At 39.9% G+C, this 144,179-nt stretch overlaps 3 protein-coding genes across 5 annotated transcripts; 2 read left to right on the plus strand and 1 right to left on the minus strand.

The window, feature by feature from the left end:
- Positions 1-7,823: 7,823 nt before the first annotated feature.
- On the minus strand, positions 7,824-76,515 carry IDE (insulin degrading enzyme). Of its 3 annotated transcripts, none has more exons than XM_062580602.1 (25): positions 76,411-76,515; positions 65,986-66,170; positions 64,476-64,683; positions 63,376-63,545; positions 60,024-60,146; positions 56,191-56,303; positions 55,547-55,709; positions 54,801-54,893; positions 54,378-54,469; positions 52,553-52,633; positions 50,504-50,607; positions 40,634-40,736; positions 40,316-40,438; positions 38,045-38,127; positions 33,093-33,237; positions 32,095-32,205; positions 29,949-30,069; positions 27,498-27,589; positions 21,085-21,196; positions 19,783-19,950; positions 16,504-16,776; positions 15,043-15,104; positions 13,308-13,380; positions 11,531-11,598; positions 7,824-10,490 (listed from the first exon to the last, which is right to left on the minus strand). In XM_062580602.1, the coding sequence occupies exons 2-25, from the start codon at positions 66,143-66,145 to the stop codon at positions 10,395-10,397; spliced, it is 2,937 nt and encodes a 978-aa protein (XP_062436586.1). In that variant the 5' UTR covers positions 66,146-66,170; positions 76,411-76,515; the 3' UTR covers positions 7,824-10,394. The 3 variants fall into 3 exon arrangements, with proteins under 3 accessions (XP_062436586.1, XP_062436583.1, XP_062436584.1); XM_062580599.1 differs by lacking the exon at positions 33,093-33,237 and adding an exon at positions 33,784-33,928 and having other exon boundaries at positions 76,411-76,514; XM_062580600.1 differs by lacking the exons at positions 33,093-33,237; positions 76,411-76,515 and adding exons at positions 33,784-33,928; positions 76,138-76,231.
- An 8,608-nt stretch (positions 76,516-85,123) lies between these two features.
- Positions 85,124-102,489, plus strand: KIF11 (kinesin family member 11). The gene is made up of 22 exons (XM_062580421.1): positions 85,124-85,212; positions 88,287-88,419; positions 88,552-88,649; positions 88,732-88,810; positions 89,139-89,324; positions 89,408-89,532; positions 90,614-90,704; positions 90,991-91,233; positions 91,349-91,444; positions 92,193-92,281; positions 92,761-92,848; positions 93,789-93,977; positions 95,163-95,370; positions 95,720-95,892; positions 96,207-96,329; positions 97,343-97,501; positions 97,898-98,037; positions 98,760-99,039; positions 99,871-100,093; positions 100,346-100,500; positions 100,826-100,942; positions 101,634-102,489. The coding sequence occupies exons 1-22, from the start codon at positions 85,124-85,126 to the stop codon at positions 101,757-101,759; spliced, it is 3,210 nt and encodes a 1,069-aa protein (XP_062436405.1). The 3' UTR covers positions 101,760-102,489.
- Positions 102,490-121,203: 18,714 nt separating this feature from the next.
- HHEX (hematopoietically expressed homeobox) lies at positions 121,204-125,589 on the plus strand. The gene is made up of 4 exons (XM_062579949.1): positions 121,204-121,624; positions 123,162-123,340; positions 123,484-123,534; positions 124,908-125,589. The coding sequence occupies exons 1-4, from the start codon at positions 121,228-121,230 to the stop codon at positions 125,139-125,141; spliced, it is 861 nt and encodes a 286-aa protein (XP_062435933.1). The 5' UTR covers positions 121,204-121,227; the 3' UTR covers positions 125,142-125,589.
- Positions 125,590-144,179: the final 18,590 nt, after the last annotated feature.

Here is a 144,179-nt window from a genome sequence, read left to right on the forward strand (position 1 = left end):
GGACCTAGCCTTTCCATAGCACACTTCCTCTACATCTCTTCAGGCTAAGGGCCCGGCTTTAACGGAGCCAGTGTAATGGCACGTACTGCCCTTTTTGGCAGCAGAAGTTTCATTTCCGCTTGCCCAGTTCCTGACACTGCCACTGTGCGCTGATGCATGGAGCTCATTTAGCAGAAACCCTGTTTGGGATGGCTTGGTTTACCGAAGTACATTTGGCTCCCTGTGCCAGCTCTCCCTCCTGCTGCCCAAGAGCGTGGGGTAGGGGCTGCCTGCGGGCTCCGGAGAGCCACGAGATCCATACGGCCCTCTCAAAACCCTCCCCCTTAGACTCACCCTCATTTGCCTACCTTTTGCTACCTTTTGTTTTTTGGGGTTTTTTTTCTGCTACCTTTTGCTGTGTTGCTAGCTTTAGGTCATCTATTGCAGCCACGGGCAGGGGCCTCTAACGCTCCCCGAAAGGCCAGAGCAGACAAGGTCAGAAGGAGAGAGCTCAGCAAGGAGGCTGCAGCTTTCGCAGGCTGCAGCTCTTTAACATGCAAGTAGCATCGCCCCAGCTTGCCGCCGGCCGGAGCAGGCACGAGGAGCTCTAAGGCTGTTCAGGCTGACAAATCTGTGACTCATCTCTCCTCCGTACTGGGGCGATGGGCTTTCTGCTGCAGCCGAGGCCGCCTTTGAAATGAAGAACTGCCATAAGCAAAGACAAAAGGGAATTTAACAACATGTCATAATTAATTCAACAACATTTTTAAAATCACCAGCTGCAATGTTATTCAATTACAGTGAACGGGAATTTAAATAATTCAAAATATTTCAGATCTCACAGAGCAATTATTCAATTGCAAGCTCCCAAGTTCGGCTCAGCGTTGAGAGGGACGCGTTCCTGATGCGCAGGCTTTCTCTCCAGGCAGCGCACGTGTTATCTCCGCGACGTTCGCGTCAAGCGTACGGCTCCGAAGAGCAGAATTTATTTATCATCTGCCTCATTTCATGCCCTTCTTGCCCGAGCATCATTTATATCTTCCTTCTCCAAACCAGGAAATGAATATTTGTACTTTTAGAAAGGCAGAGCCAGCAGAGTAAGGTCCTTAAACGCAAACCGGCTGACTCAGAGCCCCTCCTCTGGTTTCTCTCTTTCAAGCACGTTGCCTCGCGCTTCCCCTCAGGCTGAACTGGAGCGTTTGCTCCCGGTGCCAGAATTAGAGAAAACAGGCTAAGCAGTTTATCCTTTCAACGCGCAAACCCGGCCTCTCTCCCGAGCCCCCCAGGAAAGGGGGCTCGGCGGACGGAGCCCCCGAGGAAGGAAGGGGCCGAGCAGCCCCGGCGGGCCCCCAGGTAAGCCAGGACCCCCTCCAAAAACCAGATCAGGCGAGGCTCGCGCCCAGCGGCCGGAGCGGGGGGACGCGGGCTCCCGCGCGCCGGCCCCCAGCCCGAAAGCCACCTTGGGTGCCAAACCAGACATCAACTGAATTGAACATGAAAATTCATGAAAAGCTTCCGTAACTGCACGTGGCACAAAGCGCTTTAGCAAGACACCTAGGCAAACACCAGCATTTTTTTATAAAAACATTTACACCGTAACGTAACACCGACAGCTGACGTGCTTGAGCAGTAGCACAGCGCAGATCGCAATCGGGTCAGGACACGGGGCGCGTAACAAGAGGGGAAAGTCGGGAAGCTCCAGATTTCACGTGGTCTCGCTGCTTGTTAAATAGACATCTGGACAATTTTTGCGATTTGAAAGTGATTTATTATCTCAGATTAAGCATTTAAAGTTCTTTTTTCCGTTCTATCCTTAGAATCATACAAGCACAATTTTCCTCATCAGAATGAAGAAAATCATCTTCATGCACAAAGATGAGATGCACAACTTTTCACATTATTATAGGGAATAACAGCAAATGTTGTATCATATAGCACCAAGAAGAATTTTAATTACAATGTGAAGGAAACATACCATGAAAGGGTCTTGTTTCACGGAGAATCTTTTAAGCTGACATTTTTATTCTGATGCATACGCTGTTTTCCAAGCAATGAAAATTCAGCTTTGTATTTAAAAGAAATTAAAATATAGCTGTTAAAAAAACTTGACGCTTTCTATAAACTAAGCTATGAAATTTGATTTCTTGCATAGCAAATTTTCTTTAAATTTTGAAATAGCAAATAAAACCTAAAAATTAATTCTTCCTTTCCTGGTCTTCTGTTACCCAACCTGGTCAAACAGTAAGAAGTAATTACTTAATATTCATGACTACATCATGAATCTCTGCAAATCAAACATACAATCCTACTCTTTAAAATTACTGCAAAATTGGCACAATAAAGCTCAATATTTACTGTCAAATAAATCACTTCTACTTGTCTTTCTAGGTCAAAAATCATTCGGAAAGTGCCAGCTCTAAAGACTCAGCATGGGGCCAAAAATCAAACTTCCAGTCATCAGTTCGCTTGCATCACCATAAATATAATGCCCAGTTCTGGTATTTGATTCAATGAAAAGATCAGGGACTAGGTGCGGCACCTCATTTTCAGATACACATGCACATCCATATCTGCAGGCACAGGTAACTGGTTAGAAACAGCACTATAAATACTGCGGAAGGTAAGATATAAGTAAATTTTCTTTCTACCAGGGAAAAAGTAAGCAACATTTAACACTAAATTGAACAAAAGGGAAGAATAGGAGACCGATTTGCAGTTGCTGCTTACAACAGAAATTTACTATTTCGCCAATGCATCTGAGGTTACGAGGGGCCAGCGAAAACGGGATAACCCCTCTCCCCCGCACCCTGCAGCCATTCCTTTACTTTGAGAACCGGGAAGAAATATTACGGACTCGGCTCCTTTTATACGGAAGAGCTACCCCCAGTGCGCAGACACTACGGCGCTGGCCGCTCTCATGCTGCCTGCCAGCCGCGCGCTCGCTCTACACAGCTTTAATTTTGTGTTGCAGTTAGTTTTCTAAGCAATTCCTGAGTTGCTGGGCAAACACACACATTAAATCTTTCCACACTGCTTTGAGAAGGTGTATTACTTACTTTAGTTTAAGAAAAAAAGTGTTACTTATATTGTAAATTTATACTTGACAAATTTAGATACAGGTTATTGTGGGCTTTAAGTATATCTTTTTGCCCTCGTGGTGTACAGCAACTCCTGTGCAATAGCAAGGCAGCTTCTTCAGGAACTCTGTGACCAAGATCTCGGTGATACCAATGCTAAATTAAATCTCAATCCAGCAAAGTCTGAAAACAGTAGGATTTTGCCTGGATTTAATGCTCTTTCTGTGCAGGACAGACGCTAATCTGGATCTCAATTTGAAAAAAAAATAGTAAAAAATAATAATAATAAAACACAACTGAATAAATTACAAGAGTATCAGGATTATTAAGCTGTTCCAAAAGCATTTCAAAGTATTTTAAATGATTAGTCACAGCTTATGCCAAAACCATTGTAAAATAGAAATACTCTATAATCTAGGGCTACCAAAACACTACAGGGCAACACACTTACTCCAAGTGGCCAGGCCAGTTTAAATAGTTAGGATTTAATCTCCAAATGATCTTAACTGCATTTTTTTCCCCTGGGTAGTAGACAACGTAGTGCTATTAAAAATAATGAGAGCTTCTGCTACCTATTATTCTTTTGCTTTCAAAGCTCAAACAAATTTAGGCTCTTCAGATACAGAAGATGTCCTGAAAGCAGGTCTTGTAGTACACTATTACTTAATACAACTTTTAAACAGCCTAACATTTATTAGCTATACAGTGCCACAGTTTTGCACCGATAGCTTACAAACATAATACATTACCCCTTTTCAAAGAAATTTATACATAATGACGTGACAGACACACGATACCAGACAAGAAGTGCAAAATGGCATGCAACTAGTTGCTTTCAACTTATCTTCCATTTCAAAATTGTATTTTCATTAAGCGGCTCACAGTGCAGGCAAGCACCCCAGCTCCCTCTGCATTTTGTATACATCGAGCTTAATACAATCTTCTGTATTTTAACATTCATAACACTTTAATGAGTATTGACATTCAAGTTCAAGTGGGAAATCCAGACTACAAGCATTCTTTGTATATGCACCCTTCAAGCTACACAGAGCCATCAAGCTATTCCACTCTTAAATATGCCTAGTTCCAGGAAAAGGCTGCATAATGTACATATTTATTAGGTTATTCACAGCAATGTAAGTCATATTGCACATACAACAGCAGACCAGGTCAGTCTCCTGTTGTGGATGAGTAGCACCTTTTTTCAGATTCTTTCCAAAATAGTTCTACTTGCTTAAATCACCCACTTTGCTGAGCGCCAGTGGCAGTCCAGTGTGGCTCTCCAAGATTAGACACATTCTAGGTTCATCTTTGTATAATTTTATGGATAAAACTTAGCAGGTTCCATCCAGATAAATTCTAATCATGGAAAAAAACATCCTAGAACATGCATGCAGCCCACACTTGGTCCATGTGCTAGAGGGACACCGTCACTGGCACTTTCAGCGGATGTGACAACGGGAGACATCCCTCCTCGGTCACAGAGACCTGCACGCAGTGTGAGATGAACAGCAGTTGTCTCTGCCTTTGAAGATCACACAAGGAGTATTAAAATTAAATGACTGGCTTGCAGAGATGCCTGATCCAGTTATAAGTACATATTCTTGTGTTCCTAAAATACACTCAATGCTGCAAAATTGTCACAATTACTTTTTTCCCTAAAATTTTATCTAGAAATTAATATTAATCAAATCTGAAAACTGGGGAATTATTATTGACACAGATTTTCTTGGATTCCTTACGTTTCAGCCTTATCACCAGTGAGTAATACTGCTAATCTCACTGTTGAAACACAGAATTTCATTTGGAGAAATACTTTTTTTTCCAGGTCTGCAAAAGCCTTGAAATGCGTAAGTATTACCAGACTAAAAGTTATTGTAATGACAAAGAGATAAAGTAGGGAAACGCTGAACTGCTTGACAGCTCGCTGACTCCAAGTTGCAGGTATTAATCTATTGTGACCCTTCCTGGCTTTTACGTTCATGAGCAAATATTCATTTGGGTGGAAACTTCTATCAAGCTAAATTTATTTCACTCTAAAGCAAGTTGGAAAGTTTTAAAAATACCAAGTGAACTATTTCTGAGCAACACTGCTATGAAATGTTTATAAGCTCCTGATATTTTAAAGCAGCTCCAGCACTTTCTTGTCAAGTACATCACTTTAATAGCTATAATGCACATTTAGAGCTCTGTCCACTAAAAGGCATTGCATTGAAAATTTCTCTCCTCAAAGCCCACACTCAGCTGTCACTAACATTTGTATGCACCCACATTTGCTATATTAGGGTTCCCTAAATACCATTTTTGCACATGCCCTGAAACGACTCAGCTTTAACAACGTCGAGTATGTTAGTATTTGTCTCCCATCTACATCTCCTCGGGATTCACTTGCAGGTATTATCCTACCTCTCCCACCACAGGAGCTCATCCGTTACATCAGATTTCACATAAAAAGCACATTCTTCTCTACCACAGCTCAATGATTAGTGCAAGTTACAGGGAAAAAAAATGGATTCAGTTCCTTCCTCTGTTAGAATTTTCTTTTCTAGGCCATTTCCCCACCTCCCAGGAGAGCAGTAACAGAGGTGGGGGACCCCCTTGTTCTCGCCTGTTCTAATTTTGCAGAGTAAGGGTTCAGTATGAGAATACATGCATATATGAGCCAGCATGTACCACAGAACATCCAGCTGTGTGCGCATGTGTGTGTGTGTGCTGGGAGAGGGTCCTCAGTTCCAGCTGCTGCTTCAGTGAAAAGTTCATGTATTTTTGGCAGTCACTAGAAGAGTATGACAACTAGCTCCCTTCTTGACAGGGAAGCCCAGCAGGCAGGAAAAAGCTGTAATGGAAATCTGAAGCAGAAGGCTTCAGCATGTCTTTCTAATGCACACGAAGGTCCTCGGAAAGAAGCAGAATTGAAACTTGCACCCCCATCAGCGGAGCCTCCCGCTGGCTAGCCTAGTCAGCTCCTTGCTCAACACACCCGCTTGGAGGGTGCATCTGGGCCCATGCACTGCATAGACCGACGAGGGCGCGAGGTCAACATTTTGCACTGCATCACTGGAGAGGGATTCTTCAAAGATAAGAGCAGTAAATGCTCAGCACTGCGGTGTCTACATCCTTTAATGTGTTTTGCTTTTAGTTAGCAGCCTTGGAAAGGCTTAAAAGTATTAATTTAAAAAGCTGTAAATATTTTAAACATTTATTTCTATTTAGATGCTTGAGCTCAAGTAAGCTGGTTTCGTTGTGATGTTTTCCAGTTCTGCTGGGTCTTTGGCCTTATACATACTTTCTTCTTTTGATCTGCAATTCAGATTTCACATACTATTGATATTACATTCTACTATCAGCACACGCTCTAACTTGTGAGCATCTTCTTCAAACAGTATGTGCACTCTGAAATGTTTCAGAAAAAAGCCTTCTAGCAGAATCTACATAGCCAAGGTTTCTTATAAAATTACATGAAAGTTCAGAAAGGTGCCTGAGTCCCTCATCTCTTCCTTCCTTCAAAATAGTACAGCAGGTGCCTTGTGTTTTGTAGCACGCAGTAACAATAATAAACGGACTTGAAAATAAGTATTTTGGGGTTGGATTTTGAAATTGTTGGATAGCAAATGACCATCAGTGACAAAAAGGACTCAGACATCATTGCTGACAATAGTATCAGTTCAATGGTCAGCTATTGAAAAAACAGGCAAAAACATATGAATAAAGATGTATAAGATTAGGATTTTGCACTTTACAATGGCACTATAAAAAACGCATATTAAGCAGTTGAGTGGTAGAGAGAAGGTAAATTAATATTCTGCTGATCTTGTATTATAACAAGAGCTAGAAAATAATAAATGAATTTAGAAAGATCTGTAATGCTTTTTTCCACACAACGTTGTGGAACACATTATCTGCAAGACTGTTAAAGTCTAAGCACTTACTTAAGCAACATCCTGAAAGAGTTCAGCTATCACTATGGCTAGCAATGACAATCTGACTAAGTAAATCTGGGTAGCCTGATTTTTTGCAAAAGATAATAAAGCCAATGTTTCAAGATTTACACTATCCCTAACAATCAGAGGGGAGAAAGAGAGCCCTAATCTTAGGGATAAATCATTTCCTCATTGTGCATGCCGGGCATTTTATTCCTCTGCTGAGATTTCCAACCACTCCTCCCAATGCCAGGGACAAAACCTTTCTCTTTTTACCTTGCCAAAAGTAAGATGCTGCTTCAAGAAGCCCCATTACAACAGCAAAAATGCAGGTTGATTTATAATTTTAGGCTGCCAGAGTTCACACTACTGACTGTCCTAACAACCATATTTATTTCTAAGCTTTCTGAAAGTAATCTTGTGGTATGCATAAAACAAAGAAAACTACCAGAAAAAATAATTTCTCAAAAGCAAACACTGTAAAGCTGCACTGAGTAAGTTTAAGTTAGGCTGCAGGGATGCTCTGAATTTACAATTTCAGATTTGATAATTAAAAAAAGTCCTGTCTCACTTTATTTTATAAAATTCTCATACACTCAGCAACAAAGCTGATCTGTCTACAAGATGCGGGATGTCACATGGGGAAGCACCTGTCCCCCGAAACTTCCCGAGAAGTGAACAGAAACACTTTTCAGCAGTCCTATCCAGCCTAACAAGTCCAAGCAACTGTATCTTAGCAATTCACGATTACTATATAAGAATAATAACAAAAAAGATGCACAGGCTGATAGATGTAACATTACCAGTATGCAAAAAGTTAAAATGAAACAAATTAAGAACTCCAAAGTTAAATTCAGATTGTTTATTGTAAACAGAATAACTCTAGCACTCTGTCATACTGGCTGTGTCACATGCACCCAATTCCACATAAACTGCTCAAAATAGCACTTGCAAAAATTACAGTTATGTAATAATAATTTATGGTTTCTTACATAAACTAATTAACAAGCACTAAAATTGACTTACAGTGTATTCTAGGTATTTTTTTTATTGCTTGGAGACACTGCAGCTTTGGATCCATTAAAATGAACCCATTAGTATGCCTGAGTTTATCAAAATTTACTGCTATATCAAACTCAGAAACAGTAAAATGCTGGAGAACACTTAAAAGCAAGTAAAACATGGGTTTCCACATCCACTCACAGAATTTTAAAATTCTACATTTTTCCTCTGGAAAACACGATTTGTGAGTTTGTGTTAAATACACCGTTCTTCCAATTTATTCTTATAATTTGTTAAAATTAGAGTTTATCGTACTTTCATGAATATATATATATTTATTTTTACACATGACTGAGCATTTTATTCACCATAAGAGTGGTATGTTTAAATACTAAGCCCCAAAATATATATTTTTATAATATGTTGTCAAAACCTTTAATATATATATAATACAAACATTTTTACTAAAAGAAAATTATAAACAAAAGCAAATGCTAGAGAGTAAAAAGCCCATTACATGTAAAGGATCCATGAAAAATGTGGTGAGCAGAGACCCCAATACTGTTTTTGTTTATACTATATTTTTTTCCTTAGGCTACAAAAGATGTTAGTGGCCTTCACTGACAACAGGTTACATCACAAACTAGCATCAAATTTATTAGAGAGCTGTTCAATTGTTTCAAGCCTTTGAAACAATTTTTAAATGCACTGTATTTACTCAGTTAAAACAGACTCTTGTTAAAAAACAAAGTAAAGCCCTAATCCTGTCAAGTGCCCATTTAAATTGGCTTCAGGATCAGTTTAATTGAGAATACTGATTTGAATGACAAGAACAGCCCTACGGAAGATATCAGGATCTGGAGGTAACACAACATGCACGTAGGATCTGGGCGCTTAGTTTCAGGTTCTTTTAATAGAAGGCAAACTCTCAGCAACACTGCTGGTAGCAAGGGCTCACATGAGCACGTTTTATATCTTCAGTACTTTGCATATCCTGCCCTGTCTGAATAATGACACTTAATTATATGCATTAATATGTAAAAGAGGTTATTAATTACTTAGATGCCCCCTTACCTGTTTCTATTTGAAGACTTTATCCTGATTTGCTGTCTCAAGCAGAACAATAATCTGCAGAAGTGAGCAGCTCAGTGAAGACGAGACATAATGTATTGTTTTACCATTTTTACTAAATTATGAAATATATAGGTATATAATATTTCAGCATAATTCTTGATCCTCCTCCGTTTCGCACAGCCTTCTTAAAAGAACTGGGAACCAACATCTTGTGATGTAACCTGAAGCAAGTACCGTGCTGCAGCAGTACCGCCAGCCAGGGGGGACTGCAGCGTCTCCAGCGCCTGCTGCAGGGGCAAACGGGGCCCGTACAGACGCACCCCAAGAACCCCACTGATTCACTAAAGGGCCCTGTATTTGACTTCATCTGTTCTTAAGAACTAAAGCACGCGTAAAGTTATTTGCACTAGTAAGTGCTTTGCTGGCTGAGACCTAATAGAAAAGGCAAAATGTACTGATGGAGAACTTTCATAATGTATGAGCAACGGAAAATAAGAATGACATCAAATAAAGTATTTTATATACCAAATGGCAGCAGCTCAGAGTAACCCTGACAAACTGAACAGGATGTTTACAACATCAAGAGACTAGGACAACACTTCTGGTAACAGAAATCAGATGGACTAACAAAGCGTTTCCAGCATTTTACCAGTTTGAATATAAAATATCTCAAAGTTTGTATAGAAAGATTAAAATCATGCCAGTATCTCAGTTACCCTTGTTAAGACAATTCCCTCACTTATTACTGTGTTGTCAAATTTCCTTTTCTCTCCCATTGGTCTTCATAAAACTTAAATAGAAAATATGTTGATTACACTAAGGATCAATTAAAAAAGTATCATTCAACATGTCACTTTTCAAAAATGTGAAAGTGTCTCTTTTTATGAAAAACTGTTGACCCCAAACTCCAAAGGACCTACTTTTCTCCTCCTTTTGCCCCCCAATAAGATTATTATTGGGCTACTAAATAGTGTTTTTCAGGAATGATAGGGATATTATAAGCAGAATTTTTTATTCTGGAGGCTTCTTTTATCAAAATGAAAACTTAAAGGGATATACTATTTTAAAAATATACTGCATCTACAAGTTTTTTATAGTTTCAGTTGATTTTGGTTTTCAACAGGTTTTCTTTAATATAAATGACACGTGACCACAACCGATTTTTCTATACTCTCTAACCCTAACACACAGTTAATGTTGAATGAACCAAGAACATATTTGGGATTTGCATAATGCACAGAACCATTTATCCTAATAATCTTTAATAATTTTGTTCATCATGAAATCCCTTAAAACCATGTCAGTACTAATCATTTGCATTTCTTCATCCATTGGGGGTTCTTCACAGTTTTGCAGCCATGAAATTGATATGTGGTTTCACCAGTGGAAAGAGTGGCAGACTGCGCTTGAATTCTGTCATATTTTCAATCACGCTTGGCTGCAAAGAAGCGTATGCAAGAAAAAGTCTGCTCAGTATCTTGAACCAAAAAAGTGGAAAAATCCTCACTAAGTTTTAACTTTTGCTACAGCCACACACAAACATATCTTTCTTGTTCTTGTTTCTGCAATATAAGTGGTTCACATTCATTATCACAGAATCTTCTAAAATATAGTTTTATTGCTTATGAAGTACATGGTTTTGTAGTTACGCTGGATAATTTGAAACAGCATCTATAATGCAGTGATTGCATTATTAATAATGGCAAGTATTCAGTGAATGCAGAGCTCAACTACTTTGTCTTTTCATTTATGAATTCTATTTCAGAACATATCAGCTATCCTTTGAATGCCAGAGTTGAGATCATAAAAACAATAGCAATTTGATGAGCTATTATACTTCCGCTGTGATTATTTCAAAATAACATTTTTTAAAAAAGGAAGAAGTAGGTAATTACTTACTGGGACAAATGTTACCATCCTTCTTTAAGCAAGTTCATTTAAGGTTCCGTAAGGACCCTTATTGCTACTTGCACAAAAGGCGTCACAGTGAAATTTGTAATACTTGTATGAATAGAAGTTGGTAAATTGCTTCCTCCACAGGTAACACAACGACAAGAATTTGCATTAGTATTTCAGGCCTTAGGATAAAGGCCTGCCTTTTTTTTTTCCTCCCTCAAAGATGATAAATTTGTTGATGCATACACAGCCTTCTCGTCGCATGTAATACATATACACTCAGTATTTTCATACAATAATTATCTTCACTTTATTCCATACTGTAGGTACTCACTCAGTAGAGTTGCCTACTTTCATTAGCTTTTATTTCAGTGGAATAATAGGAACAAAAGAGAGACTATTCAAGCTAAAAAGAAAAAAAAAGATCAGGAATGAAGCTGCCATTATTGAGGATAACAACACACATGTAAAGAAGCTGAAACATCAACCTGCACCAGTATGAATTTCAAGAAGTTTGTACTTTCTCCCTATAATCTTTTCTTTAATGCTACTACAGCTCCTTTAATGCTACTACAGTTTTACCTGTGGTAGTGGTGGTGCTGGCGCCAGGTTCACATCATTTTGGCATGGAAATTCTCCAACAACAGGGCCTATTTAACATTATCAAAATTAATTTAGGACCATAATTTAATTAGTATCTTATACATATGAACTCTTTCTCTTATAAGACAGATACGTACAGTAAGAACAGATTATTAATTTTATATCTATAAATAACATTTTCTGAAGATTTGACTTTGACCTCTACAGTTGTCTTTAGAAATTCAAACAGACTAATCCAAGATTTGACTTGAGACCACATGTTGAGGAGTAGTGGCTTTTATTCAGTTTATTTGCACATAAAGAAAACGTAGGAATAAGAAACTGTTAATTCACTGAGCAATGAATACTTCCACTGTTTTTCAGTACAAATTATGTGAACAGTAGTAAATGCCCATAGTATATGCAACAAAGGCAATGCAAGAATAGCACATCTGTATTCTCAACAGTTTCTAGAATTGTACCAGAATTTTCTGGTAGGATTCACCTATGAAGGCAAGGTGGGATACTCCATGAACCAAACCGTCTTTAGAAACCTTAAACCTTCCCCGTCTGTTCCCATTAATTCCCTAACTCCAGACCACCCCAAACTTTTCCTTGCATTCTGCCCACCTGTCCCACAGAAGTCCTGGTCTTGGGAGTTAAGCCTTCCTTTTACTTCCATTCTCAAGTTTCTCTATTATTATTCTTTAGAGGCTGAGCACCTGCACTTGTTTCCAAGAATGCTTATTACGATTCATTGGAAATGCATGAAAGTACCCAATTCCTTGTGATGGCAGGAAAGAGGCCACACACCAGATCAAATGCTTTGGAACTGGGGAATATGTGGAGACAGCAGGACAGAATACCTGGCTATAACATTTGTAGAGTTAGCAGTTGCTAGGCTGTCTCCCATACTCACTCTTGTCTCAGGAAGTCATCATTCCAAGCACAAGCTGTTCTGGGAATTTAGTTTTTACATTTTAAAATGTTTTCTCTAGTTAGGCAAAGTATTAGAGCTATTTCTGCTCAGCTACGATCAGTCATGAAAACTGGTCAGATATTATAAAATAAGTCTTCCTTACACAACTGCAGAATTATGACTTCCATGGTACCATAAAATCAGTCATGCTGACACTGAAGAGAGTCTCTTGACAGGTGCACAAGTATCTGCTTCTTTCTATGCTACAGACAAACCTTTACCATCATTGATTTTACAATAAGTTACGCACTGGAATTTAAGTTCATTATAAACTAGTGAAAAAGCTGCACAAAACATCATAGAAGTTTTTCCTCTTAGTTTATTTACATTAAAACATAAACATTTTTAACGTTTTCCTTCTTGAATTCTAGAATGGAGTAACATGGTATAATCTAGATTGCTTGGAAATAAAGCCTAAATAAACTCTGACTTTCTAAGTTTAAATATATTTGATACTCTTAGAAGTTTTTTTTTCTTTTTTGAAGGTGCTTGAATAATAACTTGCAGACATTCACTGTTTCTCAGGAAAAAAAACATTATATTGATAAAATTCTGATAAAAGAAGCACTGCCTTTTAAGTTATATCATTTTAATATTTCAGGAACGCTAAAAAACTTCACTACAAATATCAATCAAAATTTTGAAGCATCCATGTGAAGAAAACCTATAAAGAAGTATTTCTTTCCTCTAAAATGTATATATGCAGTGCATTGTATTTATACTATATAACATGGCTGTCTTTAACTATGACTGCTTGAACAGGAATTGATTAAATACTATATTCAGTACAACACTTACAGGAATCCATTTCCCTTGCAAGGACATGTACTGATACTTTGTGTCTTCTGGGAGCATCTATTGCTAACAGCACCTACAGCAGACAACATTATGAATTCTTTCAGGTGTGAGGTAACATTCATAGATTATGTTTATAAAACAGTAAACGGATGACAGCAATTAGATTTTAATATATGTTTTAAAATGAGGGTGAATTTTGGAATGTCCCTTAAAATATTAAAGGTCACTCATACAGTTATTTGAATCATTTTAGAACCAAGTTGCCTAACAGATTCATGTAGCATTTGGTACGCGTGCACACGCACACACAGAAATAATAGAAATTAATCGTTGCAATATCAGGTATGTAACCAAAATCTCTGCAGTTTCCAAACCCTACTAGCCTTTTGGAAGCACATCACCCTGAACATAAATATTAAACACAGCTGGACCAGTTCATCCATCCAGCCAATTATTTCTGCTCCGCAACACTGGATATCATGTTATTTACATTAGCATATACATATATATATGTATATACATACACACACATATATATAACAAAACAGTATGTGCATACTTGTTCAAATTATCAGTTATTAAACAGCTACTGAAATTCTATTTACTAAGTTTATATCTGCTGCACATCTTACCCTATGCTATCACACTCTGAAAAACATTTGTATTCACTGTGCCATTTAAGTAGTAATCAGTTTTAACAGGAAAATTAAATCTCAGATTAAAACAGAAAGTATATGAGAATGACCCTGGCTAGTGAAAAAGGACAAAGTAACAGAACGGAAGAGAAACCATTTTGAAGACATTCACACACACACGACTACACACGCACACACATATATATACATATATACACACACACACACGTATATATACATAGAACTCTATGTGTATATATGCACCGTTACTATATGTGTGCATATTAATACACACACACATATGTGGGAGTGCATATAATATATGCACACCCACACACACCATGCTTCTTCATAGGTAGAATTTTTTCTATAATAAGCTCAAAAGGCAGCCACAGTATTTTTCCTCAGTGTTCCCTTGAATATTCCCCTGAACTGCTCCAGAGGTAGTCAAACAACATACACACTTTGCAACAACTCTGAATTATCACTGTATTTGAAATTTGGTGCAAAATAGAAAGAATGAGGGCCAATTATTATTATTTTTTTTAAGTGAGCTATCTCCCCTGCCCGCCCCAGTATTTCAACTGCTCATATTAGACATCCATTTAACAATTTCATGCTGAGCTGCAATATATGATTATTGCATCATTATGTTGTTCCTTTGTTCTGCATAACAGGAACGAGAAATGTATTGATTTACAGTGCAGAAAGATTTAAAAATATCTTTTTAATTCACAGTTCCTGCAGACAAAATACGCTGAATCATTTACTGGTTCAGAGAAAAGAAAAAAGAATAAATCTGCAATCTTGGCTAAACTGGGTCAGAAAGTCATACAGAAACATAATTTCTATTCACAAACAGAAGATAAATGAGACAAGAAGAGAACAGCTGATAAGAAGAAAAAAAAATCCTTGCAGTATGCTAGTTCCCATTAAACTAAGGAAGATCCAATAAACAAAATGATTATTAAGGTATGTGCTTCAATTCTATTACCTACCTACAACAAGCCTAAATATATGATCTCACAGTTCACATAAGTAATACCTAGTAAAATATACATCTCTTTCTGAATAATACTTCAACTACATGACTAACTTACCTTGTAGAATTGTATGATATCATCCTTGGTCAGGGTCTTTAGATAAGCCACTTCAATGTTATCTGTACAACAACAGTAAAAAAAAAAATTTTTTTTAAGTCTGCAAATCATAGCTGGTTATTAGCACACTACTTATTTGAAAGTATTTTTCTTCCAAATCCAGATGCTGCAATTGATTGCAAATGATATGCTTTTCATTCTGAACTTACAAGCTACTACTGCATCACTGAAAGTGTCATTGGAAGCTTAGGAAAATAACACACAAAGTATGTTCATCTGATTGGACTTACTAAAAAATATATATTTGAAGAATACTAATTGCACTGCACACTACTGCATAAAGACTTTTAAGGAAGTTCTTTTGTAAGGAACAGCAACTAGTTATATAGCGTACATGATAAGGGAGAATCACCTTTAAGGCATCTGGGGATAATGTGTCTCTGTGGCTACATCACATCATATAAATTACATTGTAATAAAACTAATCAAATAATATGACTTGCGTAAGTGGGAACATTTTTATTCTGGCCATGCAAGAAAGAAACATGTTGGAGCAAGTACGCAGTTAATAGGTCACTGAGACAAGCTGAAATAAATTCATATCAAGTTCTACAGAAAGAAAATTCAAAAAACTGGCAAAATGACTGGAACTGAAGATTGTATTCGGAAGAATGTTTTAAGATTTGTGAAGTGAAACAGCAGTAATAATAATACTAATTAAAAAAAAAAAAAGTAAAAACATGGAAACAAATTCTCTACTTCCTATGGCCAGGACATGAATTTCTGATTTTGACAATTCTAGACATATTAGAATCATTTAATGGAATAAAATTACTAGTAGGTAAATGGGAAATAAAGTTACAGAAGTCAAGAGAAATAGTAAGATGGGTGGGATTTACATAAGAAGATCTGGCCTCAGCTAGCAGTAAGAAATTCTGGAAAGATATAGGTCCAAGTAAGGGAGAACAAAACAAAACAAAACAAAATCCTCAAAATTTTGAGGGGGGTAAGAGTTTTTACACCACCTCTCATACTCAGGCATGAAATCATCTTGTCAGTAGCTCTCATTCTCTTGAGACCAAACTAGATGACAACTCAAAATTCTTCATTATTAAAGCTGTTCACAGTTAGTCACTGCCTACAAAAAAGACTGTATTCGCTATTGTGAAAAGCCAATACTGTGTATGGAAAGCAAAGGAGAAGTTATAGGATACAAAATGACTTTTACGTAGGAAGCTTATTATGCATGGAAGATCGAAAATTACAGCTGTGAATAAGAGCTGAGACATGAAAATGTGATGCAAAGCTGATCTATACCTAAAACAGAAATGGGAATTTTTTTTGTGCTACTAAAATTCAAGTATCAAATTGGTTTTTTCTTGTAGAAAACCTTTTTTAAATAAAGCAAATAGTGAACAAAATAAAAATCTTTATCTTTAAAATAATTATAATTTTTCTTACCTCTGTCAAAGTTATACTGCTGGGAAATTATTTCTCCCCAGTATTTAGCACATTCTGCAGACAACTTCTTTGGTTTGTCTAGACGACGAATTGCTAAAGCTTGGATGTGTTTTTGGAAGGCCTCTTCCGACATATCTTCTATGCACTTTTCCATAGTTTTTAAGAATGCTTCAACTCTGCTTTCTAAATAGTGTGGTGGCTTTTCAGATTGGATAATAAATCGTAGTCCTTGTACGCCATTTGCCCGACGTGGACCACTGAACACAATATAACCTTGGCAAAACAAAAATAGTCACAGATCATCTAACATGCTCTAGGTGACCCTGCTGAGCAGTGAGGTTGGACTTGACGATCTCCAGAGGTCCCTTCCAACCTTACTGATTCTGCGATTCTATGGTTTAAAACAACAACAACACCCTTGTTTCAATATTGAGTTTGCCAAGCATGGCATGTTTGTTAGGAATACAATTTTATACTAGATATAATTTTGCATTATGAATGAAATAATGCAGTGTTTCAAAACATGCTACTTTATTTTTTAAAAACTTCTTTCCTCTATTTCTTTGATGTAAATTATCAGTTGATGGGAGGAGTGAGAAGCAGATGAAGTAGAATAAGAAAGAACAAAAGGAAATTTGTCATCAGCATTGAACAACCAGAAAATAGGCTATATTCTAGTGCTCCACTACCCTAGACATTAGAAACTTTACTATTATTTTCTAATAATGTTTAATTATTATGATTAATGTTTAATCTGAATTCTTTGCTGCAATATAAGAGCAGCAAATAAATTTCTCATTTTATTGACTAAAATATTCTTCCTTTTTGTTGTAACTTTTGCAAATATGAGTACTTGAACCTTTCTTCAATCCTATTCCCCCTTTAAAAACAAAACCACTACATTTCAGTCTTCTAAATGATGTTTTAAAGTGCTCTGATCATTCCTTCATGTTCTTGTGTTCAAAAGCCTTACCTGAACAGTACAGAAAGATTATTTTGTGCATCTTTGGAAGCTCCCTTTTATATATCCCATCCCAGCATGCCTTTTCCACAGCAGCCTGACACTGTTGATTCCCAATCTGCATCTGATGCACTGTTCCCTATAGACTGTTTTCAGTATAAGTGCTACCTAGCTACTTGCTCCTCATCTTGTGTCTGTGCAGTTGATTATTCCTGCAAAATCGTTCCTACTGAACAGCACCTTTTCTTCATTCAAGTCATGTCTCCAAAATGTCAAACTAATTTCAAATTCTAGTTCTGCCCTCCCACACACTTGCAGTCTTTCCTAGCTTAGTATTATCTCACGATTTAGTAAGTATATTCACACCTATCATCCAATTTTTTTTTTTATAAAAATACTAAGTAGTATTAGATCACAAGATAGCTCTGTAGGACACTATTTTTCTAATGAATTGTTCTTAACAAATCTCCAGTCAGAACTTTCCAAACAGCCTTCAACAAGACATGTAGCAGTTCCATCTGGACTATCTTGCTCTGAGCTTGCCTGAGAACGTTTTGCGACTCTCACACTATTAAAAGCTAGACATATGACATCAAACTCTGTATAAAAAAAATGAAGTTAGTTTGACCTGTTTTTGTCCAGGAACCATTTTTCAGTTCTCCCCTATATATTTAGAATTTGTTCTACATTTTTCCATGAATTAGAATTAAGCTGACTGATCTGGAAATTTCATGTTCTTTTCTCTCTTTCCTTTTTCAAGGATAAGTATAACGTTCAACTTCCTTTAATTTTTTAGTACCTCACCAATCCTCTGCAAATTCTCAGTTTTAACAGTCCCGGTTCCAGGATTCCATCATCTAGAGTTCATCATGCCTAAACTATTTAAAATCTTTTAACTTACCCGAATAATTTTTAATCTGTTCTTTTCCTATTAAAGGTGAGCCTCTGGACTTTGATCACTGGTATTTATTTTGAAACTACCTCGTCACTCTTGATATTTTAAGTGAAAAAAAAAAAAACAAAAAAAACCCCACTTTCCTGAAACATTGACCTTTTCACACTATTGACAAATTTTCTTTTCCTTGGTCCTTTCCTTACTGCTAAAATATTTATCGAATGAGTCTGTGTTACTTCCTCTGGTGTTTAATAGACTGCTAATTCTTGAACTCCTTTTTTCCTTAGCCTTCTCACAGATCTTAATAACAGTTCTACTGAGTTTTTTGAAGGCTGCTTGTATTACTGCTGCCTTCTCTCCTGAGAGTTGTGAACTCCATAATTCTGCAGTCACACCATGTTAGCTCAAATACACTCAAATAGTTCTTCCTTGTTGGTCTTTCCCTTTCTCTCATGCTTTAGCTGCTATGTCCAGCTTCTGCATGAAACCTGCCAGCAACACATTCCAAAAATGTTAGAACAAATCTGCTAAATAACCTGGGTCCTGCTCTATTTCCACAAGCATCTAGAGAGTTAAAATCCCTATGCTATATATGGTGGCTCACTGCTTGTTGCTCACAAAAGACTAATCTGTCTGATTTTTCTGGTAGTAACCATAATGGTATTCATACTCTTTTTCCTTTTAGTCATCATATTGAGAATTTAAATAGGACTCCTGGATATTAGGGTATATATTTACAAGGTAACCTCCCTTCTTATTCTCTTGCTTTCCTGTTCTCCTGCTCATTCTTTTTTAAAAATTGTATTCCTTAATATCTCAGTCACGCAAATTGTCATGCAAAGTCTCTATCTCTGCTGTTATCATATTTGAAATAACTTTATTAGTTTTCAGTCTTACTAGTTCAGGCGATGATTATTTGCACTTTTTGGTGAACAGCTGAATTCTTAATAAGCTCAAAGTTTAGGACTTGGTCAACATTGCAGCTTACCATTATCCATAAAGGAGTATTCCTAGGTTAGGGCTTGTGAACCCTCTAGTGCAACTGAAAGTAGGACTGCAAGTAGGAAAGAGTTAACTGTTACTAATTCTTTCAAAACATTTCTTAAAATTTAAGAAACTGACCTAATCTCCCCATTTTTACAACTGCAGATATGAAATTTTCTGCATTGATTCTCCTCCCCTGTTTTTTTAATAGACTTGATTTTAGGTACTTCTCATATGATCTTAAAATTATGCTTGCTTCTTCTCAATTTAGCATATGCGAACAGTAATATTCTTCTGAGTCATCAGTAGTTAAAATTTGTGTTTACCAAGTGTACTTTAAATGGCATTCACTAAGCAGGGAAAGAATATCTCATCATGTCTACTCATAAGTGCACTTGTGTATGTACACACAGTCACCACCAACTCTGTGAAAACTTACCTAATTGTTCCTTGGTGCGCAAAGTATTGAAGCATGGTTCTGAGATAATTTGACAAAAGAGCTCCAAAAACATATTCTCAGAGGTGCTCTGCATATCTGTCTGGTAATATATTTCAATTCCACAATTGTTATGAACTTCATTTCTCTGTTGATAGACAAACCAACCTCCTAAAAAAACAAAGTTAAACCAACTTAAGTTAAAAAAAAAAAAATACATACTCATTATCCAATGTTAGAAAGATAGATAATGGTCTATCACAGATGGAATGGAATTACAATAAATAGCTTAGGATTTTTAAAGGAAAATCAACAGATCAAGCAGGCTTTTCATAAAACAAACAAACAAAAAAAGATTATTTTAGCATGTCAAAATGTCAGCGCTTGCACGTATGACCAAGTAAATTACAAACGAAAGATTTCTCACAAAAAGTCATGCCAGATTCCCCTTCCAGGTACAATGAACTCAAGCATCTGTGCTCACTGGATATGAAATCTAAATCGGCTGATTCTCTTCAAGTAAATAGTTTTGGAACTGGAGTGGAAGTCTGCATTGTCTCTATTGTACAAATAGTTTTAAAGATAATTTATCAGAAATGCTTGTGATAAATAAAAACAATTCAGCATACAATATTAACGGCTTCTTTGGTATATGGTAATTTCCACAGGCCAATGATCATCAAAGGGTAATTGATTTTGGCTGTATAGCTACTTATGTCATAATTCCTATGCAACTCCCAGAGATTCCCCATGCCTCATTCCTTAAATATAACACTTTTTGCACAATAGAAGTTAAATAATATAAAAACACTGTAAGACCAAAGAACTGATACTACAAACATTAAAGTTATTTGGATAATAGGTTTGTGTTTTACACAATAAGCAAGAGTTGTTTTGGACAACTCTTCACTGAATGCTTGATTAATACTGAAATCTGGTCTTAAAGAATAATGCTTATTCAAATGTGTATAGTAGCATTGCACAGAACGGGACAGCACTCTTATTTCCATACATCATACAGAGTGAATTAGGTCTGAGATCCAACTTACAAAAACAGACTAAAAATAAACAGAATTCATTTTCAAGTATACCAGAGAGAATCTATACTCATGCATTATTTTAGCAACCTAGCAAAAATATATCCTAATTATATTGTGAAATTTACAATTTAAAGTAATCTGAAGTAAATCTGATTTCGAAAAGAAACCCAGAAACAGAAAAACATTAATTTTAAAATGCCCCTAGCAGACAGAGAATCTCAATTTAATGTGCTTTAAAAATATCTTTATAAATGATTTAACTTACTATCAGGAAGTTGCACTTCTCTGTATCTCACTAGCTGACTGGGAAGAAGAGGCTTTGTATGAGCGTGCTCAATGAGAGTATCCTCAACCATCTGCATAATTCCCAAAGCAGCCTGAAAGAGAAAATAACAGGATTTTTAGCAATCATCAGTTATTCTGTACCACCAGCAAGCTGAAACTTTCTAATTACTGATAGTGATGTGAAAGGGAAAGAAAACAAAACCCCCAAACCAAGAAAACAGGAATAGAAAGAAGGGATATTGTAATTTAATGAAAATACAATATAAATTAAACAGATGGGAAGAAGTTTTTTTTTAAATTTATTTTCATTACATCTTAAACTACTTTCCCTCTTCCACAACACTTTTGAAATTGATGTTGAGTGGGCTTCTTCCCCCCCCCAAACACTTGACGTATTCATGTACCAAAATTTGAAAACTAGACATCTACAATGTATGCTTGCAAAAAAGAATATATATGTATCAGGTGGAATTTTAAGAAAATAAAGTTACAGGTAAGTTCAAATATGCATTCTATTGAAGTGTTGATATTATTAGGACTTGTTGGCCAGCCATTTTCTTTTATTTGATGCATTAAAATTTTTTTTTCTTATCTGCACCTGCTGGTTAACAAACTAGAAAAAACAGTTCTGCCTAGTTCCCAGGGACCTTAAAGGAGCCAAATCAAAAAAGTAACTTTTCTTTTTTTAATAGGCTGCTGCCTAATACTTATTGCAGAGCGCTTTCAAAACAGTGTAATGGTGTCAATGTCCTAAGATACAACGAGAACAAATGCAAAAAGAGTATTTCATAGCCTTAAGTATCATACTAAAATTCTAAAAATTTTGGTTTCTTCTCCAAAGACAGGGCATGCATAAATTTTAAAAGTAAATAGGAAAACTTTTGGTAAACAACAGAAACACAATAGAAAAACAATACATTGCTAGGAACCAAAGCCAGGGGCTCAGTCTGCCCAAATTCTTTTTCTTATTCCCAATGTGTTTGGTACGAACTGACACTTCAATGAAGATTCCAGACCCCAAGTTTGCAAAGGACTTACATAGGTGTTTAAATAAACAAATAATCTGCCTGTATTTTTAAAGCATTTGAGCAAAATTTTAATTCATATGGTAACTGCCAGAATTTAGTCATACAAATTACTAAAGAAGAGACTGAAACACGTAAATGCTTCAAGTATTTTCAGGATTTGTTCTTTTCCACCTGTAATTTCTGCATCGACAATTAAAAACCCCAACGAAAACGTGCTCATTTACACATTAGTAAGCTTGACGTGTAGACAAGCCATACCTGCAACATTTTATTATCTGCAAACCATAAACCACACTGTGGGAAAAAAAGGCAGAGCCCCACCAAGCACGCCTGTCACTGCGCCACTGGCTTGTCTGGCCAGCTCTGCCTGCTCCCCACAGCCCCCGCACAAGCACCTGCCCGTGCCTGCCACCCTCCGCACCCCAGGGTAGCACGGGGTCTCCTGGGATTAGCACACCCAAACCTGGCAACTGCACAGGCATTAAAGCTCTGAGCTCTTATTACAAACAATTTCATGCAGTAAAATGGATCTGGATGCGTTCTTTCCACCAAACTTGGGATCATCCACCGTAACTCAGCCAAGAGCGTCACGGACCATACAACTGAACCAGATTTTGAAGGAGCATTCCCTCACTGTTCAGCACCTCCACAGGCTCCACATGCGCTGTTATTATCAAGGCACACTGGACCCCAGCTCACCTTTGCCTGGGCAAAGTGTCATCTTTGCTGACAGCGAGGGACACAGATCAGTGACATAGCTATAAGTGTCAAGGAGAACTGCCTGCAGTTCTTCTCCCCTCTCAACCTCTCTTTCCAAGAAGAGAACCTGGTTTTGCCCCCTAAGACAGAGACAAATCCTCCCTAACTAGAGCTTACTTACTATAGGGATCACACAGGCAACCTGCAGTCATCAGCTAGGCCTGCCCTGTTCAGACACATTTTAACTCCGTATTTCCCAGAAACATGAATCAGTACAGGCTCAATCCCTTCCTACAGCAGAGAACTCCCGTTCCCCGAGTAGAAAGCCAGAACCTGCCCTCACCAATGCGATTCTACAGAGGGGACAGAGATGAACCCTTAAAATAAAAGGGAAGAAAGGTGCTTTATTTGCGCAGAGAGAGTAAAAAATGAAACATGATCATTTTCCTACTGAAAGGACACCGAGTACTTGTGGGAGAAGCCAGACCGCATAGCCACATATTACACCTCAGAGAACAGTAAACATGCCGGAGCAGGAAGAGGGAGGGTGCTGCAATGAAGGACAGCTCAGCAAACATACAAGTCTTCATACACACGGAGCAAGCCAAGCCAAGACTGGAGCAGAGTGAGGCATTACTGGATCCTTTGTTGCAAGTGAGATGCCTACTTCTTGTAAAAGGAAATGAGTGAGTGCCAGAAGCTATGGCAGGTGCTGAGGAAGTTAGCAGAAGTTATTATCTATATAAGCCACAACTTCCTCATCTCCTCCACATCCCCTCAAGCCCATGCGCAGGCCTTTCCAGCCCGTTTTCCACACTTGGGCTCCCTTGCTTATCAAAGAAAACTGCTTACATGCTCCAGAGTGGCTCAAGAATGCTTTCTTGCGGGCTAGCAACAGACTGCAGGAAGCAGGTGGTCATGACAAAGCTCCTGTTTGAACCCTAGTCCTCACAGGACCTGGCTCTGGATACCCAGCCCATACTTTCACGTACCTGCCGAGTTAAAAAAAGCTGCAGAAAGAGTCCAGAATCAAGAAACACAAGTAATGATCACCTATTGTTTTCAAAAGCTTCCTGCTATGAACTCTTGCACTTTCTCTCTCATATGTCATAGTCCACAGCTTGCAAAGAGATCCCTGATAAGGAAGCAGGTGTCCTCCTCACACCTGACTCAGGGGCCTTCATATTCCTTATCCAGTCAAACACACACTTCATTGCCATTCAACTGCTGCTGCAGCAAAAACTACAAAAGTCTTCATGATGGTGGAAACCGCTGGCGAATGATTTCATAAGCTACAGGATGAGAACACAGGCGAAGTCATGAAGGAGCAAGAGAATCATGACAACTCCTCAGAGCTCAGCAGGCTCAACAAGGTAACGTATTGGCCTGCTTGTGTGACTTGCCATACACAAATTGCTCAGAAGAAACAAAACAACAACAAAAACAGTTGTCAAACATTTAGCTAGGTAAGTAAAACACTGTGGTGGTCAACAGCAGACAGCAGCATAATGAAGCTCCTTCTACTGATGAAAGATAAAAAGAGACAAAAAGATGCCTTCCATTAGTGGCCCAACAGCACTGGAGAAACCCACGCAAGTGAAGCCTGCTTTGACCTCTGCATCTCTTACCCTTGAGAACCACAGGAAAACAACCTTCTGAGTGGCAGATGGCACTTGCCTGTTGTCACCTTTCCAAACCTAAAATCCGTGATAGTCAGAGGTTGCCAATCTCACAGTGACCACAGCAACCCTTTTTCTCAATGCTGAATGTCACCCTCCCATTAGTGTTCTTCCTCATGAGTGAAGCACAGATTTGCATGAACGCTACCTTCTTCATTTCAAAGTTGTCTCTTTATAGCTGATCCTCTTGCACATGCAGAGCAATCTCCTGCTGACAGTCATTACTCTTCTCAGAGACAGACCCTGTATGGAAAAGAAGCCAGCACTTCTTTCTCCTTTCCATCAGAGGAGATGTCTAACAGTGCAGCCAATTGCACATACGGTACTGCCAGTTGCACCTACAAGGTCCACTTAATGCTCAATTTTTGCTGCTATGCTGAACAAAAGACAGGGCTTCTGGGTCACAACCATGCATTCACCTGCACCCCCATTTGCAGGGCTGCAACTCCAGCCCCTGCTGCTGTGGCTTGTGGACACAGGCTAGAGAGGCAAATGGGCATGAGGATCTTGTAGCGCTCAGACACAACTGACAGTCTCAGAGCCCTAAAGATTGGATGATCTCAGCAACAGAGAGCTGGTTCACTGCAAGAAGCGTCAATAATTATTATCAGAAGGGAAAAAGATCAGCAGATGACCAGGAGGCAAAACATAATGCAGGGAAGAATATTAGACAGCTTGCCCATAACACATACTTACATAAAGGCCATATAGAGCATTCTAATTAATCCTAAAGAATACTTATTTCTACTTATTTCTACTGTAGATAGTCTAATGTAGGTAACTCAGAACTGCTGATTAACTCATACATTAATGAGCAGGGAACAACAGCATTAGTCCCTTACATGTCTTATCCATTTTTGAAATTCGATCATAAATCCGGTGTGATGGAATTCACAAATGCAGCCTGGAATTTTATCAAAGTTAAGCTGTGACTATATCCACAAACAGAGTTCATAATTCTTATTCTGTTTAATATTCTACACTATTTTAACAAATCCTTACTCATTATTTGAAGATTTTTTTAAATGCCTTAAATATACTTAGAGGGTTTTTTTTTGTTTTGTTTTTTGAACAAATGTACAATTCAGTATTGATTTTAAGCAGTTCTACAGTTACTACTGCTTTCAGGAAATTTCTTGCTCCAGTTGAAGTAGTTCACATGCAACAGCCCATACTTTGTTAAAAAAAAAAAAAAAAAGAAAGAAAGAAAAAAAAGCAAATTGTAAAATACAGAACTTTTGAAAAAAATGCTGATCTTTCCGTAAATTTCATTAAAACTTCCATTTCAATCTACAAAAACATCCGGTCAACCCCACCTTACACTAAATACGCAATGAACACTTCAAAAACATTGGAAAACATACTGAACAGCAAAATTTCTTAGTCTGTGCTGCCACAAGTTCTCAACATAAAAGTGATCACATAAAAACACACTGGGAAATTTAAAAAATAAGCAAAACAAAAAATACCCAAACTAAAGACTAAGAACAAGGTCTAATGAAACAGTCCGGAAAGCGAAAGGAAAATACTACACGTTCTGCAAATCAGTGCACCAAATTAAAAACAGAATATTTAGAGCAAGACCAAGAGAGTTTGAATATGATTAATTTACTATTCACCCTATTGTGGTAAATGAATGTGATGAATAGTCAAAGAACATATATCATAATTAAATTAATTCAAGAGGAAACAAGACAATTTTAAGCTTTTAATCTTTTTCAGTCACCAAAACCAGTCACAAGAGTATTCTATTAAATTTTAGACAGAAACATTTCCCAGATCTAGGTTACAATTTGTTTTGAAAAAAAAAAAGAGGTGGTCAGTGCAGCATAGCCATGAACTTGACTATCACAATATAGGCCATGGACGATAGGTAAGTTTTCCTACTCACATCTATGCAGGGGAGGATCACAGATCACTTCTACCTATTACATAGTTATAGGTATAAATCGATCCTTCCCAATTCTCTAGCTGTAGGGCTTTGACCCATTGAGTATGCACCCGTGATGCCAGCTACAGAATACATTTGTTTGTTATGACTGAATCATCATGAAAATTTAAGCTCACCCTGGTCATTCAGTGATGTTGCAGAAAAAACTGAATTTCATATCATATAAAAAAAGTATAAGATATTAGGGAGAAGGGAGATGACATTAAATTTCTTTACTTGAAAATATTCCACAAAATTAAAAACCAAATATTCTGGAGATGCTCCAGAAAGAACAAACTTTTTGCACCCTATGCTGCTACTACTACTAGCACCTTCATCTTCCTTCCCTCGTCCTTATCAGGTGCTTCTCCGTACATTCAGCAGTCATTGTGAATACTTTAGAACATCTCCTGCTAGAAATGTATCATAGAGCTGGTATAACATTGGATAGAAAAGAAAGAAAGAATGCAGAAATGTTCTCATTTTTGTTATAAGAAAGATACTACACTTTGTACATATATTCAGATGTTTGGTTAAATTTCCTATGCCAGTGCAAAACATTACTATTTTAATGCAAGATAGAACAAACGTTTGCTTGTTTTTACTCCCCAAAAGACAGATCTGAGAGCTGAACTTTGTTTTTTATGGATCACCACTCCTGTCTAGCTTTGTATAAAGCACTTGGCAGGATTATGGCTTCCTAAGTCTTTGTTAGTTGGCCTGAAACTTGTAAACAGAAAAGCAAGATCTGCAGCACATTGTTCTTTATGCAGCTTGATCACATTGCAGTAATGACAAGCAAGATAGACTTTAAAATATTAAGATCATAAGCTGTTTTCTATTAAATCTCCAAGAGCAATACAGGGGTAGCACTTAGCCTAAGAAATTTAAAGTAGAAAAGATGACACTATGATACTCCCATAAAGAACTACAAAGTCCAATTACACAATCACACATGGTGAAATTGGTTTTAAAATCTGAGAAGATCACATTAGCCTTTCATTTCTAATGCAGCTTTTAAATAAAAATTGTTTTATTAAAGACATTTCATACCAACCTGTTTTGTTATATTGCCATGGAGAAGAGCTTCAATGTGTAACCGTGACAACAGTTGAGATATAAAGGCCTTGAGGCGGGGAAGAGTGACATCTAGAACAGGTATTTCAACAGTTAAATCAATTACATGTATTTTTACATTAAGAAGTATCTAACTTGTCATTATATATAGTGTATTTCTTATAGAAACAGAAACTCATCTTCATAAAAACGTGGATCTCTTTTTAAGAATGCAGCATTGGAAAGTGCCCAGGTCTAAACAGCAGCACTCACCATATAGCTTGCTTTGCTTAGAATTCATGTACCGTCTGACCCAGATTCCAAAAAGGAAAAAAAAAAAAAAAAAAAAAAAAAAAAGCCTTCTCTCCAGTCATGCTGAACACACATTCTCTCTCCAGAGAAAACAGTTACAATCATCCAGGTGCTCAGGTGCTGTTCCAAGATAAAGCTTTAGCCATTAGGTAAACAGGTAGTTTATAATGCTTGCGAAACACAGTACATTTACCAGCTAGACTAAAAAAAAAAAAAAAATCTCAACTCAAATATAGTGTTTTGATAACACTTTGCAACAAACATATACTAGGCAACACACATACACACACACACTCTCTGCTAGCACCTTTGTAAAGCAGTTTTCGTATGTAAAGCAAATATAGATTAACAAACAGAACCAGTGGAACAAGAGTGGGAGGTATGCTGAATAGATGGGGTGCTCATACTACAGTGAACAGATCCTCTCTTAATTCCCTGACTCTGCAAGAATCCCTGCACTACTTTACCAAATCCATGAGTTTCTCTGTTCATCATTTTCTTGACTACTATAAAAGCTATAGCACTTTTGTATTTCACAGAACTTTTCAAAAGGCAAATGCATTCAAGGTAACGAGGTCACACAGTTATTCAATGGGGGATGCATAAATATCTAACACAGATTAGTGATTTCTCTTAGGAAAAGCTAGTCAATGCTTATCTCGCTTTCCCTCTCAAAATTGACCACCAATAAAATAACCTATTTCTATATCCTTCTTTTTTCCTGATTCCAAATCAACTACTTTTGCTTTCTTTTTTTTATCTTAAATTTGCATTTCCAATACAATAGGCAACAGTCCTTTTATTGCTGTGTAATCATAATCTTAACAGTGCCTTTAGAACTGCTTGTTAATGGTGCAAAAGATTAGGGCTGTTTCGAGTATGAGAGAACACAAAAAAAGGAAAAAAAAACACATGCAAAACTTCTCCGTATTTCAAGTAGACTTCCAACAATACCAAGGAATGTTCCATTTTTAACCATTCTTATGTTGAATACAATAGCATAAATCTTAAAAAGATAACATAAATGGAACAGAAAATCTGTTATTTTTTCCAAATGCTGTAGTCATTAAAAAAAGGAATGATCTAAATACAGCTGAGCCATTGCCATGAAAATCAGCATTACTTTCATCACTAACTTCATGGGCAGCGCTGGCACGACTACTAGTCTCAGGGATAGCTGCAATCTTTCAAGATACTACCTAATTAAACATGTATATTTCTATCCTGGAGCAATTCTACGGAAAAAAAAGATCAAAAATTTCTGTGCAGCCCTCTCAGGGATGTCTGTCTGAATGCAGCAGTTTTATTCCAGCATCACAACCTCAAACAACAGGGCACAGGGCTCGCCTTTGACGACTAGTGATATGCATTCTGAATCCACCTCCATCCCACCCCCCAAAAAACAAAAGCAAGACATTGTTCTTGAAAAGAATGTCTCAGTATATTCCAAAGAGATATTACAAGGTATTTTGCAAACTATTCCAATATTGGGATATGTCCTGATAATAGTTTTTTGTCATAATACAGTAAGATACACATAAGGAAGAGTTCTTCAGCTATTATGAAAGTTGATTAAATCTCTCAGAAATTTCTTTTTCCACCCAAATATAGCAGGGGGCCTGCTCTTTGTTTGTCTACAAACAATTTTTTTTTATTATCTACAGAAATGGGAGTTAGGATCCCTGGATAACGAAAGAAAAAAAACAAAAACAAAATCCTACAGATATTGGAAAGTACACTCCAGGATATCTGTAAGATGTCAGCTAGAGTCCAAAGAAGCTTAACAGTGTCTGGCAAGCATTGGTTTCACCATACCCAGGCTCATGCCCACAAAGCAATTCAAGTTTTCAGCAACATGCTTCCCCAGTGCAGGCAAGAAGCTGCATCAGGTTGACGGCAAGGCCATCAAGGTGAGCCCATACCTTTGTACAGCCCTTTGTCTCAACTAATAAACTTCCTAGAAACTGGAGGACACCTGCAGATGCATCAGCTCCCAAAAGCATCAGCTCAGGTCTGTCACTGCAGGAGCTCACTTTAAATAATGGGTAGAATTCAAAACAGGTACCTTCATTAGTTTGGTAATAAGACATACTCCATTACAAAAAATAAAGAGTCAAGTTTTAAACTGGCAGAACATTACCGTCCAGAGCTTCTTTTAACTCATCTTTGGTCCAAGCAACTTCTGTCATCAGGAGTCGGAGATAATACATTGCATGTTGATGAGGCTGTTCTGCCCTGAAGTTGTTAAGTGATCTCATGTACTAAAACAGAAGTAAAATCAATTAAGTTTAAATTACAGATCTCAATTTCTAAACATAAAATGGTAACCCTGTACCCTGTGTACCATCAAAACCACACATTTCAAATGTCAATAACATTCTCCTGCCTGTTAGATCTGTTCAACAATTGTGTTAAATCATCTTAGTAATAACAAGGGCCTGTGAGGCAATGGATTAAGCAGTAACCTTTAAGATATTTTAAATGAGAATTAAACCATACTTAAACCCAAACATAAAATTAATGAATGACATTTGAATTATGGCAGATAGATCCTAAATAAGCATTTAGATCAAGCTGCTTTCTTCCAGAAATAGGCATTCTACAGTGACTCATGGGGAAAAACGGGCTAATAAGAAATGTATTTTCCTCCCAGTTCCCAAGCCTGAAACGATTAGAAAAGTACAGGAACAACTGGGAAATTCTTTGCATTCTTGGCCTAGATAAAGAAGATGTGAGAGAAAAATCAGTAAGCTTCTCTACAGAAACTCTTCTATAGTCTGTTTCACACCTCTGCAAGATAGGCAAAAAACTAACAAATGCAAACTAATCATTTTAACAAGCTGGGATCCCCTGGGTCTACAGACACACAAATAAGCACATCTTTTACGCTCTAGGAGAAAAGTAACTTATTTCAGAAGATATGGGCTAGAAAGAACATGAACTTGCGGAGGATGCATTCTCCTTCTATCTGTTCCAAATAGCAGAAAAAAAGCTGGTATGTCCCTAATATGTAGATTTAAACATGAATGGGAAAATTGCAATCTCCCTATCTCATTTGATTTTTGGATACGCAAAATAAGGACAAAAAGGTCTACGTACTAAAATTCTATAAAATAAAAAATATGCATAATACAGAGAAAAAACTCAAGCAAGCTGTAAAGATGAATAGGGAAGCATCACTTAAAGAAAATCACACAAAAAAGATTATTTACAGACCCACTGGGTTTTTGTCACAACCAAACCTTCCAGACACCTAATGTATTTAAGATGCACAGTACCCTGAACAAAGTGTTGTTGTAATAAACTTTGCCTCATGTTTGATGCACATCTACCTAAACTTTCTTATGACATCACTAAAGATGGCCCTAGTGTTTGTCCAGTTTAGTGATTAAAAAAAAAAAAAAAAAAAAAAAAAAAACAACCACATCAATAGCAAAGGATTATGGGCAAGACTATAGCAAGAACAGGGTGATTTTCCCCCAAATCACAGCTCTCTCATCTACTGCAAACTACATACAAATTTTAGGGGCCAAAAATAAGCCTGCCCCCCAACACCTGTCTAATCAGTTTTTTGAAATCATTTATATCTCCAGAACAACTCAGAGCAATGAGTTCCAACATCTAATTGCTACATTCTGTAAAAAAAAACCCTTCCTTTATTTTAACTCTGTCTTTCTCTCAGAAAGACAGCTGAAGACCAAGTATTTACATTTCTTGTCTGGTGTAGGAAACATAACAAAAGTTATAAATTTAACTTCATAAGCTTAACAGTCTTTTAAATTTTTATTTCATAAATATGCATAGGTCATTACATTTAGGAAGTCAAACTGCCAGAAGTCAGTATGTATTTGCGAACTAGTCATTTTTGCAGAAAAGAAGCTTAGACGAAGAGCAGAGCTCTTTCACATCTGGGGAGAAGAAGAAAATACTATTAACTCTTCTCAACACCTCCTTACCCCTTCTCTTATTTTCCCTTTCTTTTATGACTAGATCCCTTTAGGCCTTTCCAATTTGTAAATTGGGATAGTTTAGACTCTTTTTCCCCCTTCTTACATTTCTACTCTTGTCAAAGCAAGCTGCAATTCCTTAGTCAATTATAAGAAAAACTGCCTAACAGAAAACTCCCAGGCCAGTTATTTTGGACCAAAAAATGTAACAGAGAGACTCTGGGGAACCTGTGGCCAGAAAAAAGACAAAATAAAAAAGCTTCCACAGACCCTCTGCAGAAAATTAACCCTCAGATTTCACTTTAAGTCAATGCATTCAAAACTCCTTGGGTAGCTTACCGCTTCCTTGATAATTTCAAATCTTTTCTCATCAATCTCAAAAGTAGCCATTTTCTCAATAATCTTCTTGAGCAAGATATGTTGCTTGTCATTATAACCTTTTACAGAAAGCTACGAAAAAAGTGCATAATTTGTTTTAAATGTGGAAGATGAAAAAAAAAGAATAAAACAACTGCCTAGTCTCATATAATTCAAAGAATAATACACTTTTCAATGTTTACTCTAAATTCAAGACTATTCAAAACTAACTCGTTCTAAAGTAAAATCACTTTATCCATCAAAAGGTAATAACTAAATGAAATTTTAGGGCTGAAAACATGATTTTTTTCCTCTATAGTTACCAAAACGTAATTATATCTAAACTATGAACTTGAAGAAAGGGTATCATAAATGCATTTATGACAAAGGCCAATATCCTAAAATCAGTGCCATAAAATGATAGTTAAAAACTTTTAGCAGAATGTCAAGAGAGGTTATTAAAATCATCTATGATAAATCTCATAGAAATAACCATTTATCACAATATCAATATTTATCAAGTAAATATTGTCAACACTTCGAAACACATAATAAAAACAACTAAGGAAAGCATAAATTTCCAGCATTGCATTCTAGCAAACACATGCACAAGACATTTCCACAGCTCACTACTGCAGAATTAGAGCATTGTAACAAAATCTGTAAAGTTAAGTTTCATTCAACAGAAAAGTTATCGTTTTTTACAGAAAACAACAATATTACTTTCAAGATTTCCATGCAAGCAGATAAAAACGTGAATTACCATGCAATAATTGCACAGCACACACGTTCACAAGACCCTGCAATTTTAAACAAGTCATTCATTATTCATTAAAATACATCGTTTTGCTTTGCCTTTAATTCATGAGATATATGCAAGGAAAAAAAAAAAGATTTTTAGAAATGCAGAAGTCAAATGTTCTCTCCAAGCTCAACAACTCCCAAGCTCTCTCATTTCCTCCTGTTTGTTTCTTACTTACAAGTATTGCATTCATTCCTGATGCAATGCCATAGATCAAACCTGAGAGGCGTGCTGCATATGTATACTCTTTTAAATCATCCTTCAATAACCTGATAAACAGGTATGTCATGTTGCAATGGAGAGGATCAGCATAAATGTAGCGACTAACAAAAAGAAAAACAAAAGAAATGCTTTGATACCTCAAGCAGTGACAAAGTAATGGATGAAGAAACATGACTGAAGAGTATGTATATGCAGCCTCATGATCAGTAGTTCTTGGAAAGGAAAGTTGGAGCATACCATTTATTTAACAGCAATGAAAGGGGTTTTTCTTCCCTCCTCAGTCAAAGATTTTAGTAGGTATCTGACAAACTGAAATAAAATCTAAGCTTGGATTAGGGCTTTTTTTTAAAAAAAAATGGAGGAACAAATCTTGCAGCAAATTAATTTCATGAATGGTATAAAAAAGAAAGAAGAAATTTGCTTAATATGAATGGAAAGATTGTTGAAGACTTCGAACAAAATTCAACTTAAAATTCAAATTAAAGAAAGTATGGTTAATAATCAAGATCAAAAAGAATAACAGTCTTAGACCCACAATGGAAAAAGCCATTTTTTAAATAAAAATGCTTCCATCAAATCAATATAAAAATGTTGATGAGTGGAAGTAGTTTCAAGGCTCGAAGCTTTTCCTTGATTTGGGTACTTACATACATCCCATAGATGGTATTTTGGAGATCATAGTTCAAGCCAGCTAGTTCTGCTGCATATGCATACTCGTTGAGGGAGTCTTTGAGTAGTTCAAGGTACAAATAGGCCATGTTACAATGCAAGGGATCCACGTAAGCAAATGGGCTGGAAGAAAATGTTGAAAGTAAAATATGCAGTTTAAAATTATTTCTCAGTGTCTTTTGGCCTTTTAAGTTTGAAAGAAACAATATTTACTGCAAGTATGCTGATGGATCCCATTATGAAGGATTCCTATTTCAAAACCAAATATGAAGATAACCTGAAAATATTTGTTTAGCTTGCTTATGGCTGGGTGTTGCCTAAGCAGATTGAAGACTCCAGAGATATTCTTTTATTTATGCTGGGGAAAAAAAAAAATCAAACCGTGTTATATTTGCTTTGCTGCAAAAGTCAGAACACATGAAGTGTAAAATGAGCTAAATACACAATCATAAACATTATTTAATTGACTAAAATGAGCCTAGATACTAAACATTAGTAATCAGAAAACAAAGTAGTTGCTATTAAAAATTAAGAAATTAGCAATTTGTGGAATGAAAAATATGCAGTACACCCTAAGCTCAGCTCAGGAAAGAAGCTTGGCATGCCTATTTTCATATCCTGGTAATTTTGTGTGGTATCTTTTTAATGGCAACAACTATACTTACTCTACTATTTTGTTAGTATTATCAAATCACATCCAGTATCGCTGCAATCTCTCAAAAAGAGAAATGCAACTCAAAGACTCAAGCCATGTTTCAACATTATTGTTGTTAAACATGTGTGTATCTTAAGGATTTGTAGAGTCAAGACAACTTATTTCTATGACCAGATATTTATTTCTAAAGCTTCTGAAGCATATGTACATTTAAAATCAATTTCACAGAAACAATCAGCAGTTTCTAAAACAATTTGCTGTCAAGATACTGCTTACCATTCAAAAACATGCCATTTTCATTTTTTTCCCCCTTAAGCAACCACTAATGGTCACATTCAGAAACAAGCTACCATGTTAGATGTATTTAGGTTGATCTACCACAGTATTTTGTAGTGTATACTAACATTAACATAGTAAAATTAAGACAGAGCACATCAATACACTTACACTGCTAGCTTAAAAATCCATTGCAAAGATATTTTCAAGAAAGTTCCTAGCAGTTTTCTATATGACTGTGACTTCCTCTTCCATTTAGATTAAGCAAAGGAAGCAATAAAACATTTTCTGTTAAAGAAGCAAAGCCTGCTAGTCTGAATCTTTGCCCAGGAAACGCTGTCTTACTACTACGGTGACGTTACTCTGGGCTTGGGCTTGTATACAAATATGTATTGACTTAAGCAAACAGAGCAGTAGAAATGTAAGATTCTGTTATTTACAGCTCTCTACGATGAACATTTCCCAAAACTGAACAATTTTAGTATGCCCAATGATGCAAGTTCAATTAATACTTAATTTGTTAATTAACACTGAATTCAAAGCAAGATGTAGGTCAATCCTACGTTATTTTAAATCTCCCTCCAAACTCACTAAATTCTTTTTGATTTTGACACCAGAATAGAGCCTTAATCTTTCTGAGTGATTACAACATCTGTATCCATTATAAACTCTGTGCACTCATTTAGCTGGGACAGGTCACCAGAGAATTTTGCAAATACAGACAACTACTAAATCATTTTGCAGTTGCTGAGTGAAAATAACAGAAAATTATTACAACACTGTTCTGGGAGTCATCGCCTATTCCTGACAACTTTGTAAATAAATGCTTACTTCTTATCTACTTTTTTTTTTTTTTAAACTAAATTTGAGGAAGCAGAACAAGTCAATCACTGATAGTATCTTTGAAAAATCTTAGTCTAATCTTCCCCCCCCCCTCCTTCAGAGTCATAAATTACATTGCTGACTCAACAGTTAAGCGTAGATATTTGGACTACCTTATCAGCTGCTATTTTAATCAAAGGCACTCAGTTGCTTAAAAAGTTTCTTAAACACACATCCAGATAAAAATTGTGTTTAAACATTCATCTCTCTAAACCCCTGAGGAATTTGAAGTGCAGAATTACCTTCAGAAAGTTTTTAAAATACACATTGAATTATTTTACTTCCTTTTAAAAAAAGGATACTTGCTAAGTTCTTAAGTCATAATTCATACAGAAGCAAATGCTTTTTATCATCCTATAAGCCAGATGGTAAATCTCACATCAGAGGTGTTTAATGCTTATTAATACAAGTCTCACACCATGGCAACGTCGTAGGGTTTCCATGTTTGAGGGAGAGTATTTCATATCCCTCAACTTCACCTCAATTCATCTACATAGCAGGTGCTGCTAGAATCTCTGGATCTTCTTCCAAAGATTCACGATGGTTAGGGCTGCAGGCAGCAGAAATCCTCCTGCTTTTTTCTAGCTTATTGAAGCAGCTCGTAGTGTGAACAAATTCTTGAGAAGCTCATTCTAGATCAGAAGATGATGACTAAAACTTCTCAAGGGAAGTATGTTATTAAGACGGGATTATTCACAAGTATCCTGAATAGAAAAGACATCTGGAATTCTACTCAAAAAAAAAAAAAAAAAAAAAGAAAAAAAGGCCCAAGGAAGCCATTTCGCATTAGGAAACACTATACACATTTTACCTTTTCCTCTGATGACAATCAGTATGACTGTTTTCAGGAGAGAGAGAGATTAACTAAGAATCCACTTAAAATATCAAAAACTGACAAACCTGCTTACCACTTCCTTTGGAGATGATGTAGCCAATACCCCTTAAAAAGGAAAAAACCCTCCCAAATCCCAAAACCAAAACCAGTTTTCCACCTACAATCATTCCAAGGAGTAAAGAGGCAAATCATTGCATTACATCAGCCAGCAAATCTCAAGCAGTCATAGCTCCTCAGATGGACTCCTTGAGAAGAGGGTACAAACCTAACTAGGAAAGGCCATCACCATATTGTGCATATATGCATATATTTATACCTTTGTGTGCTCTACATAAAATGTACTATTATTTTTTATTCTTTCATAAACAAGTTCAGAGATTATATCTCTCACAGTTCACTCTGATATTTAAAATATTTGTACATCATAAAAGTAGTCTCAATCAATAAAATTCTATGTAGGATTTTGGCAAACACAATAAAGTGGAAATCCATTGCACCCGATAAAAACAAAGAATTGCAATTCTATCTCTCTACATAAATGACAGGTAGCTATCACTTTGCTCTTCCATCTCCTGACACATGAAAGCTGAAATAGTTGTAGTGTTTGTCCTGTGGTTTCAAAATGGAAAGAAGAAATGTCTAGGCAATCTGTTTTTCCCAGCGGCCAACACTAATACCAAGTTCTGATTTTGAGTCAAGAGGATAACCTAAACAGCAGCCATAAAATAAGATCTCTCAGATCTCTCAGTGTTTAGCACGTTATATTTAAAATATTTTCAGATAGGCAAGTACTCTTCTTTTTCTGCTGACTCTACACTCTGTGCCCAAGCTTTAAGTCAGTTATTACAGGGGACTTAACACACTATTTTCTTCTGAGCTTACTGTTCTCTCCATTACTGTCTTGAGCATTTTGCATTGCACTATTTCTGAAAGTGTTACAACCTTATTTTTTATTACAAGAATGGCAAACATATTACTAGCAAACATATGTTAAAATGCTGAGCTTCTCCCTCCATTTTCCATAAAGCCCTAAAAGTCTACCAAGATCACCCAGAAAAATTTTTTATGTGATAACACAAAAGGGACTCAACAGCATTATCTATAGGATACACATCTGTCAGAGTCCAAAAAATAGCCTTTCCAGCAAAACCACTAATACATTTAATTAGTTCAAAGGAGGGGAGCTTCTGAAACTATTTTCACCTTCCGTAGTTCATCATATAAATTACTTCACACTAAGGGCAGCAGCAGCCTTAAAAAAAAAAAAAAAAAAAAGGCAAAAAAAAAAAGCTACAAATTACAAATTACAAATACTCCAGAGGAAGGACAGCAAATAAAGCATAAAAGAAAAAAAATTAATAAACTTTTTATGTTAATATAGATGACCGCTACCAACTGCTTTCTGTTCAACAACTGCATAATTCGTATCAGCCTTCCTGCTATCTGTATTTTATTGCACATTTCCAAGCAACGATAATCATTTTAAAGCCTCAATACATGCAATGACGTTTTTGCCACATAAATGCAGATTCCCATCAAACAAGAAACTTTTGGAGCACAATTTGTGTGATATACTTAACATATTGCATACCTGAAAAACTCAAAGTTGAGACAAGCTTTTGGCAAAAAAAATTTGTCATCTTGCTTGAACCATAGTTTGCTCATAGCAGTGTCCTGTGTCAAGAAAAGAGGGTTTTTTTATTAAATAACCTAACTTCTAATTGTAATACGTTTGATTACACTGTTTTTAAAAAACTTCACTTATTTACTTCTAATGTCAGTTTAATTATGTTCCCTCAAATTCACATTTTTGCTTATACATTTGTGTACACATCCAAACCTTAATGAGACTGTCTTCTCATTATTCATATTCTGCTAATGTATTACTCATATTAGTTATATGTCATCTTAACAAGCAGTTAAATGGCTGCAGCTGTGTGAATGAGCACATGATCAACATGGGAATAACTTCTCTAGAGCAGGAATGGACAAAGATAACTATAAAGCTAGCTTCAAGGAAATTCTTGTTAGTGCTGGCATTAAGGGATGTAATCACCTCACAAGGAGGTGATTACAATACCAACACAGCTATATATTTTAGACTAAGAATATCATTTCTTATAATTGTTATTAAAAATGATGAATAGATATTATGCTGTTTTAAAATAACATTGATAATAAAAACCCACATATATCTAGAAAAAAGTAATGAAACTAGTTGAAAAATCAGTTAAAAGATCCATCATCAAAGTTTTTTCAAATAATCTCTCAGTTCAGGAAAGACTCTAAACAACCTCCCCTGTTCCTTTTTCTCCCACAAAAACTGAAATAGATACTCTTCCCCTGTTCCAACACTAGTAATTCATCTCTATTGCCATTTTTAAAAAAATGGCAATAAAGAGATAACTTTTATGCAAAAACGTTTCTCACATTTTTGAGCAGATGTTCTTTGATTCTCAAGGATCTAGAATCATGTTTTCCTCCTCCTTTTTACATAAAAGGACCAAGTCCTGCCCCTTATGGCACACCTTTCCCTATACGATACTCTATTTATACTAAAAAGCCAAATTACAGCTTCTCTTTGTGACACCAGATTTTGTTTTTATTATTATTATTATTACTAAATTGCTACTATATAGTTTAGAACACCTCTTCTTGCACTAGGGACAGAATGATAAACAGTAGAGCCTGCCCCTAGTGCTGGGAACCTAATCCGGAGATCTCCAGTGCGCAGCAGCAATTTGGCGCTCAGGCCGAAGCTCACCCCCTAACTGCCCTCTGTTCTGATGGCTTTCCAGGGCACGACTGTGCCATTACACCTAGTGACAAGATGCCTGTGCAAAGGGCCATCCTGCTCCTGCATCCATGTTCCTGTCCCTTCCCTAACAGTGGTGTCTCCCACAACACTGGTCCAGTCCATAGAGAGCTCACTTAGGCACAGGACCCAGCAGAAAAATCGTATTTTTTTTAAAGTTTAGTTTCTGCTCGTTGCTACGGGGTCAGACAAATGCCAGGGCCATCAAAAGGAAAAGGGTACAGACGTAGAGCTGGGAAGAAGATAGATGGTGGCAGAAGAGATAATGTCTATTTCATAGAGTGAGAAGATTAAAACATCTCCCTCAAAAAATATATTTAAAAAGAAAAACTATAGCCAAATACACTTCCAAAGCAACTATATCTTCAGCCAAGCTTTAATGTGGATCAGTTGTGTAGTTGCTACAGAGACACTAAAGGACCTCCAAGTTTCTGTAGCAAACAGTGCTACTTACTAGAGCTGTAATATTTATCCCTGCTGAGGCTTAGGGCCTCAGTTCAGGACAAACATGTACTCTAAGTTCTCCTCTGTTAATAATATTGCTCCAAGCAGATGCTTAAAGTGCCCCATGCAGAACAGATGTGATCTTCTGAAGGATGTGTTTGCACACTAAAATAGACATAGATTAATCCGGTGTACAAAAAGTATTTTGGAATTAATTTATTATTCAAGCAGAAGTAAAACACAGAATGGCAGGAAACTTTCCCCATTCATCCCCCAGCTAAGCCCAGAACAGAAATGAGCATTATCAGACAACTACATTTTATCAATTATTTACACACTTTTAGAGGGTCAGGAAGAGCAGGAGTGATTTGTAGAATCATTTTCATAGGAATCCAAATAATCATAGCCCAAAGGTCAGCAAAAATGGACTTTCTGCTGTCTTCCTAATGATACCCAAGTGTTTTGCTCTTCTGGTTTAAGAAAGAAGTTTCACAATTTACACTTGGGAATAAGAAATTACCTCCATATTAAAAACATACAAAGGAGTAACTGCTAAATTCCCAGAAGGTTAGCTAGCAAACAGAACAAATATGGATAACTTACTTTGACAAGGGCTGGGTATTGTGTTGCATCTTTTTCCAATGGCAAAATCTCAAAGTTAGTAGGAATGAACTCATTTTTCATCGGAAGCTTGAATTTCCCATTCAGGTCAGCATTTTGCCATTTCTAGATAAATAGGGGAAATAACAAGGGTAAATGGAATTTTTGCTTAATTAACCTAATTATTCTTTTAGGTTGTAACAGGTAATACAAAATGTGTTGCAACAGCTTACATGCAAGTGATAGATAATAGAATTAAGTAAGAGTTTACGACTGACTTTCACTTGAGAATATTGAAAATATATAAGTGCTTTAACATGCCTTAATGACTTCATCAGAAATTGTTTCTTGCTTGTATTGTGTTCCATACCAATCTTCTGTTCGATCAGTTTTTCCTTCAAAAGACTTAGAAACTATTGCAACTCTGAAAACAAAGAGACAAAGCACGTTGGTATCAATGTGCTTCACAAAAGACTGTGCAAAAACATCGAGAGCGTTGTTTCTGTTCCATCACCAGAAGGCATTTATTTCCGAAAACCTAAATGGCCTCTGAGGTGCTGACAACTATAGAGTACATTTAGATAGCAAAAGCATGTATATTGAACTACCAACTGAAGTTAAGCTTGAAATCAGACTATTATCATAATTTAATTCTACTATTTTAGTAAAATGTTAAGAATTTGGGGTTATGTACAACTGGTAATGCAATTTCCTACTTCTTAGACTTTATCCTTGTCTTAGAAAACACAGAAAGCATCCTGAAGACCTTCTACAAAATTACTGAAGGGACTAACATTTTTCATACCACCTATATCAAAACTCAGGTAAGTGAAAATACTGACTATATAATCTTCTTCTATTGCAAGGAATTTTATTCCAGACCTAGGGATTTAGATTATATTACTGCAATTTCACTTTTCTATTCATAATCTGGTTATTAGTAAGCAATCTTTTTCATTTTGGGTCATTCTCATTTTGGATTGACATCTGGGGCAGGGTTGGAGGAGGGGAAGTTAGTACATTTTAGTCAATACAACAGAATTACATTCAATTAGAAACCTACAGAACACAGCTGAAGAGGAGGGAAATCTGTCATACAAAAAATCACAAATTCATAGATTTTTTTTTCAGTAGTTTTCACAACAGGTATTAGGAAAACTCCTTTAATTCTGCTTTACAGCCTACCACACGTAGGAATATTAAACAGAAATAATGAACTAGCTTTAGAAGTACATAAATGCTTACAAGAATTCTAAAGTGGTCAAATAAGGTCAGGCAGTTACCTCCTACACACATTTAACAATCCATAGATATTTAATAGCACAATATTGAACTGTATCAAATCTTGTGCAGATGGCTAAAATGCATATTGAAACATCTAAATATACGCAATATAAGTGTTCTTTTACACCACAGTATCGTCAGGCTAGTAACACTCCAGCATTTCTAATGCTAACAGCAAAGTGGTGTTGAAATTAAAATGTGCATATGGATACTACAGTACTTTACAACTATATTATTGCAGCATACCCTCTGGACGAATTTTGCAGAATAGAAAATTTTAAATACATAGACTATTAATAATCTAAATGATTACATCCTCATCCCTCCTTTTTCTTATTTACACATCACATAAACGAATAATTTATTCAAGAAAGTTGAAAAAATAGAGGATTCTACTGTATCTAGAACTAGAATCTCCTATTATCAAGATTTTCAAATCACCGTAATTTAATCTGTGCTTTGCAGCTCAAGCAGCAGGACAGTGGGGTAAAAGATCCCTCGACATCAGCTACCATTGGATACAGTAACATAAACAAGAAATTTACCCAAAGATTACATAGGATTGTAAAGTCACCTTCTCCAGCATTAGATTAAAAATATTGAAGCAGGATTTGTAGCACAGACTATCTGATTTTGAGACAGTGTTTTAAATCACACACACTAGAGCAGTAATCAAATCTCATGTTTAAGAGATACAGATGATTGCCTCCAGGTTCACGAAAGGAGCTATTTTTACTCTCCACCTTTGAAAGTGGTACATGATTAGCATGAATGCATGTGCACGCGCCCCCACCCCTTCCTCTTCTTCAACAGCTATGCAGTATCTAAACCAAAATGAGAACATTCATCTTTAAGAGACATATATTTGATCTCTCATTGCAAATGACAAGAGATGATCTAACATTTTTATTGTGACCACATCAAGTGTTTTTATATGTCTGCAGGTTATAACCATTTTTTTTTTTTTTTTTTTTTAAACACAAAAAGGACTGATACTACATAAACATTCAAAGACCTAAGTATTTTAATCTTGGAAAACATTTGTTCTTGCAACACAGCAGACAGCAGCTCAGTCAACACAGTGAACTCTATTAGATTGTTGTTTACATAAAAATGAGCCATAGGAATATTCTACTATGTTTTGCATTTTAACTTGGACAGCTGGTGAGCAGAAGCTCTACTATTTACAAATGAAGTTGCTAAGAGACTATAAAAACCACAAAGTCTATTAGAATTTTAGAGAAATCTACTAGGCCTTCTTCCTCCCCTTTATTTTTTCGTAAATGTTAGTTAGCCTAAGATTAGCCTCGTAAAATCCCAATAATCATGGAGTCTGAGCAACAAGACAAAGATGTTTTACTCCATAACACACAGAGGTCTGTCATTATCCCTTCCATCTTTCTCCCACTGCAGGCATTGATGCCCAAAGCAGCAGTGGCAATCCAAGCATCCATACATTTGCTATAGGAACACGCCAGCCTGGAAGAGCTAAAAATAATTCTGCCTGCTCAATGTACAGAAAATGAAGTTGTAGAAATCTGCATTGCAATTCTGTTTGTAATTCTACTTTAAGGGATCCCCCTGCCTGCCCTAACACCAAGTCACCACTGGAATAATTTATTGTATTTTGTACTCTCAGAACAACACTCATTACCAGGTGCAACAAACCAAAAAGCATTTCATCTGCCTGAGACTTGCAAACAAAGACAACAGACAACCACCAAGAGCAACAAATAGCAGAACAGGAAAAGAAGTGGGGAAAAATGAGCACCACAAGTAGAAATACAATGTTTTGCAGTTATTTAAATGTCTCATGTTGCATCTTTAAAGTTATCAATTGTGTAACATTACTTTTGCTTTTCACTGCTATGTTGTGCTATATAAAACTATGAATATCCACACAGCTACATTCAGAGTTAAAATGCACTGGAAAAGTAAGATAGGAGCTGCTTATAGGACATTTAAATGCAAGCAGTGCAATTAGGCTTCTCAACCATTTATAAAAAGAGAGCACAGCTGGAATTATAAATGCAATTTACTTCTACATATACATTCTCGTATATGAAGACTATGCTAGTCCGTAGTTACACAGTCATATTAAATTTTCAAAAACAAGCACAAATTATATAATGTGATAAATAGTTACTAGATACCATCTCACTTTTCACTCTCCTGAAATGTAAAATGGAGTCAAGCAGTAGATCCACAGAATAATGTTACTTGGAAAGAGAATAAATTTGCTTTAAAATAAATGTATTTCCAGGTAAGACTATCAACCATTACATTCCAGATCTACATAATAAATAAAACTAGGTTTAAAAATGGTAAAAAATAATATACTTGAGACCGTAATATTTGTGATGTTAGTAACAGACAGGTCAAAGAACGCTCGCTGTTTTAGGAGCTAACAAACTTTGCCTTCCATATTATGATATTCTCAAATAAGCAATGGAAGAAATTATAGGTGTCTTGTTCAAAATGCATAAAAACGTCATGACAGTGACAAAACGAACTCAAAAACCTAGGTTTGTTCATAACTTCAACAACAACAACAACACCCCAGTAAAGCTGATGAGAGGCAATACAGCCTGTCAAAAGCCACTTCTACAAAATCTCATTGCAAAATGCACCGAAAGAAAGAAAGAAAAACCACACACGGAGAAATGTAGCCGGAGCGCACCATGCCAGTGATCCTGCACTAGCACTTAGTAAAATCACTGAGTCTCTACAAATACAAGAGACTGGGACAAGAAACAAATGAACAAATTGTGATTTTCAAAACATTTATTAAATACAATGTAATAAAAGAGATAAGCTCATATACTGTATTTGGAAAGTTTCTTGCCAGGGATGGACACCAGCAACTGCACAGCAATCACCATTTGCTCAGTATCTCTGAAATTCAGGTCTCTAGAAGTTTCTGTATGAACATTTTTGTCCTTCATTGTATTTTCCTTCCAACCAGGATACTACTACGGCTGCACTTCAGGTATCAAGAAAGAGGGGGAAAAAGAATCCATTAACTATCCAGAAAAAATCTTCTTAGTTGCTCAATCTGATGAGTCACTAACTTCTCAAATTTTAATAGCATTTATTCTGCAGATGATAAGAAAAAAGTGTGTTGGAAATAATGGCAAAATTACTTTTTTTCAGCTGAAATTGCAGCACATGCCAAGTCTTTTCCCCTATCTCTGCAGATGGTTGGCAAAACCCAATGCAGTTTAAACAAGTAAAAAAGATGCTCGCATCTTAAGGAGGTTTCTCTCTTAGGGAAATTAAGCTACTAAATACAACAAGTAGTATGCGGGGGCAGAAAGGAAGGGGAGGCAATATAAAAACTTCCTGTTACAGTTCAGTCAAACAGAAGAGCATATGGATACTTGCTACCATCTGTGAGTATGGATGTTTTTCCACACTCTTTTTAAAGAAAATTTGCTATGAAAATAACATAGTTGAACTAAACTTTTTTAAAAGACACTGAACAATAGTCTTTTAACAGTGAATATAGCTATGCCAATATAGATAAGCCAAGAAAAGTCCTTAATTAAGGCGAATTTCAATAGTGTTAGAAAAAGGAAATGATACAAAATAAAACCACTGCAGAAAATAGTATTTCATACTGAGTGAAACTACATCACTGAATGCCACAATTTATGGAAGGCACAGAAGAAAGAAAGAAAGAAAATAAATGCAGGTAAAAGTTAGGGCATTAACTCTGGACCTATATTCAATTTTCTTGCCTGTTACATGCTCTTGGACTTATACTGCGAATATTATTTAGGCCTCGATTTATGTCTTGGCAAGTAGCTTCCATTGAAATCAGCACTGCAGGAATGTCAATGGGAGCAAGGCCCCTAAATATGGCTGTCAATACATATCATTTTCTATCCATAAAATAGAACTTCCCTACTTGACAGTAGGCAAAATAAATATAGTAAAGATTGGTCATCTAATTTAAAAAAAATGCACAACAAAAATTTTCTTCTGCCCATCATAATACAACATCTTCCAGTGTAACTTATACAATATCGGTGATCATGGATAATGTATAATTCTTCCATTAAAAAAGGAGAACAGAAAGGTAAACATCAGCATAGATATCAGTGAAATGGCTGATAACCAAATGTATATAGATTGATTAAAAGCACACATCCATAGTTTTTTTTTTATTTGTACGCACAATTTGCTCAAATGAAGTAGTAGTAGTAAATAGGCTACTGAATTGATAGCTTACTATCGCGTAGATAGAGATAATCAAAAACTGAAAAACATAAGGAGATCCTTTTATTAGCATCTATAATCTCACCTCACATTCTTTTACGAGAGCAGTATCAGCTTCCTAAAAATGTAAATTCACAGTGGCTTCCTTGAAACTTTGTAATGTATTATGAAATCATTTTCAGTAATATTTAACTGAGCTTTTTTTCTTCCAAGAGGCTTTATCTTGTCAGTAATTTAAAATAAAAGGATTACTACAAAGTGATGCTTTTGCTGTATTTTACTACATTTTAAAAGTATCTTAAAATGCGAGCAGATTTTTCACCTTGTATTTACCTAAGACGCTTACCTGCTAGTTATTTTCATTATACTCTTTATTTCTAAAGATAATAGTTTGAAACATGCCTAAGAGGAGTATATCAGTATATACAAGTTGATATTTTGCTTCAGTTACATGAACAGGAAAATCTAATTAGTTCAAAACTCCAGGCAGTTGATTGCCTGAGAACAAGCATTTAATTTCAATTAAAAGGACTTATACTTTTACCTCCAAGAAAAATCACCTTGTAATATTACTAAGCTACATATAATAATAATTATTATTAAAACATAACACACATAAATAACAACCAAGCTACATAAAAGCTGAGTATTTTATGCTGAAAATTATATCACTTAGATATGCAGGAAAAAGCAACAGGACACTTAGGAATCTTAAAATTTATTTAATGTTTTGGGCTAAGAAGCATTCTACACCTTTTCGAGGTTCTGGTGTCAACTCATGCCAAATTAGCTTGAAGCTGTGGTTTCAGAAAAGACAAATAGTCCAACACAAATGTTAGTCTGAACACAAAAAAAGCTAAGATAGGAATGTACAGTTGTCATGGTAACACTGTTTTAGTTCACATATAACAAACAATATATTTATCCTTACTGAAACCATCTACCAGTCAAATTCAAGTATAAAGTTTGCCTGCTGCTGTATTATTGCTGCCTTCCTGCTGACATTGTTAGGTCCATGTTAGAATATCACTGCTTTGTTGAATTCTGCTGTTCAAATTGGGTTTGTCCAGTTTTTGGTCTCTCTCTAGTTTGTACATGTTTATATTTTAGCCTTGACAGAATAACTGCAAGTATTTAAGCTTCTATTTACTACCTTTAAACTCTACTAAAATTTCTGCAACCAAAAGAATATATACATCACCTATTTAACCGTACAGAAACCAAAGAGGCCATAAATATAGATTAGGTTCCAATTTTTAAAGTTCCTTACCTCCCAACATTTAGTTTAATTCAAATGTCTAAAATTGTATCACTATTATCATCTATTTCTTAAAGCAGGTAAAATGAAGAGACAACGTGGTTGTAAAACCAAGAAACAATGCGGATAGTCCTCAGGGAAGGCTAATAAAACATCCTCCTTTCAGCATCCAAAGAGAAAACAGCAGCAAACATGAAGCAAGCAGAACGAGACCCAAGCTGTGGGAAGCCGGGGACTGCATAGCGACCCCGAGAGACACGAGTCACTGGATGACCACCTCTTTCTCAGCACAGGCTTTCTTGACCCGGTCAGTATGTCGTCTCTCATCCATTAGGAAAATGTACCGATGTTCAATTTCAAAAAGAACCACAGATTTCTAAGGTGGGAGGACCAGGAACATCCAGATTACTTTTCTTACAGTTTCCTTATTTCTGATACATCTCTCTAGTCTGCTGTGGCTAGTATCCATTTTAAAGATGAAATTCCAAACCTTTTATAGATATATTTTTAAATCTCTCTAATAGCAAATAGTCCTCTTTTTCATCTTGCTCTTTTCTTGCTTTTCTTTTTTTGAAATATAGAGGACATAAAACGATGCAGTATTGGAACTGCAAGTGCAAGCAAGGGCTTATATTAACTAAAAGAAGACTGCTGTAAAAGTTATGTTCACCCCACTCATGACAAAAGTCAAAACTTGCAAAGCACACCACTTAACACTCCAAATTCTTATAAAAAACTGTTACCACTATTATTCTTCAGACCACATGCTACAAATTTAAATCTTCTGCCTCCACCTAGGCTCTCTAGGCTAGGTTATCTCACTGATAACCCTTGAACAATGTTGGTTTTGGCTTTTTGATGCTGGAGCACTGTCAGCTGGACGAAGCGACAAAGGCTGGCTTAACCCGTGACAGCAGTAACAAAGAAAACTGATGAGTGCTCTGTGGTGTCCAGCAGCATCTGCATTTCATGCGCGACAAACTCAAAGTGCCTAACAATTTATTTAATTCCCCATGCCGATTTTTTGAAGTGTCAGCAAGTAGATACCTATACCTTGGTAGTTCTCTGGCAGATAGCATAGAGACCCAATTACATTAGAGAAGGTATTCCTTAAGGAAATATTTCTGTTTTCTAAAAATCCTAACAGTCACATTTTAAAGCTATTATTAACATCAGATGCAATTCAGCACCTGTAGCTTGTTTACTAAATCAGTATTAAAAAAACGGTTTATCTACTGCTTCCAAACTACTCTAAAATCAGTTCAAGGTTCAAATCCATTTGGAACTTCTGATTAAGCTTTCTTAAGGAAATTAGTAACTACATATTTTCTCTTTTAATTACTAACAACAGTCTTCAGATTAAAGTAAGCTCTCATATCAAATTTCAGAACTTGGGCAGTAGATCAACGTGGAAAATATATTCAAAACAGAAGTATTTAATATAATAGGAAAAAGAACCTGGAAATTCTTGGTACTGCTTGTTCAAAATATGTTCTCTCCAAACATTCAGGCTTCAGTGGCAGTATCCCACACACATTACCCATAGATACACACCCACACACGAAGATATAGGCCCTTCTTTAAAGGGCATTAATTACTATGGCAACTACAGTCACTGACATACGCAGTTTCATTTATTTTACCATTACTAGTATACCCCTAAAAACCCCACGACATTTGCAAATGCAGATCATAATCCAGTTTTATTTTAATGTATCCAATTATGATGCAGTTTAAGCTAAATGAAAATACAAAAGGAGATTTTGTCACGCAGACAAATACAATGAAGATTCATGCCCAAATTTTTAGGTCTTCAAAGTAACTTCACAAGGCTGAAATATATACACTACAAAAATAGATGAATGCATGCCTCACTGTCCATCTGCATGGTATTGTCTATATCAAGCACTGTAAAAATTCCAGTGCGGAATACACTCATAAACAGACAAAAATGTATTATTTTTCTACCATCTACCTGGCTTCCAAAACACTTTGATAAACAGGCGTTCAAACATGTTAAGAATAATATGCAGAAACATAAACAACAACTCATTTCTGTGTTTTTGTACATTTTAGCAATACTTCTGCACTACTTGGATTTAATATTATAATTTGTCACAATAGACACACAAAAGCTATATTAAAATAATTAAAATGCAAAAAAAAAAAAAAAAAAAAAAGTTCCAAAGTATTAGAATAACCGTTGCTCATGCAACCTTGATTTGCTCTCTCCTCTTCTTGTAACTAGACTGTATCGTATTATACACACACATATACATGTATGCATATATACATATGCACAAGTTTACATTTCAAGTTTAATTTTCAGTCCTACTGAAACTCTGCCCTATTCAGAGCACAGAACATACAATTAAAGAAGCACTTTTTGATTTTATTTATTTGATTTTATCATCGCTTCCCCACAGCTACCAGTATCCTTTCTTAAATTACCCCTACTATCTCCTTCACCAGCTCTGTTACAGGCTCTTCCTCTCTTCATTCATCCTTTGCCCCAGCCCTTCCTCCTCCTCAGTTAACACTCTCTTTGCTGGCTTGCCCCAGTTTTCTTCTCTCTGATTTCCAGATTCCTTCACTTGCGTATCTTAATCTCAGCAGACTATTTGTTTTAGTGCACTCATTTCCTTATCCTGGTCAGAATACTGTTCCTTACATATTCAAAAAGATAATAGATATATTTGTTCTTTAGGATATATTTTTTCTTAGGAACAATATTCTGACCAGATATATTCGTTCTTTCCTACTTAGGTGACAACTGAGGATCCTCAAAAGCATAGGGGAGTGATGCTACCTCTTTTCCTTTCAACACCTGGTCTGCTTCCAGGGCTACTGAGCCCTGAAACCTGTACTGCAGCATACTCCATGAGGAATGCACATGCAGAGTTTGATCACACTTGCATCAAAGAGACGCTCTGGAAGCCTGGGAGATTTCAGTAGATAAAAACACAGACATTTTTACTCACATAAACTGTTATTTTTCAGGAGTTCCACTGATCTGCACAGATTTTGATAGTTTTCCATAGGGAAAATAAAATAAATACACTGGATAAAAGCCATCCTCTAAACACATTTTCAGACCTAGCACCAAATTATGACCATTCAAGCATTTCATTTAACATATCCCAAGGATTTAAGCAAAGTAGGACAACTTTCAGTAGGCTTTTTCTCAGTTACAGTTGAACTGTTCTGAGTAAACATTTTCTTAAAGAGAAATTCAGCCTGAGGAAGACATCTTACATAAAAAGTTTCAGTCTGAACAGGAAAAGTTGCATGCCCTTGCAAATAGAGCTCTTTTTCAGTAATGTTTACTTTGAATCTGTAAAAGATACCTAAATATTGGTACTCCTGTTAGTTCTTCTGCTTTCTTATAGAATTTGGGTTAAAATACAAGTTACTGCAATCCAACTTACCGAACATTTTCTGGTCTCAGTTTATCTAGTACCATCTCTATTAAATCAGGCCTGAATTCTTCAAGCAAATATTCAGCAGCCAATACTTCTTCTATAGGATAATACTAAAATACAAAATGCAGAAATATATAGATGAATTAAATAACAGCAAGAACTAAACAGGAAAAAACTACTGAACTAAACAAGATGAAGTAGTACTCTGATTACACAGACTGTACTTCTCTAATTTTTGGTACTTTTATACATTAGCATTCTTTTATCTTGAAGCATTGCATGTTTCAATATAAAAAGTCATACACCTCTAAATACTGTTTCACAGTAACAGAAGTAAAAATAAGTTGCTAAATGCTGACCCCTGGAGGACATTTTTAAAGATAAAAGAATGCCAAGTAATCACCACAGTGCATCTGGGGGAACAGAAACAAAACAGGACAAAATACCCTCTTTTTATATATATATATATATATATGTATTATATATGTGTATAGATATATGTGTGTGTATATATATATATAAAGATTCACTAAAAATTCAACCTCTTTTACAGCATTTTAAAGCGAAATAGACTTCACTTATGTAAAAGCATAATATATTCAGACAATTCTAACATATTTATTTAGGGCTTCAATTGTAAAAATCTCTAAGATTTTCTAGCAAATCTTCAACATATACACATAGGGTAGAGGCTTTTGGGTAGAAGCTGCAAAGAGCCATGCTGGAATTAAGATTTAAGGTAGGAAAGAGAGTTCTCTAAGGGATTTCAACAAATCACGTCAACTGCATATTTTCTTCATCACCAGCAATACACCAATTACAAAAACTGCTTATAAGAACTGTTAATGGAGAACCCAACTACTGACTTCTTGCCTCCCAAAACAGGGGTTCCCAATGTCTCACTGTGCCAGGAAGCCCTGGACTGTCTTTGCTGCTTTCCTTTGAAATGCTTCGTGCCTCTTATTTTTCATGTATTTTTACCTGTGAGACCCCCAAACAGTACGTTTCATCAAATTGGAAGAAAATGGATGTTGAGTTATGCCTCATCTCTAGAACAGTAGTCAAATTATAATATGTCAAATCAGATTTAACTTCAAATACCTAGAACGCACTTATTTTCTATCCAGTTACATTTATCATTCTATTGTACTCTCCTACAGCAACTGTTATTTCTAGGAACATGTTCTCCCATGCACTTGGAGAGGTGCTTGGTTTATTTAAAAACAGTTATGCGTATACAAAGGTGTCAAAGAGCTAGTTACAATATATCTGAAAAAAATACAATGAAATTTTAAGACAAGGTATCTGGCAATTTAAGGGAAAGTCAATTAGAATTTGTCTGAAAATGATTAGTATGATTTTGGAGACCCTTTTATATGAAGGGAAAATACTAGGTAGCCTAAGCATAGGGTACAAGCAGTATGCCATACAGCTGCACTTTTTTAACCAAATTTTTATAAAGGGGCTCCTTGAATTATAGATGTTATACATAAAGCTTCAACAGAAATTCCAGAAGACACAATAGCCAACAAAGCAGTTTTGGAAAGGAGAAAGAGAAAAGACGTGACAAAGGACAATAAATCAAACCTATGTTACAAAAAGAAATCAAATGTTAACACTAAAGATCTGTCAAATAGATCAGACGAACAGAATTTGAAAAGCCTAGTCTGAAAGATTCACAGTACACCAAAGAACGCTCGCTTAACTATGTTCTGCACATAAAAGGCTAAGCAGACTAGGCAATTTGAAGGGGAGCTTTTAAGAAATCTATGCATTTCTAATCTGACTTAAGCAACACTGAAATAACCATATGAAAGAGCAGCTTCCGTTATTGTAAAATCAGTTCTACCGAACATGGAATTATGAAGCAGTAGAGAGCGAAAAAAAATGTGACCTGCCAATAGTAAGAGCTCAAGAGCTCACAAAACATGGCAGCAGCTTCCTAAGATCAAGAAGCGCAAAACATCTTTGCAAATACCCATCTTTATTCACAGTGCAATTAAAGAACTTAACATGCTGTCGAATGATTAGTATATTGTCCAAAAAATCACTTACATGCAACATTCCTCCAAGCTTTGATGTATAACCTCGTGGTCGTTCTTTATCTTTAAATCTGAAAGCCACAGCATTTAGATCCTAGAAAACAACAGAGCAAGGGGTGAAAATTATACACATACATACACACACACACACACACACATATATATAAAATTTTTTTATATATATATAAAAATAAATGGTTAAGGCTACTTACTACTAATAATACTTCATAACACTTAAGGCTGCTTAATTCCTTTTTATGATATAAGAAGAAGAGAGTATTGCATTTTATCTACAGCATAGCAGTATTCAGTGTGAGACAGACACCAAACACAAGAGATTTCATTAGTAATATTCAAGTTACACAAACCTCATGAGCAACTTAAGACAGCCTCACAATGTGAAGCACTTAGCGTGCTAAAATTCTATTTTAAAAAATACAAATGACAGTCTTTTAAGTCATGCTCATAGTAAGAGATCTGTCCCATGGCTTTTATATTTAAATTTCTTGGTAATCTGAAAACACACCAACCTTGATATCACCAACACAGAGACAAATGAACATTGCACTAGAAAAACATTAAGGAACTGAAGCCTTTCCCTTTTGCCTTTTTGTTCCTTTTATTTAGCCAGCCAAAGAGTAAGCTTAGAGACTGAGTGTTTCTTTTTGCTGTCTTTAGCCATAGGAATAGAATACATCATTCTTAGAATACAGCTGCAAGGGTGACTTAAAGAGATATATGGCTACAAGGCCAATGGAAAGGACAGTCCTTTCCTCCTGTAAAGCCATGCAGCAAGTCTGATCAAGTCAACAATTCAGCTGAAAATTAACTCAAAAGAAGATTAGTTTTCAATCAGTTTGCCAGTTTTTCTAACTCACTTCACCACCAGAGGAGTGCTAGGGCTGTCCCAAAAGGAGCAAGGGAAAGGCATAGCTATGAGGTGGAGGATAGAACTACAGTCCATTGGGACTCTCTTAGCAGAGAGCAAAGAGATTTCTTCAACAGGCATACAGCACCAAAATGCAAGGAATAAACTTGCATCTATGGAATTTCTAATTTCAGACAGAAGAGACACAGTAACATTCACTAGTTTCATCTTTTGTTTTCCTCATACGCACAAGAAATCTTTATTTCTAGTGAACCAATGACTGTGTATATATAGATACACACATATTAAAGGAATTGTTTTTATTGTGCACTGTCACGGAGAAGTTCAGTACTATTTAATTCTAATACAACACCTGCAATTTTTTCTCTGCGCACACAGAGCCACACAGACTTGTAATACACTTCAACAGTTCAGTAAACACTGAAACATACAACTGAAGTACTCCATAAAATGTTTTAGAAAGCAACATGTTCACCTCTCAAAAAGGTCAGATAGCAGGTTGTTAATATCTTACTGCCTTCACAATCTCAATTCTACATTTTGGCATATGAAGGAAGAGAAGGGTAGAATAAGAGCCATTTCAAATCCCGACCCACTGCTCTCCTGCACAACAAGATTTTTTCCTCCCACACCTTTTATAAAGGCTAAGAAGGCTATGCAATATCCTTGAGAACCAGGTAAGTTACATCTTCCTCCACCTTCCTTGTGTTATCATGCAATGTGAACTCACAGCTCTGCAAAAGCATTTCATATTTATATTAAGACAATGCATACTCAATGTACTGGCCATTTGTGTGATAACGTCACAGAAAATGAATCTTTAAAATTAAGAAACTTAACTCCCATGCAATTATTAAAGTCTGTCTCTACGGCCAAGGAATGTGGTTCTAGTTCCAACACAAAAATTTATAAAATTATAATCACACATTTCAAATAACAATCACTGTACCTTGCACTCTTGGAAAACCCACTCCTGAGGTCCTTCTGTACGTAGTTTTTGAATATATTGAAACATGTGCAAAATAATATCTTCAACGTGCACTGAAAAGAAAAGATGCTAGCTTAACAGTTCACTCAATTCTGAAAGCAGAGAAAATTCTGTTGAGAACAAGTATAAAAGTTTGCATTTTTAATGGGATCCTGGCACATCAAGATATTTAAGCACATATGCAATCCCAATAAAGTTAATGTGATAATGTTATGTTAGATAAAGTGCATTAACATACTGGGGGAATGCAAACCCGGAAGGATAACCAGCTAATTAAAATATATTGGCTTTCAAGTAATAAACACAATTAAGTCTTCTTGAATACCAACACAAAACCCATCAGATCAGGAATAACATGGAATACAGATATAGCACTTCACTTACAAAGTCCTTCCTCTGTCAAGTCCACATTAATGATGAAAAACATGAAACCTCTAGCACCTTCCTTCTGTCCTCCAACTAGAGTATTTACCCAGCCTACGAAATAAAAGAGAAAATATATTACATAAACAAATTTGTAAAGTTTTACACTATTTATTTTTATGCTTTGGCAACTTTGAATTACTTTTGTTTTGACATTTCAATTACTTTACGTGTTTCCTCTTTTCTTCTTTAACACTTATAACAACAACGCAAGTTAAACATCACAAAAGTTACATCTATCTGATTTTGTGCACAGCACTTAGTGAAAGGATGTTATGAAGAACTTGAGACCATTTGGTCACCAGGCAATTTACTACAATCTGAAACACTGTAATACAAAGAACAATAACAAAAGATACACTCTTGAGGTCATTTAGTCAATTAAGAGAGCTGACAATAGTCTCTAAGTCAGTAAAAAAAATTGTAGTAAGACCAGTATATCAAATTAGCATGCCTATAATAAGGATAAAAGAAGAAGGAAAGTGCAAGAAATAATAGCTTCAATACTCAGGGCTCTTTTTATTTATTCATCTTTGCCTGTCAGAGAAAGAAGAATAAAGGGTGAAATGACTTAGGATTCAAATTACTCAAATAACTGGAATTTTAAATTTAACACATAAAGATTGATTTTATGTGAAATATTGTTCTGAGTTTTCACAACACATGCAATACAGTAATTTTTAATTCTTTACCTTCATAGGACTTACCTTTGGCTTTAAGCTCTGATAAAAGACTTCCTGGGCCTTCATGCCCAATCAAATGACCAAGGTAATGACCAGGGTTTGATTTGTAGTATTTCTGAAGGTCTGGTATAGGAAACGTGACATAAAGATTTCTAATGTCCTTAATAGGTACCACTTTATAAAGTTGCTGAAAACAAAAATAAATGAGGAAATCTGTAATACAAACAGAAACTCAACCAATCTCATTCTTTCTTTCTCTTTGTGAAAACATGTAATTTCCCTTTTATGTACACACATTTTATTATCAACATAAACATCAAAAAAAATACAGTTGAAAGTGAAGGAATGTAAAAATTAGGGCAACACTTAAACCACTGTTTCCATATTACAAGCCTTAACATGCTGCAAACATTAATTGTTTATTTATTACAGAATTAATTATTTCTCCGTTGTTTACAGCTGCAACCAAATGTGCAGTCTGTGCTATAATCATATGAATTACAGTAATTAATATAAGTACAGTATGGAGAGATGGATGAAAAGATGGAGAAAAATATGGAATTTATCAGGGACACTGATACAGAAGGAGTGAAGTGCACTGTGTTACTTTAATATGAAAAATATCACTGAAGTTAGACACTTGATGGAAAATACATCTCTATACTTACCCGGAGATGTTCTTCTTGAAAAGGATGTTCAGGAAACTCTGGTATAGGGACATTTTTGTTCTCTACTTCTGAAAATAACTTCACCACCAAGCTAGTCAGCTCATCCAAGGATTCTGGGGGGGGAGGGGAATTAAAAAAAAAGCGTAACAGTTATCTGAAGACACCAGGAAATATAGATTTGGGATACATTTTTGGGAGACAGGGATTATACAAAATAGTAGTTTTAAAGGTATTATGATTATTAACTTCAGAAAGGACATCTATTTTAATACTTAATTTTTGAACTATAACAAGAGCACTGTGCTTGTTAAAGGAAAGATTCAACCATGATTAAAATAAATCCCCAACATGGGAAAAATCAAAAATCTTTGAACTGTTCCAATGAATCTAGGCTGGAACTGAAGAAAAGGTGCATTAGATATTGAACACTTACAAAAATAAATGTTACACAAAAAGCATAAGAGACATGAAAATGCAGTTAAAAGTATTCCACAGCACTGTGTGCAATCCACATTTTTCCAGTGTGAAAGTGTCTTTGTCAAAACTTGATTTTATTCAGCCTCACCCCACCTCCAATACTTCAAATACACTATGAGCCAGAGTCATCTGTCCTCAGTGACCCATAATTTCATCCACATATTTGTGACCTCTGTATGCAGTTTTACTTTTACATCTATTCTAGTCTCAGTGTGTGATTCTAGAACTCGCTAAAAATGAAACAAAGAACATTTGCAGAAAAAAAAATGATGTTGTGTATCAATTCAACTAAAGGGCACCAGTATTGATTCTGTTGAAATATTGCCTTCAGAATAGCTATCTGCCTAAACAGAGCTATTTTGGAGCATCTTTAAAAGTAAAAATAAGATGAGAGAGACTTCAAGTCATTTTAACTCACACCTTTCATGGTAGGAGCTGAAGAAAAAAATTCAGGATTTCTTGGATGTCCCAAAGTACAACTTTAATTCTGGAAAGACCTCGAAGAGGCCACCTTATAAGTTAAGACAATCTCCCCTAAGTGTAGAAAGTGAAATCTTTTTTGCCTACCAAGAAACAGTTTTCTGCCCATCATATGCAAGCTCCTACACTACAGTGACCAAGAGGGAAAAAAAAAAAAAAGTGCAAGCCAAGATGGTTAAACGTATGTTAATACTTTGTGAACTGCCTATAATTGCATTAAGGCCACTATTTTTATTACCCACGTCAGAAAAAAAAGTATGTAAGATAATATTTAGAGAACGAGAGCAGTGTCAAACATCAGATTAGACAGGTACCACTAATACTCTTCCAGGCTCAATCCTAGCCAGTAATACTAAAGTTACTGCTGAAAGGTACACACTTACTTCAGCAGAAATTCAGCCAAGGCTGAAGCTCACATTTTTCTACTGCTAAAATCAAAACTAGTTGTTTTATAGTCATCCTGTTATTCTCTTTAACATGGCCTGATAGAAGAAAAGACTGAGATGCAATAAACAATCAACTTCAAAGAACAATTTCCAGACTTTCTCCATGCCCTTTTTCTTTCTTTTTTAGTTTACACAGTTGTTTCTTAGTAAAAAAATGAGGCATACATTATTGCATCTAATGCTTATTGACAAATCTTCAAATTTATGTCAAATTCACATTGTGTGGGTAATAATTCTAAACATAAAACCATTTTTTCCTTTTTAACCAAAAAAACCCAAGATCATAACAGTGTTTCTGGTTAACGGAGTAGCTTCTTTATAAATTAATTAATATATTGTTCAGTTACATTCAAACACAAGAAGTCTGAATTCAAGTTTTGCTGAATTCAAGTTTCTGTAAAGATAACCAAAAATAGCATTTCAATATGGACAAAGAACATAATCGTTTAATCTTTACACCTACTGTGAGGTTTTTGTTTCTAAGACTGATTTTCAGTTGCCAGGGGGATTCTTAGTAAAAAAGTTTCTATTTAGGATTCTACACGTGAACTGCGTACTAAAGCTGTTCCATGATTATTCAGTGAATTTTGCTTTGGATTACATTTTATTTTTACTGAGTCTATTAAAACAAACAAACTGATCTTTGATCTTTTGATTTGAATTTCATGATTTAATTGTAGCAAACTTCTGTTTTGAGTATTACTATTTATTAAAGAAATTATATTCTGATTCCCCCCACCCTCTTTTTATTTGTGCTTTTTATTTATTCCGTGTTACATACAAATGAAAAGAAAGTGGAAGAATCAGAACATCTGAAAACTACTAGACTGAGCATAACTTTAGACAACTGACTTGCTTCCTCAACGAGGAAACAGCTTTGCATACGTCCTTTCTAAGCTTCTTAAGAAACTCTCTAGAAAAAAAAAGACTTTTTTAATTTTGCTCTAGTAAAATAAGCAAAAGGAAAAAAAAGAAAGATAAAAAGGAAATATCTGTTTCAAATAAGAATACATTCACAATGCTGAAAAATATTTGCAGGTTATCTTCATCAATATTATAATGTTTACCTGCAGAAATGCCCTCTTGCTATCTGCAGAATATATAAAGCATTTTTTCACATGACATTCATCTAATCCTATTTGTGTTAAACATATCCCTACACATAACAGACACCTGGCACTGCAGCTATAAATACATATATATATATATATATATATATATATACACACACACATATACATATATATATATATATATATATATATATATATATATATATATATATATATACACTCATTTTACTCTTCAGCTTGCAACTACCTTAAAAAAAATCAAATATGTGATGTTACAGTAGATGTGTTGTAATAATAAATCTGAGGGAAATCAGGGAGCCTGGAACTGATTCAGCAATGAATATAAGCACAAAATTTCATTAAGTAAAAGCTACCACAAGGGGAAAAAAAAAACAAACAAAAAAAACCAAAAAAAACTATCTTCACCGTGTTTGGTAGTCCTAAAATCTACAAAAAAAAAATCATTTATACTCTATGATTAAAATTACACAGACATGCTTCATCAAGGACCTTGATATTCAGCTTTCTGTTACCAGAAATGCTGTAAAGAGGGATTTCCTTTGCTAACGAATTTTATTCTGTTCATATCCACCAAAGTATTATTGTAAAACACCATATAACTACTACTCTGCCAGAGTATTTTCTTCAATAAGCAAACAGCTTTCAACACATTGTTACTAAGCTTTTGGCAAACCCACATAAAATATCATCTTGATTGTAGAAGATGTTAAGTAATTGGAACTTAATTCAGAAACTGAAGCAAAGACTCCTTGCTAAATGTTAAGTTCCTATAAAATAAACAGTTTAAGCTTCAGTACTTCTATCTTGGAGGCTTTGGCCAAAATCATTCTAGAATAAGTTCTGTGACATATTTTGAGATAGGTCTGCTAAAAGGCTCGCAAATCTCTAAAATACAGCTAGTTAATAATTTGAAATTTTTCTATCAGTTCGACATTTCCTTTATTCTTTGACAATACAGAGAAATATTTGTAGTTGAAGTATGGGTTTAAAATACAAAAACAATGACTAAACCCCTTCCAATACCTGAAACCAGAGAGGTGCCAGTCTTCAGAGGACAAACCTACATACAATGACAGTAACTGCCTGACTTTTAAAAATATTTAAAATTTTCAGCTCATTTTTTTTATAGTGACTTTCTAAACATTTAAATTTATACATTGCAAGTTGGAGACTTCACTAAACATAATTATATGTTTGATCAGCTTGTACAGTTTGAACAGTTTTTACCTTTTCTTCAGATTTTCGGAGACTTGCATATGCTTCTTTTTATTCTTTAAGAACATAAATAACATTTTAAAGTATTATTCAACCATAGAATAAAATTCTGGGTTCTCACCTCTTCCTAAAACACAAATAGCCATTAAATTTGAAGAATAGTAAGTAGAATGGAACTTCAATAGCTCTTGTCTTACATCTATTCCTTCTTTGGTTGGTCTTGTTTCCAGGGTGAATTTGTTCCCTGTAACATAACATAAAATTTAACGATATAGCTTGATGACATATATAACTTTATATTTATGAATTTACAAATCAAAAAGAAAAACACAAACGAATGAATCTGCTCTGCTCCAGATCGACAGCCATTTTAAAAAGAATTAGCATACATAGTAACAAGCAAATTGGATCAATACCATCTCAGCTCAGCAGAGCCAATAAATACTTCCGTTCTCAATCTGCATCCTCCTCAAGAACCTAGGAAGTTTCAGTCTTATAAATCAATTCTTAAATTTAAATGGGTTATTTCTAAGCAATATAATTAAATCTAGGCTCTAATTCAGAAGAAGGAAAAGCTTTTCCTTTGGCACATCTGCAGCAGGTTTTTACTCTCATATACATGTATCTGTCACAGGAATCATTGTGTGCTGAACTGCCATAAATTATAGCCTGGTATGTTAAGATAAACTGAAATAAATAATTACTAATTTCAACACATGGTTAGTAAACTGTGACTGTTCAGCTCCTGCTTCACGAACAGCTAAGCTGCTTTTGCATAGAGAAACAGGACCAGAAGGCAGCAGAAACATGACAACTGTTCCTAAATAAGCCCGTATTTGCAGGAGGGACACAACTTTTCACACCAAGTCATTTCCCTTTAATTGGTGCAAACTTTACGTCAAAATAAGCTTTCAGTGAACTTAAAGCAATAGAGAAGTTAGAATCTACAAAGAACACACTGCATTTTAATCAGCTCTGCTTCCCTTTACTACATGGACACACGAAAACATCCACAGAATCTACAGACCAAAGCTGCGAACTCTACTACTCCACCTATGAAACCAGTAACTCGCTGAAGCCAAATACGGATCATTTACAGAAGAGAACAAGGGTTGCAAAGCAGGGATAAGGCAAGAAAATGTAGAAGCAAAGTAAATCTGTATGTTTAAAGAAAAAACAGCACAAACGAGAGAAAACACTGTGAGAATGTTCCTGGTACATGCTAGTGCACAAATCCTACTATCAAAGATACAGTTAACATAAACCAACAAGGCAAAATTAGCAACGTGTATAACATAAGACAAGTATAACATCCAGATGTTTGTTGATAAGAGACAAGTCTCATTACAACTGCAAGAGCCAATAATATATTATGCAGAGAAGTTGCCTGAACCAATAAATTTCTTTCATTTTAAAGCTTCACATTTAAGTGAATAAAAGCAAAGATTTCTAATGAAGCTTAGAAAGTATCATTAAGGTAGCATACTTAAAATATTTTGCTGATGTTCCTTCCCAAGCTATAAACTACAGTAACTTATCAGATCATATGGTTTTAAGCCTGCAGACAAGCGAAATGCAGAAGTTTTAAACACCCTAGCACCTTCAGTCTTACAGAATCAACATATATGTTCATCAGGAAAAGGTAAAGCACTAGCTTTAGCACAGTAAGTGTGTTTTTAGAGTGCCTGAATACATTAAGAGGCAACAGTCAGAAGACATCTACAGATGCAAGAGAATAGACACTGGACACTGCAGAATTGCTTGGGGAATTACTGGACACTGTTGAGGGTGCTGATGGAGTAGAACTGCTGTCATAGGTAGCTATTCAGTGAGACGGGCGAAGGATATCTGGGGACAAAGTACTCGTACTAACAAGATAACTGAAGGATTAAGGTATATTTGTTTCTCTGGATATATAAAGGGGACCAGAGAGTTTGCTGGCTACATAGAAATGAGCAGTGCCTTGAAACACCAAATGGAGTTATTCTAGTATTCTGCTAGGTTGTGTAACAACATCTCGGCTGGTCAAAAGAAAACGGATGCCAATTGCATTTGTCATGAAAATCATATCACAGTTAGCAACTCTGACTAAACAAAAGCCAAAGTTCAGCTCTCATCCTGCAAAATCAGATCTACAACAAGGCTACATGCTATACATTAATTTCAGAAGAGAACCTAAACTAAGTAGAGTCAAGTATTACTGTTGATTTTGAATTCCAGCATACTTTAGGGATTCTCCTCAGGAGAACATTTCACCTTTGCCATCTGTAAAACTCTCCTAAATTGTCAAAAACTGTTTCTGCAACTTTCACTGACATCTTCTGAATGCTACGGAGAAATTTAAAGATATCTCTTTAGCGACAGCAAAAACATTCTTCAAGAATTCAGGAAGACCTACCCCTCTGAACTTACAGAACATGCTTTGGATGCTTGCCTGCATATCAATATGTAATTCCTAACACTGCCTTTCTGAATTAACTTTCTCTATTTATCAGAAAACAGTCACCATAGGCTCTTGCAGCTGCTTGCTACCAGCCTCTCACATCAAACAAAAATGTTCTTCTTGCTCTTGAGACAGAGGAAGAAGCCAGCTTTAAAGCCCATTATCTGTCTTCCCATCATCCTACAGTATCCAGTATTTGCACCCTATATTCTTCCAGCTAACTGACCCAGACACAAATAACACTGATGCTCAAGGACTAAACAATACAATACATGAATTAATGGCCCTATTACTTCGATAGTTTCACAAAACAACTTGCAACTCATGTAGAAAATAACTGCAGTGAAAACAACTCCAATTAAACTTTACCAAAACGTCAAAATTTTATGTTTTATTCATAACCATGATATCTAATGTTTTTTAAATTGAGGTTTGGGGGCTTTTTTTTTTTTTTTATTGTTATAGAGCATTCTGTGAATAAGCCTGAAAGAAAAAACCCATAGCCATAAAATTAGAGTTTGTCAGAGACCAATTTTCCTAGCCATCTACTGCTGTTGTGTTTTATGCTTAAGATTCTGTTTTCATATTCTCATTCAGTGATTGTCACGCTACTTTGCTTACCTTTCTGGTCAGTACCTTCTCTTATGGCAATACTCGTTAGCAAAATAGCATGTGGCTTACGGCAGTTCAAGCACTGGTTGTTCACTTTGTTGTGCACAAAGACTTACAGTCCCAAATTATGACAACTCATTTCAGTCACTGGAAAATAGCATCTACTGGAGTAATTATTAGAATTATAAAGGGTGCATCACCACTGTACTGCAAATCTTACATCATTCTGTTTCCTATGTTTTTGTCCAGCTCTGTTTGGTCTCTGATGTGGAAAATGTAATTAAGCACCACCATAAATACATATGGAGAGGAAAAAAGGGGAATTATTTCAGTCCTATCTTTACCTATTTTATATAAACAATATTACCACATACATTATACAAAACTCCAATGAATGGATAATTATATTCTGACAAACCTGTTCCAAATTTACTGAAGGGATGATTGGGGTTTCCAGTAGCCTTCTCCAATTGAAACAACCTCCAGGCATCATTCATTAGATTCTTCTCATGCTCAGAATCAACTGCATTCACTTCCCTGTCTTTGCAGCTCTCATCAAACAAAGGGCACAGGAAAAACTGGGCAAATCTAAACAGAAAATTCCAATTGTTTTCAAGTCAAGAGCACTGTAACAAAAACTAACAGGAAAGTATATAGCTTAAACTCCTTCCTGAAAATAGCTGAATATATTGATATCTTAAAAAAAAGAAAGAAAGAAAGAAATGCAGAATTTCTAGAACAGTTTTTACTTGCATTCACTATCTTTATTTCTCAATTTCTTTATCTATAAATGCAGACAAAGATTCATCATACAAAATATTACAAGGATAACTTTACATCATACTTCATATATTCAACACTTTCATAGTGTCAAAGTTCAGCTGCAAGAGGCTCTTCATCTTGCAAATCAAATCAATCTTTTGTCAGACATCCAGAAAACATACAAAAGAATTCTACAGCATAGACAAGAGAGGAAAAAAAGAAAAAACAAACAAACAAAATCTTTCCACACATTTCCCACATTTTTCACTCATGAGAAAATCCTCTTGCTTTGCCTCATTGACTACACACTTTTCAATTTCTGTCCCCTCCCACAAAAAGTAGAGATTTCAGTCAGTTCCTTTTACTAAAAGAATCTTAGTTCACTTCTAGACTTCATCCTTTTTATGCTACGAATTATGTAAGGATCCTGTGGCAAGCATAATATTTGATCATATAATCAGAATATTTGAACAATGCAATAGTTAGTGATCACATTCTATGCCCCAAATATTTTCAAAAATATTCACTGTAAACACAATCCTTGGACTTTGATAGCTGAAAAAAATCTAAGCAAAACTTTCTTGAACATCTACTTTAACATTTTTGAACAACATCTAGTATCTAGTATCGTTTTCAACTAAACACAGCACTCCCAACCTTTTATTATCACAAAGATAAAACTATCAGCAAGAATTTTTATGCAATTTGAAATAGCAGAAATATTAACAAATCAAAAATAAACAAGACTATGTTTACCTGTCCAGTGCACCCTCTAGATGTTCATGTGACACATCAAAGTAATAGTTGGTGTGCTCTCCGCTCGTGAAAGCATTTGAGCTCCCCGCATGCTCGCTAAGAAACTGGCTGTACTCATTCTCTTTTGGGTATTTCTTTGTTCCCAAGAACAGCATATGCTCACAAAAATGACTAAGCCCAGCAATGTTGGGGGGATCAGACAAGGACCCTGCAGAAGGAAGAAATTCATATAATCATTCATAAAAGTCATGTTAAAACAGTAAGGTTTTTAACGTGTCTTATACTATGGCTTGTTGCCTCAGTCAATTGGTAACTGAACCAACTAGTCTCTCAAATTGCCTCACCAAATCATTGGCTTATAGAGAGACAACTTCTCAGTTGAAGTCCATGACTCATAACCTGTAGAAATGTGGCAGATCACTATGTTCCAACTCCTATACATTGATTTCAATAACTGCACTGCATTGGAAGGTAGGAATTGCCAGATGCAACTAAGGAGATATTTATCCTATGGTTTACAGGATTAGGAATAAGCTATAATTGCTTGAAAAACAAGCAGCAACTGATGATCAGCTAGTAGGTTTGAAGGCACACATCAAAAAATAACAATGGTGTGTAGGAATGGAAGCCAGAAGTGTGGAAATTTGACTCTGGCATTCCTGCTTTGGAGTGTGCAACAGGAGAGCAGAGCTGAAAGCAACAGAAACATCTGTAGGAACTGGATACAGCAGTTGGTTATTACTGCCACAGTATCCAAAAAAACTAGTTAGGACCCTCTGAACTAAATAATGACTTGTGACAGCCATCTCCACTACAAGAGGGGCCAGAAGTTTTCAAGATTACTTTACATATGTCCTAATGCCATTGGCAGCAAGAGCTCCCAAATACAAAGACAGAAAGAGGAAGAAAAAGGATGTGTAGGTAACATGTAGGCACATCACATTTTGAAAGCAACTGTGGAACTATGTAAGTACAGAAATACTTCAGTGATTTTAAAGAGACAAAGTACCTGCCTTTGCCTTCTATTCCCGGTATTTCTGTTTTCACAAAAAGGCATCATAGACACTAGGGAGTGCCTCCCCCGCTTCCTCCAGCACTACAACATTTTCTTACCCCTACGCATCAGTAACCTAGCATGAAAAGACATCTGACATGAGAGATGGAGCTATGTGAAATAACTGCACTCATACTCTCCCCTTTTCTGCTATATAAAAGATCTTCCATAACTGGAAACTTAATGGTTAAAAAGTCTTTCTGCAGACTGTGCTACACTTGAGTAAACACAGAATACATTTAATGAATTTAATTAGCTCTAACAATTTCCTACTTGATATGTCAAAAAATTAAATAAACTCTAAATTACAGTAAAAAGCCAGGCTGCCAACTGGATGCTACTATAAAGGTTACCAAACTTTTGCTGTATAGTTCCATCAGTTTATTTGCAATTAAAATATCAAAACTTAAAGCAGTTTTTATTAGTGATCTAATGAAAACAAAATATACTAAATACCTATGTGTACATCAAGTGCTGCTGAAGACTTATCTGTGGTGGGGTCGCTGATGAGAAGTGCTTTAATGCCATTTGCCAATTCCAGTCCACGATATTCTCGCTTATCCTCAGGTGATTTGATAATTTCATTTGTTATTCTCTTAATAGCTAGACTGTTCATTTTGTTACTTGTCTCCTTCCGAAGCCTTAAATAAAAGAAATTTTAAGTATTATTTTTACTTAAGCACTGCAAATACATGAATAAGTATACTAGAGAATAAGTTGTGAGTGATGCAGAGAGCAAGAAATTTAGTTCCTTGCAAAATTCATGAAACTGGATTAAATGTAAAATTATGGTTCAGATCCTGGGAAACAGTCATGTTAAAGACAAAACAAAGTGATATAATAAAATCGCAGATTGCATAATTGAATCAATTTTGCCTTTCACACTTACAGCAATTTAAAAAGTAATATAGTAAAGAAATATCATCCCGTTGTTGCAATGAAATGAAATGAACAAAAATAAATCAAAGTCTACACTGTTATCTTCAGTATACTTTTCAGATTCAGGAAAGTATTTTGTATCTTTGTATTGGTGGTTGTATTACAAATGCTATAACTTTGCCATCATCTTAGATATGCAAGAGTTTTGCTAGTAAGACACTAGACATTCAGGCAAGAAAGAGCCATATCATCTACCATATTGCCATTAAACATATGCCCCCCCCTACACACACACACACTCCCCTCACATCACAAACCTGCCAGGATAAAATAGAAAAAAAAGAGCTACTTCACTGGTTGAAACTTCTACTATTAGTGTAACAAAGATGCTACGAGGCACATTTGTTTAACAGCATATTTTAAACACTAATAAAATAAGTGTGGTTCTGAAATTAGGATCTCTGGCTATTTCATTTGTTGCCAAGTTAAAGGGGGAGACATTCAGTGGTCTCGGATGAACGGAGAGGGGGAAGGGTAGCACCTGACTGCATGCTGAAAGACAAAGAAACTTAAGCAAATCCCAGAAGCGGTAAATGAGAGGGTAACGCTTGGAGCCAAGCACAATACATTCACGTGGCTTATTCCCGTCCGGAACTGCCAATAAATTTTAACCCTGTTTTACAAGAAGGGTTTTAGTGAGAGGCCTGACATGAGGATACAGTACCAACTAAACTGACCTGTTTTGTGGTGAAAATGTCACCTTTTATATTGCCAAGTTCAATTACTACATGAGTTTCAGTTAGTAATTGATGAATTCATTTCACTTAGGAGCAAAACCAGATCCGACCCTAAGTCTCTGCAGTGCTCACGCACAGGCACAAGAAAGTTTTGCACAGGTCTATCAATATCACTTATATAACAAAGAGCTTCACTGTACTGATTTTCCCATTTTCAGGTCATATGGTTCAAGGAATTTCATAGAAGTTGGCCATGTTTTAAGACTGTATAGAGCATAGCACACAAAGAACCGCACAGTTTTCTGCTTATTTACTGTTCTGTGTCTTCAATCATGACATTTTAACTAACTCCCTAGCAACCAAATCACCTGCATACTAAATGGTTTCGGATAGGCAACGAAAAACTCTGGAAATGAAAATCTAATGGCATTCTATTTAAAGTTCAAAATTACAAATATAAAAGGGAATCAGCTAATAAAATCCCCTTCTTAAAGTACTGTATCGTTCTTAAAACAAGGAGCCTCTGGATCAGCTTGCCCCCATTTATTCACGGTACAGGAACTGGCCACCCTGAAGCGAGCAGATGTGCAGCCAGCACTGTCGGCGTTACGTGGATACGTTACAGTGCAGTCGATAAGGAGCTGATTGCGATTAACACCTTCAGGATACAAGGCTTCTGAACACCATACCTCCAACAGAATCACGGAAAAAACACTTTCACAAACAGAAAAATCAAAAGTTTTACTTCTAGTACAGTGAAAATTTGTACTTAATATGCTTAAATGTACTTAAAGTTACAAAGCTCCCTCATAGGAAAGCAAGATTACGAACAAACAGGAATTATGATCCAAATAAAACAGAGAAGCGCTGAATACAGAAAGCATCAAGGAATAATCAGCATCTGAACACCTCTTAAGCCAGAGCTGTGAACAATGTGATGGAGCTGTTGCAAATGTACAGCTTTTCAGGAGGAAATATTTCTATCACTAAAGACATCCATCTCACACTACAAATTACTTCAAAAAAAAATCAGATATTGTGGGTGTCAAACATAATAATAAACAATAACCGAGATGCTGAATTCCAATTTAAATGCCTACAACTCTTGTTTAAACCTGCCCTTTATCTACCAGTTTAACCCTGCACCCAGGCTAATTCTGCTTGGAATATGCTATGGGCTTCCCTCCCCTGAAGCAAGGCAGATACCATTTGAAAACTGAGCATATCAAAGGGCACCGAGTATTGCTCCAAGTATGTTTGATCTCTGTATGATCAAGTATGTATGATCTATGTTTCTCTGCATCAACAGCACAGATGTAATACGCACTCATGATTACAGAGTGCCTACCTTGCTCAGAGTACTAAGTAGAAATATTCCACTACACTTAGATGCTGAATAAAATCTGTGAAGTGAGAATAGGTCCTGCTTTTAGTAAATGAAAATCAATAAACAAACTAGTCTTAATTATCTGTTTCACTGTCTCTTCCAGACAAATGCCAAGTATGTAGGAAAGCACGGAGGTTTTTGAATCTACAGATTTCACCCCTGCTAATGAACACTTATAACTCAGTTTTTAGTTAAAACATTCCACCTCATTAATATACCAGTTGCTTACTGTAAGATGCATACATACTATTAACTTTTCAAGTTTTTCTGACAATGTTATACAACTTCTTTGTGATCTGGCATCTCCTTGTTATTTCTAAGCCACATCATTAACTCACAGAACTTTACTGTTTGTTCAAATGATTCATCTTTCCAACATGATTCATCAAATTATGTAGCTTCTGTGAAATCCTATGAGATTTCAGCTGATACATTCTGAAGCTGCACACCTCCATTTCATATTATCATCATTCCCTATTTTCTACCTCCTTCAAAGGTTACCTCAAATTTGGTAGTCAAATTTCAATATAGGAAAAATTAAAAATTTCAAAACTTCAAAGTCAGTAATTAAGCCTTCCAGCCAAGGACTTAACCTCATTATCTCTTTCTTGATTGTTATTTCAATGAGAATTACAAACGTAACATTCTCTTCAACTTCAAATGTGTTTGCATGATAAACCTACCATTATTTCCCTGCAAAATAAATTGTCCCACCAGCAAATTCATACAAGAACAAGAGCAGATCAACTATGCAATATTCTTAAAGGCAACACGTCAAAAGAACAAACTAACTGTAAAACACCAATACCTTCCAGCTAGAGTGTTGTCCCTCCGGGTACCACGTCATTATAATACAATAGTTAGGAAAGATAATTTTACATAACGTAGAACATTTATACAATGATATTTTCTTAAGGAGTAAATTGCAAGACATAGTATCAACATTCCCTCATATCACTGATTTTCTGTGCAAATTCAAAGTTCTCTTAGTGAAAATGCTTTATAAGAATACCATGTTCCACCCTTTCACACAAGAATTGCAAATCACTACAAACCACCTTTTGACAATAGAATTGCTTCTGACAACAGAAAGAAGGGAACAAAAAGAATTCGGTATTTCTTCTTCTTTTTAAGAAGTAGCCTAACTACTAGAGCAATGCTCAAAATCTGCCCTGAAGTACTAGTGTTGTGTGCATGTGTATATATATAAAATTTATATATATGTGTGTGTGTGTGTGTGTGTTGCTATACTATCATCACAGTGAGCACTAGATGCTGATGTTCAGTAGCTATGAAATTAATTCACAAACTAAATGCAACAGAGCCAATATACTAAGAAAGATGCCATTAAAAGAAAGACTTTCATACTACTTTTACAAAATGGAAATGACAGAGAAAGATCCAGTGAAGCAAAGACAGCAAGAGCAAATATAAAGCATTACTATGGCATTATGGGAATTCTTCCTCTGGCTCAAAAATTGCAGGTAGCCAGGTGACTGAACTAGAAAGAAAAGGGAAAAAATGCGGATGTCTGAACTGCAAGCAGCACCCCGAATCAATATAGGAAATACTAAATGATTTTTCATTCTCACCTAAAAGACTTAATCTGTACAAGGGAAAAAGAACAGTTAAAACAGATGTTGAATTTTAACTTGTAGCATTTTAAAGTAAAATTACATCCTATTCTTTAAGGCCTCATTTCTGTAATGAGTTCCAGGCAACCAGTCCCTTGGAATTAGTAAGGCTCTTCGGGGATTCTAGGTTCCAGCTGTGAAAAGAATATTACAGAGCAGGAGTGGGATTAAGTGCTATATGATTATGTCTAACAATTTTAATCTTTCACAGTTATTTTAGTAAGCTTACTTTAATTAAAAATTAGCCAGCACAGTCAAACCTAAGTTCAATGTTTGAACAATTAAAGGACCATATTTGAAACCCAATTAACAAACTCCTGAGAGTTGCCTTCAATGAAAGAATATAAGTAGCTAGTAAAAAACGTGGTCCCCAAAAGCAAACTCCAAAGGGCTTTTCCCCGATTTGTTGGCAAAACAGGCTCTACATGTTTCAATCAAAGGCTAGTACATAGGTCTGAGCCAGATCAATGTCTGTAATGATCACTCAAAAGTAACCAGATGAATGGCAACAGTTACACACAGCTCAGCAGTTTTTGACTCCAATTGACCTCAGTTATCTTAGAATTTGGAGTTTTCTTGAAGCATTTATGCAACTGATCCCAAATTACCTTTTGCACTCACCTGAGGGTGCTGCAACATGTTCAATGCAAGTTTACAATTGTATATACTGGGAATTGAGCGTTCTTCGTTTTCAACATACCTCCCTGTCTTTTGGATACACGCGGTATGCATTACACCCATACGTACGTAATACCACTGTTATTCAGGTTCTAACTGTATCTTTGAAACTATACAGACGCCATGATAATGTTCACACTCATATCTTGCACCTGTTCCAAGTCCTGTATTTTCTTTATAGTCATTTAGGTTTTTTTAATTCCAAACTTCACTGCCTATGACTTATGAGAGACTGAAACTTTTGCTGAGCTGAAACCTCTCTCTGCTCTGACCTGTAAGAGATCTCTGTTTTCTATATTAGTTACAAATCCATCTTGGTTTATAGTTCTTAATAACCTGCATGAAAGCGTTCTTCAGCTGCCAGTGCCTGGAGCGAAGGAAGTGCCGTGTGCTTCAGCAGGAGGCCTGGGGTTGCAGAACTAGCAGTCAATGGAAACCACAGTAAGTTTTCTCACCTCTTTTACAGGAGAGACAGCACTGAATTGAGCACTCGGGAGGATTTCATGAACTTCTTCAGTTACAAGTTGGTGGCTTTGCAATAATAAAATAAATCTCCATTCTTCTGCAAGTCTTTACCCCTCCTCTTTTCTTCTCGCATCTACAGCTCCTCATGATGGCAACGCCATTTGATGGCATTGTGACATCCTTATATGCGTAACAGTGACATTCCTGGCAGTCAACCAACAATCTACCTGCTCTCAACTTCTTGATTCACTTGTGTACTGTAATTAAAACTAAACTTTAGCCTACACAATTAAGAACTTACCTAAAATAAGACAAATGTTTTAATTATGTTCTGTTACCAAGAACATCATAAAAAGGTTGGAACAGAACTAGAGTAATCTCAGCAAGTGAAGTTAAATCAACTCCAGTGACTACTAGTATAAAGGATACTTCCAGGCACTTCCCATAGTTTTTTGAGGTTACAGGTCCTCAAGCAGAGAAAGCTAGAAAGCCCACCTTTAAACATATGGAGATAAAAACAGTTCACATTCTTCAACACCTATAATTCTCAGTAACAATCTTATGTAAATTAAGTTGTCATGAAGATAGAGAAAGTATCTAAGATCCAAACACATTTCTGGATGCTGAATTAAATAAATCTGATTGCATGCATAAGCAGATAGCCTGCATAAGCAGACAAACTGTTCAAAATTTTAACACTTTATAATGTTTTTAGATTCAGCAAAAATTCAAAACACAATTTTACACCACAAAAAATCCAACTACAAAGATCCATACCAAATTAATCAATGCTACAAAGTTATTAAGAACAACTAATTGTGAAAGTTGGGGGATAACGAATATCTTTGAGGTCTTGTTATATAGTTCATTTTGAAGAAAAGTCTAAAGCTGTGCCCCAGCTAGAGCATTTTCAGAACCTCAGTCTGCAGCTTTCGGCCGAGTCTTTATCCGACTCGGCCGCTTCCCTCCTAATGACCGCGGCCGGGGCAGACGCCTTGCTCTTGCCCCAAGGAGGGTCCAGTTTCTAGGGATTCTACATTACAGCAGTGAAACTTGGCCTGCAACAGGCTTAACTGCTAAGGTGATGGCAGAAATACTGGCGTCGCACATCAGTGCACGTGAACTGCCAGTAGGATTAATCAGAAGATACAATGTGTGAACCTGGCAAAAACAAGGGCTGTAGGAGTTTCACATGTAAGATCACAACCCAAGTATTCAGGACAGCTGGCCTGAATAGTAAAATGATGGGTGTTTCAACAGCCCTGGGTTGGTCAAACAAGACTGGATATACAAACAAGAAACCAAAAAGCAAACTTACTGTCCTAAAACTATAGTACTGAACCTGACCATCCCACAGTTTCCAAAGCATCGGGTAACCAAATTATGTAAAAAGGCAAGATTTTATTTGATCTAATTTCAGATACAGCACGAAAGGATAAAATTGCTACATCAATTCAGCCTTCTTTCCATATCTCTTTAAAAGTGTCCCAAACAATTCATCAAATCACATCCTCCAGGGCAAACAAGCTTTATCCAAGCTCACTAAAACTAGTAAAAAAGCAAAATCAACCTTTCCTCAGCATCTTGTAGTTTCACCTATTTATCCAATTGCTGAAAACTAGCCAAATTCCAAAAGGGTTTTGAAGCCTTTCATTATCTGAAAGACTAGTTATTTTTTAAAATTTAAATAAAATTACTGATTTTAATCTTTACACAACATGATGATATAGGATCTTCAGAATGATTTCATAAATCTGGTACAGTATTTCAGTTTGTATCATTATTTTCATCAGAGAGCCAAGTCACATGCTAATCATAAGACCGATAAGACTAGTTTCTGTGTTACATGATTAGTTCCCTGAAAATGTATTTTACTCATTTTCTTCAGAAATGTGTTTATGTATTCAATTAATTGATTTTTATATAAAACACTTACAACCCAGTGTCTCTTATTCTCCCTTCCTCCTCTCAGCCTTTTTCCCCTACTACTTTAGAGCTGTATGGGTTGATCCACAACCACAGTGCAGCACGGATGTCTAGCACATGGCCTTGCACATGCCAGGATATTTGTAAGATTAGATACCACATAAGAGACTTCTGTGCTTTATTCTAGAATACCCATTTTGATATGTTTTTTATATATTTTATCAGCAAGTTGCACATCAGATTGCCCAGGATTCTTTGTAAAGCCAACTCACTTTACACTTTATGTTACCATCTGTCTCATATCCTCAGAAAGAAAAACTTGTGAGCTCTGAATAAAAAAAACCCCACAGACTAAAACTTTAGTTGGACTGAACAACAACAAATATATAGGAAGACATGAGAACTGGTAAGAAACTCTGATCTAGCTACAAAATACATAAAGAACTTTAGAATTCTGGGTCACAAAAAACATTGTCCAGAACTTTCCTCTTTAGTTAGTCTAACACTAAAGGACAATAAGCGTATCTTATTCAATGTAATCCCCTATTAAAAACAATTGCTTATTTAACTCTAGAGCTTTGACAGAACCAACGAATAGATGGTAAATGAATAGTTTACAAAAATCTGTCAGTGGTGTGTTTTAACAAAGGTATTTGCAACCACCTACCCATTTTGTGTCTTACTTTTCATGATTTTGGACAACTCAGATCAAATATTACTGTTAACACTGTAAATAAACTTTCAATTCTATAGCATTTTTTTTCTGTTTCAATAGTTCAGGCAAGCTATAGTTCTGACTCATTCTGAAAAAAAAAAACAAGTTGCAGAAGGTGAGATCTTCTAAACAGAAAGCTAAAATGAATCAACTTTTGAACAAGCTCCATCCAAAATCACCTTTTTACATATATACAGTACTGTCTCATAAGAATATTTTATCAACTTTGGGACATAAAGCTGAGAATATAAACACACTCATTGACAGCAATTGGACATGTACAAATATATAACTGTAGACACACTATCAACTAAATTAATTCTTCTCCAGCTATTTCTTACTACAAAAATATCTTTTTAATGTCTATTTTGTTAAGAGACTGATGCACCAAAAATGTTTATTATTAAAGCATCTAATACAATACAATTAATCTATCAGAAATATCAACCCAACATGTGATTTCCCAAGGAGTCTGATAGTATTTTTAGCAGATGACTTAAACAATAACCTGCAATGACCCCTAGCTATGAGCCTAACATGTTCCAGCTCACTGAAACAGGAGCTGTCCTAGAGGTAATGGACTTTTTGGGCCTTCCTTCCTTCTTTTGCTGCACTTAGCAGGTTAGGGAAGCTACTTCTGTATTCACATGCAAAAAGAGTTACATCCTCGATCCTTTGATCAAGTCCTAAAGGTACCACTTCATCTAAAGAATTAAGCCACTGCCATGACAAGTGATTGTAGACAGAGCAGAGAAAAGGAGCAACAAAGCATGCACACATGTGAATATGAACTCTTCAGGGACTTACCACATCGATACCATTTAGTTTTTGTTGTTGAAATTAGAAAAGATGATGTCACTGCTGTATATGAGGTGAAAAGGAGGTAAGAAGATCTAACTGAGGAGCAACCTTAGCTACTTAATGTGCAGGTGAAGGTTAAGAATTAGATGACAAGCACAAGATATAGCTGAAAAGGTGCAAATATGGACAAAATTCTGAGACAGAAACAGGGAACATGCAACCGAGAAGCAAATTCTTAGTTTTTACATATTTTCCATCTTTAAAAAAAACCTCAAGTGAAAGCATTATGCCTACTCTTGTTTCACTATTATTTATGTAGATCCTAATTCACAATGAAAATTCAACAGATGATTAAATCATGGTTTTAGGCAGTATGAAAATACACCAGGCCCACTTACGTAAATAAAGTTAAAGTCTCCGTACTGGATCTACGCACGTGCTAAAAGAGAAGCAGTAACCGAGGAGAAGAAGCTACAGCCTCGGAAGAGCCCTGGCTCTTCTTTGTGGAGCACCTTTGCTACAGCAAAGCATACATTGCACATTCATGGCACAGTATACATAGCAATTATGAACAATAACGGTACATCCAAATTTTGACGCACAGCGTGAGTCATGGCAACTCCTTTTTTTGGCTAAAAAAAGCCCTGTTTTTGACATCTCTTACCTTTACAGTGACAAATGTAGGCTTTGCTATTAAGATGACAAACACAGCACCAAAAGAAGAAAGAAAGAAAACAACTCGGTCCCCTCACCCAGCTCCTTTCCTGGAACAACTTCGCCAAGGGGCTACGCAGTCTAATTTGCCCCTAATCCTCGGTGGGGCCTCCTGACTCCCTCAAATCGGGTATTTTCTGCTTCCACTATAACTTAGGTCACGCACACAGAAACAAGATCCCGGCAATGCCGACCCGCGCTGGACGGCTTGTCACGAGCTGCAGAGACCGCTCCCACCAACTCTGGCCAACTCCGATAGCGCTTTTTCTTTTTTTTTTTTTAAGAAAAAAAGGGGCAATTTAAATCTTTACGATAAGTATGCCGCAGGAAGACATGGCAAGTCCAGCAACGGGAAAACACCGTTTTTGCACCCCCCCCCAAGAAAAAAACAAAAAAAAAAAAGCAGGAAAAAAAGCAACCGAGCCCATCCGCGAGCCCACCCGGGCGGCGAGCGCAGCGCCGCGGAGCAACCCGCCGCTCGGCAGCTGCAGCGCTGCCGCCCGCAGCCCCGCCGGGACGGGCCGCCCGCGGGCACGGAGGGCGGCGCGGGCCTCGCCGCCGCCGCCGCCGCGGCCCAGGGCGGCCCCGCGGGCAGGGCCCCACCGCCCGCCCCGCTCCCCGGCCGGCAGCGGCCTCCCGCGGCTCGCCGGGCCCCGGCCCTGCCCGCCGTACCCGAGGAAGCGGCGCCGAGCGGCGAGGCGGGAGGCGGCCCAGGGCCGCGCCGCGCCGAGCAGGGCCCGCAGCAGCAGGGGGCTCAGCCGCTGCCGCATAGCCCGGCCCGGGCCGGCTCAGCACGCGCCGCGCCTCGGCGCCGCGGCCGCCGGCGGCGCCATCTTCTCCGCCCGCCTCCCCTCGCCGCCTGGCCAATCCCTCCGCGGCGCCCGCGGGGTCCCGTCCGCCCTCCGCGCCCGCCGGGGCCGCGGCCGCGGCCGGCGGCGCCCGTACCTGGCGGCGCCGGAGCCTGCCTCTGCGGCGGGGAGCGCTGCGGCGGCGGCGGCTGGGCAGGGGGCCGCGGGCCTCTGGGAGGAGGCGGAGGCGGCGGCGGCGGCGGCGGTGGAGGGGGTGGGTGGCTGGGCGGGGAGCCGGGGCCACACTCGTGCCGCCGGGGGGGGGCGGCGAGCCGCGCCCGGCGCGGGCGGGGGTGGGGGGGGCCGCGCCCGGCGGCCCCGCCGCGGCGAAGGGCGGCAGGGGGCAGGGAGGCCGCTGGGGGCGGGAGCGGCGGCCCGCGCGGAGCGGGTGGCGCCTCCCGCCGGGCCCCGGGGGCGAGCGGGTCCGCCGCGCTGGGCGCCCCGGGCGCCGCTTGGGCTTCAGGGGCGCGCGGCTCCGCGGCGGCGGCGGCTCCGCGGGTGTGATCTCCCCGGGGGGAGAGTTTCGTCGGGTTTGGGTCGATTTTCCCCGTGGGAAGGTTGTGGTTGTGGCCGGCTGCTTTAACTGCCTTTTAGGCTGAAGAGATTTTTTGCAGTTCCTGTGGTGTGCTTTGTTTGATCTGTCTTGTTTTCTAGGGCCTAGTCAAAACTGAAAAATACTGCAGGCAAATTAAACAAAATTATAATGTGCTACCCCCCTGATTTTAGTTGGGGGGGGGGGGAACCCTCTCATGCTCTTCACTGTTTGCTTTCCTTACAGGCGGCGTTTCACTGCTGGACCTTGCCTTCACAGAACTTCTGTCCTACCATTAGAAAGATGAACAGATGCGATCATCTGAGTTAGGTAAGGTTATGTCTGTATCCAGACGTGGGACTGAAGACGTGTCTGAAGTAGTTTTAAGCTTAGGTTCAACTACAGTTCTCCATATGGTCAGTAAAATCCGTCAGGGAGTTTGGGTAGACATTCAGCTGCCGGTTTCCACTGAGGTCTGTGCTGCTATAGAGACGCTATTACCAGTACCTGAGTTGTCCAATTTAAAACAGTCATGTCTACATCAAGTACACCCACACTTCTGGCCTCAGTTTAGGCACAGAACTGTTTCTCAAGTTAACTAATCCTCATTAGAGCAAGGCAGTTGGTAGTTTTCACCTAAATAAAGTGGTTGGATTTAGAACTGTGTGGGAACCTGATTTTAACGCAGTGTGTTAATTCATCGGAAGATGCTGGATGTCTTTGTCCTCATGGGATTTTAGCTTGAGTTAGTCTTTTTGGCCTCTCCTAGTGCAAGTAGGATGCAAGACAAATGGAGGGAAAGGGGACAGGATAAATAGTGAAATCTTAAATCTGAATTCTGGCCCGCCACCATTGGCAGCGCATCCGAGAAGGGTAATAGTGCTCTTGTGTCTGGCAGAAAGTACACTCTGCTAGACGAGTGCCTCTTATTTACTCCCTTCCTGGAGCAACCAGTGGATTAAGAGCTTGATTGTGATTTGGAGTCACTTTCTTAAATTGTATGTACAGTAGAAATGCTTTGGCCTTTATTGTTAACACAAGTTGTAGCAGTGTTGTATTGGTTATCATTTAGGGGTGTGAGCTATACAAGTATACAAGGTTTCAAGCAGATTATTCCTTTTTCAGATCCTGACAGAGAGCTTGCAAGCTCAATGTGTATTTTTTCAGTTGGTCTAATAATCTTGCCTTTCCCTGCAGATCTTGCCTAGGGTATACATATGGGCCGTGTTGGGAAAGCAAAACACTGTAGCAGTAAAAACTGTGGTGTTCTAGAAGTAGTTGCATCTAGAGCAGCAGCTTCTGCTTGTATAGCTGTGACCATGAAGGATTACACCTCCTCATGCATTGGTCAAATACAATTATTGCAGCAGAAGTGTATAATAGGAGTTACACCCACTGAACTTTATACCTGTTTACTTTATTCCCCTAAGCTTGTTTAGCAGTCATGCAGTGGCACTTATGTTTATTCAGAGCAGATCATGTTCTTATAATCTAGCCCCTCTCTGTTTCAGTTTCTATTAGCCAAAATTACCCTCATACACTATTTTGGGTATCCTTTGCATGGTTTTTAAAAATATTTTTTACTACAACACCATCAAGAAAATTAAACTTTCCATGAAATTTCTTCCTAATGTTATCCAGCAGCTAGGATTTTTTTTTTGTATTGAAACTTACTTCGTATAGATAATTGCTGCCTTCAGTTCTGCCTTCCCCCGACCTTGTGAAAAATAGGTGTATGAAAGTTCTGATGAATTTAGGAATGATTCAGAGTAAACATAGAAATTACTCAAAAACTCTCATGAAGAAGCATCAACTTCAGGTATTCTGCCTGTGAGTAGTAATGTGATGACCCATCTTCAGAATTTGTGATGTAGCAGAGCAGGAAAAATTATCCTCAAAGTGCACGTTCCAAACAATTTAGGATAAAACCAAAACCTCTTGAAAACTAACAGGCAGCAAATGTAAAACACTAAGTACAGGCTACATACTCTTCTAATTGAAGCATATTTTAGCATTTAAATTAGCATAATCTAGATAAAATTCTGAATTAATTTCAAATTGTAATCATATATTAAAGGGCCTTCCAGAAATCTGACCTTAGGCTGAAAAAAGCATAGATTATAGTAGTTACTTCCACTCCAGTATAAACACTAGCAATTTCGTGACAAGAAGTATGTGGAAAAAGATTACTAGTAACGCAATGTGTTCTGTCCCAGCAACTTGGGATCTAACTGTGAGTCCCCTAACTGAACTGTGATACATCAGAGAAGTCATATATAAAGCACAAGATATTAAATTTTAACTGTGTTGCAAAATAGATAAACTAAACAGCTATATTCTACTAGACAATCAAGATTGGGGGTTGGAAAATTCTCCCACTTTTTTATACAAAAGTAGTTTTTGTCTTCTCCAACTACTAGATAACAAACAAATATTTAACCCCTTGTAATTATGCCACTATAGTTTAACTGGCATAATCTCCTCTATTGTGAAGCTACGCTTTTGTGTTTGAAGGCACTGTAAGAAGAGAATTACGTTTGTAGTATTAGACATTTTTATGCCAGTGTGATTTCATTTACCCTGTTACAACTTCCCTAAACAACCAAAGTAGGTAGCTAAGTAGAATAACTACATGAGAAGAAAACTCCTGCAGAGGTCTAATATCTGATGTAACACTCTTCACCAGTTTCAACATTAATGGTGTGTATTCTATCTTGCTATACTGTTCTGATTTGTATTTTCAGGATAGCTTTCCTATATAAAATAGTGTCCCTCAGACACCCTGACATTTTGTTTCTCTCCTTGTTTGATTCCTAGCCTTTTTCTAGTAAGTTCTGGTGCAAGAGTATAATTTCTTCTTCCCTCTTCTTGTATTGTATTTGCATATATGATTGATACACTAACTGTATTTTAGAAGTAAAAACAACTAGAAAAATGTATGATTTCCGTAATTGTCTAAGACTGTTTCATATGTGTTAGTTTCCCAGAGGTTTTTGATTTACTAATTACATCAGTGTAGTGTAAACTTACTACTTTCTGTAGAGTATAACTGAAAGCAGAATATGACTCTTAATCCATAATAATCTTTTTCTCTCCCTTTCCCCCCCCCTTCTGATGAAGGGGTGGAAGAGAGATTGGTGGACATTCAATATCCATAAGGCTGGAGTGCTCCTAAGTGTTACTAAGATAAATTAAAACCTGATGCATAATATTAATGGACAAACTTGAAATTCTTAAAGATATAATTAACATTTGCTATATTCCCTGATTTTCCTCAACATGAAGCATAAATCACATGGATTCTTAAACTGAGAAGTGTTTCCCTACCAGTGTAATAATGACAGACACCCACTAATCAAAACACAACTACGCAAATAAACTTTTTCAACTCTTAGTCTCTGCAAGTAGTATTTAAACCCATTTTCAGAACAGAATAAGCTGTATTTTTACAATATGTTCTGCTGTGGTAACTGCATGTATATTAGGGATTTTGCTGACAAAATATGGCCATAACATCAACAGTGGAAGCAGATACCATCTCTTTCACACTCATTTTCCATTAGTGTTTGCAACTTCTTAAGAGTTGCATCTTTTCCAGGCTATGAACAAATACAAGGGACTATATTTTCCTGCTTTGTTTATGATTAGATAAGAGGAAGATGCTGAAAGCATAAGAAAAAATGTCCCTGAACTTCTTGGTTTACCATAAGATTCAGATATGAAAGGGAGAAAATAGTATTCTCTGCTCTTTGTATAATATGTACAGAAATACTACCACTGAGAGAGAACAAGTTCAGTAAATGGAGTGGAATTATATAATTCCATCATCCCAAGTTGCTTGTCTGATGACTTCTCTCAGTTTAAAAATAATGAATGAAGTCAAAAGATAATGCAAAGCCAACTTCCTCCTGACTTCACTGTGTTCTATCTAATCTATGTTTGCAGTTTTCCCCTTGTGTCTTGTCCTTTGATGTACAGGATATCATCCAGTTGCATGCCTTAACTGAAAATCAGTAAGTAAGATTAGCTACTCTCAGGTAATTACACACATGTGGACACACCCTTAATTGTGGTGTTAATTTTTATTATGGTGACTATAACCATAACAAGTTGTAAAAGACTTACCTTCTGCAACTTAAAAGGACAGTAATCTTGCATGTGCACATGAACCCCCCCCCCCGACTTTGTTCTGTGTATTTTCAACCAGCTCTACTTTTATTCACATTTTATATACAATGAATCCTTAACTTTTAACAATGAGATAGTTATTTTATTATATCTTTAATTTTGAACAGTAAAATAAGCATGCTGTTACTGCAATTGAGGGAAAACCCTTTCTTCTAACTAGCTGAAAATATACCAGAGCTGCATGTGTAAGTCCTTACTGTTTTAACTTTCTATGTGTTTACTACATACTCTTATGTAAATCAGATACAGTTCATCTCCTCTCTAATGTAAATACACAATCAGTAAATTTTTCTGATGTCATTTAGAATATTAAGTGGATAGTATCAAAATTAACTCTTACAACCCATGAAGACATTTACTTGCTGATAATTCTTCACTGGTAATGGCATGTGGAGACCCTGTTCTAGCTCATTTCAGCTCATCTAATGCGTACCATGTTGGTAATCCAAACAGGTGAATACCTGTTTAATTACTAAGCCTTGAAAAAAAATCTCAGCCACACTTGTAATTTGTATTAATTATATGTCTCCATTATTATAACACTTAATTCTTTCCTAATCATGTCAGGGCCAACAATTCCACTATTTGTCAGGCCTCCACACCTACTGTTATCCAGGTCATCCTATTTACCCTAGAAAAGTGCTCATTTTTTGAAACATTTATTGTCTATTAATGTCATTATAATACATTAACTTCTTTTATTTAAGCTTTGGTAAATAATTGTTCTTTTTGATCAATAAATGTGGATTAGCAGTCTTTAGAGAAATCGTAGTGGCAGTTGTGTGTAATTTATTTTCACAATGTTATTTGTGTCCTTCTCTAAAAAAAATAAAACTTATTTGTCACAATTGATGTACATGTATTATTGGAAGGTCATTTTCCCAATCACTGTTAAGACTCTCCTAAGTGTTCCAGTTTCTTTTTTCTCACTTTTAATTTATTTTTATTGGTTGTGAAATGTCAGTTCCCTGTTACTCCGTTTGTGTTTATAGCATATTAGTATCTTTAGGCTCAACCTGAAATAGAGTTTACAGCAGTTAAACTCTATGTGCGTTCTCTAGCTCGATCACCAGAAATACCAGTTTTCATCTTAAAACAGCGATAGCAAAGATAGCTATCAGCCAAATTCAACTCTCAATAATTAAATAGGCTTCTGCTGTTTAAATGCAGTGAGATCATCTCTTATGTAATATGTTTTTGAGAGACATATTCTAAGCCAAATTCTAGCATACTTTTGGGGCATGCTTGCAGGAATACTTTCATACTCGGAAATAACAAACAGACAGAAAGATTTGTCTTTCAGTGTCTGTCTTCTTCTGTACTGTGCCTGTGAAGGAGTATGGAGCAAAACATACAAATTCAGTATGTATGCATAGCTGCATTTGACTACTTCAGTTGAGTAGTGGCTCCTATACAACTGTGTGTGCAAATTGTTTCTACACTTAGCACATACAGAATACATAAAGCATGCAAAAATAAGGGTGGTCTTAATATATTTGCAATTAAGATTGTTTTTGTATTATATTAATTTTCCTATTTGGTTAAACCTTTCTTAACCCAGACAAAATGTATTATTGTGATTTTAGTGTTTCATTGTAGAAAAAAAAAATATGCCTTAGAATTACCGACCCACCAAATTCATTTAAGTTAGAAAGTTAAGCACTAAGAATGTTAGAAATTAGTTTCCTTAGTTGCCTGTGTATAGAAATTATGATACCGTTCAGTTACAAGCTTTTGCTACAGAGTCAAAGCTGTATTTCTTGATTTGAAGCCAAAAGATTAAGAACTGAAGTTAAATAATTAATGTGGCAGTTACTAACTTTCAAGTATCTATCTTTGCAAAGTAATTTTCTTTTTATGTAATGTATTTATAAGCTATATATACTTTAGGATTGCATTGCTTTCAGTGGCATGCAAGCAGTAAGGTCTTATATGAAGCCAACAGAAAATACTAGCTCAGATAGGCTAGAAATGAAAATTGTTATTAATCATTGTAAAGATATCCTATCTCTTGTTCTGCCTTATCATCAGCCTATTTTTAGCATGTCAGGCAAGTGTCTTGAATGTTAATGTTATCTAAATCGATTTCCCCTCAGAACAGACTAGGAACTCAAGACTTCATGTCCTTTTCTATAAAAATGTGTGTATTTCTCGGATAACATTTGTTGTGCCTAGTATTAGACTGATTGGCTCTGACATTGTTTTAACTTGAGATAAATGGTAGAGGAGCATAATGTGATGCTGCTTTGTGTCACTGTCAGAAAAATTACTGCAAGCTTTCTAGGTCAGGATTCATTAAGTATTAGCTTTAAGAACTCATAGCGTAATGTTTCAAAGTAATGAGTAAAGGGAACAGCCAACTTAGAAAAGAAAGGGTTAGGGTGGCCTGAAGAAGTACAGACAAATAATCCTAACTTCAGCAACTGGAAAGGCTCTAGAACAGCAAAACCCAAACAAACATTGCAATACCCTAGACCTTGAAAAGTTGGTTGGACCATCTCTAGGAGTCAGTATGGATTTGTTGAGAACAAACCATGTCAAACTATTTTTTCCTCTTTCTCTAACATCTGCCACAAGACCTGTTATCCTGTTATAGGTCTCTGCTTAGGAAAGCTTTAACACTGTCTCAAATGAGACTCCCCTGAGGCAGCTAGGCTGACATAGGTTGCTAGTAAGGAAATGCAAACTTGGGCTTGGGAAGTGGTTCGTGTGATTGGTTTCGAAATGAAAGGATGGATGTAATGCATCTGTGGTGCTTTGTCCTAACCTGTAACTATTCATGTTAATTAGGAAGTTGGAAAATGAAATAGAATTTTCTTACTAATAATGCAGACAATGCCAGGCTTTAAGTGTGCTGAAAGTTAGGTGTGGAATTCAAGATGATGCTGATGAATTAGAGAACAGTCTGAATTAAAGCATATGTAATTCAAAAGATGGAGCAGTGCAAAGCTCTTCAGGTGGGAACAGTGAAGTGAGCTTGCAGGATAGAAAATGCCTGGGTTGGCAGTTCTGCTGCAAATATGTGGGCCATTACTGTGGATCACAGCTGAATATGAATCAATGGCAAAATACTGTTGCGAAAAAGGTGAATGCTGTTCCTGACTCTGTAGAAATACGATCTTTAAAATAGGGGAAGTAATTCTGTCACTCTACCTGGCATTTGCTAAATATTTTTGTCTAATTTTGAACATGATATTTAAAGATATGGACTAACTGAAGAGCCTGTGGAGAGAGGAAAAAAGTGACAGGGGGTCCTGGCCTGTGCTGGAAGATGAAATGCGTTGATTCATGTCATCCAGAAAAAAAGGCAATTGAGGTGAGAAGTTTGAGGTCTTCAAATATTTCAATAATTGTAAAGCAGGCAGCAATGGGTTTCTCTGCTACCCCCTCATATGAAGTAGTGATGGTAAAAAAATTGTTGCACAGAAGGCTCGAGTTAGGAAAAAAAATTTATAGCAGTGAGGAGAGCGGGTGCTTGAGGACTGGTTTAGACACGCCTCTGTCAGTGATAATGCAAATCTAATCCAGCTTCTCTTGGAGCACAGGGTCTGCCTTGTCTTGAATCTGATAGCCCAGTCTAATCTTACTGTTTTCCTGTTCTGTTGAGATTCGTACGGCATGACTGCCAGAGCAAGTGCGAGCTCCTTTGCAAGGCAGGAAGGCAGCGAGAAGCCGCAGAGGCCGCTGCCTGGGCGGCTGATAACGACCGCTGCGACCCGCCCAACCGTCGCTGACGAACCGCGGCGCCCGTATTGGTCACGTGAGCCCGGCGGGAGGGCTTGCCGTGCACTACAACCCCCAGCATGCAGTGCGCCCGCGGCCGCCGGTACACGAGCGCTGAGCCGACGTCATCAGCTCCTGCGCCTCGTCCTAAAATTTCAAACTGAGTCCCATGGTGCCCCGCGGGCTCGCGCTGATTGGCCGGGGCGCGGGGGCGGTGCGTGGTTCAAAGCCGGCGGCGGAGCGCGCGCCCTAGGCCGGAGCGCGGCGCGCGGCAGCGGTTGGCCCGGGCGCGAGGCGCTGCGAGGGCGACGCGGGGCGGCCGGCGCTTCGCCTCTCCTCCCTCGGCGGGTCCGTGCTGAGCCCTGACATGGCCTCCCTGAGCTTCCAGGGCGGCGGCGGCGGCGGCGCGAAGAAGGATGAGAAGGGCAAGAACATCCAGGTGGTGGTGCGGTGCAGGTAGGCGCTCCCCGGCGCGGCGGGAGCGGCCGTTGGCCGCCGCTCGGCCTCTGCCCCCCGCCCCAGCGCGGGGCGGGGAGCCGCTCACGTCCCTCCTTTCTAAACCCTCCGCGACTTGGGGCTGCCACGTCTCCCCGTCGGGGCGGGAGGCGCCTCCTTCGCTTCCACTTGGGCACCTGGGCCCACCCTGGCGGGCCGAGACCGCCGTCCCGACCCAACGTGGTCTGTGAGGGAGGGTTTGGGCGGGGCAGCGCGGTGCCCCGCAGAGGGACGGCTCCGAGGAAAGGGAATAGTATGGTGTCCCTCTGAGTACAGAATTATTGGCGTGCGTGTCTTTGTGCTCAACCATCACTCGTTACAGCGTCTTAAAATGTGTGTCCTGGGTATTAACTGTATGCGTTGTGATGTGACACCTCTTCAAGGTTGCTATATGGAAGATTTTTTTTAAGTGTAAGGAGGCAAAACGTTTCGATATGCTAACCTGATTCAAATGCACAGCCAGTATGAAGTTATTTGGGAAGATAAAGATGAGCTAACAGAGAGATATATCTGATGATATTCAAAACATAAAGATCGAAATATCTTCTAGGCTTCCCTGAGAAGCCACTACAGTTTAACATCTATTAAATTTTTGGTCCACCCACTTTTCAGTCTTCTGTATAACTTCCTGAATTTAGACAAAAAGTAATGGATTCAACTTTTAATATAATAATGACTGGTTATGGTTTATCTTGATTGGTGAGATGACTTTAATTGTCAGCATGAGAAAGCTTGTGTACCATAAAACTAGATTCTCCCTGTAATTTTGAGGTGACTTTGAGGACTTATTCACTGATGTTAGAACTTAAATGCTCTTAAATTTTTGCTTTTGTTTTCATTGTAGTACTGGTAATGTGTTAAAAGTCATGTTCAGAAATGTCTTCAGAAGTTTTCTTGAGCCAGAACTGCAAATGCTAGTTTACATGTGATCATTGCAAAATGCATTAATAATAATATCCTCTTGCTTGGATGCTCTGCTTCTCAAAATGCACTGCGAAAATAGAAATTATAAACTATTTTCACTTTTATTGTTGCAACACAGCGAATAAGCTGCTGAAACAAAGGTTATGGGATTAGTGGAAAAGTTGATTTAAATCAAGGACTTATAAAAGAGGAATAAAATTTTCAAAACAACTGAGTTGGAAACACTGTCAAGAGCAGTGATTTTCAGCTGCTTAGAGCTCATTTGTTCTGGAGTATGTTCACTAAGTATTACTGTATGTTATAAACACATTGCTCAATATGAAAGTTGCTTCAGGCTTCGCAGGGGTGTAGTGCTTATGTTGAGATTAATATCTTAGACTGAGTTTTATGTCAAGACCTTTATTTAGTCTCCACTCCCTAAAAATCTCTTCTGTTCCTGCTTGCTCTTGTTTCTTGTAGAGCTGTTCGTTTTCAATACTGGTTTAAATGTGTGTTTGCTTCCAAAATCTGATGTGTCTAAGCTTATTAAAAATCACATCAGGCAGAGAATCGCTGTGCTTCAGTAAGGACCTGAATTTGGGTACTCAAAATGTGTGTGTTAATATGCTTTGATTGGCTTACCTGGTGGGATGCACGTGTGATCAAATGTCATCATGCATACCAAGTTGCTGCTTGCCTAGTGACATGTGGTAACTAACCTGCACGTATGCTTTAGCCTAACTGAGTTGTCACTGTAGTCTTACTGTTACGCACCAGACACTAGGTTTCACCATTACAGAGCAGACTGTATTTGTTGTTCAGCCTCCTTTTTTAAAAGTCACAAAACTGAAGCTGTAACTTGCCCTTGTGAGCCAGACAGTGATCATCAGCTGTCACTGTAGTGACCCAGCTGCCTTCATTGTTGCTGTAGGTCTTACATAAAAGCGCCTAGCGGTCTATGTAGAATCTGGCGCTTCAGCCTCAATGCTATATTGAGGAGGAAAGGTTAGCCACAAAACTCAGGAAACTCAAAATGCCTCATGCTTGTGGCATCTTTTGACAATTTAAAGATGTAGCATCTGAAATAGCTCTGCTGTTAAAATATTTTAAAGAAGATAGTAAAGATTCTATTTTCAAGTTGACTATCCTTTTACAGGTAGTATAGCCATTCAGTGCAGTAACACTGTTGAACAAATAATAAACTAACATTTAATCCTGTGTGGTTTTTTTTTCTTTTTGACTTTTGGAGGAAATTATTGCTAATGCTTCTTTAAGGAAAACTGTATGCATAAGGTTTGGCTTAAACACAACACAACACCTTGACAGAACAGTGATTTAAATGATGAAACAAAATACTGACCCTTAAGTTTCTAAATGTTTTGTTGCATTTCTGTGAAACTTTACAATCCACTCTGCGTAAAAAGTTAGATTCTTTTCCCTCCCCTCTCCCCAACCGACTTCAATGTTTTGTGTATCTTAAAAAATTGTAGTTAAAATCTTTTGAGTTAGCATTATACAGGTTCTGGTAGGGTTGTCTGCTGTTCCACTGTTGGTAAGTTCTTAAATTTGCGCGTATGGTACATCAGAAGGGGCGGAAGACAAGTTGTCTACTTGTGTCATTGATGTGAAATGTAGGCTTCGTTGCATGTGCAAGTGAAAAAGAAAAAAGGGAACTTTTAGTTTAATTCACTCACCATTCACCTTTCCTTCCCTCTGTGAGTGTCCTCCCTCTTCCTGTACTTACTTATACCACTCTTTTGTTAATCTTGTCCCTCTCCAAACAGCTATGACAAATCTAGTCAAAACAGCATCTTTTAAAAAATACAAATTAAGCTATATGTACATCTAACTTATAGTAAACATGTTTACAGGCTTGTTAAAATACCCGTCTAAACAACCTAAAAGCTGTGGATGCTTGAGTTGTCCCACAGAGAGAAAGAAAACAAGGTCTCAAAACCAAATTGTGACAATTTTTCCTTGAACAATTATTTTAAAAATTAAATTTTTGAAATTCCTTTTATCCAGTTATCCTACTGTGTATTTTTAAACTGAGCAATATTACTCTGTTGGCAGTAGTAATCTTCTTGTTAGTAATAATATTAATACAGCAGTCTTAACTTCTGTCTTTTTAGACCTTTTAATGCCTCAGAACGTAAAGCAAGCTCCTATGCTGTTGTAGACTGTGATCAAGCAAGAAAAGAAGTTAGCGTCCGCACTGGAGGAGTCACAGACAAGACATCAAGAAAGACTTACACGTTTGATATGGTAACTCTCTGTCATGTGGGGGCCTTCCAGAAACAAGCTAGTGAATTTCTCTAGTGCAGTCAGCTGATTGTAGTGGGTGATGCTTTGTATTACTGTGCTGGTAAATGGGACCTATTGTCTTTGCCTCAATAGGTTTTTGGAGCTCAGGCAAAGCAGATTGATGTATATCGGAGTGTTGTGTGTCCCATTTTGGATGAAGTTATTATGGGCTACAACTGCACAGTGTTTGCGTAAGTAATACAATAATGATTATTAAGAAATTTCATTTTAATTTCAGGGTTTTGTTTACATCTTAATTTTTCCTTCTTGCAGCTATGGCCAAACTGGTACTGGAAAGACCTTCACAATGGAGGGGGAGCGGTCACCCAATGAAGAATATACTTGGGAAGAGGTAAACTTTCATTCCTGAAGTTTCTTTTGCATCTGTATGGTAGATCAGAGTTAATCCTTAAAGTTGATGTCTTGGGAGTACTGAAACTGACTTTCTTTAACCAGTTTTAAAATAACAAAATATTTTCATTTTAAATAATCAAAATTTAAATCTTTAAAGCATACATAAAAATCTTAATGGTAACTATACAGATGATGATCTTTGTCCAAGGTATTCTTGTTTATATCAAGTCAGGCTATTTGGCTGAAATTGTTCCTTCACTTCCTTCTTTCCACTCAATCCCTTTTCCTACATTAATATATTAAATACTTCTCACTTTAATTTATAGGATCCACTAGCAGGTATAATACCCCGTACATTGCATCAAATATTTGAAAAACTCACAGAGAATGGTACTGAATTTTCTGTGAAAGTATCTCTTTTGGAAATCTATAATGAGGAGCTTTTTGATCTTCTGAACCCTACTCCTGATGTTGGAGAAAGATTGCAGATGTTTGATGACCCCCGAAACAAGGTAAATGCTGTTTCTTCAGATTTGTTATTTAAAGGCTTTTGGAGTTATTGAGATAAGTAAAAATGAACATTCTGTTTTGACAGAGAGGTGTAATTATTAAAGGCTTGGAAGAAATAACTGTGCACAACAAAAATGAAGTATATCAAATCTTGGAAAGGGGTGCAGCCAAAAGAACTACTGCAGCTACTTATATGAATGCATATTCCAGGTACAAATTTTTCCCATTTCAGAAATTTTATTTTAACAAGATCTTACTGAAGAAGTAAAAGATGTTAAGAAGCTAAAAGTAAACCTTGCCTGATCTTGTGACTGTATATTACTATTCTTGTTGCCAAGTGTAGGTTAGAAAGCCATAGTTAGAACTCTTTCCTTCATGCATCCTATAGGATGATGAATTCTGTTGCATATATGAAAGAGCATTATACAATCTGGAAGCCGTCCCATCTTAGAGATGGGCAAGTGGCCCTTGTCTGAGGGAGATCATTCATTTAAGCTTCCCCTCTTTAGAGGCTGCATTTTCTGTCACAAATATATCCTTTATTACTATGCAGTGTCTAGCTGGAACAGTAGCCCTGGAATTCCACCTAACTCTTGTTGAGATCTAAGAGGTGGAATGTTCTTTATAGCAGGTATTGAAATTTGATTGTAACTCAGGACTAATATGTTACCTTTTTCAAAGCTTTGTATACCTACAGAAACAAAAGAGCTTAAATCTGATTGACAGATATTTGTGACTGAAGTGTTGTGTGCGCTAGCATGAGAAAAATATTCTGTGCAGTAGATATTGCACACCTTCAAAAAAGGCTAGTTTAGATGGTTGTGCTTAGCTGCTACACCTATATAAAGATGTGAGTAGCTATTATGGGGTGTTGGTGGGAAAAAAAATCCAATCTGACTCACTATAATGACTACTCGACTCAGTGCAGGGGTCTCAAATGTTCTGCCCTTTCCTCTCTAGCAGAAAGTGCTATTCTAGGATTTGTTACTGAAACTGGAATGTTAAAATATTGTTATAAGATCTGTTTTTTTAATACAGGTTGGCACAAGACCCTCTTTTCAAATTTCATTTAACTGCTTCAGTTTTATTTTTAAATACCTTATTTATGTTTATATACACAAAAATGTACTTGGTAGAATTACTTGGTGTGTTGAAAATGTGTAAATTACAATTAATGGGCCAAATTCTTTCCCTGAAAGACCACTGATTTTGACAACTAATTTGTGTAGGGTCTTGTAGCAAGCAGATAATTTGGCTTCATTTGGATGTCTGAAATTGAATTCTTTTGTAGTCGTTCCCACTCTGTGTTTTCGATTACCATCCATATGAAAGAAACTACAATAGATGGAGAAGAGCTTGTTAAAATTGGGAAGCTTAATTTGGTAAGTATTGGAACTAAATTTCATTGATGACATTCCTAAAGTTAATGAACCAGAATAATCTGACCTCACTCTGTTGTGAATCTAAGATGGGCTTTTGCCATGGGGATATGTGTTGAATAATGATCATTCTTCAAGGGAGATGTACTATGTTTGTCCCAATTATCACCCCAGTTTCTCATGAATGGATGCTTGTAAGCTGGTTCATGTATGTGTTCTGCAGCATTATAGGGCAAGCATTCTTCATGGTGATTTGAGGCAGAAGTATGTCCTTTCTCTTATGTTTCAGGTTGATCTTGCAGGAAGTGAAAACATTGGTCGGTCTGGGGCAGTAGACAAAAGAGCTCGTGAAGCTGGAAATATCAACCAGTCTCTCCTTACTCTGGGAAGAGTTATTACTGCTCTTGTAGAAAGAGCTCCACACATTCCATACAGGGAATCTAAACTCACAAGAATCCTTCAGGACTCTCTTGGAGGACGAACAAAAACATCAATAATTGCCACAGTTTCTCCTGCATCTATAAATCTTGAGGTAAACTTAAGTCTGAATGTATGTTCCTGAAACATATACTATATTCTGCAGAGGATATTTAAACATAAATGAGCTGTTCTTCAGCTTAACCTAATAGTGTGCCTACTTATCACAGGAAACATTAAGTACACTGGAATATGCCCACAGAGCAAAGAACATAATGAACAAGCCTGAAGTTAATCAGAAGCTGACGAAAAGAGCTCTTATTAAGGTAAGCTATACATAGATCTTCACAAATTCAGCAGTAAGCTTGGTTGATTCTGTTAATGTAGTTTCTACTATGCAGTTACACAGAAACTAACTAGTAACAATGCTTTTTTGAGCTGATTTTAAGCACTGAACTGATGCTTCCAGGCTAAGCTGCGTTACTGATACAGTATTAGGCACTTTGCGGAACTTGAAACTGCTGCTAAGACTAAAGCTGGAGAGAGATGGCTATCACTACTAGCTATAACTCTTTGTATTGGTTACCTCTTTACAAGTTAGTGGAGAACTGCCAAACAGCTGTGGATGACAGAGAGCTCTGTATGTTTGGGGTTTTTTTCTGTGCTTACTGTATTAGCAGCTTCATTCCCTAGAAAGTACCTGAATTTAAGTGAAACAGTTGGTAAGTGTGGATGAGTAGCTGAGATGAAGTTGAAACTGCTATTAAAGAATCTGAGAATCCCATTCAAAGCTGTTAAATGCAACCAAGTACAATTCAAATAGAAAGTTTCAATGGTGTACATACATACAGTGGTATAAATTTAAACAGTGCCCTATTAAATTTGTTTGGACACGCAAGTGAAGTATTAGATTCTGGAACATTCTTGTGTGCTTATGCAAAACTTCCATAGAGTACTCTCTCTGTCAAGTATCTGTTAAGCTAAATCTTGAAAGTAAAGTGAAAAATTTCAGGTCTACATGCGTTTGTCCTGTTCATCCTCCCCCCCCCCCCCCGCCCCCATCCGTCCTCCCAGGAATATACTGAAGAGATTGAGCGTCTGAAACGAGACCTTGCTGCTGCACGAGAGAAAAATGGCGTCTACATTTCCCTTGAAAATTATGAGTAAGTTTTCAAGATTTCTCTAAGAACAAGTCTTAAATACTGGTACCTGTCCTCACGTACAAACAGTGTAAATCTGTTTTCACACTAGAAAACTGAAGATTGACAGAAGAATTCAACTGATCAGTCGACTCATTCTTTAGAAATCAGTTATTACACAGAAGTCTAAAGAGTGGGTCTGTACTGAGGGCTTTTTTTACATACAGACCTTCCCGTAAGTCAGGATGCAGATTTATAGCACAAATGCTCATCAGATGGGAAATTTAACAGGAGAGCAAACTTGACGTAGCTTATTTCACTTTATGAGAGGGCTTGTTTACATAGGAAGCTTCAAATAGAAAAGTCTTACATGCTGCATTGGGTTAATATTGTCTGCTTTTCATACGGAAGTCAACAATATTTACTTCTTGAAATGACTGAACATGAAAAATAATAGGTAATGATGAAATCAACTCTTGCCTTACTATTTGTCTTCATTTTAGAGCCCTTAATGGAAAGCTGACGGTTCAGGAAGAACAAATTGCAGAGTATATTGACAAAATCAGTGCTATGGAGGAAGAAGTTAAAAGAGTAAGTCAAATTCCTCAACTGTAGCTAAATTTGGTCCCCCCCCCCCAACCCAAGCCTTTAGAAAGGGAGGAAAGCATTCTGAGGAAAGAACGTTCTTGAAGATTTGTGTTGTTCTTACAGTTCCAAACTTAAAACTTAAAGAAATAATTATAAAATTAAAATTTATGCCTCTCGTAATGAGCTCTTTCACTATTTTTTTCTGATAATGTTGCTTGGGGGACTTTGTTTAGGATATGTTTTAAAGACCTGTTTAGAACTAAAATTGAACTTCAGCCTTTTTAGTAATTATTTGAGAGTGGAGAAGATTCCTAGTCCTTGAAATATAAAGTTGTTGTATACAATATTTATTTCTTAGAGCTGAGCTGTTTAATGTCTAAACCTTACCTTTGATTTACTCTGGGTTTTCAGCAAAAATCAGTTTGTGAAATGGTACCATCTCAGTTGGCTGATATCTGCTTAGAGGCAGAGAACGAGGGCGGAAAAGAGAAGGTGATGAGCTCCCATTAACAAATTAGAAATATGCAGAAAGTAAAAACCTTCTCTGTTAAAGAAATTGAAATATAAATTTGTCGGTATACGTAAATTCTCTGTGAAACCAGACTTTCCTTTTGATCAATTTTACTGACTCTTCCTCATTCTATATGCTTAGGTTTGATTAGTGGGACTTTTTTTATTCTGATGTAACAATTGTTTGGTCTTGTGGCTAGAATGGAGAAGCAAGGGATTATCACAGTGAAACTGAAATTGGTTTGTGATGGTTTTGGTCCATACAGAGAATGCTCTAGTCAAAGTTTGAAGTCTCCTAATCTTAAAGCTAAAGCTTCATTTATAAATGGCACTTGCCTTCTGGTAAGGAGGCATAGTTTGAAAGATGTGAGAGTGACTGTTGATCTTCTAGAAAAGGCAGAGTTGCCTTACTGATACCTGTCTTCTATTTTAGATCACTGAGCTATTCACAGTTAATAAAAATGAACTTGAACAGTGTAAAACAGATCTGCAAATAAAGGAGAAAGAACTGGAAGAAACACAGAAAGATCTGCAAGAAACCAAGGTTCACCTGGCTGAGGAAGAATATGTGGTTTCAGTTTTGGAAAATACTGAAGAAAGGCTTCATGGCACAGCTAGCAAGGTTGTCACATTTCTGGCACCTACCTTAGTGCTGTTGTAACTTCCCATGCTTGGGAATTTCAAGGAAATTGTTCAAGGAAATTATTGTTGCTAAAACATGATGTGATAGCGACAAAAACTGAATTTAAGATGGAAAACTAGGAATAAGCCCCTCTATGAATTGTAATATGGTGAAAAACCACTTAAGATTGCAGGATTTCCTCTGTGAGTGTGGTAACAATTGGCTGTTAGGCACACTGATTTGTCTGGACCTTTCCTTCAGGCTAATTTGTATGAGAGTTCCAGTGCTTCACAGTATCTCTTGCCATGAGTTGTTTTGCAGAATAAGTAGTTTTCCTTACTAGAAACTTATGCCTGGCCCTGCAAAAGAATAATTTACATAAAACTGGGGTGGAAAACTGCTGAAAAGCTTTACAGAGATGTATGCAGTAATTTACACTCACAGTGAATAATTTGAAACTTTTGCCCCGTTACTGCTACAGTTCAGGGTGCATTTTTTGCTGTATTTGCATGCTAGTCTTAATTCTTGAAAGGGAATTCAGAGAGAATCTTTCTACTTCAAGTGCAAAGTAATGAAGCCTATATCTTTAATCAATGTGTATGATTCTTTTTACTCAAATTTTAGGGGTTAATGTTAGGGTTGGGAAGGGGATGCTTTGTTTTGCATGTGGGTGATTGAGTGTGTATGTGAGAGAAATGGGTAAAAAAAAAAAATAAATCATTTACACTGACTACAAGACCAAGAATCAACCATGCTTTCAAATTCTAGATTACTTAACACAGAAATAGTACTGGAAATCACTACTTTGATTACTAATATAGCATGTTTACCGTCAACTCTCTTCCTAAATGATGAGAAGTGGTCAGAAATATTTTTTTGGTTACTCTTTTGTGAAAAAGACTTCTTAATTCCTTAAATAACAGAGGGTGTCATTCATAGACAATAGTTGATCATAATAAATTTTTTCTAGTAGGTAACTTTTTTCTGTGACTCCTATGATTTTAACATTAGGATTAAGAACCTAACAGTTCTAAATCAATGATGAAAGGGAAATACCCCTTTTCTAAGGAAAAAACTTCTATTTAAATATGTCCTTTAACTCAGAATTACGGTTGCTTTTCCTTATATAATTTATGCTTGACTTCTAATTTAAAGGTTGACTAAAATAACTTTTAAAAATTTTAGTTGCTTAGTACTGTTGAAGAAACTACAAAAGATGTATCTGGTCTCCATGCAAAACTGGATCGTAAGAAGGCTGTGGATCAACACAATGCTGTTGTCCAAAATACATTTGCAAGACAAATGGATGTTTTATTCAACAAAATACAAGATTCTGTTAGTGAGAACAGTTTGAAGCAGCAACACATATTGACATCTTACACAAATTTTATAGGTAAGTATAATATTTGTATCTAATCTGTTATCCTGAACTCCGCAACAGTAATACCAAAGACTGTTTCCTGGAACTATCCATTTTAGTAAATGGATGCATCTTTATTTTAAACAATGTAGCGATTACAGTTGCATCAATAATAATGCAGCTGGAATGAGCAACTGAAAATGGTGGTTATATTCAACCATACACTTCAAATCTCTTGTCTTAGAAACTAGCCAAAAAAAAAAAAAAAAAAAAACTCTTTTCCTGTGCAATAAGATGTATTAAGATTGTGTGCAATAGAAAGGGCTCCTATATTAGAGTAAAACTTCTCACAAAGTTTTGTAACACTATTTTTCTTTTTTAGGTGACCTCCTATCCACTAGTTCTTCAGCAGCTAATATCCTTGTATCCATTGTATCAGCGTCTTTTTCTTCTGTTAAAGAACTGGTGTCTTCCGAAGTTTCTTGTGTATCTGAAAAAATACTACAACATGAGACTCTGTCGCTTGATAGTAAAACTGAGCTGCTGAGATTGATCGTTAGTATATTTATGTACTACTGTGTTATTTAAACTATACAAAACTCTTCTCGGTCAGAAGAGCCGCCACAAATACTACCTAGTCTTCTCTGGCATTCTCTACCTGTCCTTGATTTGGTACTTGCTATAATTGTATCCCTTATCACTTCCCTTCTCGTGCTGCTGTAAGTTTTAACATACTGTATTGTAAACACTGCAACTGTAGAGCACATGGGTCTCTATGTGTTCAAATAGATATGGATAGTTTCTTACAAATGTGGATGAAAGAACTGTTTTACTCTCTTTCCTTATTTTTTTCACTGCTACTTTTCTAGGAGGAGCATACGTCTGGATTAAGAAGTGCATTAAATAGTTTGACACCAATGGTAGAATTTGTTCTGGGGCTAAACTGTCAGTTTCAGAATAACATGAAGAAATATTCTGCTGTGGCTGTTGAGGTAATGTATATCTTGCCTCTTATCTTGTGCTCTTCTATTTTATTTGACTTACCGACAATCTTTCAGTGGTTTTTCTACTGTGTGTCGTAGAATAAAGGAAGAGGCCAGACTAGAAGTGGAAATACTATGTCATGAGTTCTACTTAGCTCTTTCTTTCAGTCTAACCTTTCATTTCTGAGCTTAATGAATTCGTTTGCTGCTTACATTGCTACTTACAACTGCTTACCTAGATGCTGCAGGAGAATGTTAAAGCATAGATGCTTAAAGCTATATGTAACAGAAATACATGATGATATCCTTAATATTTTTCTCTCTTAGATTATAGACATTAAAATAACAAACCTATGTATCTAATTTTTCTTGCTATCATGTCAAATTTTTTCCTGAGGTGTTCATCTTGATACCTGGGAATTGCAATCCTGTGTCTTGTTAATGGTAGCCAACTTTGCAGAAAACAATCAAAAATACTTTACTTGAATTCTTAATTTTCATCTCCCTCATGATGTACGCCTTTGTAAAACTATGGCCTCATTCTTTTGTTCCTTTTTCTCCCTTTTATTGAAAACAAATCTTTGTTCCTGATGACTTGCTGTGACTGCTAAACTTATCTGCTTTTGTCACTTAGAACTCACCGAAGATGATGTTTGAATGTTCTTTCTTTATGGCTCTGTCTCCTCACCTAGAAGCTTTTCACTGTTTTTCAAACTTAGACTCTGAATAGTCCATGGTTTATAAACTCTTACTTCTTGCCCTTGTCTTAAGCAAGCATCTTGTTTGTGTCTTCCTACTTTGTCTTCCCCACATGCCAAATTTTGTGTTTGGAAAAGCCTGTACCAAGTGCCATTCTCTAATTTTTGAATTGCTTTGTTATTTGCTGCTTTTTAGCTGCAGTACTTCACCAGTGCCTTTTAATTCACGATTTCCATGGGGCAGAGTATATCTGTATAAATCATGTCAGAGAGAAGTATCCAGTTCTTATCTGACCAGAAAACATGTAACTTCTTTCCCTAAAGATGGAGGATCATAAAAAGGAAATGAATACCTTCTTTGGAGATCTCTGTCTCGCTCTGAAAAAATTACAGGAAGAAACAGCCGGTGTTTTTGTTCAGCTTCAGAATGATTGTGAGAATTTAAAAGAAGAAGTGGAAATGACAAGGATTGCACATACAAAGGTACCCTTAGAGTAAGAAGAAATTCTAGCAAGTGTTAAAGCCTGCTTTGCTTTAAACTTACAGCAGTAAACTGTTATACTTGCTTGAGAAACAATGTTTGGACAGTAGCTTGATGATGCTAATTCCTTTTTATTAGCCTTTGTGCTGCTTTAGGATGCTTGTGTGGGAAGGAAACAAAAAAAAATTAAACTCGTTTCTGGCAAGTTTTAAAGATACTTCTTTACCATTACCTCCAAAAGCAAAGTGTCAGTATCTTTTCTACACCCAAATTTTAGCTTTAGAGTAACAGAGCTTTAATATCGGTTATATCTTTTTTAAAGAGTATGTTTTGAATACATCTTACTGGTATTCTGCACTTTAACATTAATAAAAGCATAATGACTTTTCTCTTAATAGAGCACAGCTGAACTCATATCCTCACTGCAAAGCCAGCTTGACCTGTTTGCTCAGGAGACTCAGAAGAATTTAGCTGGTGTACTGGCAAAAAATGGGAGTTTGAAGACCACCATTACTGCTGGGCAAGAAAATGTTCACCTGTAAGGAAAAGATCATTTGTGTATGCTGATGCAAGATAAAACTGTATATAAAAAGGGCCACAAAACTATATACTCTTCATATTTCTATGCATTTACAAATTCTTCTGGACAAGAACTGCATGTTAAGAGTTGAGTCCTGCAACCAAATATAAATCCTAGTTCAGCTTTCCCCAGAGTAAAAGGATATTGCAGATAAGAGGTTCTATTTTTTTATGAGCACTATGCTGATGAACAGCCCTCTGTGTGGCTGAACTCCAGAACTTCCTACAGCGAAGGTTTAGCTTGAAGTGTAAAGCCCCCTAACCATTGCAGCGTACTTTTATTCAGTTACAGTTACTGCAAAATACTTGTGATCCTAAGGAGCATAATGTAAGCTGAATTAAACATGTGGAGTCAAGATTTTTTTCAAAGGTTTAACTGAAGTCCTATTTGAGATACTTTTAATAGATTTTTTTAAGAGAGAAACTCTCTTTGCAGTTAAATGAAGGTCTTCCTAGAATTTTTAGGGTATTGAACAATCTTGCTAGTCAGAGTGCAATTAGCGTGCTGTACTCCAATTAGTGGTTTATTAAGCAGAGCAAAAGCATTGTAACTTTCTGTTTGGATAGAGCTATATTGAATTGCACCACTTCACTAGTGCTGGTCACAAATGTTTCTAAATATAGAACATGTTACAACCAACCTTTTCAAATCTTTGAACTGTTACGGATCTGTTGTTGCAGGAAAACTACAGACCTAGTCAGCAGTACAACTTCTAACCACAACAAATTTATTGCATCTCTGGATAATTTCTCTCAAGAGCTCAGGGATATAAATTGTGAGAACAGGAAGATGTTGGAGGAATCCACTGATCACTGCCAACAACTTCTCAGTAATCTCACAAACATGTCTCAGAATACAGATAAATGGTGCGAATTCACAACTGCTCAAGTAGTCAGCTTTACTGATCAGCAGCTATTGTCATCTGGTGAAGAGAAACAACACCTTCACTGTTTACAGAAGGTATCTATAGTTACGTGTAATCTAATGCAATATTCTGATGCAAACTTTTACATAGGTCTTGCTGGGAAACATATTTTGTATCATTTTGTTCCAAATGTAAGAGATGTTTTCTTTATCTTTAATTGAAACAGGCTCAGGTTATTCTGCAAGATTCAAATTACTTTATTGGTATAGCCTTAGGGGAGAAAGTATTTCTTTTGAGTATCTCCTAGTTCTGGCCTCTTGTCTGATTGAGAATTTCTGTCTCTCTCGTTTTCTCTAATTTCCATCGTAAACTTCATTCCCCACCTTTCTTGTTCTGCTGTAATAATATGTAAAGAAATAGACAAATCTAACATTTCATTAACTTTCAGAAAGAAATTAGATTTAGTATTCCAAGCATTTGTAGTCTCAAGACAGCCCTATATCTGTTATGCATGCTGAATGCTTAGAGTTTCTTTGGAATGGGAAGAGGGGAAAAATGCAAGTTTTCTTCCTCATTCCCTAGAAGTTCGTAAAGCTACTAGCCCTTGTAGGATTATTTTTGCTTTCACTTCAAAATCCTACTTCCATGTAAGGTTGTGGACATAGACCTGGGGAGTCTGATTAGAACCAGATGACATCATCTTTATTCCTATGAGTAGCTTTCTAAAACGATCATACTTTCTAAGAAACTGACTCTCTTCTAAAGATAGTTCTCAAAATGAGAATGTAAAACTGGCACTGAAACTTCTCAGTTTGAGGTGTCTCAGTTGTTTCATTTCAGGTCACGTCACTAATCATGCACCACATCTTAGAAAAGGAGCCCTAATCTTAACTTTCCTGTTAACTTGGTGTTTTTGTTTTTTTCAGAAAACCAAAGAAAGCTGTGATGGAGCAGTTGCTGAAATTACTGACCATATTGGTAGACAAAAGGCTACTGAAGAGAAGGCACTAAATGGCCTTATTGATCAGATAAAGGTTGATTGGGAGATACTTCTGGAGCAGAAGCTGGCACTTAATGAGGAAGCACACCATGGACTGACTCAGGTTAATGGCTTTCTGCAAGAGGATCTTAAAGTGGATATTCCAACAGGTATTTAAAGTAGGGTAGAGGTAGAATATTTTTACAGAAGCAATTTATAAGCTGCAGAGTTTGTAAGTGAGAATTAACAGGAACAGAATACAACTGGCAGTCTTGATCCCTTTTTAAGATGCATGCTAAGAAAGATGATTGAACAAAGGATGATTTCTGCATTTAGTTAATTACAGATCCTGAATTTTACATTAAGGCAGTTATTGAAAGTGTTAAATAGCTCTCTTCATTAGTGTACCATCTTCATTAAAGGGACAACTCCACAGAGAAGAGACTACTTCTATCCAGTCACGCTTGTGAGAACAGAACCCCGGGAACTCTTGCTGGAGCAATTAAGGCAAAAGCAATCGAAGCTTGATGCTATGCTAAACAGTTTGACAAAGGAAGTGGAAGAGAATGCAGATCAGGTATGTATATGAATAGTAAATAATACTCTTAAACCTCAATTTTGCATCTTTGGGATCTTTAATCTTGCATTTCAGAAAATTGAGTAGAACCCCAGAACTGTTGCAGCTTTTTGTGTTCTACGTGGTACTTGGAATCACACGTTCCATGCTTGTGAGGAAAACTGTACCTTCAAAAACAAGACAAGTCATTGATAGTTGTTTAGAGAGATGCATTTCTTGTTTTGCAAAGGTGGAGATGCCATGTCTTTCATAGATGTGGTCAGAAGTTGTAAATTTACCTGGGAATTCGGACATAAATGCACTTTCCTGACAACTTCTGTTGTAGGACTTACTGGAAGAGGAGGAGGTGGTGCAGGAATCCAATGGAAGTCTTGTCAGTGACAAATCCTTACTGGATATGAACATATGCTGCAACACAAATGGCGGCATTCCCTTTTTCCAGGTAACTTCCACAGATATTTCAAACACCTCTGTATTTAAGTGTGAAATAAATTATCCTTACATAATAGCGCTGTTTTTCTTAAAGTCACCTGCTAATAGCGTTCAGTGCAGTCTAATGACTTTTATTCCTGTAGAATAAACTTTATTAACCTTGAGCTAAAGCAACAGCATTCTAATTCAGAGGTTCAACTGTCTGGACTGAGAGCAAATAATCCTCCATGGGGGAAAAAATTCTCAGGATTTACTAGACACGAAAGTACATGTTTGTTTTAATGAAAAAGCTGAAGTTAGATGTGAAAAACTTAGAGACCTGATGAAAAGAGCATTCTTGATTCTTCTCTAGTGACTGGTAAATTTGCAAGACTGAATTGTACTTTCTTCCTTTCCTCCTGCTCTTCCAATATAGATGTAGATCCTTGGTATATTAGGCCTGTGTCTTTTTTTTTTTTTTTTTTTTTTTTGTTAATATATACTACTTTCCATGATTTAATTAGAAGTAGTTGGTGACTTGCCAGATGTCTACAATAAATCTCTTTTACTAAATGCAATGTTAGGAACTTTTTCAGTAGTTATGCTAACTTTTTCCCCCCTCAAAACACTTTATGCTTCATTGTACAGGAGCAAGAAACCTTTACTCTTACATGTTAAGAGAATACAAAAGAAATAATTAAACATTTTCTTTAACTCCTCAGCACAAAAGGAGTCACAAAAAGGATAAAGAGAACAAATCTACAGCTGTATGGGAGAAGACCAAAACAGAGGATACGATGGAGCAGTTTCTTCCAAAATCTAAGCTTCCCTTAAGATCACTGAACTAAGATAAATCCACGGCAGATCACTGTTTTGAAATACTTACGTGTAATTGTTTACTGAGCCATAACTTTTCTTGGTTATTCTCGGTCTCTGTATATAATGATATTGATGCAAAGTTGGATCAGAAGGTTGGCCTGCCACATGTCCTGCCTTTGTCCTATTTTTATACGCTATAGTTTGCAGAGTATTATCAGGCTACTCTTTTTTAAAAAAAAGAAAAAATCAGATTATGGTTCTAAATGCTAAATAAAGAGTTTTAGATTGTCCAGTAAGCTATCCTTTTCTGCTTTTCAGTAGATATAAAACAGCAGAAATGGATGCAGAAGAATGCTCTGTCGGCATTGCCAGCTACCATTTTGTATTTTAATTAACTGTAAATAAGTGTTCTGTTTCCATACTTGCTTTAGTCTGTCTCCTGTTGCTATGAAATAGTTGTTGAAGTGCTGTCTTTCTGTAACTGGGATACTTCAAATAAATCAATTCATACCTGGAATACAAATGTATAAGCACCTCCTCCCTCAGTAGAACAAGCTTACGTGAATTCCATCTTAAAATTAAACCTGCTAACATTAGCAACTATGCTTTAAGTCTTGTGCTGACAGAAAAGAATGGCTAACTTGTGCTCCCTCCCTTGTTTCAAAATAGACAATAGCTTATTTCAGTGCCTCTTCAATATACGAGTGAGTCTTCTTATGCTGGCATTTGGGGGTTTTTTTTGTTGTTGTTTTGAAGTGCTCTGCTCTCATCTTACTGTGCAGCTGTGATGTGCTGGTTTGGATATGTCTTGTCAAGCACTGCTTATGAATTATAGATGCATTTCTTGTCAGATGTGGGTACTTTAATATTAAACTTGGTTATGAATGCAGCTTTTATGCTGCATAATAGTAAATTTCCAGTCATTGAGAGTAGTATTTGATATACTGCTGTTTCACACTTTTACCTGAGAATTAGAAGAAAACCTTATGCTAGGATATATTAAGAAAGTAATGCAATAGAGAGTGAATGAGTAAGATTATGAAGGGATCTGCCTTCCTGTGACTCTCAGTCTCTAAAGTATTTCAGTTTATACTAAAGCACTATTATTAGCTGATTGCCAAGGTAAGACTTAGGTGAGTTTTCTGTTTTCTATATGCATGTGGAAGACTTAAGTTGATTTATCTTCAGGGTGATAGTCCGTCCATGTGTCTATCTTTGTGCAAGTGTGCCACAGTGCTCAGCTGTACTCTACTTTGAACATCATTTAGACAGCATATTTGAGTCCTGCTGATCCAGAAAGACATTGTTTGAATTATTCCTTTGCATTCTCATATCTCTCACATGAGTCAAACCACTACCTTTTGTATATTTCTTTTGCCTTTCTGGGCAAAACTAATGGTGAGGTTTTCTATGCCTTTTATTTTATTTATTTATTTATTTATTTTGGCGGGGGGGTAATAGCTTGGTAAGAGGAGAAGGAAAGAAAGAATTAATTTCATTTTAAATGAATGAAACAACTCCCTCATTCCATGCAAATAGGGTGGGGTGTGGTTTTTTTTTTTTTTTCTCCACTATATGTGCTGGCACCTGGCTTATATACCCAATGTTTCTATTGTTATATAGGGCTTGAAACAGTGGAAGGGTTTTTAACTCACTGCAGGAATATTTCTTCAAGGAGTGGCATATTGTCAGATTTTGGCACCAGAAGCTTGATGGACTTAAGTATTCTTTAGGGCTTAGGATTCTTTTTCTTAGACCAGATACCGTTAACACTGTCTAGTTTAGCATGATCTTCCAAAACTGTTCGAGGAATCATTTACTGATTAAAACTTCCCCCAGAAGATCCGATCGCAAGTGATTTGGCCTAAGCAAGTCTCTTGCCCTACTGCTCACTTTTTGCTGTGGAGGTCGCAGGATCAGTATATATGAACGAATTGGAACAGCCAGTACCTGAGAAGGGCCACATCCAATAAATCCTGCCAGAACCTGCATTTCTGGGTTTTATCTGCTTTGAAACTGTCCCTTTGAGCTTAGCTTTTTTTCTCTTTGCCCTGGTACAGGCACAGGCTGCTTTCCCAGTAATTCAAAGCCTTAACAGATGTATCAATTTAATGGACTGCGCTTTCTGTCTCTGGAAGTTTTTCATTTGTGACACTGGTGTAGCAGCTCATCGTTTCATCAGGTACGGGGCCAAGAGGTCACATTATAAAGCTGAAATGAATGAAAAATTTGGATGCAGAACTAGTCTTGCCTTCCCTGTCAGTGCGTCTTCTCCCACTAGGTGGCTCCAATGCCACTTACCATTCCTCCAATGCTAGAGTACTGGCCATTAACTAGGTCTTAGGAATAGGAAATTTGTGAAGCTTTTTGTCCAGCATCTTTTAGGAGAACAGCTTTCAAAAATTGATATCAATCTTAAACTTCAATGAGGATAATCCTGTATTCAAGCTTGGCAAGGAATTTTCTTACGAAGAGCTGCATAAGAAAAGATAGCCAGGCCTATGTCTTGAGGAGTGCTGCAGGGCTAACAGAAGCTCATGGTAACTAAATTCTTGTCCTGCCCTGCTTTCTGGGTTTCCTACTCCATGGGCATTCCTCAAAGTAGAAAGCAAAGCCTATTTGTTTTGGTATATTGTACAATGTGTGATAAGTGAGAGAAAAGGAGGGTAAAGAAAATAAAGCAAGTGTTGTTTCCTGTACACAGCTACTGCATTCACAGGTTTAACTTACAGAGAAGATGACCTATGGTCATCTATGATCATTGTCTTGTTAGGAGATATCCTTTATAAAAAGAACAGGAAACTTTTTCAACAAAATAACAGACAAGGTCATATCCTAATCGAACTAGTCTAGCCGAGCATGAGGGAGAATTGTAGTGTGACAGAGGCTGTGGTATATGCCATGTTGCAATTAATCAGATGAGTTTTTCCTAATTCTAGCTTAGCAGCCAAGCTGGACAGCTCTTGGTTTAACAAAAAAAGGAGGCAAGTCAAATGAGATATGGTAAAATGAAATGAGGAAAAATAAGAGCTTAAGAGCTTGTAAATGAGGAACGGAGAGAGAATGATAAGAGGGCCACAGGAAGCATGGTAATCAGAGTCACCAGATTTCTTTCTAAATTGGAAAGGAACAGTTAGGAGGAAACAGAGGAAACCTCCTGCTTCCTCTTGGAAATAGGGCAGCTGAGGCACTTGCTGCGTCAGAGGAGTTGGGGATGCAGTGTTTACCTGGAGAGAGGAGTGAAGATGAAGCTGGCTAGCTGCTGCTGTTGACCGATTTTATTTCAAGTATCAAAAGTAATTGTGTGGAGTTAGAGAGGAGAAAAGAAAGGGTGTGTAGCTGCTAGACTCAGCCTCTCCTTTTCTGTGAGGTATCGGGCATCACTGCAAGCATCCGTTAAATGGGTAGAGGAAACAAGAAAGAGTGCAACTCTGGGGTGATAGAAGAAAGACTAAAAATAGAAGGAGTTAGATGAAATGCAGGATTAAAATTCCTTTTCCATTCAAAAGAGGCTGAAGAGGAAAAAATGAGGGATTCTACTGTTCCAGAGTATCAAAAAGAAAAAATATTTTAAAATATGTAATTGGTAAGTACATGGTTTTAATCAAGCATTTACAACTATTTGACTACTTTTTTTTCCTTTCTCTGTTATTACTCTAGCATAAAAAGCAGTTTCTATGCTCTATAAACTGCCTGTTCTCCCACACAGTTACTTCATAAAGTTAAGTAACAGTAAATTATGCCAGGCTTTGCATTAGGAGGCTTTATGTGACGTAGTATTGTAGGCGAGATGCGGGCTTGTAGATTAATGCAAACTCAATCCGCAGCAGCTTTACCATCCGAAAAATGGCTTTACTGTTTGAAAATGCTCAAAGTCCACAAGTATGAACACAGTGCAGCTGGCAATGTTTAAATCTCTGCGTCAGGAATACTACTAAAATCATTAGCCGCTAGTAAAGCGGCTAACTATCCAAAGGAGCGTGCGTTAGAAATACACAAACAGATAAAATGGAGCATTTGCTTGGTCCCATGTTTTCTCTTCAGAGAGAAAGTCAGAAAGCAGCTGCTATTTTATCTGAGGTCTATGCAGCTTTCCACATCTTGCATGCTTGCTCTGTTGTAGACACTGTCAAAGGTATAATTTCCAAAGTTCTTTATAAAAGGACCAGCAGCTCTCAGATGGCCCAAGATTAGGTTGGTAAAATAATGAGGATTGTTTCCTTGTTCCCCAAAATATTAAACTGATAGAAATATTTCCTTGATTTTTTTTTTCTTACACCCAAAACACTTCTGTGACTCTCTTCACTCTGCTCATAACCTAAATGTTGTAATTCAAAGAACAAGGCACAAAGACTAAACTTTGAACTTGGCTAGTGTCTTTTCTTTATTAAAAATGACCAAAATAAAGAACTAAACAAGTAGTAATGTGACATAAAAGTACATTCATTTTTTTCAAATATTTTTAGATGCAGTCACCTACAATTGTTGATAACATAGATAAATTTGACTCTATTTTTATTCTAACAATTTCCAAAGCACAAATATTACTGCCTGAAGGTTTTTTTCCTCATGTGATAAGTACTTTCATTGGCAGAAGTCATTCAAAAGAAAAATAACCCCCTCTTTTTTTAGCCTAATTTACAGAGCAATTTTGCAAAGCAAAATATAAAATTAGCAGGAAATAGCATATGCTAATCTCTCTTATTATGGCAAGTATTAAACGAAAAGTCTGAAATACATGATAAGATGCTTATCTTTTACTTTTCCGCAGCCGTCCTAGCCATAGTATTGAGTACTGCTTTTCAGAGGACTGGTTTCCTCATTGCATTTGTCCAATTATATTTGGGGATAATTCACTTGCAGCCTTTTGATTTATATTAAGATAATAAAATGAAGGATCAGATGGTCCATTTTCCAAAGTACAGACTAACTCAATAATTTAAAGAACATAAAAAAAAACAGGTCTCTGTTTGCTCTTTATGGCCATTAAAGATTTCGTGGCATTTAGAAGGGTTTGTCTTGGCAATCCTTAGAGTTATTTTCATTCCTAATTGTATATGCTGTTTCACAGGTACTTCAAGCATATCTATTTCCCCTACTTTGTAAAATGCTTTGGGGATCTTTCAGCCTAGATTTTGTTGTTCTACTGTGAAAATACTTGATCTAATGTCTGTTGAAGCTAGTGCTGATTGCAGAGGCCGCTGGATCACGCCACCGAGTCCTTTGGCATAGTGAGTATCAGAGAAAGAGTAACCTATTAAACCTACAAAAGGTGGCCCAGTAATCTGCATACCAGATTTCCCCTATCTTGGGAATATAGCTTCATGTTGAATTTGAGCACTGCCACTGTGGAAGTGGAAATTTCTTATGAACTTTCTCAGGTAGTAAACTCCAGTCCTGCTGCTGACACAGAAGGTTGATGTAATCGCAGTCACATGTAAAGGCTCTTTGGGGAAATTGTTTTTTCTTTTTCCAGTTAATTTCTCACAACCCTCCAAATATTACAACAGAAAATATAAGCAGTATTATCATCGTGTTCAGAAACTACAGGAGACAAAAGCAAGGTGAATCATTTATTGCTTGTTATAGCCAGCATCTTCTATGACTTAATTAAAACAAGACACATTAATTTCAAAACCAATCATTCAGCTATAGGCATATTTGAATGATTATAGTGTAATAATGATAGGCGCCAAAATTTTGCTCATATGCTCTAACAGTTTATTTTAGGAAACTCCATCCAACATGATGGACCTTGAATATGGGGATTAATGCAAGGAAGGAAATTTTATGATGTCAGTTAGTTAATACAGAAGCCAATCTTATTAATCATGGATTTACAGAGGGCTGTTTTATTAGATGTTAACCATAGCTTATGTTGACAATTGATTTTCATTGTAGGACAACTAGATTTGTTATTTGTAATGAGATAAAGATAATTAAATTGACTTTATAAAGGTTACTATCATAAATGTTAGTAGTACCTGTGAATAGCAAACATAAAACCGCTTTAGCAGCGAAAATTCAGCTAAGTGATAGGTGCTTTCTTTTCATTACATTTACTAGTCTCTGAATGCTTCTAGCCTCCATTTCATTTTCCAGGGTTTATATCTACTGCTGTGAAAAAAAAATATGTTAAAGCCTTGCTTTCAATTTGTTCTTTTCCATAAAACAAAATCAAAACATTTTTAAAGCCACAGAAATAAAATAAAACACTAGATATAAATGTATTATGCAACAGGATTTTGTTTTTTTATTTCTCAGTTTTCTCCTTCAGTTTTTCAGAAGTGTGTTAAAATCTGAAAGTCAGGTTTTATTGTAGATCAACATCTCTTTCAAGTATAAAAAAGGCTTAGGAATTAAGGAAAGTGACCTTGCAAACCTTGCAAAAATCAGTGTGCAGAAATTATTTGGTATTTTTAATTGTATTGTTTTTATGGTATATAAATCTCTACCTCTCAATACCATCTATGTGTGCAGGAACTCGAGGAATACAAAAATGTTAGAAACCTTGGGAAAGCCCCTCAAATAGTATCTCTAAGTCTAGTGACAGTACAGTCCTAAGCTTTGACAACATGGGAACTACCCGATACCCAAAAAAATTCTGTCCGAACACTAACAGTATATTTTTACTGCAATACTGATCTTTAGTTTCTAGTACTATTTTTTCCATAATATTACAGATTTGAAACTTGTCACTGTCTCTGCCCTTTTGGACCAGTCCTTAAAGGTAAGTGGGGATGGGGGACAGGGATGGGGACGTTTTAGGACGAGTGTTTTGAATGCGTTTAACTATGGAGTAAGAAAAATCATTTGACGAGTTACTCTTTAAAATGAAGTGCATTTGGCTGCAGATAATCTGTATGATCAGAACTAATTGTGATCAGCTCTTTCATGGTTTTGCAGTTTGCGTAGAAGGAAGGTTTAGCTAGAAAGCAAGTACCAAGGAGGTGACCAACGCACGTCAAAAACCGTAGTTTTACTAAGGATATCGTGTTGCCGGTTGCTGGGCTGCGACACAGATGAGAGTCTGGTGTTTCTCTTACATTTGGTTCCTTATGCAGCAAACCAGCTTGGTGTACAGTGCAAAAAGCACTGATGTTCCTTGTAACTCCCACCGAGGGCCACTTGGCATCACTCCCAGGGCAGCCTTCTCTGACAAAAGAGCTATAAACCACTCTTTCTGCTTTGCTTTTGAGGCTTGTTCTTCCATGGACATTGCTGATGGTCTTACCCCAGAGTACTTTGCTGCTTGCTCTAAAGGTAGGTACATATCTCCCACTTCCAGGATCCAAATAAATTACAAATAAATTCCTCTTCTGCTCTCCTGCCCCTCGGACCGAAGCTGCAACCAGAGCACAGCCCGCGTGTCTCCTCCTAAGCCACCGCTGTCGGTGGCTCGTCGTGTCCGTGGAGCTGCCGTAGTTTCAGCCCGCGTTTTGCGTGCTACGCTGGAGCCGTGGCGCCGAGCTCGGCCGAGTTCGGTGCCGCAGAAGAAGGGGTTTCCGCCCTCACCGCCTCTTCTTCGGCCACCGGTGATTCTGGAATAAGTCCGGGTCAGTTCTCCTGCAGCCTCGAGCGGAGGCTGTCACCCCTGCTCAGGCCTCCGCCTGGGCTCAGGCTCTGTTCCAAAAGCAAAGCGTAGCCTGGATTCACCCCCCTGTGTCTAGGCACCGAGATGCAAGTACCCGAGTGAGAACCCAGTGGTGCTCTGCTCCCCATAAAGTCAAAGACGGAAACCTCGGAAGGTGATCCAGCGCCAGGAGCCCTGCTTGTTTCTCTCCATCAGCTACACAGGGAACCGAAGAACATCATGATCTTAACTTGGATGCTACAGGTGGGTAGATGAACCTGAGCCACGCGGTGTCTTCCTTGCAATTAGTTTAACTCCCAGAGGACTCTAGTGATGGAAAAGCATCCTTTACTTTGAATATTCCTACTGTATTTTTTAATGCAAAAGATATTTATTGAAACATAAAATACAGATGCCTTGGCTGAGTTTTGACTTTTCACAGCTACCTCACGCTGTGTTGTTATCCACCTTCAGATAATTAAAAATAGCACCTTTTGATTCTCCCTGTGTGTATTTGTAGTAGAAGTGCTGAAGCCATTGCAAGAATCTGATATGTCTGCTTTTATTACATTACTTAATCTGCTCAAGACTAAGCCAAGGCAGACTCGTTCTTCAGACAGTTTCCACTTCGATGTAGTATTTACTTTAAAGGAAAGGCCATGATCCTGTTCAAAGACATGGTTTCCCCCTCTCTCCCCTGCTGTCATTAGAGTCAGATAACAGGAAGGGACGGTTAGATAACTGGCACTTACTTGGATTTCACTGAAGCTTTCAGGTAGAAGTGGGGACGCCAGCCAGAGCCAAATCAATTCATTTGAATGATCTGCTGATTATCTGTGTTAGTTATTCCCTGATTATCTTGCCCGCTGTCCACGACTAACTCCTTTGCCTTCGGGCTCGGGTTGGCTGTTTATTTTAGCCTGCTATTTCTAGGGGACGCTCTGAATCGTGACCAGTGCCCTGAGCCCATAGCGACGCGAGAATGCTTGGCCCCGGGGAAAACGAGGACCGGTAGGCTAATAACTGATCGATGGAAAGAAGATCGATCTCTTTTATTTTCTGCAGCGGCATCTTAACTTGAAACAGGACGGATAGAAGGGTCTTTGACAGCTCCTTCCAGGACTATGGCTTGCATGCTTGGATCACCGCTTTTGTGTCATTATTCTTCTCTAAATTCTGAAAATACCTGAAGGGCTCCACTGAGCGGACGGGGTGCTGCACAGGTCGTGCCTACGGGGGAACGTGGTCAGGCAGAGCGCTCCCGAGAGCCCAGAGGCACGGGGGCGATGAGCTCCAGGAGCGTCCCGTGGCAGAGGTCGGGCTGCGACCCGGGTCGCAGCTTCCCGTGCAGCGTGGCCAGACCCCGCTCTTCTCCCTTCCTTGTGTGGCAGGGGGTCCTGCGTGCTCACAGCCGTGGCCCTCGCCACGGGGGCACGTCCTCCCTTCTAGCAGGGCACCTGCCCAGGGAAAAGAGAAAAACATTGCTGCTTGTAACGCTTGACGTGAATGCAAGTTTTCCTTCTGTAGTCTACCGTCGTAGAAGGCAAGGAACTATCACAAAAGTTAGGAAAACTGTGTTAATAACCCCAAAGCTGCTAATGTTAAAGGTACTGCATGATGGAGCTAGAGTAGCAGACAGCTGAATGATCAAGTCAGGTTATGCAGACGATCTGACCTTCTCCCTCCTGCAAGTAAAGGATCAGAAAAATTCTTGAAAATCCAAGAAAATGCCTAGTACTTTGGGGCTTCTGGCTGCAAAGGAAAAATTAAGCCTTCGCATTTCATCCTCTTGCATTTCCACTAACTTTCCAGTGAGGTGAGGTGGGCCCTTAGCCAACAAACAGATCATTTTCTGGCTTTTAACCGCATGCATTGCATCAAACATAGCATAGATAAACATATACAGCGTTCTCCATGCTAGAAACAAATCACTTCGGTCATACTCATCACATTTCCTGAGTGAATTTATCTGCAGTAAACAAGGCAGTTAGCATATGGTCTGAGCTAATGCAGGAAAAGTAGGGAAACAAAGCTGGGACCAAAATGAAATTCTGTCATTCTGAATGATGCGCAAGCAGAGCTCAGCGACAAAGCTATAGTGATAAGATCAGACTACGTTTTGCAGCCAAGAACAAGAAATCGGAACAGCTAACGCTGACGTGGGGTAAAGGGCCGGGTTTCCCTCCCGCGCCCTCGGGGCCGGGGATCGCTGCCCGCCTCGCCAGCCGCCCTCCTCCTCGCTCCTCCTGCGCGCAACCGGGCTCCTCTCGCTCTTCGGCCGAGACAAACGGAGGAGTCTGCGGAGAGGCTGATAAAGCCGCGGTTGCAAAGTCAATGAGGAGAGATGGCACCACGTTGGCCGGGGGGAGCGTTTGCTCGGCGGCCCTCCAGGCAGCCCCAAGCGCAGACACAGCTTTCACAGCACAGATAAGAGTTTTCCTTTCGACAGCAGTCTCCCATGAAGTTGATCCAACTTGCATCACCTGCAAAATCAAAACGTTGGCCGGACCAAGAAACCTCGCAATCCTAAAGCCTTAAAATATCTGCTTTCAAATTCTGCTGTAAACTTCATGTATTAGCATCAGCTGGATCAGATCTGATTAAAAATCTCCAAAGAGGAATTTGGAGAAGACGGAGTCAATGTCCAGGCTAAAAAAATATGCTTTAAACCTACCGGCATCTGTTCATACCCGTGTCTTATACCAGGAGAGAAGCATTAGAGCTGTCACGCTAAGTCGGACCATTAAGCTCCGTATCTCGTTCCTGCCAGTGACCAGCAGAAGCTACTGAGAAACAGGCACAGATAGAGGAATCCTTTCCTGCTTCCAGCAAACAGCAGCGTAAGGGCTTCCTGAGCCAAGCGCTGGAAGCAGGCCGCGGCTAATAGCCACCAGGGCACCCATCCTCCGCTAATTTGTCTTCTCCCTTCTTGAACCCGTTTGTACTTTTGGCATCCACGGCTTCCCATGGCAACAAGTTCCACAGTTTAATTACGCGCTGTGTGGAAAAGCGCTTCCTCTTGTTTGTTTTAAACCTGCTAAAACAGAATCACAGGATGCAAAACAGAATTGCATGGGGAGCCTTACAGGGGCAGATAATGCGCAACCGCAGCGGAAAGTCGGTCTCAGCGCGGAGACCTGGAAACTGGCTTTGTTTTTGTTTTACTCTGACTGCCGCTACGGGGTTAGTTAGTACTTCCCATCGTCCTTCTGCCTGTCATAAATAACCCGATTTACCCGATTAGGGGGCAGAGCCAGAAAGCGATCCGAATTCCCTACAAAACCAGCGGTGATCGCAAGGCGGGCAGCGTACGAGCGGCGCGCTGACCGCTGCTTGCTGCAGGCACGGAGGCGCCCTACGTTTCGCCCCGGGCTTGCTAGGGGGTGCGACGGTTAAATAATAATAATAATAATAATAATAAAATCCTTGCGGGCTTCGGGGCGCTCTCCGGGGATGTGCGGTGGGGGCCTGTTCTGGGAAGCGGCGCGCTGGTGCCTGGAAGGGGTGAGTGCGGCTCCGGGCACCTCGCTCCCGGGAAGGCGGGCGCCCGCGGCGCTTCGGGGAGCGGCGGCCCGCTGCGGCTCTGCGCCTGGAAGAGCCGGCGGGCGAGAGAAAGGGCGACGCGCTGCCGGCGCGATAAGCGTTAACCGGCTGTTCAAAGCGTAAACCTGCAGGGGCGAGGCGAGCTCGGCGAACGCGCTGCAGGCGAGGACCCTCAGCGGCAGGAAAAGTACCAACAATTCTTCATGACCCCCCCAGACCCGCCAGACGCCTGGGTTGGACCCGCGCGTGCCGAGCTGGCGGCGAGGGCGCCGCGTCCCCCGGCCGCTTCGGGCCACTTCGCGGTTTCCCTCGACCGTCCCGGCTCCTCAGGGGTTTGCTCCCGGCTTTTCGGCAGCTGGGGTGCTCTCTGCCAGCCGTATCGACCTATAGCCCACGCTTATCCTGGCTAACTGATTTTAAAGCGCATTCTTACCGTTTAATATTTTACAGGTGTCAGATGGGCGCTATGAAGGGTTTCTAGAGAGCAAGGCTGTGTCTCCCAGGAGTTTCTGTCCTGATATGAAATGTGACATAATTTGAGAGAGAAAAAACCAAGAGAAAGGCAGCTTGGGAAGCTACAGAGGTGGCCCAGTGCTGCGGCGGGGGCTTGCTTTAGGCACACAGGTCTTCCCAGGCGGTCAGATGGTCTCCAACCATATCATGATATGAACTATCTCTACCTTCAGTTTAAATTGGTTGGATCTTGTTAATCAACCCTGAAGTTTTAATTTACATTAAATTTTAAAGAAATTACTAAATTGTATAAACTTCCCAAGTTCATTTTGTGCACATTTAAAGAACACAGCTACCCAGAGGGCAGTGGCAGGTAAACTATGAATAGAAAATGATCTTCTTTGAGCAAGAGGTATTTAGTCCAGTTCATTCCTGGTACTTGTTGGTAATATTACTCAAGGGATCATTTTAGTCTGCATCAAGTCTATTATGATTCTGTTTTTAGCGGGTCTTTTCCACAACCTACAAAGTCTCTGGATAGAGATCGAGATGTGGATTGGCATCTGCATCAGATTTGGCTCTGAGGTCATGTTTTGGGTTCAAGGAAACATCTGGGCTACAGTTTGGATTCTGCAACGCCACAACGCCTATGTCTGCACCTACTGCTTCAGGCCCTAACGCTGGGATGAGGTAGGATTACGAGATAGTCAAACCATGGAAGGACAGAAAAGGAGCAGCTGTTCTGAAAAAACAGTCAAACGCAATCCTTAAAATATTAGGAAAGAATTGTATTTTTTTATATGCAAGGTCCGACATACAGACTTTTTATTATCAGCGTATTTATTTTTATGCCAAATATGTTTTAGTTTTGTTTTGTGTTTACCAAGAGAATTACAATCAGTACAACTTCTGGTGTGGACAGTGTTGTCCCAGTATGATGATACTCCTTTCCATTCAGGAGTAATCGTATTTGGTATAAAGCACCTCAGTGTCAGCCTGGTTTCATTCTGATGAGGAGAGTTATACTCTCTGGTTACACAAGCGTTGCAGGAGGTGCCTGTGACCATGCCACCAATGACCAGAAGCTAAGTGTGGCCTCACTGCACCTCAACCAAGACAAATTTCCCAGTCAATCTCTCCAGAAGAAAAATAACAAAAGCCCAAAAGGCAATGGAAAAAAATAATAGTGAATGGGAAAGCCTACAGCTTTGCAAATGCATCCCCATTGCTTCCCAGCTCTGCTGAGACCTGAACGGTGGTGTGCCTGGCACGTGATTACTGCTGGAGAGAGTGAACGAAACCAGACACAGCAAAGATGGGACCAGCACGCTCGCCTACACCTTCCCCTGAACCAGCTTGCACTGACATTGTTTTGGGCGGCCAGCAGTGAATACGGAGCTGGTGCAAGGCTCTGTTTATTAAATGGTGTATCCTTTCCAAAGCACTAAAATAAACTAACTCCAAGTTGGATGTCTATTGCTCCTATCTCCTCCTCATTGAATGGAGCCGTTATCCTCTGCCTGGACTGAGGAAAGGGTATCCTTCCCTTGCTCTTCTCCAAAGCATGGGGGTTTCTTCTCCACTCATGATAGCAATACCAGGGCCCAAACCCATGTGGCTGGTGGCGCTGGGGAAGCTGCTGCTTCCTGATTCTGGAGCTGGTGTGGAGCAAAGGCCAGGTTGGCTGCCGCTGCTGCTCCAGGAGACACGGCACCCTCCTGAGATCCCACTGGGGAGCTGATGTCCTTGTCGGAGCGGTCTGCAGGCAGCTAAAAGCGTTACTGATACTCTATGTGGACATTTGGCCACCATCAGGATCCTCCGTGCTATCATCAGTTTGGGCAGTAACTCTCCTGCCACTGTGGCATGAACTGGCAGGATATCTACTGGCGTAAGGAGGTCCTCAGGCCAAGGCGACCTGCGACTGGGCATTGCTGGTTACAGATGCGGCAGATCTTCATTCAGCCCGTCCTGGGCTGTGCAGTCTGTGATACAGGGAGACCTCAGCTCCGGGTGGAAGCTAGAGAGGGAGATACCTGCCTTAAGGAAAAATGATGCTTCCTTTTATTGCTGCTATTTACTATTGTACTTTACAAGATATTTCCATATCAATAGCAGCATATTCTGTCATCCTGCTATGAAAAAATACATGCTTTGCCTACGAAAATCATCCACTTCAATGGACTCGAAGACCATTACGCAGCTTCTGAATTGGTCTTGGAGGCAATTCCTCTCCTAGTCTTCCAGTGCCAAATCTACCCAAGTGTTTTGGCTCCTATCCATGGAAACGAAGCCTTTGAAGAGCTTCTGGACCTTTGTGTCTAGCAATCTCTTTTTCAGATGAGGACAGATTTCAGATCCATCCCTCGAACTCCACTGTTAAACGGCCATTAATAGTTAGCCAGATTGTTATTGTAAGCTTCTGCATTTGACTACTAACAACAACTGCATGTGCGTATCAGCTCCAGATAAAATAAACCTACCTAGGGATTGATTTTATGATGCCAAAACGATGAAGTTTGTTTAAAAATGTAGAGAGAATGTGTAAGCTCTGGAAAACATTAACAAAAATAACTAACACTCCCTATTCATACCTAATTCTTATTGACATCAAATTTAGCTCTGTGTACTTTGAACCCACTGGAACTGTTGTTACAGTGAAAAACCTTACTGCACAAGTCCTGTTTGAAGTGTACCATATTCTGTACTCTGATTACTCTGTAAAAAAAGGTGTTTTGTCATCACTGTGGTTTAAGCAGATTCTCCATTGTCTGGTATCTTGTTATAGTCATTTATATCAATGCCGAGTGGGTGTACAGTAGCCAACAGTCTGTGTTAGCAGCATTTTATATTCAGTTTGCACTTACGTAAATGATTGTGCAAGATGTGAGAGAGAATCTAGCCCCTGGGAATTATATAAATTTTTGGGTGCAATCTTTATATGCGTAGCCAACACATAAGAATATAGAGAAGTTTTGACATGTTACAGTTGCCATCACCCCAAATAAATATAATTAACTAAGCACTTGCACATATAGGTAGGATCCAAAATAGCCCATGTTTTGTGGTAGCAGATATATAGAAAATATGAGCCTGTAGGAACAATATATTGCTTTGCTTCTTAAGCAATTAGAAACAATTATTATTGCTTGTTCACCATATTCTCATAACGGTCAGATAAGAAACTCTTTAGGACAAGGAAGGATCAGGAAAGAGTGTTCCAAAAAAGATTAAAACCCCAGTAATGTCATAAAACGCTCCTTTGCAATTCAGAAAACAAAACCAAAAGTCCTCTGGTGAATTTTGTCACTCTTCAGCTAAAGTGGTTTTAGAGAAGCTGGTATCATGGTAGTCGCTAGGACAGTGCATGTATTTTAGCACTGTCATGGCCCAGAAAGAAAGCCGTGTTAGGCTGTGTCTGTAATACGGGGCCATGTGTTCCTTCCTTTTACCACAGAGCCATAAATGCCGCATATCCCTCTCTGCAGAGTCAAGATGTCCCAGAAGAGGGATTAACATCCCGACTGCGGGGGGCTAGCGGAAACGGAGGCGCCTTACCAGTGCATCCCCCTGAGGATCTGGCATGTGTTGGCTTGGAAATCTTTGATGGAATTTAAAAACACCATTAATGTTTTTTTTTGTTTGTTTGTTTGTTTTTTTTTTCTCACTTCTGTTTTCTCGGAGATGGCAACAGAACGAGGGAAAAGGGCGCTCGCTGGTGGCCGCGTGCCCCTGGATACGTGCTGCCAAGGAAGGAGAGCTCTTCAGGTCGCCAAAGGGCCAAGCCAGGCCACAGGTGGCCTGAACACTGCAGGGCTTTGGGGTCTTCTTCTGCCTGACCGCAGAGCCCAGCCTCAGGCAGAAGAGCAAAGGCAGAAGCAAAAAGGCAACCCCTGGCTGACTTTCTGCTGGACTCTTTCCGCTCCTGGAGCTTCCCTCGCCGTGAGGCACCACAGGTTTTCAGCACAGTACAGGGATGTCTCAGTGCTGGCAAAGGAGTCTGCTTTCCCCTAACCTGATACTTAGAAACAGCTGGACCAGCTCTGCTGAAACCTGAAAAAAACGCACAGCATGAGGCAGATTCTCCCGGAATAGAATTTTTTTCCACCTGAATGATTTAAATTTGGCAAAATCATAATCAGATGAACAAAGGGATGTAGGGTGCAAAAGCTGTAGTTAGTGCTGCCAGCTCTGCTTATAACAGCTCATACGTTGGTCATCTTTTTAGATCGAGGTTTGTCCTGGTCTGCTACATCTAATGAACACTTTTAAAACTGACCTCTCTTAATATGTATTTATGTTTGTAACTTATTCAGCAAACCAAATCACTATGGTGAGGAGGAGGAGGAGGATGTGAGAGGTGAATATGTAACAGATGAGTTATCTGGAAGACGGCAGCAGCGGCTGACATCACCCCGCAACGCGCAGTGCCTCCGTCTGGCGCGGTCTGGCCTCCGAGGCGCTAGGAAAATGAGGGAGGTGAACTCCCTCCTGTTTCCTCCTTGGAAGGTGTTCAAGGCTGTGGCCTCACCTCTCCTGGAAGAGTCTTGAAATATTTCCAGTACTGGGAAGGGATGGGATGGCTGTGGGCTGGATCCTCTTGGAACGCGCGATGTAGCGTTAGGGGTTGACGCTTGCTGGTAGCCGGCTCCTGCTGTTAAACGATGGACTTTGCTGGATCACTCGCTCCTGCCGTGCAGCCAAACGCAGTTATTTCAGCTAGAAATGGTTCATCTTTGATGTAACTCCCCTGAAGCCTGCAGTGTCAAAGAGGGTGCTGTTAAGGATCCCTTTGTACCAGCAAGTCCAATTTCGGTGAGCAGAAATCCGGCAGGTCCCCTGCCAAAAATTCCTGTGGCGATGGCAACAGAGCCGGCGAGGCAAAGTAACAGCTCTGTGCTTCGAGATTCATTCCAGTTCCGAACTTCACAGTATTCGTCCGTCGCCCGCAGTGGCCGCCCCCCCGCACCAGAAATCCTCCGTGAGGCGTCCGGGGGCAGCCGCCGGGGCCGCCCGGCACTCGGGGGCAGGCGCGGAAGTTGCCGCCTTCGCCGCCCGATTCCCCCACCCGTGTTTGCTGCTGGCGTGTTTCTTTCCGTGATTTTAACGCTCCCTGTATTTAGCCGCCCCCGGGCTGCGCGCCCGCGCCCGCCGCCGCGGAGGGGGCCCCGAAACGCCGCCCGCAGCGGCGCCGCTGCCTCCGCGCCGCTCCGCGCCGCTCCGCGCCGCCCGCGGGGGCACCGCCTGCACCAGCTGCCGCCCCTCTCTATGCACTCGCACACACATATAGAATATATATAGAGAATATATATATATATTCCCCTCCAGGAGCTCCTCACAGGCAGGGCGGCTCACGGAAAGCGGGGGGAGGACAAGGGCCCGAGGTTATTGCAGAAAATAATGAGTTCTGCAGGCGAGCCCTTTGGGCCGAGCCCGGGCCGGTGCGGGGGTGCACACGGCCTCCCGCCGCCCTCCAGAAAGCCCCCGCTTAGCGAGAAAACTTGGTGGCGTTTCAAGTGCATTCCAGGAAAATTAATGGGAAAGGTTTTTTAATCAGGAATGCCCGGTGTATTTTTTTCCCTCTTTCTCTCTCTCGAAATCTTTCATGTAAAACAGAGCGATTCGCAGAGGAAACCTGGGGGAGAAAAAAAATAGAAATATTAAAGCGCTATCTTGGTTGCCCTGATCTTGTGGTGTCTGCAACAGCTTGTTTTAAATGCACGCTACTTGGTAAAACTCGTCCAAAACCGTATTCTTCGCAACAATATTGGTAATAACGTACTTTACCTGAAGCGGTATTATCTCCCTCACGACAAAAACTACAAACAAAATGCATGTTCCAAGAAAAAAAAGGGGGAGAAAAAGATCTTATTTAATCCAGAAAATAATTAAAATCTCATGTATTTTTATTGGTTTTAGTATCCAGCAGAGTGAAAATATTGAAACTCCGAGACCCCTTGCATTAAAAAGTCACAACTGTTCTATTTTATTAGTTCTGACTGTGTGAAAAAAATTATAAGGACAACATTGAAAAAATCCGGGTTTTAGAGCCCCGAATGGCCATAAAAACAATAAAATCAACTATAAAACCTGCACTAGTGATATTAAAAAATTATGTAGTTCAATAAATGTGACATTTCATGAATGCGGATTTAATAGTCTCTAACCCGCGGAAGGAGCAGGGCTGAGGTCGAACAATTGAATTGGGAAGGGGCGGTGCTGCAGAACGGCAAAATTAACTGCTCCATTTTTCTTGTTAGGGATTATGCAGTGGTAGTGGAATGTAATAACTGTGCCATTAAAACTTCCTTTTAACAAGGCCTATTGCTTGTATAAAAGTCAGAAAAGAATAATCTCTTCCTCTATTTATTTGTTTTCCAATAATACAGCAAAGCATGTTTCTTCTCCCCCCCCCTTTTTTTTTGCTTAAACTTGTTCTCAGGATTTTGAATCGACAGCTTGTAAAATAAGGTGGGGGCCCTCCATACTGCTGCCTCATATCATGCACGTCGTTATTGCAGAGGGCAATGGGTCATCGGTTTACTGTACATTTATTAAGTAAATCGAGCTGCAAATCCAACACTTCCAGATGAAAACAATAGCTAAACCCCTTGGAAAGAGCAATGCCTGGGAGACTGAGCACACAGAGAAAAAATAATCAAAACTGTCAGCTCGCTTTACGTGTACTCATATTTACAAGACACAAGACCACGCTTTAAAGGTGAGTTTTGGCATTTCTTAACAATTAAAAAAAAAAAAACTCAACATCCTCCCTATATTATTAAAAAAAATATATTTCCATTTCCCCAACACCATTTCGTCTTGCTCTGAGCCTCTTAGTTATTAAGATCTTCGTGGGTTTGAACCGGAGACCTTTTTTCTTTTATTTTTTTTCTTTTTTTTTAAACAGCACCTGCTACTCCTGAGCAGCTTTCCGGGCTGCCTGTCCCCAGCTCCGCGGCTGCACGGCGGGACACGCGGGGCCCCGCTCCCACGGTGGGGGGGGAGGGAGGAGGAAGCGCCCGCTGCCGTCGGGGCGAGCCCGGGGGCGGCGGGTCCCGCAGATGCCGCGGGCCGGGGGCTCCCTCCCGAGAGCCCCGACAGCGCGGGGCCGGCAGAAAGACGCGGCGGTTTTTTAAAAATTAAATCGACGGTGTCCAGGTGGCGCTGCTCGGGGGAGAGCGAGCCGCCGCCGCCGGGCCCGCGGCGCCTCCCTCCCTCCCGCCCCCTCGGGGCCGCAGGAAAGCGGGTCCCCCGAGTCCGCCGCTGCGGAGCCGGCGGGGCCTCGCCGGGCGCCGAGCAGGGAACCGCGCCGCGCTGCTCCGCGCCCCTCGGGAAGCCCCGGCGCGGAGCGGCGCGGCCCCGCTGCCCACGCGTGGGCCTCCCGCTCCGCGGCCGCGCGGGGCCCTCCCGAAGGGGGTCCGTGCACCCTCTCCCGCGCCTCCTCCCGCAGCTCGGCGCCGGGCGCGTCGCCCCCGTGGGGACTCCCGAAACCGGGCGGAGGCAGCGCCGCGTGTGCCGTCGGGGGCCCCGCTCCGTTCCGCTCCGCGGCGCCGCCCGCTGCCGCCGATGCCCGCGGCCGGTGCCGTCGGGGCCCCCCGGCCGGTGCCGTCGGGGCCGGAGCGGGCTCCCGCTGCCGCGACGGCCGCGCGTGTTGATTGGCGCCGCGGGGAGTTTGCTCGGGGAGGCGGGCGGCGGGGAGCGTTTGCCGCCGGGGGGTGGTTTCCCCCTTCCCTGGCCGGGCTCATTGGCTAGACGGCGCCGCGGCAGGAAGGGGCCAGAGACCACGCGGGCTCCGCCCCGCGCCGATAGAAACCTACCGAAGGGCAACCGGGGCCCAGAGAAACCCGCGGCGGCGGTGCCAGCACCCAGCGGCGGCGGTCGCGGCCGCTGTCGGCGGGGGCGGCGGCGGGGGCGCGGGCGGCGCCATGCAGTACCAGGCGGCGGGCGCGGCGCCGACGGCGGCGGCGGCGGCCCTGGGCGTCCCGCTGTACGCGCCCACGCCGCTGCTGCAGCCCGCGCACCCCACGCCCTTCTACATCGAGGACATCCTGGGCCGCGGCGCCGCCGCCGCCCCGCCGCCCCACGCCCTGCCCGCCCCGCCGCCGCCGCCGCCGCCGCCGACCCTGCCGTCGCCCAACTCCTCCTTCACCAGCCTGGTGGCCCCGTACCGGACCCCCATCTACGAGCCGACCCCCGTCCACCCGGCCTTCTCCCACCACCTCGCCGCCACCTACGGCGCCGGCGCCTACGCCGGGCCCCTCTACTCCTTCCCCCGGAGCGTCGGCGACTACCCGCACGCCCTGCTGCGGCAGGACCCCCTCGGTAAGCCGTGCCCCGCTCGCCTGCCGCCGCCGTCGGGGGGGAGGTGGGGTGGGAAGGCGCTGAGACGTGTCCCCTTCCCCTGCTGCCCCCGCGGCCCTTCCGCTCTCCCGCTGCCCCTCTCCGGCCTCCGGCTGATTTACAGTAAATTAAAGCCTCGCAGCGCGCCGGCGTCGGGAGCGCGACCGCAGTGCGCGGCCGCGGTGACTCAGATTTGTTTTCCTTCAACCAAGTGACTCTGAGAGTGTCCTTAGTAATGTCGCGTGTGGTTTTGGTGGGGAGTTTTAATTGTGCTGAGAGATCGCGCTGCAGATCGGAGCCTTTTCCTGCCGCGGGCTGTCAGCGCAGGCGGCGCTCGCCGGGGCGGCCCGGGCCCGGCCGCGCTGCGTCCCGCCGCCCCGCGCCGCGGCCCGCGCCCGCGCTGCCGCACTTGCTCTTAGTGATTGCAAAACTGGACCTGACTCACCACATTTGTGCAGTGAAAGAGGCTGACCCTTTCCGTTCATACAGGAAACCTTGAGCTCTCGATAGGAGTAAATCTGGTTTCAGAAGCTGTTAAGTGTTTTCCTGGCCGCCTGAAGCAGGCTCTTCCCCGGGAGTCGTGCACATTGCTGATTACTTTATCGACATCCTCAATACAGACAAATTCAGGAAACACTCGACTTCTGATAGCCAGGATCCGTTTTTCTGATATTGTTCATTTCCTCTGTGTGGGATGTGACTTTATGACAGCTAAAATAACCAGTTGCTTCCTATTTTTTGAGTCTGTTTTGCACCAGAATTACTAAAGCCTGACGCAAGCAAAATCTTGAAAAACAATGCAGCAAATTTCAAAGGGTGCAGGAGCAAGACAGAAAGACAAACAGAGTGACTCAGTGGCACTGGCCAGAGAGAAGAAGAAACCCGGGACGGGGCTGCTGCGTCGCCGCGGCCCCCGGCGCCCCCGACTCGGCCGTCGGGGAGCCGGGGAGCCTCGAAACGACTCCCTGTGCCCCGAAGGGCTCGGGGCGCTTCTTGCCTGGAGCCGGAAGGGAGTGTGTCCCCCGAAATACCCCCTTGAGCCCTTCAGGGGCTCCGCTCTGCCCAGGGTCCGGGGGGCTGGTGCAGAGCAGGGGAGACGGTTTCTTTGGGGCATTGCAGTGAAAGAGCAGAAGGAAGCAAAGGTCCTTTTTTTGTTTTGTTTTGTTTTGTTTCTTCTCTCTCTCTTTTCTTTGCGAGATAGACCAACAGGAAACACATTGACGGAAATGTTGCCAAAGCCCGTAGAGTGGCTTTAACTGGTCTCTCTGCTCGGCGGAGTTGAAAAATCAGGGGAGGCGAAAGATCGGGCTCAGAACTGGGGAAAATAAAACCAGGCAAAGGCGAAGAGCGGGCCCTGAACCCGGCGCGCTTCCAGGCTCCGCCTCGGGCCGGACCTGGGGACCTGGACCCGGACCCGGCTTGTAGCGGCCGCGGGGCCCCCACGGGCGGCCCGTCCCGGCCCGGCCCGGCCCGGCCCGTCCCGTCGGGCGAGGGTGACGCGGCGTGTCTCTCTTTGAAGGGAAGCCCCTGCTCTGGAGCCCCTTCATCCAGCGGCCGCTGCACAAGAGGAAAGGGGGCCAGGTCCGCTTTTCCAACGACCAGACCATCGAGCTGGAGAAGAAGTTCGAGACGCAGAAATACCTCTCGCCGCCGGAGAGAAAGCGCCTGGCCAAGATGCTGCAGCTCAGCGAGAGGCAGGTGAGGCCGTGCCCGACGGCCGGGCCCAGGTCCGGGCTCTGCCCCGCCGCCGCCGTCGGGGGCCGCCGGAGCCGCCGCGCTCCCGGCCGCGGCCGCTGCTGCCGGGCTCTGGGACCACCCTTTTTCTCGTTGTCGTTGCTCAGGTCAAAACGTGGTTTCAGAATCGCAGAGCCAAATGGAGGCGTCTAAAGCAGGTACAGGGATGTTTCTGTTTCTATAGAAATAAGTGTTTTAATTGTCTTATCTTACGCCGTGCTCGCCTATTCCAGGTTGTATGCAGAAGTCATCTGAAAGGCTGTTTAACCTCTTCACCTTGATTAAAAAGACAAATAGTCATGCTGGAATCCATGAGGGCTCACTCAGGCAGCACTAATGTTAAAAGCTCCTAATGTAGCTCCTATATCAATTATGCCCGGGTTTCACACACCGCCTATTAAAACTCCACACTAATTGTTTTGTAAACCCATATGTTGTTTATCCAATTAACGTGGAGAAGGTAAGTAATTGTCAGTAAATTACTTAGGCAGTTGTTTTAGAGGAGAATATTTACCGGTCTTTTTAATCACCCTCTTTTAATAAACACTAGTCGATTTATTTCACAGACGTCGGGAGAGGCAGGTACAAAAGCCTTGTTTGTTTTGAGGAACCATTGGAAAAATAAGTAACTTCTACTTACCGTTTTCGAATAGTTAAGCACATTTCTTGCTTCCCTTAGAAAACGTGCTCAAGTGGATAAATCACTTTTTACGGTCAAAAGGGCCCGATCTTGCCCGGTTCAGCCAGATCGAGGCCCCTTGGCTCAAAGATTGGTGGAAAAAAATCCCCGCTTGGTGCCACGATTCCGGCTTCAGTAAGCATGACACATGACTGCTGAGTTTTGCTAGCAAACCAGCCTTTAATATATATGGGGGGAAAAAGAATGAAAACGAAGTGCTGTGCCATTTGTTGGCTATTTTTATTCTGCAACCTTCCTCCGCGTCTAACCCGCACGTCGATTTATTTGGAATAAAAGCCTGCGAGCGATCTCGGCCATTTTAATACATTCCTTCCTCCCCATTCAGTCGCATCCATTTCTCCAAGCCTGCACGGCTGTATCATTGGTACGTGTCTCTGCCTGCTTTTTCCTTGCTTAAAAGAAATATCATTTCGTGGCCCCTTAGGGAACGAGGCTCCCCAGCCTGTTGCCGGCACAGGGCTACTCTTGCCCTGGGAAGCAGGGCGGTGTTTTGTTTTGTTTTGTTTTTCAATTGTGTGTGTTTTAATGCTGAATTTTAGATTTACGGCTTAATTAGGATTTTTCCCCGTTTCTGGCCTACCGATGGATTCCGCCTCCTTCCTTTCGCCGTTGAGCGTAATTAGAGGAAGATCAGGGCAGGAGGAAGCGGCACGTCGGTGTGGGCAGAGTCATAATAAACATTTTCCTTGCTTAAACACTAGTTCAGAGGTTTCCGGGCTGCTCCTGAGTCACTTGAAATGGGCCCAGCGCGGTGCCCCCGGAGCGGCTCGGGACCCACGCGCACCTCGCACTTCGGCGTAAAGCGGGTTTCTCCCCCCCTTCCCACCGCAGGAAAACCCCCAGGCCAACAAAAAGGAAGAAGCCGAAGGCGCCGACGGTCACTGTGCCCAGCGGCCCGAGAGCTGCCCGAGCCCCGAGCGCAAGGGCAAGGAGCTTTCCCTCGACGGCTCGCACTTCACCCCCTCGCCCGCCTCGCAGGAGGACCTGGAGTCCGACGTCTCCGACGACTCCGACCAAGAAGTGGACATTGAAGGCGACAAAGGCTATTACAACCCTGCCCACTAATGGCCCCACGCTGCAGAGTGGACCCTAACGCGGCTTGCACTTTACCAGGCGCTGGCTTTAAACAAAATGTGGTTGCAGGAGAAAACTGTCACCGTTCCCCTGGGGGGAAAGAAAAACCAAAAAACAGACTCGTTTTTTAATAAGTAGAGAAAGAGAGACTTATTTTTCACAAACAGTCCTTTTTTGGAAGATCTCTAATTTGGTTAAAGGAACAGATCTGTGGTTTGTATTTAATTTGTAAGATATATTTGTACATTAATTAATGTCCTGACTGGAATATAATACTGCATCCTGCCCATACTCACTGAGGGGTCTGAATCAGCTGCTGTCCACTGACAGCAAAACTCCTTTCCGTCTCGTCTGGAAGTGAGTATGGATTGTAGGATTAAGCTCTTTGTATGTGTATACAAATGTAGTTTAAATAAATTAATTTAAACGCCCTTCCCAAGCAGAGAAATGTGTTCCGTGAAATACAGAGGGATTTCACCGTCCCAGCAAGTGCCTTATGCCCATATATTTTTACCTCTCGTGGTGCTCTCTAGCGAGACATCCCTCTTATTTATGGTTGGATGGATTAATTTTTGCTCTTGCATGGGATGAAATGCCCGCACCGCCTGTTGCTTCCTCGAGTATTGTGAGACTCTGCCCCATAGTCTGGAGGGTGCAGGAGGAAAAAAAAAAAAAAAAAAAAAAAAAAGCATATATTTCTCCTTGAAAATCTCCAGCGCTGGTTTTGCCAGATTTCCTATTGGAGGAAAAAAAATGCGAGGAGCAATAGGGCCCTGCTCCAAGAGGGAAATGGGCATCAGCTGCAGGGCGCTGAGCGAGGCACGCAGCCGTGCGGAGATAGCGCCTCTCGTACGCATAGGTGCTTCTGCCCGTACTGGTTCGCTTTAAGAGCCTTGCGGTTTTGCACCTCACGTCGTACCTATTCGTTCAGTGCTAAGACTTCCCCTGGAGAGAAAAAAAAAAGGCAAAAAAACCCCTCAAACCCACTGGTATTTAATTTTCGATGGATTCCCCTTGAAATTAAGCCGAAGCGCGCACCCGCGCGGCGCCGGCCCGCGGAGAGCTCCGGCCCCACGGTCGCCCGCGGCGTGTCTCAGCCGGGCTCGTGGCCCTGTCGCTGTTTGCAGCCTGTGCCCACTGCAGGTTGTGCGGGACGACGGCGACGACGACAAGGGAATTGCGCTCAGAAAATGGCATTTTAGCTCTGGTACCAGGCACGGGGCAGCACGCAGCATTCCCCTCCCTGCCCCTCCGCGACCGGCGGGGCAGCAAGTGTTCAGGTACCCTCAGCACCCCGGGCAGAGACCCCTCCCGCAGCCGGGTGACACGGAGGTTTCAGCGTCAAGGAAGGATTTTAGGGAGTGAGAAATTATTACGTTGACTGGCGATGGGGTACTGACCGGGAACTGCCCTTAGAAGAGCCCGCGCATTACGGCTAAGCAGGTTAATGCTTCTAGAAAGAGCAACTTCGTTTGCTGCTTGGCTTTCGCTTTTTTTCTGTTTTTATTATTTTTTATTATTTTAAAATTGCGTTGATGATCTGGACCTTAAAACACTTTAAAAAATCTGGGAGGTTTCGCTGCCACCTGTTCGTGCCCGCTGGGAAAGCCGGCGGCTCCCGGCCCGTCCCCGCGGGGCGCGGCGCGGCGCCGGGCCGAGCCTTGCGCGCCGCTGCGCGGGCTGCGGGCGCAGCGCCCGGGCGCCGGTTTCGCGCCGGGCGGGAGCAGGGGACACCCGAAATCCCTCGGGGATCCCCTCCGCCGTCCGCGCCTCCGGCACGGGGGACGCACGGCAACGCGGTCCCCGTAGGGAGCACGAACTACACGGCTTTGCCGCGGCGGGGCTCGGTCGAGGAGGAAAATGCGTCTCGGCGCTTCGCATTGCTCAGTGTTTCTGTCGTCGCATGTTGCTGTCCGGGCCGTGCGGGCCCCGTCGGGGGTGGAAACGGCCGCCGGGAGTCAGCGGGCTGCGACCCGGGCTGCGACCCGGGCTGCGGCGGCCGCGCCGCCTCCCTCCGCGCCTCCGTCCCTTTCCGTCCCTCTTTCCTTTAGACGCGAGTCTGTCCCGACACTGCGCACCGCGCTTCGCCCCACGGCTGGGGAACACGCGTGGGGCAGAGCCGCCGCCACGGCGAGGGCGGCAGCCGCGGCCCGAGGGCGCGGGGCCCCGGGAAAGGCCGGTAAAGTCCCCTCGAAGCGGGGTGACGCTGCTGTGGAGGGGGCACCTTTGCAAAAAGATTTTGCGCCCCCGGTTGGCCGGGATCGAGGACATCCGGCAGGAAAGCCCACGCGGGTTCGCCCACGCTGTGCCAAAGCCGGTGCGCTGCTCCGCCGGCACCTTGGGCTCGTTACACCGAGGCGCCTTCTGCGCGGCGACTGCGGATTTTGCAGGGTCGCAGCCGCGCCGGCCTTTTCTCCTCCGGCGGAGAAAAACAGCCAAAGTACTTTACACCGTTTGGTAAAAGCTTCGAGCCCCTTCCGTGCCACCCTGCTTTCTCGTATTTGTTTGCCTGTTGGCTATTTCGTGCCGATCTAGCACGTATGACCTTTACAGCACAACTCCCGTCTTGTTTTCGACTCTTTTATCAGGAGATTCAACATGAAAATGGTTATCATTTAGCAGAAAAACAAACAGAAAAGCACATTTTTGTAAGCAAAACGTTAATGATTGGAAGAATTGCACCAATTTCAGCTTGACAGTGTGTGATTAATCCTCTGGGTCAGGTACTTATATTTTTAGTCATTAGGTTCGTCGGCCTTTGATATTCAGAACTGTTTCTAGCCTAATAGGGTATCGACCCGGCTGCCTATGTACTTTGACTCCTTAAACAGCGCGGCTCCCCGGGCCCGCGGGGCCGCTGTGCGCCGAGGCCGGGCGCAGCCGCCCCCCTCGGGGGTGCCCGGGGGGTGCCCGGGGCTGGGGCCGCTCAGGCCGGGGGGCGGCCGGGGCCCGGACCCGGGAAGGGAAGGGAGCGAGAGGAAGGCGGCCGCATGGTGTTTGCACTCCTGGACACATTGATCCTTCGTGCGGGAACGTCCAGAGCCTCTTTTATTGCACGGTAATAGGAAATAATAACTTAAGATGCTTTACTGTTCTCTTGCACCGAGAAGGAGCCGCCTCTGCTCGTGTCAGAGCAGTGGGAGCTTCTGACTTCAGTGAGTGTCTGTAAATTATTTTAGGCCCCAAAGAAATCTGCTGCTAGATGTCTTCTCCTGGGAGGACAGAAAAATCCATGCATGGACGTTACTGTCCTTCAGATTAAGAGAGAGAGAGAGAAAAAAAAAAAAAAAAAAAAAGATTTAAAGCTGTCATTTTAGCCCATGAGTAAGTTTCAGGATAGGTGGTGCTGAAAACTTGCATTAAGAGCCCACAGCAGATCAGAGCCTTATTCAAATCAACTTCCCATTAATGTTTAACGGCGGTTTGGGCTTAATAAGGGCGGAAGGATTTTTGTCCAGGACTGTAGGTGACAGCAACTGCTTGTGGAAGAGCTGCTACTGACAGCGGAGGGTGTCTGCATCTTAATCTGAATCACGTGCTGTTTGGCTTCAGGCTTCACAAGCATAGGAAACACTCCATTTCTTCAGGAAATAAGTGTCTATTTCTAAAATATTTGAGGCAGTACACCCCATCTCCCTCCAAACTTGCAAGAACTGTGAGAGAGACTCATCATGATAACTTCATCGGCTCCGTTTTGCAGCTCCACTGTTCAAGAGCTACCGATAAATGACCACTCAAACTGTGGCGTCTCAAGTTCAAGTCAAGTTCAGGCGATATTTCTGTGGTCACCCGGAGTTACGGTCAGCAAATTACTACTTTTCAGTTGAATTGGTAACTTGTAATTTTTTGTCCTGAATGTCAGATACCGACCCATATCATAAAGACATTCTCTAGTAGGACTAATTGAAATCTAGATTTTTTCCTACCAGACGGATACCCATGTCATAAAGATATAATAATAAATAGAACTAATGGACCCTTTTTCATATTAAAAAAGGCCTAAGATTAGATAGTCAGAGAGGCTGGGCCCACGCTTTTTCTTCAATTGTGCTAGGGACTTTTTCTTTTCTTTTCTTTTTTTTTTTTTTTTTTTTTTTTTTTTTTTTTTTTTTTTTTTTGTCTGAAAGCATTGTTTAAGATGTCAAAGACACTAGTACAATTCTGGGAAGCAGTTACCCCTAATTTATTCACTCACTAATATACATCAATGACTAAGAATTTATCCACTGACTTTGTAGAAGACAAATATTACAATGGAGATGTGCTCTAGACCTTTTAAAGTAGCTGTTTAAAAGGGCAGATTAGATGAAGAGTTTTGTCTTGGTACCTGTGAGTGAAAACGCTGCCAGTGTCAAAACCATTTGCTGTGGCCTGTAGGAAATGCGTTGGACTCAGAGTCAAGCAGAAAGGCACACTGAACTTTGCGTTCATTGATACATTTTAGGCAAGTGCATCTGGGCATGGAAAATGAACTACTGTCCCATTTGCCTAAGGGGAAGGGCTTTTTCCAAGACAGCTAATGCAATCAAGCTTATTTAAGGACTGAAAACTCCTGACAGATTTGTAGACTTTTCAATATCTGTAATATGACTTTAGCAGGTTGAGTTACAGTCAGCCAGGACCCAGACTATGACCTGCTAAAACTGAGCAGAAGGTGGTAGCCTTAGTAGACTTTAAGTAGGTTTTACTTTTTTTTAAGAAAGAGGACCTGATTGAATTGAATCTACTGAAAAAGGACTTTTTGCTCATGAAGTCTAGACAAGGCTTTAGAGGGTTTCCCCACATGTTAATTTTTCATTGCTTTGAAGACCTCTGTAGAGAAACTTGTATTGATTGTTTCCTATGTTATAATTCTCCTTGGCTGGTACAGTGGGACTTCCCATGAGCACTGTGTGTCATTTTTAAAAGTATTATGGCATTGTCTAGACTGGTATAAGAGTTGTATTTTTAGAATGACTTAGCAAACACTTTTTAACATCTTTTAGCATTTGACTTGTCCTATCCATGCAAGGTTTCAAAATGCGTTAGTTGAGTCATATTAGCTAATATCTTTAAAAACACAGCTTTTATCCCAGTCTAGATGCACTCAAAGATAGTACTTGTCCTGGGATACACCCATGTAAGAGTAGAGCGGTTTAGGAGTGAGTCAGGCTTGTCTGCTGTAAGGTGGACATATAATTGTATCTCAAAGGTTTATTGCAGATTTCAGGATAAAGATCACAGGTTGAAAGGGGAAGAGGTAACTCTGCTTTATACACATCAGTTCTTCCACTTCCTTCTCTATGTAAGAAGGAACCCTCTTACCCAGCCGAAAGACCTCCCAATTTAGCACAAAGAGTCAATTAGAGAGCAGCTGAGACCTATATCAGACGTATGGTATAGAAAGACCCAATTTGCAAAAAGCTGGGCTAGGGAAGAGGTCCCTCTCGAGGGACTTGCCCTTCCAGTCTTGTCACTAAAGCTCTTCAGTTTTGTCAAGAGTGGTTTCCTAACGTATCTCAAATGAGAACTGGCCCAGTTTGGCATAAACAAAAGAGAAGGGCTGCACCAGCGCGTTCGTACTGACTGATGGGGGTCAGGAAACGCGGTGCCAGACGGCCCTGCTGGCACTTCTGAGAAACTTTTGCTGTTTCAGGGAGTTGAGCTGGCTGGTTGGCTGGTACGGCGCTGAGTTAAATTCGGCTCAGAGCATGTCACTGCTGGTTAGACGTGGGGGGGGACTGCGAGTGAATTGCTCTGCTGGCTGAATAGGAACAGCAGCTCTGCAATTCAGCGTGGGAAAAGCTGAGGTGGAGCTGTGCGGTGGGCAGCAGAGGCTTCAGCAGCTCACCAGGGCCGAAAGAGAGCGTGAGCGGCACTGCCGTCCTGCAGCCCGGGGCCCTCGTGCAGGAAGGAGGAAATCTCATCCCGCTCCCAGCCATTTCTTCTGGATTTTGTCAAAAGACACGTTCAAATTTGTCAACTGATTGGTTTGTGTAAAATGCGGGAACTACCCTGGCAGCAAGAGCAGGCTGTAGGTCTCCCCCCAGGTAAGATTTTGGGGTGGCCTCAAGGGCAGCGCACTCCCCTGGGAGATGGATGGGGTCTGCCCTGCTGAGCCAGCCCCTTCCCCAGGTTTGCTCTGGAGGCAGAGGCGGGCCTAGGTGGCAGGGCTGGGGCACAGACCCCGCACGGAGGGGCCTGCCTGGAGCCCTCCGGCCGCGCGCCCGCCCCCCACGAAGCGCCCTCAAACATTTCCGTGGAGCCACCATGCCAGTAACAGCCCTGCCTCTCGGCAGGCTCCACCACCGTGTAGCTCCTCCGCCGGCAGGCAGGAGACACACCGCGCTTCCTGCAAACCAGTCCCCTTTACAGTAACGCTTTTTGGGAAGCTGAGGATTGAACCAAAGCAAATCACTAGTCACTTTTGAAACTGTTGGGCAAAACTGCGCGCAAGTAGTCTTCACGTTGTCCGTAGTTTCCCGTGCCGTAGTAAGGAACAACAACACTGACGCTGCAATAGCTGAACAAAAGATGTGGAGTTTCTGCTGAGGCTGCTCCCACAAGGAATATTGCTGCTGCTGAGCGCCCCCGGTGCCGGCTGCCCCCCAGGACCTCTGCAAGCGTCTGGAATGGTCGATCACAGGAAGCCTGGGTGGTGGCATCTACCCCGTAGAATATATTTACGACTTAAGTAAAAAACCATACATTGGAAAGTCACTAATTTACTCTTGAAGATCTCCACTTTGTCCTGCAGTTGTTTTTCTCCCTTTTAAACCACTGGCTGATATTTTTGCTGTTTGTAATAAAACATGTGCTACCTGCAGACAGAAACAAATGGTTTTGATGCGGAAGAGAGTTATGCTACAACACCTCCAGGTAACACGAACTGTGACTCCTTTGGATGCGATACACAGTGAGAGAAGAACGCTTGGTTTCCCAGCTTTATTGAAAAATAACAGAAGTTCTCTCTGCTTCAAGAAATAAATACTGCACTCTCAGAGTCACTGTTGGGGAGGGCAGTTTATGTTGACTCATTATTACTGTGATTACTGAGATTACTGTGTTGCAACATAACCCTTGGACACGATTTCTTGACAAAATTATTATTACTTTTTAATGCAGTCTCTTTTAATGTAATATTTTTGTCTCATGCCCCTACGCTGAACTATTATTGCACGATTCATTAACAAAATCTGTATGAACTTATTTTCCATATTTATAATCAATATTTTTGGCACTGCCAACTCAAGCACAGATCGTGACATTTTACAATGAAGAGTATTAAGTTATTTGTTGGTTGCACTAGAGCAAATGTAGGATAAATAATGCCGTTCAACAACAAATGAATTAAGGCCTTATTTTTCCTTAGTTGCTTATGGAATCTGCATTACTACATACTTTCCATTATTTACAAATTACACCAGACTAATTGAATAAATGCTTTAAAATGGGTCCCAAATACAGGTTTAGAAGCACAGAGGAAGTGGTTTCTTAGACAACTGCTACCCACATATTGATTTGATACCAGGGAGGTGGAGGGGCTGAGATGATTAGGTTGATGTACGGAGCTGTTGATTGCTTAATTGAAGGTAAAATTTTTAGGTTCAGTAGTCAATTACCTGATCTCATTAAGTTCTTAAAAATCACTAAAATACCATTCTGACTGAAGCAGCTGCACGTTGCTATTATATTGTCCAAAGCATTAGGAAAATCATTTGCTAAGGGTGATTTACAAGTGTAAACATGTGGTATTTTTAGCATCCAAATTAGCTTTCTCCATATGAGAGATCTTGAATGACTAATATCTACCAGGTATGTGAGGATGAAAAAAGGATATGAAATACGTTTTCATACCTGCTTAAATGAACTGTGGACCCTAGAGTTTTTTTTTTTTTTAATATTTTGCCTAAGTATTCAAAACAAATAGTGTTACATTAGCAAAACTGGCAGAAGAAGTCATAATTTCTTTATGTTTTCCATCCATATAATGTACATAAAACTTTAAAGCTTTTTCAGCTGTAAGTGTTTTGGTGGTGCCTGGCACAAAACAGAGCTCGGTGTAAGGGCAGACGTAAGCGAAGACAGCCTGCGGCGTCCTTGCGCCAGCGCGGTAGAGAGGTGGGAACCGGCCCCGGGGCTGCGCCCTGAGCTTCGGGCGGCCGCGTGCCCGCTGGCAGGGGCTGCCGGCGCTCCGACACGAGCACCGCCAGCCTTGTGGGGCATTTGCTGTATTTCCAAACATCACACGGACTGGTTCGTCTAAGCCAACGCGCTCTCACTCTGCGGGATGACTGAGTCGCAGAAGAGGTGAGCGATCAGTCAGTGGCTGCACGGCAACGTGATGCTCCAGACTGAGCAGGTGAGTTGTCTGGGGTCATGCTCCTTTTTTCCAAGCCCACTTGACAACAGAGTTTTGCTTCTGTATGTATTTTTTATTTTGCTTTTGTTTTAAGTCAGAAAGATAGTAGGCTTCCTTGAAGAGTGAGGAGTCTGGGTTGAATTTCTTCGTTCTTGAAAGCAATGAAAGTATAACTTCAGTCACAAGAACTTGATGAACTCTCAAAAAGACAAGGCAGGTTTTCTCCTCAGCGCAAAGACGTGACAAGACGTTATGAACCAAGTAACAGAATGAGGGCTGTAGGAAGTAGTGGTCTTTTTTTCACAAAGGAGTAACGGCGGATTTGAGAAGTTGAGAAATAATTCAGGAGCAATTCAATAACGCATGAGTTTCTCAAGTCTTTGAGATATCCCCGCTGACAGCTCTTTGTGGTTCGATGCCTATTCATGTACGGCTTAGAGGCTCTTTGGAGCCGAACACAACCGTCACAACATAAAGAAGAAACAAAACAACATAGCAATGATGGGAGAAAAGTACCCATTCCCCAGCCTCGCAGCACATGCCTCCAAACTTCTCAGTAAATGTATTTATTACCATCTCACAGTTGCCTGAAGCAACATTACATTCCTGTGCACCAGTAGTTCCAAACTCCCCGTATCGCTGTCAAATCGGGGACGGGATTCTGTCTTGTGCGTTGATGTAAACTGCGGCATCAGCACCGATTGCTGGGGTGTTCACAGCCACTCTTCCTTAACGTTACGGTAGATGCCACAAGGGCCTGAAAAAGTACTTGACGTGATTTCCCATGTCGCGAGGGGGCTGGGATACCCAGCGCCGCGGGAATCGGTGCCTCCAGGTCTTCTCCGGGCAGAGCGCTGCGCCTCGGGGAGCATCGTGCCGCGGCGCTCCGGGCATCGCCCACTCGGGAAAGAGCCCAGGGCCCAGCGTGTGCCAGACTTTTCTGAACTCTGGTTCTGCCTAAAGTCTTTGTGGTTTTGAGATAAGATGCCAAAGAAACTGAACAAAAGCAACTACCCACCAGAAGGGTGAGCTGGGGAGGAAGGTAGCTGGTGTGTGCCACCTCCTTCCCGCTGCAGACCTGAACAACCCGGGACGTTTCCTCTCTGCTGTTGGCAAACAGCTTTTAAGGTATTTGACCGGCCTTGAAGTTCATATGATGTCTTAAATATCAAATAACTCTCCGTTAATACCTGGAAGGACACATGCTGATGCATGGTCACGCATCTACAAGATGTGAACTAGAACGGGGGGGGGGGGGGGGGGGCAGAATCTGTGTGCGGTTTTCCTGATTTTAAAGTAGTCCATTTCCTTAAGTTCTCCTCAATTTTGTGTTTTACTTGTTTCTTCCGTGCTTCTTTTCAACGTTTCAACGTTACTATAGTATGAAGAACTATTTCTCTGGTGCCATGAAGTACATTAATACCCTCAGGATATACTTACTATAGATTTTTATGGCAGACTTAGCTAGCAGGGTCAAATCTAAAACCTTCTCCCTGACCGACAAATCAGTCCCCTGGCTGACAGGAAGGGGGTAGGCTGGTGCTTATTCTGTGTGTTTCATTCCTCTTTCATGTCAGTTGAGTTTATACTGTCTTATACAACACTGGATTTCATCTTTCTAAGATGTATTCAGTGGGAAAAGGGGATGTGTTGCAAACTACTACAAAAGTTTGACAGTCATAGTGTTTTAAAATAAAGTGTGTTTCTTAGATTTCTGCTTTGCAAGAATCAGCTAGTGCATGATGCCCAGAGTGTAACGCATAGTGAATGAAGACAATATTTCAGTGATATTCCTGAGGAATTGTCTCGTTCTGTTTCTACGTATGAGTAAGCAGTTAATAAACCTATATTTATACGTAAATCTAAAAGCATGTTTTCCTCATGCTCATTAAAATCAGTAATATGTGATACAAATAGATTTTAAAAGTGTGTTATTATATCTCAGCAGTAATCTTCCCTCTGATTATGTACATCTTACACCCAGGTTAATAAACTTTATTGCAAACCTTTTTATATGATCACTTGCAAATATTAAGGTTTTTAATAATCATATCGTGTGACGCTTAGGTTACTGGCCAACATCTATCATGAATCGATTAACTGCTTTCAATTCCTAATGATACTAAAATTAAATTAGCTATGTGCTCTCTTACAACATCTATCTCCAGATCTAGAAGACTGTTTATCTAAGCAATCAGGGAAGTTAGCTGTTCACTGGCAGGGCAAGTGTCTGCAAATAGTCTCTGCAATAACACGTTAGCAGCCACTGCAAATGGAGAAATATGAATTAAGCATATAGATTTTGCACTTGTTTCCCTTGTGCCACCCCCACTTTCCTTGGCATGTTTGCTAATACATTTGTAATGTCAGAAATGGCTCTGAATGTTGAGCGTTAATTAGGCGTGGGAACTGGAGCATAAAATAACATCTACATTTTATCCTTCTTAATCAAGAGGAAATGCTCTAATGTTGGATTTAGATTTAATGCAAAACTAAATATTTGACTCAATATATATTGTGTCAGTAGATTAGCTGGTATTTATCACAGTTTTCAAAACTGTGATCTTTAATGCCTCATTTGACATGATTTTGTCAGTCCCTGGCAGAAAGCTGATAAACCGTCCATTTGTGCCATTACAGCTGCCTTTTGTAGCACTGTGCTGCTATGGAGAGGGGTCAGTTGTCATTTCCTTAAAACCTTTGTTCTTTAGTCATTTTAAAACAGGTTGATTTTAAAGTTCATTTGGCTCTACTGCAGTAGATAAGTCCCAGACTATAAATCAGGTTTTGATGGTACAAAAATAGCTTAAATTGACCAAGTGGTCAAAAGTTATCTAAATACTGCACTATTGCTGTCAAAGTAGCTGAAGCCGGAGTTAAAACTATGCTGGACTTCCCTTTCCTTCCTTATTTTCAGTTCCACCTCCTTTTGCATCTTCTTTTGTCGGGACATTTCTGTGACCGGTTAGCGAGCAAAACTTTCAGCTTTCCGCCCCTAACGGCAAAGCTGAAATGGTGTGCAGGGGCTGGGTGAGGTGATTCCCGGGGTCCCGGGGTCTCGCCCCGAGACCCGCTGCAGAAGCACGCGCCGTCACCCAGGCTGGGCCGCGGGAACGAGCGTCACCTTTCCCCACTGCCTGGCTCCGGCACGCTATGCGGATATACCGGTGCTGGCTACCCTGGTCCAAAGGCTCTGCACCGCAAAGATCAATGGTTTTGCTGACTTCTGCTATATTCCTTGCCATTTCCTTTGCGCAGATGAGACAGATTTCTATAGCAGCCCCCTAAACTGTGTCACCATGCCACAACGGATTTCCTTAAGATACCTTTGGTAAAACAGGTAAAATTTTAATTGTCTCATTTTATAAATTATTTTTATTGTTTAACGATGGCTAGAGAAATACAAAAAAATTGTGGCTGCTTTCTCCTCAGAAGACCTGACCCTTGTCCCTGTCCGTTCAGGCTCCAAGCCCCTCCGGTCTTCAGGACCCGTCTGTGACGGGGCCTCCGCGCGTGGGGTGGTGGCCCCTGGGGTCTCCCTAACCCGAGGCTGCTTTCAAATCCCTCTTTCAGAAGAGAAATTCCCCTCCCTTCTGTGAGGTGCTCTTAGGCCACGACATCCGTCCGAACGTGGCACAGCGCTGCAGGGGCTGCAGTACTGCCAGGATAGTCATGCAAGCCTGAGGCGGTAAAAAAAAAAAAATCAGGATTTCCATTTTTTCCCATGATATTTCTTCACTTCATCAGGCTCTGCTTACAGACTCTAAGCATTACAGGTTTTATCAAAAGGGGCAAAATAATAATGAAAAGACAAATGCAATACCGGTGCGAGGTACTGCCCTGACATCCCGCGCTCGGTCACCAACCTCTGCTGGCAGATGAGCAATTTTCCGCAGAGCTTGTTGGAAGTGGACGAGCCGGCACGCACGGGGCAATCCACGAGCTCTCTGCTCGACAGACGCGGCGTCCGGCGCAGCGACTGCGTCAGAAATGCCGGCGTGGGGATACTCGGAAAGTCCAGCCCGCTGTGGCAGTTGTCCGAACCGCAAACTCTCAAGGCAAGCCTGAGCGTTGCGCTGTCTGCAGGGGCCCGGGGGCGGTCGGCCCCCCGGCTTGGACAGCGCACGGCTCGTCCTGCCCGTTCGCCCTCCTTTTTACTCCTTTGATCCCACTGAAGCCAACGGCAGCATTTGCATGGGTGAAAAGAGCGTTTGCCTTCGCTGACTGACTTTTGGCAGGGAAAGTATGTGAAAAATCATCTGCTCAGGAGACTGAAAACAAAGCTTTTTGTTTTACAGGTATAAATGCTTTATGCCCCTCCCCCCCCCCAAGAAAACTTCAATTCCCCTCATGTATTGGGGAGAGCAAAAGGGGGGAGAAAGAAAAGCACTTCCCAAGTAAGCCCCGCTAGATGGTGGGAGGAGAACAGCACGCACTTGAGCCTCCTCACATCCTCCCACCCTTTCCTGCCCGGGGCCCACCCTTCCGCCCCCGCCGTCCCCGGGGACGCCGCCGCTCCGCTGCGCCCGGCGGGTCGCAGCGCCCGGGGCGCTCAGCGTCATCCTCGGCGCCCCGTCCTGCGCTGCGCCTCTGGTCAGGAAAGGAAGGACTTGCTGCAGAAGGGGCCACCTGCACTGCCTGGTGCATATGAGGTTGGCGTGTTGAAGATGTGGAGTTGGGCTTGTGCCCTAGGTCTCTACCAAATCTCTAATATTACCTATTTTACTGGGTTGCTATCGAGGCAAAATTATCCGTGTGGTGTAACTCATGCTTTTGTAGAGATTAACATTTTCACATGAATCATCTGGGTGGCATCAGCCCCTGGGCCCACTCATACAGCACCTTTCACTTGCTGACGTGGTGGGAAAGCAGCTCTTGAGCGCGTGAGATCAGCACTTTATTTACGCGAAAGACCTGACTCCTTCGATTCAGCGCTGCTGTCCTTCCAGGATGGTGGTAGATACCAAAGCAAGTTCTTTGTGATTGCCCTGTCTCAGTAGCTTTGAGCAGTGGGGTTGACGTGCAGCGTATTTCCCCTCTTGCATCTATTTATTCAGTGGAAAGGGGACCAGAGAAGCACAGGCTTGCCTAGGGTCGCACAGAAGAGATGTCACCAATCTTCTGATTGGTTTGGTAATTGCACCAGGTTTTGTGTTTCATTTTCAAACCAAGTTCTTGCTATCGTGTGATAATCTGAGCTTTCATTAAAAAAAAAAAAAAAAAAAAAAAAAAGTCCAAGTCTGGAGACTCTGTAACCAAGAAACTGCAAAAGAAAAGTTAGGAAAGGTGCTATTGGTATAGCTAAAGATTTTAAAAGATTGGAATGCAAATAAAAACCTCTGTGATAAGCAGGACAAACATGATTTCCTCCAATTTCCTGACTTTGCTGGGAGCAACTCACAGTTTTAACGTTGTTGTTAGCGGAGATAGCAAAAGCTGCACTTCACAGTCCTCTAAGCTGGCTGATGATGCTCCTGTTCCCATGCACAGTTCTCAGGATTGCCCTGGACACAACTTTATGGGGATAATGATGTGGGTGGATGCACCCCCAGAGAAAACCCCCAAAACAAAAAACAAAACCCAAGAACAGGAAGAACTCTCCTAACTCATCAAATTTAGTCATCTGCTCTCAGAGGCCTCTCATGTAGATCGTTGGAGGGCTGTAACTGGAACTATGTTACAATTACAGTTTCTTTTTCCACTCCCTATCTCCTCCCATTCTCCGCACAGCCCTGGGAGGCTGTCCTAGAAACTCTCTCATCTGCTAGTTAAGAGTCTTCTCCTAGTGCCACCCTAGATGTTTTATGTCCAGTTAATTACCATGTGCTCAGGCACTGTCACCGTTCTCTAGCTTAAAGATCTCTTTACTCCTCCCAACATTTAACTCTCTGGTGTGTTGCTTGGGGAGCGATTGCGCCGTGGCTCTGCAAAGACCAGCTCGCCCATGTCTCGTGTGCCGTGCTCCTGGAGGCACGGCCCCCTGCGACGTCTCATTGCGACGGACCTTGCTGCTGTAACGCCGCTCAGCCCGCTCAGCAGATCAAAAGAAGAGACCTTCCTTAAGAGCCACTCTTACAGATTTAAGTGGAGTTTATAGCCTCATGCATACCCAGAAAGAATAAATAAGCAGCCATCAGACCATTTTACATATTTTTATTGAAAAAAACACTGAGATTTGTTCATACTTTAAAGCCAGTCTGCTTAATGCAGAAGACGTTTCTGAGAAGTGATTTCTAAGACTTTCTACCCTGTATTTTTACTTTGTGGTTTTTTTTTTAATTAGAGATTGAGACACGCTGCTCCTCACAGGCCTTGATCTTGTACATGCTTACTGTTTGCCCAAACGCACAGCAGGAGGGATATGATCCCACCCTTGTCATCCTAGGTTGCAATAAATGAAACAAAACACACTGGGTTTGTTGCATGATGAGGTCCAGTATGATCCTCTGATATAGCATAAAATACCTTAAAGACTGTAGATTGTAATCTGCAGGTCTAATTTCCACGGAAATTTGTTTTGTAACTACCAGCTACTACCACCTCAGGCCTAGAATCAGGGTGAACAACGGCACAAGCTGTGCAGACCGACGGAAACGACGATCTTTGTACCTGAGATCTGCCTTGGCTTATGCAGGATGCCAAACACTTCCTTGCACTTTTGCAGCCAGACCTAAAATAACTTTTCTGCTAAGGCAAATAAAATAAACTGAATTTAATGGCTACATCTGAAACAGTAAACATACTTGCTAAGGCGCTGGGAGAGCCAAGAGCAGGGAACGCTTTGTTCCCCTGTCAGACGCGGTGGATCCTGCTCAGACAAGCCTGATGCCAGGGTAAGCACTAGCTTGGAGGGGAAGATGCTGTGAGCCTTAGTGAAAACATCAGTACTGCCAGTTTTGTATTGATCTAAAATTAGAGACATGTCACAGGAGCATTTGACAGTAACAGATGTGAGATCATAGCCGCACACCCTAGAAACAAAGATGCTGAATACATGGTGCAAGGTAAGTACAAGTTTCTAATAGATCTCTTCACCTTCTAGCACAGAGAAAAGAAGAGCTAAGCTTAATAAAGTTACAAGCCCCATGGTTTCTTAGAAATCATGGTCTGAATTCTGCCTCAGGAAATGACAAGCCTACTCACCTACCACGAACGAAAATAAGAAGCACCTGTTCACTCTCTGTTCTGAGTTAATTTACTTCCTCCAGCCCTCTTTGCTCCTTGCTGTCATTCTGGAGAGCTAAGGTGAAGACTAGTTAGGTCCTTGTTGTCTTTTAACATTCATGATTAAAGAGCAAGGTAAGTGTGCATGGCCATAAGATGCTGTTTGAACTCGCCCTGTTTTTCTTTGATACTGCTCTGTTCTTACTCTCATACTTAACCATCCACCATTAGCTTCTGCTGGAGGATCCTTGGTTAGAGGGAGTTTTGGTCTCAACCAATGTGGTTGTTTTTATGCTCTCAAATTATTCCTGTTTTACAGGAGTCTAAAGCCCAATCACTTAAGAAAACTTCACTGTTTGTTTTGCATTTTTACCATCTTGTTTGTAAATCTGACAGTCGGTCTGCCATGGCAGATATATTCCTCAGAAATTTCTCTTCTTTTTACTTTGGAGGTAAATAAAACCATGCAGGATTCTCTATAGCTTTTGGGGCAGGGGTTTCAAAGCCCTAGGTTTTCGCTCTTCCAGCTGGGTGTGTTTCAGCTGCCTGACATATCATTTTCTTTTTCTGAAAAATTCATCCAAGTTTATGAAATAAAAATGGGGAAAGTTCTGTCCATTGCTCATCATAGTTTTGGTAAAATAATTCAACATCAAATTTAGAATGAGTAACACTTCCTGTTATGATACAAGTGGCTTAAGAAAAATGGAGCTAGTGTGTATCTGTTTGTCCTTTCTGTTTTGAGGGGGAAAAACAACTAATTTGACTTTTCCTTTTTTCAAAGAGAACACTCCCACGTCTTAGCAGTGTTCTCTATGGTCATTTAAAAGTCTTTATAATTGTGTAAAAGTATATATCCTCTGGGCAACAAGAACAAAAGCTCCTATACGTGCTAAATATTGTTTCATTCAGGAAGTTATTCTGATGTGTATGTTTCCACAACTATTATCAGCCAAGTGGAAGGGCAGCAGCAATATCCACAAGTTGTCTGATTTCCTTCCCGCGCTATCAAAGATTGAAACAACAAAGTTGAAAATGTTGGGGGAAATGCCTGTGACGAGGACACGAATGCCTTCGCAGTAAAGGCGCGAGGGAGCTGTCTTTAGCGTGGCGCTTGCATGTAGGAGGCTCTCCCGGTGGGAGCGCTTTGGTTGGGACCTTGCACGCGCGCCGGGGCTCCTGGTGGCCCCTTGGCGAGCTGCCTTCTGCTCGCTGGTACGCTGAGGGCAGTGTGAAGCCCCCTGCCCTGGCTCTGCTGGGGGATTTCTGCTCTGCTTGTGCGGATGTAACTGAAATGGGTCAGCAGCAAAGATCTGCACAAATTTCAATTTGCCCAACTCTGGAAAGTTCAGAGCATGAAACTGCATTTGAAATATTTATGCTAACAAACATGATTATTTTATCAGGCTCTGTGAGTTTTTGTTATGACTTTTTTTTTTCCAGACATTTTCTAATGCCAGTTAAGTCATACATGTGTTGGGGTATACGCAGGCAGAAGCCTAAAGGAGAGCAGCTGCTAAGCTCTGCGACGCTGCTGTGATGTTGGAGCCCACATTTCCAGCTCCTATTCCTGTCTGGGAAAAGCCCTCTTAACATGCGTCACTTCTGATGAAAAACCATGCCCAGGGAATGGTTTTAACAGCCTGCAGCTCCTCTTTATGGCCCTATTTTGTCTGAATGTTACGGGTCAAGTCTCGTACATGTCCTAGTATAGGGATTGAGAGGAAGCAGTTGGCATGGCAGCTGGCTGGGAAGGGCTGTGGAGCATTAAAACTGGACATCCAGGTGCTTCCTTGATTAGGATCTCTAAATCAGCCTTCCCCGGGAGTCTGTGCAAGAGTGGAGAACAGCAAGGCACGTGTCTGCCCAGGCCATCTCGTACCCGTCTCTTCCAGTAAACTTTTGTCCCATGTCTATCGCTGCTTCCACGCAGCCTCTTCTCACAGGGCTCCTAAGGAAGCAGATCAAGAGCTACTGCACAGCAGCTTGTGCCCACGAGCTGTGCCCAAAGCCGCTGTGGCACAAAGCTTCGTTAGAGCCTCCAGGTCCGTCACGGAGTAGCAGGACCGTCCTCCCCACCTTCTCTTGCTATTGCTCTGCTGTGTTGCCTCCTATCAGAAATGTGGGTCTCTGCACAGGGCTCTCAACTTCCTGGCTCAATAAAACAGCTCCTCTATTAGTGGTTAGAAATGCTGCTGAAAAAGCCAGCATTTGCATAGCCTCAAGCTAGATAATTAGCAAGACCAGATATCTAAAACTGGTGCTTAAAAACATAGTTAACAGCCTTACCATCAAAATGCAGTCTCCATGGTTGAATCAAGACTGTAAGAATATCACTACCATTAGCACAGCAGTCTGACGTTGTTTCTTAAAACTCGGGGCCAATAATTTCAGTATTTTCTATTCCTTTCAAGGCCTCAAGATGTAACGAACTTATTGTCAGTACAGCCTGCAGGGAGGTACGTGGTCTGCTCTAGATTTGCTAAGCAGGATATTAAACAAAGCGCGAGGGCTGCCAGCGCGGGCTGCAGCTGCGGGGCGAGGAGCCTCTCGGGGCGGCCAGCTCGAGCCCTGCGGGAGAGGCGCTCGCGCCGGGGCAGGGCTGCGCATCCCTACCCGGCACCCGCCGGGACGTTAAATTGCATGAGATTCCCCCCTCCCGTGTTAGGAGATGGAGCTGATTTACACATACTAGATTTAGGTGTCTCAGATCTGCCTGAGATTCTCTTCTGCGTGGTCTTTTTTGGAATGAACAGTAGATGTTGCCCGAAGTCTGGAGTAATGAACCCTGGCTTACTTGAAGCTTGCTGAAGGAAAGGGTTGGACCAGTTTAAATTCAAGTATGTTATAAATAATTGGATCACAATCGGGGAATTTTGGAAAATCTGGAATTTAATATAGTCTAGGAAAAGTTATCCTAGGATAGCTGAAAACCAATCAGAACGCACAAAACCTGACGTGGTAGAGCAGGTGACTGTGCTCATCAGCTCTTACAACCTCTCTGAAAGGTTTCTGAGACTTTCTGCCACTGAAAAGGACAATATTAACTTTTCAACCTTTATGGTTTTGAGGACAGAGACTTTCCATCTCTTGTATTGAAGGCTATAAAACCACAAGATAAAAATAGCTCACAGCTAACTAGCGTGCGCCTTGCGAACAGGTGAAGTCCAAGTTTCCGTTGCCCTGCAGCTTGTGCCGTCATTCATGTTGACACAAAGTGAGCGTAAAATGCTGCCAGTGGTTGATGCTTTGCAATCCTATCGAAGCCAGTGAAAGTTTTAATATGTAGAGTGTGAAGGTTTATGTAGCCGAAATCCTGGTCTGCTTCTGTTTTGTTGACCTTGAATCTTAAAGTGAGCATGCTTAAGAAACTAATGAAGGTTAGAAATGCAGGGTAAGAAAATATGTTGTTAGTTATTGATATGATTTTTTTTTCCTCCTCTACATAGCAAAATAAAGCACTGTTTTTTCCAAAAGGTTCAAAGGAGCACTGGAGAATGCAATGCATGTTTTTTTACATGGCT

This window comes from Rhea pennata, chromosome 7 (genome assembly GCF_028389875.1).
Source record: "Rhea pennata isolate bPtePen1 chromosome 7, bPtePen1.pri, whole genome shotgun sequence".
NCBI lineage: Eukaryota > Metazoa > Chordata > Aves > Rheiformes > Rheidae > Rhea > Rhea pennata.

Coding starts and splice junctions, on each gene's coding strand:
- HHEX (XM_062579949.1), top strand. CDS start 121,228: ATGCAGTACCAGGCGGCGGGCGCGGCGCCGACGGCGGCGGCGGCGGCC. Junction 121,625..123,161: donor GCTGCGGCAGGACCCCCTCG/GTAAGCCGTGCC, acceptor CTCTCTTTGAAG/GGAAGCCCCTGCTCTGGAGC. Junction 123,535..124,907: donor AATGGAGGCGTCTAAAGCAG/GTACAGGGATGT, acceptor TTCCCACCGCAG/GAAAACCCCCAGGCCAACAA.
- KIF11 (XM_062580421.1), top strand. CDS start 85,124: ATGGCCTCCCTGAGCTTCCAGGGCGGCGGCGGCGGCGGCGCGAAGAAG. Junction 89,533..90,613: donor TATATGAATGCATATTCCAG/GTACAAATTTTT, acceptor ATTCTTTTGTAG/TCGTTCCCACTCTGTGTTTT. Junction 93,978..95,162: donor TTCATGGCACAGCTAGCAAG/GTTGTCACATTT, acceptor TAAAAATTTTAG/TTGCTTAGTACTGTTGAAGA.
- IDE (XM_062580602.1), bottom strand. CDS start 66,145: ATGAACAGTCTAGCTATTAAGAGAATAACAAATGAAATTATCAAATCA. Junction 54,470..54,800: donor CTTGACAGAGGAAGGACTTT/GTAAGTGAAGTG, acceptor TTTTCTTTTCAG/TGCACGTTGAAGATATTATT. Junction 38,128..40,315: donor AATACCCAGCCCTTGTCAAA/GTAAGTTATCCA, acceptor TTCTTGACACAG/GACACTGCTATGAGCAAACT.